We start from the raw sequence: 123482 nt of genomic DNA, 5'->3' as shown, positions 1-123482 counted from the left end.
CTGGAGCCTGCTGACCAGTTTGTTTTGTAAAGAAATATTTGTTCAAATCTGTTTATAATAATTTGTCAAATTATGGGCAGATTCAGCCGAAGCACTTGCCTTCCACTGACACCAGAGGCAGCAGTTCTGGAGCTGATCAGGGCACCAAGTGGCACCCATGAGGGAAGACCCAGGCAAAATTTGGCTTTCACTTGCATCTGTGTAAATCTGGAATAATTCTACAAAAATCAGTGGAAATATTTTCTATTTACAAGTGTGCCTAAAAGCAAAATTTGGCACCATCTTCAACTGAGCATTTATAAGCTGTTTCTGGCAACAAATAAGGATGGGGGAGGGGAAGATTATTCATTGCAGATGCTTTGTAAGATTACCAGAGGCTTTCTGGTGACAGTAAAGTCTACTAACATAGTCACTTTTGGAAAATGCTTTTGAAAATGTGATTTGAGGCAGTTTCCTGTTATCCTTTAATTCTTACATCATTTCATGGTGGTAAAAAATACTAACCAAGACCTCAAGTGAAATTATTTAAATTGTTCTCCTTACCGTGGTGAGGCAGATGAGTCCCAGCCTGCAATACCAAGTGGACTAAAGCAATTCATGGCAAGCTAAGATTTCTAAGAAACCATCATAAGGTGCAGTTTAATTGTTGTTAAACAGCCACACATTGACAAGGGAGCTGAAGACAAAATAATCACAACTAAAATAAATGGAAAGATTCATGAATTTATTTTTAAGTTACAATGCAGATTATTCTAAAGTACTAACGTATACCAACCAGCGTTTGCAATATAGCTCATTCATCTGATCTCGTTGCTCTCAGGAATGATTTAATTTTTTGTAATGTTTTTGCAATGTTTTAACTTAAGAATATAAATAAAGTGACCTCCTGCCCTGCTAGGGTGAACACAGTTATACTAGGCTAACAGTGCTTTTAGCACTACAGCTTATACCCATATAACTAGCTCTTTCTGAACTGATCTACAGGTAAATAAATCCCAGAACCAGCATGTAGGTGAACCCTTAAACAATAGCAGACAACTCATAAAAGAGTGGAAAATATGCAGTTCAGAAATTATTATGCATAAATGCAGTTCTTGCCCCAGCTATGGAGAGCCCTAAGTAGCCCTTCATCCCTGCACTGGCCCTCTCCAGCCCTCCCTGCTGTGTCTCCCTGGGAAAGGTCAGGTAGCCTATTCATCAGACCCTGGACTTTGATTTGAAGTATGTATATGTCTACCATTTCCTGGATCCTTTTGAAGCAAGGAAGAAGCAGAAAATTTCCAGGGAAAGTTTGCTTATTTTGGGATTCTTTTTTTAATAGCTTACATGCAACCACCTTAAAACCAAAAGAAGGCTTTTCAGCTAGGGCAGGTGATGGCATTGTGACATTGAATTTAAATCCATCTTCCTGTAGTGAATATGAAACTTTATGTATAAAGTGCTGCCTGGTTTATTCTGTGTGTTGCTGCAATGCATTGTTCACTAATTTTCTTACTCAGCTTTTCAGCTATGCATGGAAATTCATGGCATGTTTTTTCCCAGTAATTTCAAATGTCTATGCTGTTCTACACTGAAAAAGACAACTGCAAGGTCATTATCATCTTTTCTAGTGAGAACATAGAATAGAAAAATAAATGAAATAATGTAACCAGCAGCTGCATTGATTGACTGAATTTCTATGTCTGTGTACACAGAGGCATGTGTTATATGTATAAATGAATTATTCTACTTTTAATAAATGCATGCACTCAATTGTTTTTACTATTTAATATATTGCACAAAATATAACTGCTTAGACAGTATACCTAAAATCAATACCTCAAAATCAATTCACACTAAGAATAATTTAAAAGGATAAGAAAACTTTGATTATTTTTCTGCTTAGGTTTCAGAGCTTTACAGGAAGGAAAAAAAAAAGATTAAAAGATCTCTTTCAAACCTGGTGTGTGCTGTAAAAATGATGTTCCAGCTAATTTTGACATGGACAGAGGTTACAACTGAAGTCAGGAATAGAGAGAAGATTAAATTCTAAACCATGACCCTTTTTTCATAGCAACGTATTAAGGAAACAAAATAGAATGACATACCTAAACCAAAGCATTTCCAAGTAAGGCATCTGTCAGATTTTTCCATAAGGTATAGGCAGTTTATGATGTACTGTGATGGTCAGATTTCTGCATTTTAGTATTGCTCAGCTTTCATGGTAAGAGTGTTTCAAAGCCTGAAGATGAATTTCTGAGATAAACTGAACTGAGACAGGAAAAAGGTTAATATCACAGTAGTAACAGGTTTATATGTGTCAGCTAATTTGAGAAAAGACTAGAAGAGGTGATCATTAAATAAAGTGAAGCTTGAATGTATTAATTAATTTGAGTTTGGTGTTAAACTACATAGAGGGTCAGGTACTACACCTGACCTACTACACCTATTACATACTACTGGAGTTGGTGCTTAGTGCAGAACTTCAGGCTGTAAGCACAAGTTCTCATGGGGAATATCTGTGGCATGCACTGTATCCCTGTTTTGTCCTGATCAGGGACCAAGACAATCCTGTCACTAGGCAGAACTGAAGTCTGCTGAGAGATCTCTAAAAGCCACCTCTTGGGGTCCTGCAGGAGCCACTGCTAATCTCTTGAGGCTTTGTTCACTTGCTGTTACCCAGATGCTGAAGAGAAGTGACTCAAGCACCAGCTGAACCCCCTAGCCAGGAAGGACTTGGGTAAAAACTGACAAAAGTACCAGATTTCCTTTCCAAGTGCTCTAGCCTGATCTGAGAAGAAATATTAATCATATCTTTACTGTCCAAAATAGACAAATAGAGTTCAGCTAGTCTGAGGTATGTATGTAAAGTTCTGGAGGCCTCACAATGGGTTTTTTTGGGACTGTTTTTTCATTGGTTTGTTTGGTTTAGTTGATTTTTTTTTTTTTTTTTTTTTACTACACACGTAATTAACTGGTTTACCAGTTAGAAATAAATCTTTGCAAGCAAGAGACATCCACCTCTTTAAAGTCATCATGTTCCCTTAGGTATTATGAAGAGTCGAACAAACAGGGCTGGAAGGGATCTCTGAAGGTCATCTATTCAAACACAGGTTGAAATAGCAAAGATCAAATTGCTGGAATATTTTCACTCATATTATCTGTTTCTAGTGTGCATCCTGAATCTGACTCTACTAAAAGGTTTTACAGGAAGAATTACTGTGGGACTTAAGAGTTGCTTGGGAAGAAATGCAAACAGAAGTGGAAGTAATAGAATGACTTCTAAGATGCTGTTGCTCAGCTTGACCTCCAATTGAATATCAGTTTAGGAGAACTTTTAATTAAAAAAATTTAATTTGTCTGGTTAGTCCTGAAATTTAAGGAGCTAGTGTCAAGGCCCATAGACCCTGGGACCAAGTACAGTCTAATTACCAGGCTGGAATTTTAAAATTACTACAGATAAAAGTATTGGGGGGAAACTGTCATGATTCAGAATTCAGAAACCACATCCTCCCTATTTTCTGGCCATCCCACTCAGCCTCTCAGAGGGAGTATTCAGAGTGGAATAAGTGAAGGCAGATAACCACATTCTCAATCTGCTGTCATCCTCAGACAGCAGAATTTATGATGATGTGCCTTCTGCTTACCAAAGACAAGTGATGAAATCAAAGAGGATTTAAGTAACCTCACTTGTCAACAGGTGCCTTCACTCTAATTACTCGTAGTTGGCCTTTTGCCAACAGGCAAAATTTCAATTAGCTTTTTAGCAAATTTCTGCCATATCTCCACTTAGAAAACTCAAGATGAATCAGCTAAAAAGTGTACAATTTAAGACATCTTAAACTCTACACAGATCCTCTCATTCAAGAGCAAAAGGTCTGCAAAACTCCAACATATCTTCCCTTCTTGAGGTATCATAGTCACAAAATATTAATCTCTTTTGCCAGGTAGCAGAGCAGGATTTGAGCATTTATGAGGGATATTGTCATTTACGGCTTGGTGTTTTTGTACAAGCCCACCATTATTATTGGCTTAAGACAAAACCCTGGGCTGTGAACAGGAAGGGATGAGGTGTGTTGCCCACCTTGCTCCACTCTGCAGGGAAGAGTAGCAAGCTGCTTATACTAATGCACTGAACTGCTTGGCTGGATTTGGCAGAGGTGCCTATCCAAGTTTTTGGTTCATTATGAGCAGATCCTACTAAGTAGCATCCAACTAAAGCCGCTTGATTTGTACTGGAAACCTCCGTCTTGGGACTGAATGCATTTTAAAGGCCCTGACAGATGGGCTCTGCTGAACTGAACAGCAGCGATCTGTGACGCTTTACCTCCCCCATGCCTGCTGTGCCCTGTCCCAGCGCCGTCTGTCCCAGCAGCAGGGGAAATGAGCAGATGCTGAGAAGGGCAATTTCTCCGCGGGGTCTGGCCGATGGCCTGCGCAGGGTAAGGCAGCAAGCCCCTGCTTTGGCCACTTCTAGGGCAAGGACTCCGGCAGTGAGGTGGGGGAGATGGGAGGCAGACAATGTGTAACCATCACTGCTAAACCTGACAAGGTTCCACCAGGATGTCTCACACTTAGCTGATTTGCCAAAACCTGCTGCAGCTGCCTTGTGTGGCACCTTCTTCACACGCATAATAATTTGACCACAGTCAAAGTTTTTGCTTAAAGCAAAGAATAAGAGAGTGCTGGTGCAGTGCAGGAGGAGAGCAGAATGTGTTTTAAAGCCTTTTCACAGCTTTGATCTGAAATCTTTTGGGTTCCAGTTAAACCCATTTTGCTCTGCCAGCAGCAATCCTCACAGGAACACAAACAAGGGCCCTGTCTCCTCCCTCTTGCACCACTCACACCCTCTGCGTCTGGGCTTACCTGCCAAATTTCGTGCATCTCTGTGTCTGGCACCTATGCAAATTAAGCAATCTGTATCTAATGTATACATTGTCATAAATATGGCTTCTGAAAAAAACACTGGTAGGGGTGGTTAAAAGTATTGGGCTGAGCCTTGGCTTTGCAGGGAGAGCTCCTTCACAGACCAGGGTCTGAGTGCAGTGGAGATGGGAAAGAGCTGTCTTGACAGCCAGGCTGGAAAGCTTTTCTCTGGAAAACACAGGTAACAGGTGCACTCAATAGTTCCAGCTCAGGATCTTCTCTGGCCAGAACTTTATAGAGGGCTGTTCCCCATAGAAGGAGGAGTGTTGACTGCTATCCCATGCTACACAATCATTAGGTGCTGCCAGTCCTCTGCTGGTTTCTTGTTCTTTCTTCCCCCTAATCCACCTCTTCTTCTTGACTGGATGCCCAGTGCCCTAAAACTGTCCTGGGAACAGGGAGCACACAGAGGAGAAACGGATGGCTGTCCATCAGCTGTGCATCACCCCAGCTCCCAGGGGCAGATACAGAGACTCCTTGCCTGGAGCAATCTTCCCCTAATTCTTTCAGAACAAGCCCTCCTGCTCTTAATTTCTCCTACTTTTACTTCTTGCCTTGCCCCTTCCGCACCTCACAGGAAAACTGGTTGGGAACCAATATCCAGGTGAACCAGTTTGGGCAGAAACAGATCCCAGTCTATTGACCTCTGTACTCCAACTTCCCTCACCAAGGGGTGAGGTAATTGGAAAGCTCATATACATTTCTGAAAATATTGTAGAAAGAGTAAAGGAAACATGACTGGGAGAGGTGGGATGGTTCTGCAAGGCAGGGGAGAAAAAACAGTCTAGGTCATGTCAGAAGCAAAGTGGGAATTTATGGGGAGAAGTCCTCACTGACTTAGCAAACTCAATGGCTGCAAGAACAGACAGATGGCTGCTCAGGGCTGGGAGTGATGGAAAGGGCTCAGCTGTGGTGCAGTGCTAAACAGGGCTTAGCACTAGGCTCAGGTCATTGCTGGGTCTGGAGGCTTTACCTCCTCTCTGGGGCACCAAGCAGTGCATGACTGCTTTTCCCACCAGCCAGCCACCAGGCTGCTCTGGTGATGCTGAGAAGTTTGCACCTTGTTTCTCATGTGCTGTGATCACAGCATTCCCATGCACTGGAAATACTTGTTTTGGAGCCTAGATATCTCTGACAGTTAATTTAGGCTGTAAGCAGGGACGTCATCCACATATAGAGGATGTTTATCTGCTCTCCTCTCTGCCAAGGTCCTTCATTACTATTAAGGCCTACATGGGGAGGGGACAGAATTAAGTTTCTGACCAGCTCTGTCTTCTCCACTCCCTCCATGCCCTTTGCAGCCACTTGCAGGAAGGATGAAAGAACAATCCCAAGTCTGGATACCATATCACTGTAGCTACAAGACAGTAAAATAAAATAAATCCTTATTACTGAAAGGCCATTAGCTCTGGGTTGAATGGTCTGCTTCAAAGTTTCATTAGAATACCTCCTTCTAGCTACTCAATACTCATCCATATTATCTGTGAGAGCTAAACCATATGCACAGTTATGATTAAATGTGGGTGCTGCAACTAACTTCTGTTAGTTCAGAGCACGACTATCAACTCAAAGCAGTAAGTGGTAAGAACATCCTTCTGTTACGAGAGTTTCAGGATGGCATCAACTGTTTTGCATACAAAGTTTGGGTGAAACAATTGACCAGGAAAGAAAACCCCACTGAACAAAACCAAACACAAAAACAAGAAACAAACCAGGAAGAGAAAATTAATGCAGTGTTGGATGTTATATCATACATGTACTGTAAAAGGATCAGTTTGAAAGGGATTTTGAAATTTCACAAAAACCATTTTGTTATCTACGTAAGTAAAACCAGACCTAATTATCAGGCTGTGCTCAGTCATGCTGTTCCTGTTAGCACAACCTTCTCAGAAAGTGAACAAAAATCAAGTAATTTTAGGGTTCCTCTTACCTGCAGAAAAATCTGAGGATGCAAAGGAAGAAAATAGTAGCCTTAGGAGGTACTTTTGGCCTTCTAAACATTAGCTGGTAGTAGAGACCCCTGGACTGCTAACCAGCTCACGTTTGGCTATTCTGCAAGTTAACGTATTATTTAACCAGAGCAAGCAAAGTAATACAAATAATGCAGAAATTCAAAGACACCTTAAATCCATTTTTGTACTTTCTCTCTCAGCCCATATCTTTTGCTGTAGCTCAGGGTCTGAGCATCTGTGAATAAATTAGTTTAAAGATCCGTCTTCAGAAATCTCAGTGCTCAGAGTTGAAAGTGGAGAGCCAATACTCAGATGATGAGAACTGGAGGAAATTCAGTGAAGTCTCACACACACAGAGTTACACCAGCAGGCAGCCAAACCAGCCTCACCCCTCTTTAATTTTATGTAATTCCCATGGACCATCTAATGGGTCATGGTGGCTCTTAAACTGTATAAGCTTTTTACTGCAGAGATACTTCAATTCACTCTGTTGCCTGATGGGAAGGGATGAGAGCCTTGCAGCAACCCCATTTGCTGGTGCCAGCCTCCTGGCACCTAAGCTAGCAGGTCTCCCATTTCCATGCATGCCCGAGGCACTGGTTCCAGGGCAGCAGTGCAGCAAACCTCACTGCAAAACACACCAGCATCTGACTCAAGACATGGACCAGAATACAGGCTGAAAACCTCTGGGCATGAGCTGAGGCTCCTCTCCAAAGCTGTCACTCCTCAGAAAGCATTAAGCAAGAGCCAGGGGAGTCAAGGGTTAGAAAACAACCCTCTAAAAGAAGCAGAACATAGCAAAGCTGGCAGCAACCACAGACAGGCCAAGAGGCTGGATCACACCAGTTGCATAGGAAAAGCTGAAAAGGGAAGAGCTGGGACCATGCAGCAGCAGCATGAAGTGGCCCAAAAGCTGGATCTGGAAGAAGATGCTGTATTCAGAGTCTGCATGAAAAAAAAAAAAACAACCTATAGCTGAAAGGTAAATTCCCAGCTTCATTCCCCAGCTGAGCGTGTGCAAGTAAAATGGCAGAGGTAGCACTAGAAGCTGGTATTAACACCATCACAGCTAAATGTCAGAAGTAGCCTGGAGAGGGAACTTCAGTCTGCAAAATGCATAGCTGTGAAATCCATCGATAAAACTCATGTCTGCTCCTATTAGTACCACAACAGCAGTTTGACCTAAATAGTAATTTCTGTTTGGCACTGAAAGACAAACAGGAATAAGGTCCAAAATATGAGTAATTAAAAATAAAAAAAGGCCAACATGTACTGTATTCCACAATCAGCCCCTTCCCAAAAGGGGGCCAAAAGCTGTACATATTTTGGATTCTTCCATAGCAAATCTTACTGCTACCTCAGAATTTCTGGCTGACACCTTGATGACACTGACGTAGAGAGTCAGTGTATGACATGGAGATTTTAAATAGACAGTGGTGGTCCTTACTAATTTCAGTAAGTGCATTGAGAAACACAGACTCACAGTATTGCAACACCACATGTTGTGCCCACATATGCAGCAGTTTTGACTATAAAATCCTTGAATGCTTGGCAACTCCCTCATTGCCTGGCTCTGATTTGGATTTTTTTTTTTGCTGATGACCTTTTGGGTTATTGCCCTGGCAAGAATGGAGAGCTGACAATGACCTACCAGTCACTGGCTCAGTCTTTCTAACATACACAAGTGGGAAAGAATCAGTAGAAATGCTGAGCTGCTCCTGTCTAGACTTCTGAGAGTGACACCCCTAGTACATATATGTAGCATAGTAGTTACAGATTACTTGAGCTTACTAGCTCAAAATTAAATTACTTGAGCTTACTAGCTCCTAACTGAAATGTACTTACTATTCAAAACGCTTTCAAAATGACAAAGCTGATATACTTGTTTACTTACATCCTCACATGTACACCTTACACAGGACTGAAAGAAAACATGTAGGCATCTGTGATCTCTAGTAGGGAATACTGCTCCTCAGCATCCAACCCTAGTTAGTCAGCAACTGCTTCCACAACATCATGCTTAATCTCATTTTAAGATGCTACGCCTAATGTTTTGTTAACTTTCTGTTTAGCTTACTATTAAAATTAGTATTTTTTTCTTTGTTCAAGCAGTTGGAAGCAGGCAACTCCACCCAAATTCTTCATTATACCACTGCCCTTAAAATGTTTATCTGTATGTCAGCTTGGTGCTTGTGTCTCAAATTGTTTTGCCAGGAAGCCATCAGTGATGTTCTGTTCCCCTCCCTTACCCCCACCCCCCCACCAGTAAATGGTGTACTACTTATCTTCTTAATGTCATTTTAAAATAGATATTATTCATTTTAACAGCTATGTATTTTCATGCTCCCAGTTTTACGTCCTTAAAAATACTGACCACAAAGAGTGCACTCAGCAATCCTACAGCAGACCATGTGTGTGCAATTACATCATTTACACAATCACAATAACCACACAAAATTCAATGCCCCATGTGGAAAATAGGAAATATTATTTCCTTTCTTCTACCTTTGTCTGTGTACATAGCTGACTCTCAAGGATAAGTAGAGTCTCATTATGTTGGTGGATATATATACACATACACAATACATATGCTCACACAATACTGCAGATAATTGGGGCCTGATTTCTGTTGGGGCTGCTAGCAACTCTGGTAAATTAGTGTCCTCCAAATTTTGGCATGAAATCTCCTGCCAACTTTGCCCATCCTTGCTATTTCCAGCTCAGGCTGACAGTTTTGGCCGGCTGCCTTCCCTGCTTGGGTAAACCTTGGGAAGCACAGCTGAGCAAAGACACAGAACCTCTCCTCTCCCCCACCTGCCAAAGGTGTTTGGTGGGGCTTGAGCCAGGTGATGGAAAGTAAGTAAGCAATCATGGCCATTTTCACAGAGAGAGAGAGAGGCAGATCAGGAGAACCTGGACCTCTGATGCACCCTGTGATGAAGAATGAAAACTATTTTCTTCTCCTGTCCCACCAAGTGGAAGGAGAGGAGTCTCTAGAGAAGCATGAATGCAAAAATCCCCAAGACAGTGTCTCCAGGTAAAGTAGTATCACAACTGTGGGAAGAGCTGGGACATTACACAGGTCATGCAGCAAAAAAAAAAAAAAAAAGAGGGGAAGCAAATGCTTAGTACAAAAGAGTTACACCTAATAGTGAACTTCTGGGTTTGGGGTTTTTATATAGCTTTGCTGAATGGGGAATGACTCCAGCATGTGTTCACATAGAGAACTCCTACATTACAAGCTACAAGGGACACTGGAGGTGATCAGTTCTAAGCCTTCCAGCATACTGCTATCTTGTTCCTGTTGGAAAAGACTCACCCCTAGGGTGACACAAACATGTCAATTTTTAAAGAGATACAAGCTGCACAAATTCCTTTCTGCAAAGGAATTTAAAAAAACACGTACACTTAAGCATGATGTTCCATCTCCTCCTTCCCCAAAACACTGTGCCACATTAATCTGCTCTCACATAATGAATGAGTGGAAGTATAGACATTTCCAGGAGCATTTAACATGCATTTGTTGGAAAAGCAGCACTGCCGTCTTCTCCCACTTATTTCTACAAATACAATTTCCTCTACTGCAGACGGCTCGTGACAGCCCAAGGCCATTTGTTAAAATGCTGGCAAAGAGTACTGGCATTGTGCATGTCAACTCCTGCTTTACCAAGGGTGGGCAGGGGGCAGCCAGAGCCTGAGTCTGTTGTGAGGCCTCAGAGATGAGATGGAGCAGGGTCTGCTCTTTTCACTGGAGTCCCCACCAGGAATTCCTGGAGAGCACAAAGCAACCCCTTAAAAATATTTCTGTCATTATTCCAGCCTGCAGCAAACCCTAGAAGTTGCTCAGCTGAAGTTTCAGGTCACATTTTCTATTATTGTCTTCCAGTAACAGAGAAGATGTGTAGGCTGCAGCCACACTCAGGCACAGCTCCTGCTGCACCACAGGCTGATCCTGGCACTAGCAGCAGGGAGAGAAGACAGCTGAGAAGAGACAAGAGACAGGAGACACCTAGGAAAGAGAGAAGGATACAGATGGTGAGGAATGAAGGAGCTGGATTTGGGTTTTTTTAAGCCTACTCCATTGTCAAGTTTTCCTAAGCATGGGCCATTAGCCCCTTCCAGTGTTGCTTTCTGTGAAAACAGGCACAAGGAATATGACACACCTTTGAGAGCCAGGCTGTTCTCACTAGGCATTTGGTGATTTTTTGAAAACAGTCTCAAGATATTTGCAATGTTTCCTGTCTGCAAAGTTTATCTCTCATTCTTATAGCTTTTTTTTGTGCTACTACAGTGGATCCAGAGTCTTTTTTTTTCCTTCTTCTTCTTTTACTACTACAGAGTACTTCTTTTACTACTACTACTAGTTCTTGATGGGTTCAAATTTCAGATGGCTCTTTCTGCAGAAACCAGGGTAATGCACGGGAAGTTATACTACTGGGGAATAGCAGAGCTGCTTTCCATGTGTGACAGGAACTCCTGGCCATTATAAGCACTGCAGATACGTATCTCCCTCATTAATTTTTTTCTAATTCAGGCCTGCAGAAGTGAAATTTTGTGATTTCCGAGGCGTTCGTGACCACAGTGTACTGCTGCTGTAGCTGGGGTTGGGGCCTCTGTCAGGCCATAGAGAGCTGTGTTTCACAGGCAGTGGCAGCACACACCAGCTGTGCAGCCCCAGAGCTGTGCAGGGCAGCGAGCAGCTCAGGCTGGCAGCTTGTGGCAGCCACCGTGACATCTCCAGCAGCTGTCACAGGGCTGCCCTGCACGCAGGCCCAAAAATCTGGGTGCCAGATACTCCCCTCTCCCTTCCTCCCAACACCAGGGGCCAGCTAACAGCAAGGGCAGTGTAAAAACTGAGAGCACTAGGAAACAATTATTTATGCATTTTCAACACTGTACTGTGGTTAATCTGTGCTTCCTTTTCAATGCTGTCAGGTGAAGGAAAGAGCCAGAGAGAGGTACTGGTATTATCTTTGCCTTTCAGGTCTTTTAAATTAGGTCACTTTACAAAGAAGAGCTCCACTGTTTTAACATTTTTTAATATGACAATCTCAAAGCAATTGATATTCAATGAATTCACAACCTTGCTCTGATTTTGGCTTTGTTGTTCTCATTTTCACTGTAGACACCAAGGAAGAGAAAAGTTCAATCACTGGCCAAATACCATGCAATTCAGCAGTAGCAGAACTAAGAACGAGGACTCAACATGCTGAATATACTCCGGCAGCTTCCTTAAGCTGAACAAGCAAAACCTTAGTTGAAGCAATACACACACTCTTGGGAGGATTTCAGCTGACATCTGAGGTCTTCTGAGCCTGCACAGGGAGGACTGATTTGCCCCCTTTCACATGAGGTTTTGCAAACTACATCACAATTTACCTCTGCTACCCTTGTGCGTGGGAATGTGTAACAGGACTGAAAAGGGCCAGCTGGAAAAGAGACAATTACTACCTTCTTGATACATGAGTTGTTTCTAGCTCTTCAGCAGGTGATTTAGGCAGCTCATAACATGCTAAAGAATGGCCCTGTGATGTCTGGCCCTATGAAGACAAGTTAGGAAGAGGCTTCTAAAAGAACAGAGGAGATATATCTCTTAATATGAGTTTGATAAAACCAAACAATTACCACCACCTCTTCTCAGTGAACCTGTCAATGTAAAGGTTTTAACCAAGGACCCATCAAGGGCAGGAAAGGAAAACACACATTTCAGCAGCTTGAGCTCACCTTGAGTTTCTCCTGATGTCTAAAAAAGACCGGGAGCTTCCCTTTTGCACCCTCTGCTTCATATGAGCTCCAGATGCGCACATGCTATTTTCAGTCAGAGGATACAGATGTCATTAAATATGCTGGTGATCTGCTCCAGTCTATTGAAATTTTTTTAATCTGAGATCAACACCCAAAAAAAGTATTTGAAGACTCAGCATGAAGAGGGGAAACAACTGCAATGAAAGTTGTAGTTCCCGTATTACCAAAACAAGGTGCAGGGCACAGATCATACCCAATACCACGAGCCCCAAGTCCTGACAATTGATTTGGGAGATCTTTCAGGACTCTGGAAAAAGTAAAAAAGCATTCCAACATGGTGTTTTCTTCTCACATGGTAGTAGGGTTATGAAGCAGCTTTTTATGACCCATTCAGTTTTTGTTTTATAGCAGCCTATTTATATACTCCAGTCGCAGCTTCCACTGTACTGATTACTACAGTGCTCATTTCCTCATTCTGAACTGCGCATGCATTTCTTTTCTTCATTTTTATTCTCTCCTTATTAGATCTGTTAGCCTTGCATTACCCCTCCACCCTGTTGTTTAGCCTCTCCTAGGCTTCTTTTCTAAGGGCACTTGTCTCACTGACAACTAAGTAACCAAAAAAACAAATGTTTTAAGAAAAGCTTTCCATCTTTTTACATTTTTAAATGCATGAAGAATAGATTCAACACAGTATTTGAGCAGTGGTTCAGTATCACTCAAGGTAAGACATCCTCTTCCACTCTGAACAGGACATGAAAGTAAGACTTCTTAAAACTCACTATTCTTTCTACAGTCCCATTTATTTACGGAGTTGGCGAGTGCCTAAAGGCCACTGATTCTTTTTGCTTACAGCATGTATTATCGAAATCACTGACCTGTACATCATTTGAAGACTGAAATCCAATTTAATGTTTTCCCATTTACACTAGACATAACTTGTGCAGCAAACTTTTTAACAATGCTTCAAAATTCACAACACCCTTAGTCCAAAACTCCTGAAGTTAGTATTTTTGCACTTGGGATTGTTAATGTTTGCTAAAACCCAAAACATTCTTCAGCTAACTAAAAGCTTTACATCCTTAGAACGTAAAAGCTAAATATAAATGTGGTGGGCGTATGTGGATCTTTTCTCTCTGAGGAGGCTCTGTTACAAATTTTCACTGTTTTACGCCACCACCAAGCCTCTGCTAAGCCATGACACCTGTTCAGAATTTTCAGCTTCTTAACCCCTTATTACGCTTCCTACCATCCAGAGAAGAAGTGCAGGAAAAGAGTTCCATCATCCTGGATTTGCTGTATTAATTCTCCATGGCTCCTCGGTGTCCTTCAGTATTTTATATTAATACCCACCTTAAGGACAACTAACTAAATGGATGAATGTGCCTCCTTCATAACATATGCCAGTAGATAATATGGTTATCAAGCAGGCTCTGGAAAGAAAACCTAAAAATTCCATAGGAGGAACACTAAAGATAATACTGTTAATAAATATTATTACTGATAAGAATAAATGGTTTATACCAAAATGAAACAGCACTACAGCTTTTATGTAACATTACGCTAAATGCAGTCTTATAATTCACATCAACAAGGATTCACTATTCTTAGGTTTGATATATTTAGCAAACATTGGCAGTGCACAATGCTACTGACCAAATGTTCTTTTAGCATTACTATGTAGATGCTCTTTTTAACATTTCTACAAAAAATAAACCATGAGGATATCTCCTAGTAAAAAGTCAAAATATCCTGTTGAGACAAAATGCCTCAGTAAGAAAATCTGTTTCAAAATACTCTTTTTCATTAAAAACCACATATATGACTCAAATTAACCACAATATGAATTTTGACCTGATTTATTCACACAAATCAATCCAAGTTCATTTTAGGCCCAAAATATAAATCATAAGGATACTAGTAAAATTTTCTGGGTACTAGAGAATCTTGTATAAATGTATCTGTTCAAGCGCTTCTCTGTCAATATCCTTCTCCATATACACATCATAGTTCAGCTGCACCTCTTCAACCCATTGACTGAGCTGTACATCTGCCTGAAACAATGAAAGCAGATCCTTAAGTCAACACCATGTTACAAAACAGCAGGAGTTTCAAGGTTAAGGAGTTTCAACATTAAGAAGGCAAGACATAATATGAGAGATTACTCATTCCAAATTATATGGCAATGATAAATTAATTTCTGGAAAAGCCATTTTAACTCAAATAGGAGATAATAAAGATAACTTTAAAAATTATCTCAGTCAATAGTCTAGATATTTTGTTAGCATATTACAACCACCTTTCTTTATGCATTTGTGTAAACCTCAAGCATCCTAATTCAAAGGGTGACATTCTGACAGATGTGCTGAGGGAGCAGCTAACAGTATCATGGAAGAATCCCAGGTATTTTCTTGTTTTACACCCAGGGAGTATTGTATTAAGGCTACAAAGAGCTTCTCAGTTGCTCTGTGACTACAGCCTGCTCCAAGAAAAGTTCAAATGACACCACTGCTGGTCTTGGGGCTGAGGATCTACTTCACCCATCAGCATACAGGCAACAAGTGATTCAATTTCTCTAAAACTAACTACTGCTGTGAGGAAGTCACTTTATACATAACCTTGTCATGTCTGATCAGTGATTTGTTTCTTAATTAAAGCTAGGCCACAAAATTTGACCAGGTATCACACACATGATCTGCTGATGACTGATGGCAGAACGGACAGAGAGTGGAGCGTGGCCCATCAGGAGCAGCACAGACATTCAACATCTTTGAAAGATGCACTGTCTTCATAGAGACATGAAAGATGTTTGCTTCCAACTGCAATTTAAAGCCATGTAACTGATTCAGGATGCCTGATGGTAGTCCCTTGGCTAGCTGGGAGACCACATCTCTCACTAATCTGTACTTCCAAAAGCTCATACTGCCATATTAATACACGTTAATACAATGATTCATGCAGCCTACTGATACAGGCTGGGATTTTCCTTTTCACACGAGGACAATCCAAGTACAGGAAGATGTGCTGGTGGTCAACCTCAAAACAGAAACCTGAGTCTTCCACCTTTTAATCTCTGCACAAAATTATATATCCTTCCTTACAGCAATACTGGCAAGCAGCTAACTTCAACTACAGAAATGCCACTTTGACAGAATATAACCAGGAGTGCCAGCTAAAACAGGCTGAAGGAACTTACCTGGAGCTTTGAAAGTGATTCCTCAAGACTTGGAACTGTCACTAATAAGGACCCACTTTTCCTTACATTACAAGCAATAAATTCCCAAGCTCTGAAACATATTTAAAGATAGGTGACCAGTTTTTTTTGAGAAAAAACACACATATTTGATATACAATGAATCTAACACTTGCACTTTATTGGCCAGAGGTAGACTAAGCTTAAAGACTTGCAATACATGCTTATCAGTCAATATCTAAGCAAATGTATTTGCAGGAATAAAACCAAGCTTTGTATTAAAAACACAGGGAATACGTGGTCTTACAATGTTAGATTTTGTAACTTTGTAATTCTCATACATACATGTGTATCATTTGGTATTGTCAAGACTTTCACTTCGAACAAGGATTAAACATTGACATTTGGCCTCTTCGGTTTGAAGAAAATCCAGTCCTGAAGTGCAGTCCTTTATTAAGCTTCACAACAAGCTGCTCTTTACATACTTCGTGTACAGTCGTGACAAAGTACTTCTCTTAAGACATTAGTAATCAGAGTATTTAAATATGGCCCCCAGCATTCCTTTTTTTTTTTTTTTTTATTTTGCAAGTAAGGTCATTTCTCACAGCATTCAGACTAAAAAGACTTTAATTTCCAGCGTTCTTCAAATGTCATTTGTCTTCATGCTACTAATACAACATTAAACCACTATTCTCAAGTTATGTCACAATCAAATGAATTCTCAGTCCTGTGCCTGGAAATATATTTCCTGGCATTTTGAAACATCCACTATCATTCTGTGCCTGTCTGGTTGGTATTATCACCTGGTATCCAGGGCAGCAGGGCAAGCCTTAGCTGAAACTGGTACAGAATTACATACTTGCCTGGGACCAAGTGGAGACACAGATACTCCTTTTTTCTGACTGCCCATTCTAAACTTAGGATGATCAAGTTATTTACACTTTAAATGGATACTGCTGGATTAGCAAAAGCTCATCTGTGAGAGCCTTGTACCTGAAAGAGAACCTTAGCCACATGTTTGTTTGCTACCACATCCTTACGAATATCCATTAGAAATATCATTCACAACTATGCTTTGTAGGCTGTATATATTAAACCTCTGACATCAATGAGTCAGTGACTCTTACTTCTGAAGATTAAACTCTATGCTGATACAGTAATTTCAGATTCTTTAGCAGCAAGATACTGCTTTAACATATCAGTGCAAGGATTCAAGCCAAGGTTTGGGTAAACAAAGCAACAGTGCTTGGTGGGTTTAACAATAAACAACTTCCAGAACACCTTAGCAGTTAAGTATAACAATTAGAAGTCAGCAGTATGAAACAATTTCCTTATATAAATTATGTATGTGCCTTCAAAAAGCACAACCTTAAGGTTTTCCATTATTCACAAGGTTACACACATATTGCCAAAGAAATAGGTAACTTGTTTGGACACAGAGCTTACCTGGCCTGTTCCTGTCTGTCAAGAAAATATTCAAAGACATTATTCATTACAACAACATCAGCCTGATGCAGAAGTGAGGGCTGAGTACAGATGTCTGCATGAACCACCTGAAGGAGAAAAATTTCCCAAGGCATAAATTAAGAGACAAATACAGCCTTTGAGAAGTCATGAAGCCTGTCAGCCTAATACAGCAGCTGCTACCACCCTTTTGAACCAGTCACAAAAACAGGCATTCCACTGGCTTCACAGTAGATAAAACTGACATTCACAACCATAATAACCTTTCAAAAATTAAAAAAAAAAATCAGATTTAACTCGTCTAATTAAAATACTCAATCCATTATGCTCAGTAAAATAAAGTACTTCTGAATTTTGATTTAGAACTGTGTGCCATAAAAGAGGAGATGATGTATGTGATGGCTGTTGCATTTCACTTCCCTGTATTTTATCACAAATGTCCAGTGATTTCAGGAAAGCAGTTAAGCTAGTTGAAGCTATTTTGAGGATAATAAAAGGCATCTCACAGGGTCAGTGGGTTACTGAAGGATTATAGCTAGAAAAGACACTGCAAACCCAGATTTGACAGCTGAATTCTCACAATGCATATTGGGACTGGGAATATTGTTGTAAAGGCAGGATGCTCGGTAGCACTGGAGGATCCTACTAAACAAGTCAGCACAAGAGGAGCTGTTTTGATTTCATCTACCTTCACCTATAAAAAGGATATTAGCACTTCATGTCATTTTTCAAAACAAGTGAGACAGGAGAATATGGATGCTCATTAACACTCTGATGTGTTTGATTTCCTCTTAAAGACAAAGAAATCTTATCAATCTGACTCAATGATCCATGTGGGTCCTTTTCAACTCAGGATATTCTATTATTATGCATCCTAAATCTGATGAGAAATGTAAATTGGAGTATCTTTTGAAGGAATTAGTAGTAGTCAGTATGGATTCACTGAAGTTAAGTCACATTTGACCAACCTGATTGAGTTCTGTGGTGAACCAACTACCTGGATGGATGAGGGGAGATCAGTGGATTTTGTCTATTTTGACTTCAGCAAGGCTCTCAACTCTGTTTCTCACAACATCCTCACAGGCAAACTCAGGGGGTGAGGGCTGGATGAGTGAGGACTGAGGACTAAGAACTGACTGAATGGCAGATCCCAGAGGGTCATAAACAGTGGCACAGGGTCTAGTTGGAGGCCTGTCACTACTGGTGTTGCCAAGGCCATAATGTTGTCCAGTATTGTTTGACCTATCCATGAATGACTTGGATGAAGGGGTGATGCCTCTTCAGCAAGTTCACTGATGACAGGAAGCTGGAAGGAGTGGCTGATACTATGGAGGGATGGGCAGAGAGGAACCTTCTAAAATTCAGCAAAGGCAAATGCAGGGTCCTACAGCTGGGAAAGAATAATCCCATGCATAGGATAGAATACTAATGGCAGTCCTAATAATTTAAACTACAATTCAGAAAGATGCTTAAACTACTGGAAGCTTTGAACATAAGTTGATGCTTTCTTGACTTGAATGATACTTAAGACTTGACCTAAAATTACTCTGCATTTACAGAGTAGGTGACCATACTGACCAAAGTGACCTAAGCTCCTCATTCTCCTCAAACATATCCTCATTCCTCTTGGGGAATCTGGGACCACATAAGCATGTCTGGCTGCACAATGAGCCAGACCCAGATACTGCTCTAGTCAAAATCCCAATTGCTGGGTTTGGATTCAGCTGAAATAGCTCTATGATCTGCTTGGCTGTGTGCCAGCACACTAGAGGAGGCAGCAACTGATTTTAAAACTGCCCTGTCATCCAGTGATGCCTTTCATGCATCACACACCAAGCCTTTCATGACTACAGACAATTTCTGAATTGAGGTCTCAAGTTTCCTAAGATTTGTTGAACTGTTTACTTTCCTCCCAGTAGCTAAATGTTTCCTCAAATGGCAAAGGATGCTGATCAACCTTCTCTGTACTTTAACAAACCAAGTGTTGACCAAAGAAACACAAGGTTCACTCAGAGATTTAGCCACTAAAGATACCATTTCACTTTGCTATCGTTTAGGAATATATTCTAATAAAAATTCAGAGTATCTTGAAAAAAACAATCTCTCTTTAAGAAGAGTCTCTAAAACATTTTTCAAACTTGTGTCATGAATTATGACCAGCATCTGGAGTCTCATAATTTTTCAACCTCATATGTACCTCTAGAGAGAATTCATTTGGGGGTGAAATAAAAATATAAGATTGAAATGTTCAAAGCAGTGAGATAACAGGAGTCACATGACTAAATTAGCATTTAATGAGACTCAAATAGCTAAGTCCTCCGGCACTGCTTTGAAAACCTATTATCTTATCTTTATGCTCCAAAATGAATACTTCAGCAGAATTACAAGGTGTGAAGAAAATACATAAAAGCTTATAATAAAAAATATACAGTGCTGAAAAGCATACTTATTGATCTCCAGCTCCACTGAATTAACTTGAGAGAGCTACTAACTGTACTTTCATCACAGTAAAGTGTTATAAACACAAAACATACGCAAAACCCAAAGATTATGGATTTGTGACTGAATTGAGCAACCCAGTGATACTGCTTACCCTGTGTTAAATATGTTTATTATTTCTTTCTAGGTTAAAATTGGGTTACCTTAATACCCAAGTAATTACCATACATAGTGTGACTCTATTCAAGAGCACATGCATACAACACAGGGTTAAAGCCAGTATTCTACTCAGTATATTCTACATACCAACTTTTGCTGGCAACAAAATAATGGCTCTGGTCCAGAAAGGAATTTTTTTTCCTCTTTAAAATATCAGTAGCTATTCCCATAATGAAACTAGAGAAATTATTCCCATACTGATAGCACTTTTGTTTGAAATCCATTTTGTTTGTGGAAGGTACACATACACTGATATTCTGTGAAAGGAAATACGGATAATTCTGTCTTTTAGGTATCCTTAGATGCAAATTTGCAAATCCTACAAACATTTTTCTGCTAACAAAAGTGAATCACTGACATTTACTTTTGTGTTTGTGACAGAAAATCTTTATACACTGAGTTTCATAGGAGTGGCAATGATGTCATTGATTTCACTGGGTGAACCCGCTAAGATTTATCTGTTTTGTGTGAGCCAGTGGGTAAGTCTAGTCAGGAAAAGGCTAAGTGATTAATATTTTGATAATTTCCCTCTTTCTCTGTGCTATAAGGTCTTTTTTTCCTAATGCAAAGTCTTTGTTTAGGATCAAAACAAGCAAAGGCAGAAACTTCTCAGAATGCTGATTTACCAGCCACTCACTTAAACCTGATACCTTGTACACAGTGCTTAAAAATACATAAACTAAAAGATGTATTTAGTTACCTTTATTCTGTCAATGAACTCATACTTTGTAATCATCATTTCTTGCAACTGGCAAAAGTCTGCATTCATTTCTACTCCATACAGCTGGGAAGCTGAGCTATAAAGATAACCCTACATTAGGAAAAGGAAATTTAGTAACTGTGATGCTTTTAAAACAAGTCCAAAATTTTCATTTAAAAAGAATAAAACACGAGTTAAGATTAAAGAAACATTTTAAAAGAGTGAGTTGAGAAATGTCTTTCAGTGGATGTGAACTTTTTTCAGAGCTAAGCTCCTGATTTGACAATTCCCTCTTAAGCCTCAAAAATTCTATTAAGAGATCCAAAATGACACATCAAAATAACAAGAAAAGGAAAGCTCCAAGTTCACTTCAACTGCAAAACAGATGGCAAATAGTCTAAGAAAGAAAAAAGGTGTACAAAACAAGTTATGAAAATAGTGTGAAGGAAAAAGACTCTACATGTCATTTTTGTTTCTTGGGAGAATTGAAGAAGAAAATATCAAGAGAAAAGAACAAAAACATGAGACATAACAGAGTCAAAATGAGTGAAAATGGAGGACAATATACCAATAATATAGTGGAATATTTTGATATCAAGTCTTTGTCAGCTCCTCTAAGTTACTGTATTACTGACATTTTCAGGTGCTTCATACAGGTACATGTGCAAAAAAAAGCTAAATTATGACTTAATATTAAGCCAAAAAATAGTTCCGTTTTGGACTAAGATTTTGGGAAGCTGTTGGAAATGTTAGAGGAAAAAAAAGTACAAATACTTGAGTGTACAGTGCCCTAATAAAGATACTGCTTTAAGTGCCACTATCTCCATTGAGCACAATAATTACACTTTGCCAACAATGTCAGAGACAAACAATGCTGAAGATACAGAATATCTGAGATCCACATGTATTACAACTTCATTATTAAGGTTTTCTGAAACCATTCAACTCAGAGAGTTGAAACCATTCAACCAGAGAGTAGAAAAGCAACCTGTGAAGTCACCCCTCCTCCAAGGCAAGACCATGTTACAAAGCAGAACTCTTTTTTGAAAGAGTGCTTTGAGAGTATCTTCTACTATAATAATACAAGCATTTAAATACTTCAAAACAAATTCAGCCTAGCCAAAATGTTACCATTTAAGGACCCGATGCTGCAAATATTTACAAATGGGAGTAACTCTTCTCATTTGAGTGATCCCAAAATTAGACTATTCAAATGAGTAAAATCACATGCTCAAGTGTTTGCAAGATTGAGCCCTAAACACACACTGACTTTTTTAAGAAAGTAGTAGTGTGTGTTTTGCATTGCTGTTGGCCATATGTTGTACCAGCCATGCCAAAAGCAATCAAAATTGCACTCAAGTTTCTCGATGAAGTATTTTATGTGCATTTTAAAATGCAGAGCAGGACAATATGTTTTTGGAGACAAATTCATATCAAAGTCTTCCTTTGTATATTTTAACATTTTATCAGCTTCATAAAGGAATTTAACATAACTAATCTATATATAGGCATGGTCAAGACATAAGAGGACAAACTTACTATGAAAGAGACATCAGGAACAAGCCAAAGAGCAGCATGTGTGACAGCAATATGCTATTCTTTTGGACAACAGACTTTTCCTCTCCATAAGCAAGATCATTTGTATTTTCTCTTGTGAGGAACAGAGGAAGAACTGAAATTGCTAGTAAACAGCACCTTACACTATTCAGAGAGTCAGATCAGAGGTGCCTCTCAGAATGACCCATCCAATATTGAGTAATAAGAGTAGGCAGTCAGAAAAGAGGGAAAATGTTTGTCACAGTAATAAAATATGAATTCCTGTGCTGGAAGTTACCGCAAATAGCACTGCACCAAGCCTGGAGCCAACGTCAACCACTACCTTTCCTGTCAGGTCAGGCAGTACATGTTGATAAAGAAACTTCAGTTCCATGAGGGAAAAGGAATGCGAAATAAACTCTGGGAAATAAGAACAGAACAAATGTGTTGGGTGGGCAGTACTAACTACTGTGTAATTAACCACTGAAATAATAACTTGAAGAATTATCTTCACTGAAAACTTTTGTGGTTTCTTGCCTGTACTAGTGCACTAGGGCAGGGTTCTCAGATCAGAGGTAATCAGCCAAGCAGCCTGTCCCAAGTCTGAGGATTCCTTGCCTTACATGGAGAATTTTGAAATCCTTCATGAAACTGAATTACCTTTTTCTGCACAGTAACATATGTTAAAGAATGCAAAACAAAGCAACTTGGAACTCTTTAACTGAAAAAGGAAACGTAGTAAAAACAATTTGTGCAAAACTTTTTATGGGCAGACATATTAATAGCTTTAATTTCAACTCCAAAGTTTCCATGAATGGAACATTCTCCATATAAACCATTCCTTCAATGGCTGTGCTCTACTGGCAACAGCACTGATCTGTACCACACCACACAGAAGCTTTAAGACAGATGGTGCTTTCTATTGCTTTTCAGCATGTGAGAGGAGACCCAGGCTACTGCATGGACTCTACAGTATTGTCTTCCTCTTGCATCTTCCTCTCCAGTGATACATGGCCTGCCTCTTACCGGCCCAGTTTTTGTGGGCAACAACTGTCACTCATACACTGCAAATTAATTCAACTTCCACGTGTAGGAGGCTCCTTCCATTGGTTTTATGGGAAATAATTCTGGCCTGTATATTGCAGCAGTCTGGACAAACTCCCCCATCAGCTGGATGTTGTCATGTCCAGCTGAGTCACTGCACAAACCAGTTTAGTTAAACTCAATTTTTTCTCTTGTTCCCGAAAGAACACTTACCTAAAGATGCAGTTTTGTATGAGCCACACTCTGTGCAGTAGCTCCTACTCATTTTCCCCTCCTCACATAATGAATCAACAACATCATCATCATAAAGGAATGCATCAACATGAATCATGGGCAGTGGATGCTGGTGTATCTGAGAAGACGAACAAAACCTTAGAAAGGCATAACCAAGTCTCTTAACTTCACTTACACTGTCACACATTAACTGTTCCACCATCCTACCTTTCCCAAAATCCCTGAGATCCATGTTTTTCCCTATGCAACAATTACCAAAAAAAAAAAAAAAAAAAAATTTAAACAACAGAAATCCTGCATGTAAATTGGGTCATCAAATTCCATTGAGAGAATCACCAGTAAGTGCTAGTCAAGAAAAAAGAGCAAGCTGGTTTTGATACCTGAGTAGGGAGCCCTATGTGAATTTTGTCTCTTTAGCGTTTGCTTGGCTATAGAGAACACACAGGGTAAAGAAAGCTTTTTCTCTTCTTTTAATGAGCAGAATGTAACTTAAATTTAGCAGAAAGGTCAATTCTGCTTCTCAGCCTCAAATGACTATTTTCAGCATTGTGCCTTATGCCTCTATCTAGAAGCACCCCTGATTAACATGGGTGTCACTTTCAATCAAAAGTATACCAGTTGGGATGCTTGCCTTCTCATCATTTCAAGGGGCATAATCTTCATCCTCCTACTCATCTTTCCTCCATTTTCCAGGCTTGCTGCATGTGGCCAATCTACTTTTCCCACTGAAGAGCCACACACCACTTTTCTGGGAAATGCATTAACTTTCCTTGTATACTGGCAGGTCAAGTAGGAAAGGTACACTCTTCTCCCACAGGAGGAGGACTCACAGCCCACCTTTTTCTGAGCCATGAGAATCTGAAAAGAGCTGGATATCATCTCTGGGCTGCCCACATTATGGCAACAGCAAAACACTGGCCCTGTGTTCCTGCTGTCTTTAAGGGGGCTGTTAGAATCTATTATGGAGCTAGCATTGAAGAATCACTGTGACAGGTGCCATACCACACATAATGAAAGCTATCCCAAATAACATACGATCAAAGTATTTAAAACTATGAAGCAACTTTCTTGGAGTCATGAAAAAATAGAGCAACAGACCTGAGAACCGAACTGAGATTTCCTGTACTTCAATCCATGTTCATTCTCTATTATGAACTACTGCTAAAAATACTACCAGAATAAATGATGTGGTTCAGCAAAAGCAGACCATAACAATTAGCTTACTTTCTGAACAGCTTGATGTTCCGAAGTAAACATTGCCTCGATGGGTAAACGATTCCGCAAATCTTCAGCAATATTTCTGAGCACAACATCATTGTTACTCACCACAAGCTCATCAAAGTCATCTATAAATCAAGAAAAACAAAAACCCAAGAACAGTCATATGCAGATCATGTGGACTAACTGATGACCAATACAATACAGTTGCAAAACATAAACAACACCAGATGGATAAGGCTTTTTATTCGTATGCATTTTTCAGCCTTTGTTAGCTTTTCCAGCCAATGACAGACTTGGATTGTAATAACTTTGCCACATAAAATAAATGCACTGCTTTTCTGAAATCTCAAATTATTTTCATATTTATAAATTTATAACTCACATATGATGGTCTGGGCTGCCACCAAAGTGATATTGTTTCAGTTTAAGATATAAAAAACATCAAAGATGTTTTTGAACTATTGGAGAAATTACAAAACTCAATAGTTGCCTGAATGCAGGCTTTTTTTTTTTTAATACAAGTTTCTTTTTATACGTATGATCTTTCTAATAAACTTACAAAAAAATTGGGGATAATGCACAGTTCAACAGTTCAACTCACAATACATTTTATATTACCTAAACTATCAAAATATTTCAAATGAGAAGGAAAATAGGAACGGATGTAAACTAATACATTTTTGCAAAGCCACAGTGTAAATCTTTGCTATTTTTCCAGGATATTCCTGCATTACTTTAGCATATTTTTTTAGAAGACATCTAGAAAAAAGATTCAGAAGGAAACTATGTGAAGACACTAATCCTTTCTTCTTCCAAGGTTCAATCAACAGTAAGTGTCATCACTTCTTCAAACTGCTCTTGTAAAAATGACTATTCATGCTCAGGACTCTACAACCACCCTTAGCCATCTATTCCAGTGCTTGACTACCCTTAATTTTAGAAAGGAAAACCCTTCTTAATTACTGATTTAGATGTCCTCTGCCACTACTTAGTATTTTCTGCCCCACTCACAAAGGAAAGAGAAAACTTTGTTCCTTTCCAGTATATAGTAACTATTTACTTCCCTGAAGACTTATCACATCTCCTTTCCAAAAAAAGACCAATATTTGCCTATCCAGACCTTCCCCTTTTTTTTTTTTTTTTCCTAGTGTGTGAGGGTTCTCAACACTTCCCTTTGGATCTCCTGGACTCTCTCATCCTTTCTGACCTGCAGTATTGAGAACCAGACACTCCAGCTAAAGGTTTACTTGCTCTTACCAGAGTTTTCACATCTTGCAGCCAACATCCTCCTTATATCCCCCAATTTCATGTTAAGAGTATGATGTTCCTAACTGGCATTCAGCACAAGATCTCTGTATACCTGTACTCTGTTTTTTTCTTGTTATGTTTTTCTCAAAAGAAGGACTAGATGAAATTCCTTTTTGTCTGGATATCTCACTGCTTTGAGGATGCTGAACTGGTTCTAAACAAAGGCACGTGTCAGGTCAAAGCTACAAACCTGTAAAAGACAACCACCACCACCAAAAAGCAACCACTAATCTAATTCTGATTAATCTAATCCTGAAAAAAAATATACCAAACCCATCTATTACGTCTCATCTAAAACCAGACATGTATGTCCCCTCTTCTCCACCCCTTCTGGTTTGCTCCTTTTTTATTTAGACTGCCAACATGTTGGGCAGTGACTGTGCTTTTTACATGTACATGCATCACTCACAAAAAGAAAATCTGACCGCTTTTACAGGTGTTTTAAAAAAGGCAATGTTTGTTAGCATTGCTGTTCCAGGTGGGAACATTAGTACAGAAAAGCTTGATGGCAAACAGGTTCAAAATAAATCTACAGAACATACTACAAGTTTCTCTATGCTAATATATTTAATCTTTCCTGTGGGTCACGGGAAATGCTAGAAAGAGTGAGAAATTTTAAGGCTAGTATAGGAATCAGAAACCTGCAAAACTTTAAACTATGAAATGCTTCTGAAATGGTTTTTACTTAAGCAGTGTAGTGAGAACAATATGATTAAAGAAACCATCATTCATTGGTGCAAAAGGCTCTCTTCTTTAGACTGCAAATATAAATGGTTCTTTCAACACATCTGAAAATGGACCCAAACAGATAATCCTGAATCCCCTGTAGTAAGCAGCAGAAACTTTAAATTATCTGTAGTCCCCTAAGATATGTTTGGTTTATCATTTATTAAATGTACAGTAGTAATGCTCCAAGGCCCTGTTGGGCCATTACCGTTGGTGGTTGTTATACTTCAGGAAGGCAATTCACTGCTCCAAAGTGCTTACAGTTAGGTTCTCCAGGACTTTAGCTCCTAAAGAGATGCACACTTTGCAGCGAGGAACACAGCAGAGGCAGCAGCTGCAACAGCATAAACACCAACACAACAGGTGCAATGCAGCAGCTCTAGTTTGTCAGCATGTTAATTTGAAACCTCTAATGAGCACCCATCCTGTTAAACTCACAGCCCATCTAACAATTTGCAGATTTGTTATGAACATCCCAGAAGCACAGTGATTTTTCCAACCAGCTCAGGAAGGATTTCTATGGATGTGACACAGCACAGAAGTAAACCCAGATATCATGGGAAGGGAAGGTGGGCAAATCTAACTGTGGCTTAACTGAGACCATCAGCACCACAACATGCCCTCAAGAGTGCCAAGGCACCAGTTTGCTGAAGCAGATAACATCTGAGGGAGCAAGGGGAAAAACCGTGCTACAGACAGAACAAGAGAGTAGAAAGCTGATATTAGCAGCTGAACAGATCTGTGCCTGTGGGCAATAAGCCTCTACATCTGGCACTCGCTTTAAAACAATACTATTACTATGCAAGAGAGCTCATCCAGCTGTTATAGTGCCTGTTAAGCGTATCAAATTCATATATAGCATTTAATGAAATGCAGGAAGTGTTCCTAGACCACCAGGCCAGCCACATCACACCGCAAATACAGAACTTCAGCTCTCTTCCTCCCAGATCTAGTGCGTCAACAGGATCTGCTCCCTCATGGCCTGGGTGACCTTTCCTGGCCAACATTAGTGACGGATAGCTCTTCAGACTATTCAGTGTTCCAGCTCCACAGAAGAGAAACACACACCTTCAGTGGGACACAGGCAGCACATCCATCTTCCTCTAACCCAGAATATCCCTGCCCTGAGTTCAGTCTGTGCAGTACCTTTCACAACACTGACCACCTTGCATAGGGCCCTCTGATCTCTCCTTGCGAAACAAAGTATGACACACACAAGTTCTTGTATGCTCTGTACGAAACAAGTCCTAAGGACAACACATATGCAGCTCAAAGAAAAAACTGTTGAAACACTGACCCTGAAAAATAAATGACAAATGGAAATGCTCCTTTCTAACTATCAGTTAATACTCTAAAGCACAATACGCAGGAACAAAAAAGGAGAAGGAGGTCTGAACAGACTTCATCCGACATGACAAAATGGCAGCTGGAGCAGAAGCTGTGTGTGCAGCACTCCACACCTGTGTGTATAGTCTGTGACTGAACTCTGACACGGAGAGTCGACTCCTTCCTGTCAAAGCAAGAAACGGCAACAGCTACCACAGTAACTCATTTACTTTTGCAGTATGTAAATATTTGTAGATTGCCATCAAGTAGGAAACACCAGTGCCAAATATGAAAATAAGCATCTCTGCTGGTACAGTTTTATCAACTCCACTCTCATGTTTAACAAATTGTTCGCTCTTGAGAATCTCAGCATCGCATTAAAAGGAATCTTCAAAAAAGAAACAAAAATAGAAAACTATTTTATATATCATTTTAGTTCCTGTTACATACATGAAATGTATACAACATGAAATGGAGAATGTGCAAGCCAACCTGTGTTCATTGAACAGAAAACTAACCAGGAAAGAAACATACAGTTCATGAAACACTGCAAGATGAATCACAATCATTTGTTTATGGAGGAAGTCTGAGTGCGTAGTGTTTGTATTTTACTTCAAAAACCGGTTCCACTGGATTTACTCAACACGCATTTATAAAATTTAATTAACACGTTGCAAAAAGCCTCATTATCACCCTGGTGCTAGTCAGCCTTTCTACAGAAGCTAAGAAAACATCACAAAGCCTCATATCAGATAGAGAGCACCGCTACACCAACATCTGAACACCCTGGCACTGCAAAATACAGGACTGAAGACAAAGCAATGTGCGATTTCCATGTGACAACAGAAGATTACATGTCACTGAAGGAGAGGAAAGAAGAGGCTTTGGCAAAAGCAACTATAGCAGCAAGCACCTTATGGTCTTCTAGATATATACTCTGACTCACTAAAGACAAAAGCAAATATTAACAGCCGTGTTACTTAATATGAGGTTAATTTGGTAATTCAGCATGTTTTAATAATACTGGACAACCAAGTCAAGGAAGAATCACTATAACCCTAAAACTTTAGTATTGTCCTTTTTGGCTAAACAATTGGAGAAGCAATATGTGACATCAGTATACCAAGTACGTCAAGAACTCTAACTAATATTTCTGTCCCAAAGCATACATAGTTATTGGTAGAAAGTGGCTTTTTCCAACAGAAATATAACTAGAGTTTATTTTATTAGTTTAAGTATTTTACATTGGTTAATTGAAAGAAGCTTTGAAGTTAAATTTTAAACAAGGTAAGTCTCATACCTGTTTTACAATCGCTAGTTTTCCCCACCATTATTACGTTTCAATGACTAACAACTTAGAAGTATCCTTGGTATCCTTGAGACCTCTCTCACACCAGTATCACTTGTCACAATAAAAGAAATTAATGCCAATTCACTAAGTTGATGATTCATCCAATTATAGGTAACATCCCATTTTAGTTTATCAAACAGAATAGTGGAAAAGATTTTTGGTATGGTATCATTTTAACAAATAAATGTTAATGTGAAAATGCAATGCTATTTTTATCTCTTCTGAAAGGATATTTTACTTGGATAAATCACTTCTACGAATTTGGATATGAAGCCTTGTACTAAATTACTTTTTCATATACACACAAACACAAAAACACATACTATACTTGTCCCATTGCAGAAACACATTTTCATCCTCTTTAAAGATATTCATTCCACTTTACTTCCATCTGTAGACTGAAAGGAAATATTTAAAGAATCGGGTTTTTTCTTACTCTGTTTCCTCTTCTTGTCTTGTGAAAATTATCATCTGATAACTTTACCTATTGGAAAACATGCTAATTCCTTGATAATAAAGTACATGATAGAAAATGCTGGACACACTTGGTCTGCTCCTAAGAGTATGATGAGAAATTTCTTCTCTGTATTCAGAACACTGTACTAAAGCAGCACATCCTCCATAATCAGGTTAATTTTTCAGATACTCTTCCCTCACTGCCTGTTAAAAGCCTGAATTTACAGCACTGACTGCCCTCAACTTTCAAGTCACAAGACTAAATTGAACACCAACCTCTTAAAAAGCTGGTTTGCTCCCGGTACAAGTGAATCCACAAAAAAATTAATTTGTACTTCATTATATGTTGTTTATCCTTAAATTAGAAAATTTGCAATGATTATTATTCAATTTCTATTTTGAGTGATACTCTTGATATTGAATAATTTGAGTACTGTAGGAACAATCAGCAATTCAGACCAGTATATCACTTTGAAATCTCAGCTTCATATTTAAGTTTCTCAGGAAATGCATAGATTGGAAAAAGTTTGTAGGAGGGTTTTATTACACTGTTACATGAACTGAAAAAAAAAACTTAGAAGTCAGTATCACAACAGTAGGTTTTAGCCCTGATGGAAAAATATTTCAATCTTAGACCTAATGATAGAACACAAGAAGCATAAAGGGTCTTATCTGTGCTTCACTGACATTGACTGAGAGACAGGCTGTGTAATCTGCATTTAAACGCTAAGTACAGCAAAAGCATTCAGTAGTTGCCAGTAGGTAGAGTGGTTTGGTGACTTCAATCTCAAACTCAAGATTCAGATTCCTGTATTTACTTCCCCTGATTCCTGTGTTGCTGCTCATGTAAACAGATAGCTCGGTCAATTCACTGGTTATCTCCTCCAGCATTCATTCTTACCAAATGCAACCTTTTCTGCTACTGAAAATTTTAGAAATCTGGGCAGTGGAGGTTCACGTGGGAATATGCCCCAGCTATACATCAAATGCTGGGACCCAGCTGAGGGGGATCGTCGGGGAGGGTTTCCCCAAGTGGTTTGAATTAGCTCTTGGGCTTCACCCAGGTTTTCTTAGCCGGAACTTCTGGAACATGGTTATTGCAAAAGGATATTAAAGCATTAATCATCCTATTATAAAAAAGTTAAGACACCAAATGTTCCTGTTCTTTTTCCCAACTCTTACTATTTAATTTTCTTTAAGATCTAAGACAAACTCAAAAGAAAAGCTGGAATGCAAGTCACCGTGAAATGACGTACATTTCACTGCAGTGTGTGGGAAGGGCTGGCTGATTGTGAAACAGCCAAGCAGTGTTGCTAAGCAGCTGCTTTAAAACAGTAACATCTTCTTCCATCACACATAAAGATGCAGAATTTCTAAAATTCTCAGAACAAAAAAACCCACATTCATAAGAAAAAAAAAAATAGAAAAAACGAATAGAAACTTTCATTCACTTACTTCCTGTAATTGCTAAGGAAGATTAGTCAAAAATCATTGGAGTGAGAACATGTTCAATGTTCTTTCAGTTCAAAATATGTAAGGCTTTAGTTTAGGTAAGATAACTCGCTTTACTATAAATCAATTTGTATCTTCCATGGAAGTTTGTCAGTAACATTTCATACCTTCAGTGTGTGAGTCAGAAAACACCAACTAAGTTACAGTAATAAATAATCTTTGCAACAACACTAACCCTAAAGGTCAACCACCTTATGCAGGACTTTACTCTAAGGATGCATGTATACACTTTAATTCAGAGAGAGCTGAGAAGAAGGAAAAAGCCTGACTCCAGCTAACGCTGGAATCATGCCCAGTTCTCCTCAGCTGGAGGTAAAAGTATAAGCTCAATATCTTGACAGAAATAGGAATGGCATACAGGAGGAGAAGGCAGGGAACTGACATCCCACAGAAAAACAGTTTGTCTGTGGGGATACCATTTTTGTTTCCATTTATCCTATCCTAGTTTTCATTCAGAATATCATCTCCCCATCCCTAACACTTTTTTTTCCTTTTGTTCATCAGAGCTTTGTTTCTTTCCTACATTTGTATCACCAAAGACTAGGCTTTTATTTCTGTGTGGCACAGAGATTTGGTAACTTTTTACATCTCCCATAAAACAATCCTCTTTATGCATAGAGAGAACACCACATTCCCTAGCTGTATTCAGGGTACAGCAGCAGAAACATCTACCAGCTCCTCCCTATCCTCTGTCCAAGCACTATTAACTATCACAGGGCTATCTAGGTATTAAAATGGGCAGTATAATTGTTCAAATGCAACAATTCTGAGGGGGAAAAGAAAAAAGCCACATTAAAAGTTACTGCCAGTATGCAGCCACAGAAGCAGCTCAGAGAAACAATACTAAGAGAAGCATCATCAAGAGTGCTATGCTGAGGACATCACACAAAATATTTGCATCTCTGAGGAAAATGCAAAAAAGCTAAAGGAATGTGACCTGCAGGACAAATGCTTCTGCTCACTTACTGTCCAATGCTGCAAGAGAATAAAACCAGTAAGGTACAGATACTGATCTTGTACTCTAGTCCTGTACTCATCAGGGTGAAAGCTAGAAATAAAGCAGGACATAGCCATTCAGACAAAGGAGATTAGAAAAACAGAAACAGATTAATGACCCAAAGAGGTAGTGAAACATATCTTGATTGTTTAACAATTAGAAGTTTTTACACATAGGCATAAATCTTTCTAATTTCCACTCTTTTACCACATATCTACTTGTAAACATATGTTTGTTAGAGTGGGAGACTGCAGCACCTCGAGAGAGCGCAAGAACTGGGTAAACATTGATATTTTTCCACTGGCAACTTCTACAAGCATTAGCATGAGGCCAAATTCTACAGGCTCTAAATGTCCCCACAAATGTGGCAATCAGGGAAATAAGATTAGCCTAAGTCACACATTCTAAATGACACACCTTGGAACCAATATGTTTGCCTATAGTTCTATACTGCATCAGCACTTCACAAAATACAATCACAAAATCTAAGCAAATGCCAAGGATGCAGATGACTAAAGTACAACTTGATTTCTCAGAATATTAATTAATAGCATCCAGTCAGGATATTAACAATGAGCATTTTTTGGAAAGAGAAAATTAGCATAAAATATTGTCAGAGCACAAGCCTGTAATCCTAAATCAATAAAGATTCCGAAGATGGCCTGACAAAGAGACTACAGAGATGAAATTATATTCATTACTTCAGCTGCTTGATCCTGATTGCCCTGTCCACTCTATTCTCTGATCTGCAGCATATGAACTGAAAAGCCATTGAACGGCAACTGTAAAGCTAATTATGTTTAAAGATGATGCACATAGTGAAGCAGCAGCAATCATTATTGATGCAAACAGTAAAAAAATAGAAGGACACAGATTGCTCAGATGTACCACACACAAAGTAGTTCAAAATTTGGAACCTAATCTACTCTTTAGGTTGTATCTTAATTATGAAGAGCAAATATAAGGCAAGAACGTATGTATCCTTTCATTCAAAGACCTAGGCAAAAAGCTAGATCATTAAAATTCAGAAAAAATATTTGAGAGATCATAATCTAATAAAGGCTAGTAACCACAGCATATTATCTTTCACAGAAACCATCCATGGTAAGTTTTGGAAGCTGTAACATAAAAAAAAAAAATTAAAATATATTCACTGACAAAGGATTTTGGAGTCTACATAAACTATGCTAAAACACTGGGTGAAAATTCCTATGGCAGAAGTAAAACATGATCATAGAATTGAAAGAGAGAAAATAGTAAGTATTAGTTTCCTAACTGAAAAAGTTCAGCATTTTCAAGTTTCACTAGTAAGCTCCCATGTGCTTTACTATATTTGTAAAGGGGTCAGGAAGCTGAGAAAGCCATATATGCACACCACATGAACTAATACAGTGCATGGGAGCTGTGGTGATTTATGTTAAGTGAATAATCAATATGAATGACTGCATGTGAAATTCAATGAGATTTTCTATATTAGAGCATATGCAATAGAAGAAAACCATTTCTAACAAGATTTTTTACAGTAACTCAAGCATTGTTTAGGAAGTGTCCAGACAAGACCTCAAAAATGGAAGGATGCAGTATTGCTTACAGCAGATTGCTCTAGCATTATGTCTATACACATATGCAGACATATGCATGTGTAGATATATACATGCACATATGTACATGTACATACACACACAGAAAAAACAATGTTTAATTGCGATTAACACTAACTACTTCCATCAAAATTGAACCTTCGAGTTCTAGGGAGGCCCGTTCTCTGCTCTAGTCATGAAGGCTGGCTCCCAGATGCTCTGCAACATTTGGAAATGTCTCTCCTAAGAAAGAACCCGTTTGGGTGGGAGGGCTGCATGCCTGTCATGGACAGTAAAGGCTGTTCCCAGCTGGTTCTCTTCCCATAAATCCAGCAGAGGGCCTGCTCCACCTCAGAAGGATCTGTCCTGTCTCTCCATCTGAGTGACTGTGGGAGCCACAAACCACAGGGCAACAGCGAGTGAGTTTGCAGCTCCAAGTACCGAGACAGCTGGACAACTTCTTGGTGTCAGAGCTGGCCTTTGTGCCACAGTCCCTGTGAGTTGGCTTAGGAAGTTGTTTTCAGCCTAAAGTGGACATGCTGGAGCAAAGATCCAAACAAGATGTATAACCCAAGCACAGCAGGGCATGACTTGGGGAAGTACTGCATGGTATGATGAATTTCTCCTAACACATGATCATCAGGGTAGGTTTATCATCCCAGGAGACACTCATTAATAAACAGGACACACATACTGGATGCTTGAGACTGGGTCACAAGATTGGAGGAGTCTTTCAGAATCCTAACTGCAATGGAAAAATGCACATGAGACTAAGCAGCGTTTAGACTTTATTCAGCGTGGCACTATGCGACTACAGCTTTAATGCACTGCCTATGTTGAGGTTTTCCGTGTCATCCTTTGGGTTCAGCTGCAAATTTACAGCTTCTGCACTGACCCATATTTCTTTTCTTCATCTGCCACAAAATGCTTGACTCCAGCACGCTGATGAAATTACATCCAAGCATAAACAAGGGAGTAAACAGAAAGCTATATTAACTTAAGGTGACATCAAGTACGGAAAGCAGCGTTTGTAAATTAGCTCAAATCGCTATTTCCGAGCTTCTGAAAGGCTGCTGTGAACACGTGCGAAGCCTAACAAAACAAGCCTAACACCCAAAGCCGTCTCGGCGCGGCAGGAGCAGGCCGGCTCCGCTCGACCTGTGCCGCCGCGGGGTTTCAGGGTCACCCCGCAGCCCGTCCTGCTCCGCTGCCGGGCGCGCCCGCGCCGCGACACCGCCGGCCCCTGGCACGGCACCCGTGTCACGGCGCGCCAGCCCCTGACGGGCGAACGCGGACCGGCCCCGGCGCGGCCGCCCCGGATCGGAGCCGGGCAGGGCGGGCGGCACCGGCAGCGCTCTACTCCAGCCTCGCCGAGCGCCGCAGCCCGGCTGAGCCGCCGGGCCCGTACCCGCCGGTACCCTGAGAGCCGCGTGCCCCCGGAAGGGGGCGGCGACCCGGCCCGGGCACGCTGCCCCTCGCCCGGGGTCCGCTCCCCCCTCCCCCGGCCCTGGCTCCCGCACGGCGCCCTGGGCCCGATCCGCCGGCGGGGCCGAGGGGGTGCGGGCCGAGCCGGGGACGCGGCGCGGTGCGGGCGCGGCCCCGCGCGGCGCTTACGGGAGTTGCGCATCCAGTGCAGCAGGCGCGGCAGGTCGGCGGCGCGCGTGCCCCGCACGGCCGCCAGCACCGCGCGCCGCGCCGCCTCCAGCTCCATCGCGCCGCCGCCGCGGGGGGGGCGCCACGCGCGCCGCCTCACGCACGTGCGCGCCGCGGGAGAAGCGCCGCCCTCCCACCCGCTGCCGCACGTGCGCATGCGGGAGGGCGGCACCGGCCGGAAGGGGCCCTTTACGCACGCTCGGCCCCGCCCTTCGGCGCCCTCTCCCGGCGCGTGCTCGCGCCGCCGCTTGGCGCCGCGCCCGGCCCCTCCCGCCGCGGACGGCGCGGCCGCGGGGGAGGAGCTCCGCTCTCCCTGCCCCGCCTTAAGGTGGCGCGGAGCAATTCCCGCCTGTGCCGCGCCGGGTGCGGACGGGACGTATACACGCTGCCTCCTTAACGACGCAGCGGGCTCGCGCACGTCCCGGAAACGGAAGCCAACGGGGGCCTGTGGGGCGACGGCCAGTGCTGACGTTTCCCTGGTCGGCGGCGGCCGCGCTCCTCGCGCCTCCAGCGGAGTCTCGCTGGGCGGCCTCGCCCCGGCGGGCTGGGCTGGGCACGGCTCCGCCGCGGGCTCCGCGCCGCGCTCCCGGTGAGTGTTCGCGCTGCCGCCGTCGCTGCTCCGTAAGCGGGACCGCGACCCTTGGCCGCTTTTAGTGACGTGGAGGGGTCCCGGCCCAGTCCCGGCGGGGAAGGAGGAGGTACCGGTGCTTGCCGACCCCGGCGATAGGCGGCGGTCTGTCCTCCGGCAGCCGGGGCCGGGCAGGGCCCTCGGTTCGCGGGAGCAGTTCTGGGCCTCCCGGACCCAGCCGCTGCCGTCCGCAGCACCGGGACGGGACTCGCCCAGCCGCTGTCCCCCCGCTGTCCTGGGCAAAGGTAGCGGCCGGGAACACATCCTGGGCTCTGCCCTCATCATTTTTCACGTGAAAACGAGCGCATTGGGCCATAAGCGAGACAGCCGTTCCCTGCTGCTGCCTTGGGGGCGCCTTCCCGACGCCAGCCGGGTAATTTTAGAAGGTGGAAACTCATAAGCTGAGGTTGAGCGTAGCTGCAGTAGCTCAAGGCATTCCCAGCTATGAAACAGCCACTTCTCTGTTCCAGTGTTAGACTTGCAGTTGGTCTTAATCCATGTATGTGTACATGTAGTACAAGCTTATTTTACATTTTTTAAATATTTGTTTTGCTTGTTATCTTTTATAATAGTGGCTGTCTTTTAAAGCAGCTATTTCAACTGCTGTTACCTGTTAAGCCTATATTTTTTTCAAAACCCTGTACGTTAGAGTATTGCTAGTTCAGCTAGACGGATTTGGTTGGAGATTTATGCTGGGGGGTGAGCAGTCTGTCTCAGAGCTGCTGGTTTGCTATGGCATAGTAAGACATCCGCTATTTCTGCCGGCCCTTTGTCCCTGGAATGCCCGTTTATGGCTGGAGCACAGAGCTCTTGGGACTGCAGCAGCACGATGACCTGGGAGCTCAGTGTGGAGGTGCCCAGGCTGCTGCTGTGCAGGGGACCCAGACGGCGCAGAGCTCGTGGCCGTGCTCAGCCCGAGCCCTGCTCCAGGCAGCCCGGAGGTGTCCTGGGGCCCTGCCGGGTTTAGCCCTGCTCAGTGTGTTTGTGGCTGCTGCGTTCAGGGGAAACTCTCCAGAACTACGGCTGCTCAGCACACCCGCGTTCTGCAGTGCAGTTACAGCTAATGCCCTTCTGGCTATCTGCCAACCCAAGCTGGCTACCTGCTAAAACACCTTGTGTGTCTCTCAACTTGGATGGACTGTGTCACACGTTCTGTTAATTTCTGTACTTGACAGCCCTTAGAAAGTCTGATGACTTACGATTTCTTAATGTGCTAGTAAGAGCAGTTTATATGAAAATGCTTAAACTCCTCTCCTTAGCAAAGGATTTGAATTATTCCTGTTGTGAGGCTGTCAGAAGAAGCTTTTGGAATTCTGCAGAGGAAACATTCATTTATTAGGATGTAATTAACCTTCTGTATTTGGAGATCTGCAGAACTCTGGAAACTAATTTTAAATGAGTATTCACGTGACTTCTCTATGTTGGTCATCCTATCAAATTTCTTAGCTGATATATCTAAGTGTTATAGTTAAGTTTTGTCATTGGTTGCTGTCTTAGCAGCTCAAAGTTCACTGAGGTGCAGCTCTATTTTTAAAGGTTTGGGGCTTTGTTTTTTCTTACACATTGTGATTATCACAGAAAATGAGCTGGAAAATGTTTTGAACACCAGTTTTGCTGAGACTGTTTGGTAGAGCCTATTAATGATAATGCTTTTTTAGAATTATTCTGCAGTAATATGACTTGTATGCCTTCTAAGGAAACCTTGGAGTTTTACCACTTCAGATAACATGTAGAAGTACCCTTACAGCAATGTAAGAAAATGGACATAAATTTCTATTAGTGTACTAGTTTGCAAATACTCTTCTGGCAGAGTTCCTTAGGAAACAGACTAATTTTTAAATTTAATATTGAGATGGCATTGTAATGGATATCATTGCTTGTACATTTAATATACCTTAAATCTGAAATGTGTAAATATGTTTGTATTATTTGCCATACCCAGCTCCTGTACTTTCACAGGATTTATTTAACCTACATCTTCTGAAGCTTCTGAAGACTTTGTTTTGCATTGTGACCTTAGTATCAGGGGAGGGTGGGTTAGATTGGCAGTTGTTTTTGGGGCTTTGTTGCTGGTTTAAACTACCAGGTTGGTAACAATAATAAGTCTCAATTAGACAAAGCAATCCGGAGGTTGACTTACACGGGTGCCTTGTTTTAGCTCTTTTGGAATATATATTTTATTATTTATAAATAAAAAACAAAACATTTTAACGTTTTAAAACATTTTAAACTGTGCTTTTAAAACAGTTTAAACTGTGTGTATACAGTGAGCTGCTTTGTTAGGCACATTGATGCCCTCTTAAATCAGAATGTAGCTAGTGGTGCATTCTTCATTTCAATAAATGGGCTGGCCTTTCTTCTTTTTCTTCTCATTTGAGGCAGGGGGACGTTCCAAAAATATTTGAAACTCTCATCTGTTTTGATTACAGAGACTCCCACTATTGAGAATTTAGCTTTCAGTTCTGAAAGGAGGAGCTCAAATGTGATATTCCAATTTGGGCTGTCAGCAAGGAAGCAGTTTCAGCTGAGTACAGGAAAGCAACACTGAAAGTGGAAGATAAACAAGAAGCATTTGAAGTGCTCCATTTCAGCCATAGCTGTGGTGTTGCAAATGTTTGTTCTTCAGACAGGTTTTGGTTTGCCCTTAATCAGAATTTTAGGTTTCTGATTCTACATGTGTTCTGAATATCTTGCCACCTAATATAGGGGGTGGAGTGGTTTAGCATGTCGACTAGAATGTGAACCCTTCAGAAATTAAGTTTTTATGGTTTCCCAAGTGTAAGTTATGGTATACTTTAGGCTTATATGTGAGGTTTGTGTTTCTAGTGAGCAAAAATGGTCTGTTTTTCCAGTACAGCCATTGAAAACTACAATATGAATTTCCCTTATTAAAATGCAAGTATGTTTGTAGGGTTACTGAAATGGGAAATTCAGTTTGATTAATGAAAGCTGGATAAAATGCAACTGATAAATAACGTTGAATTTTGCTAGCAAAATATTTTGCTTCTGGTCGTACAGAGTTTGCAGAGTTTCTAGGCTGTTCTGCCTGATTTTGTTCTGTCATGTAGCATATTGCTGATAAGAGGATAAAAAGCATTGGCATTCTTTCTGGAAGTCTATCTGGACTGTTTTGTTTGGTTTTTTTCATGGTGAATTCAATGCACATTTATTCTACATAGTGAAATCCTTCCTAATTGAAGTGTGGTATCTCTTTTTAAGTAGGCCATTGGGATTGCCTAAAAATAACTTCAGGCCAATATTTCCTAAAATAACTTTAAAAAGTAAAACTTGTGCACTTTCTGGAATGCAAAGCAGGTTTTTTACCTAAAGGTTACTTGAATAATTAATTTGTGAATGCATAGCTTCAACTAGTTTAAAATTTTATTTAATCTTTTTCCAGATCCTTCTGAGTCATACTTGAAGCCGCCAAAATGGTTCTGGCAGATCTTGGAAGAAAAATAACTTCAGCCTTGCGCTCACTGAGCAATGCCACAATTATCAATGAAGAGGTATGTAGTGTACAAATGTGATGGCACTAGCTCTGGAAAAGTTCTGAGAAAAAGTTCTCAAAGGCTGATGAGAAGCTTGAAGTGGGCTACCTAGACTTTTTTTTCCTTCAAGTAAAATTTCTACTAAAGGTTTTAAGCCCCTAACAGTATTGCCAGAACTTAAAACTAGATTTATTCATGGGTCATCACCTCAGACATAGTGGGTCCTGTAGTCAAAGGGTCCTTGAGCCTGGTGGCTGTACTTAGGGAGATTAGTGTTCTGTGGAGGCAGTGTGTGCCTAAGTTTGGATGGAAGGATAGGTGCCTGCTCTGATTTATGTGTGTGTGCACAGGCAGACTATGCAGATGTGTACTAGGCTGCTAGAAGCTGAAATGTAGAAGAACAAATGTAAGCTTTGCTGTCTGAAATGTGAGGAATGTGTTGCATTTGCTGCCTTTATATTCAAACTAGAGTGTGGAATTTTGTTTGGGTTAACATGGCCTGTATTTTCTCTAAGTAAGAGTTTGAAATTAGAACTCGGTGTGTTCTGTCATAGTTTTTCACCTTGCATTGAACTCCTAACTAATGTGATGGTTTCAAAGTGTCTCTGAGTACATAGATTGCTAGAAATTCTTTGCAGGTGGAAGGATGGGTGGTTTAAAGTAACTAAAAATAGGCTCATTGAGAGCTCTAGGGTTAGAACTTATGCATAGAGAAAATGTTTTAATGTATCTTTTGCCAGGAGACAAATCCTTAATTGAATCAGATACAGCCCAATTAAATTTTTACAGCAATGGAAACTTCTATCCTGCTCAAGATGTGAAAATCAGACCATTTATGCAGGTGTTACTTTCAGAAAAATCTTTCTGTTCAAGACTTTGAAAACTCAGAATAAACAGGATTTCTAGCTGAGGCACCTGTTTGCCTAAAAGGCATACAATCAGAGCAGCAGTCCAGTTTCTGAAAATGCAGCTAGCAGGATGTCCATCTTTAGCTAAGGAATACTGTTACAGAAATGGTGTTGTGATCTGCAATTTTTTTGGCGTATTCTCTAAGGAGTACTCAGAGGGGGGTTCAGGAAGTCTTGCTGCCATACGAGCTGTTGGTCATAATGCAGTAGGAAGTGTTTTGTGTTAGTGTTCTATAGTGTGTAGTTGTTACAATTGAGAGCCCTTCCCTTTCAGATTTAAATTGCTTTTACATAGGAAGAAATGCACAGACTTTTTTTGTGACAGTCAATTTAATGATAGGACTACATTCATTTAATTTGTGAAAGCCATGGTTATATCATAAATAGACTTTCACATTCTTATTTTGTTAATCTCTGTGTATTGTAAAACATTTTTTCTGATTTTTCTTTTATACTCCAAAGGTTTTGAATGCTATGTTAAAAGAAGTATGTACAGCATTACTGGAAGCTGATGTTAATATCAAACTTGTGAAGCAACTTAGAGAAAATGTCAAGTAAGTGAAATAATCAAAATGCATTTAACTTTTGATATTTGTAAAAGTTATAATTTGGGTTTACAAAAGAACAACTAATTTATAACTTCATTTGTTGGGTTTTTTTTTAGAAACACCCAGTTTACATTTAACAGGAAAACAGCTGTTCAAACTAAATGTTTAGCCAGTTCCATCAAAAGAGTCTTTGGTCAAATTTAGCCATTTATTGCTGTTACAGGCTTGTTTCAAAAATCTGTTGCCGTCATCAGTTGAGTTGTCTGATAAACAAGTTCTTCATTATTTCCTAGACACATCATCTTCACATCTTCTGTGCTGGCTATAAATAAACCTGTGTATGTAATTAGCACTGTTACTTTGCCTATTTTCAGATTAAGTAAATGCAATTCTGAAAGATGCATTTTAGAAACCTTTGTCCTCTGCATAAGAATGTCTCCAGTGCATGTCACTTCTTAAGTACATCTTATCTGAAAACTCAGAACAAATCAGGGTGCTGTTGCAGTTGCAAAAACTTTATTACTAGGTTCAAGTGATGGCTTTAACTTATGCTAGTGTTTCATGCTTTTCTCTAACTCAGGTCTGCAATTGATCTTGAAGAAATGGCATCTGGCCTTAACAAAAGAAAAATGATCCAGCATGCAGTCTTTAAAGAGCTTGTTAAGGTAGGACTTCAAAATTCTGCATTGCATCACTTTCCTTGTACGGTCTGGGCTTGGAAGTAGTGCAGTAGCAAGCCAAAATTCTAGGTGGTTATGTGGTACCTGCAGTTGTGCTTTCTGATGTGAAAGCATAACTGCAATACTGCAAACAGCAGTATTTTCATTGAAACTACATCCTGGGTGTTTCTCAAACTAACTTCAGTTTAAGCTTTAAGTTCAATTGTTCTTATTCTTCAGTTAAAATGTAAAGACAAGAGTAAAGTACTACTAGCTTCTAGACTGCCTCTGCTTGTCCCAGAACACAGCTTTGCTACCCTAATGTTCAGACAATTTATACAATCCAGCAGCTCAATGCAACATTTCTCATAAATCTGCCTGCTTGGTCAAATCAGGACTTGAGTATCTGTATTCTGCCCTCTTTCCAGTTAACAGTGTAGTCTTTTGTTCTTCTATAGTCTATGCCCAGAGGTATGGTGGCTCTCAGGAATGTGTGTCTACCTTCTACTCATTTCACAAGTGAGACAGCAACTTTAAAAAAATCTTCTGTGCTGTAGGATTCTCACTGGAAGAAGCCCATCCTGAGCAGTGACAAGTGGGGTGGAGGTCACCTTTCTGTGTTGGTAGTTATCCCTGTGCCATATATAGAGGCCATCCTGACTGTGCTTGGTATTAGAAAGAGACTAACACTGTTGTTGTTGCAGAATTATTATGCAGAACATTATATACTATAGATGCCTTGTAAGGGCTGTTGTTTTGTTCACTGTAAATTAGCAAAAATCTAAGCTAAATTGAGACTCTGCAAAAACTGTTTTTCTCCTTTGAATATGAAACCAGGCACCTGGCATGACTGTGACACCACCTTTTCCATGCTTTTGAAATTTAGTTCTGTTATCTGTGTTACTTTGTTCTTTAGCTTGTAGATCCTGGAGTCAAGGCATGGACACCTACCAAAGGAAAACAGAATATTATAATGTTTGTTGGTTTGCAAGGAAGTGGTAAAACAACAACTTGTTCAAAGGTAAGTGCAGTGGCTCTCTTTGAATGTTTGTGGGTTTTTTTTTTGTTTTGTGTTTTTTTTTGTTTGTGTTTTTTTGTTTGTTTGGTTTTGGTTTTGTGGTTTTTTTTTTTTTTTTTTACTTTGGGAAGCTGGTGGTCATTGGGCTCCTTAGGTAGGATTGGCTTGTGATCTGTGCTGGTTTTGTTCATAGGAATGTTCTAACTCACTACCGTGTAGAGATATGTTTGCCGAGAGGTTTCTGAGATGAAATGAATGTTGAAAGTAATATTTATATTCTTTTGGGGCAATTTATGGCTTGTAGGACTTCCTTCAAAAGTGTTTAAACTGAACTCTTGATGGAACAATACCCTATAAGCGAGTCTTTATTTGTCCTTGTACTTAGTAAAATCACAACACTGTAGTTCACTTTCTAGGTTTAAGACTAAATACTAAGAATGGGTGTTCATTCCATTACTTATTTAGAAAAACAGTGGAATTTGACCTTTGTATTAGATACAAAGTATCAGTTAAGTGTAAGTTGGTGATGTTCAGCCTCCTCCAACCCCAGATTCATTGAGGAAATTTGTGTTTGTATTTTTTTAAGGCTAAAAAAAAATGCTCTGAATCGACATATGTTCACATCTGCAACAAGGCCTTCCCTGTTTGTTAGTGTACGGTCAAACAGAACACCATTCCTTGTGGGATTGTCCACTACCTGTGACAGGAAGTTGTAATATCTGCTTTCCATTTTCCAGGAACCTCCTGAACTGTTTGTGCTTCACTGTGTTGCTTCTCCAGCAGATGTCAGGGTAGTTAAGGTCCTCCACAAGAACCAGGGTCTATGACTTTGAGGGTGCTTCAAGATGCCTGTAGAAAGCCTCATCCACTTGCTCCTTCTGATCAGGTGGCCCGTACCAAGCACCCACAACAGCATCCCCCTCACTAATCTGCCCTTTTATCTCAAACCATAAGCTCTTGACTCGCTCATCATTCACCCCAGGACAGAGCTTGATACATTCCAAGTTGTGAGGAGAAATTATCCTGTGGAAAAAAGACACATCTTTGTTGTTTTTTGTCATCTCCTTTTGAGATTCACACATACTGAAATATTCAGTATAGTCTGCTCTGATTTCAGAAGACTTTCTTAGTGCTTATGTAGGTGGACTTTATTTTGAACATTTGTATTTGGTCAGTGTTTTGTGAATATACGTAGCACCTGTAAAGCTGAGTGTTGTAGGAAGGTTAAGGATTCTGTCCACTGCTTTAAAACATGTCCTTTCAATGGAAATAGGTTTGTTCCTCTGAAAGTACAAAAACTCAGAGCTGTACAAGTTGTAGCCATTATGGTACTTGATACTGAAGTATTGGTTTGGGTAGTTTCTACCTGCTAGTCCAGTCTGCAGTACTAACACTAAGGAGAATTCAGGAGTTAGTAAAATGGGAACTTAAGTTACTTGTAGTCATTCCTAGAGATTGCCATTTCAAGAAATTGAAATCAGAAGCAGAATCAAGCAGGTGTTTTCATCTTGCCATTAATAAATATATATAACATGCTTTTCTAAATAATGGCCATGCTAACCGTGAACAGTCTTACTCTGTGGCCTCAGTTATAGAAGGGCTAGCTTGAGTTTGTGTCCTCTGTGTGTGACTTCAGGCTGTTAGAAGTGTCATGACAATGGGACTTCAGTGTAACTGCTTGTTTTGGGTTTCATTTCAGTTAGCCTACTTCTATCAGAGGAAAGGCTGGAAGACTTGTCTAATATGTGCAGACACATACAGAGCAGGTAACACAGACTTTAATGATGTAGTTCTCTAGCTATAATATTTGAAGATTTCCTTAAGTAGTCCCTTGACCATACCTGTCTTGCAGGTGCTTTTGACCAGTTAAAGCAGAATGCCACAAAAGCAAGAATTCCCTTTTATGGGAGGTAAGCATCTTTCAGAAACACTTTGGAGAACAATTCAATTCCAATTATATATTGTTCTGTTCTGAACATTTTGCACTAAACCCCATCTAGCATGGCCTAATTGCTTTCATTTTAGTAATATATTCTGAGTAATACTTGCTCTGTTGAGATGAAAATTCTGTCCACTTCAGTATATTGCCAGGAGTAGCAGGTAGGATAGTGTACAAAGAGATCAGGTGTCCAGGAGTACTTCCCTGTAGTGCTTACTCAGTGTATGGGAGTTCACAGACTTTTACCAGTCATGGCCAGATTTTTGGGAAGTACCTCACAGATCAAAGGATATAATTTTTGGATGCTTAATTTTTATTATCAAATAGAGACAGAGGGGGACCTGAAATGTCTTTCCTAAAACAGTAAATAACTTTCCCCTAAGATTCACTGGAGGTGAACTGTCTAGATGCTCAGCTAAATCTTATTTGAGAGAGGGTCTTGTAGAACTTACTGCAGCTTCCAGCAGGTGAGACAGACTTCAGGCTTTGTGCTTCAGTTCACTGAGCAGTAAGGGCAAATGGCTTAGGAAGACAGATTTTTAATCAATTTTTGCTTTACAGAAGAGGAAATTTCCCTCTTGAAATACAGACAGATTTATAGTTAACAAGTTTATAGTCAAATGACGAAATTCTGAATCTCTATTTCTCTTTTTGATCAGTTATACAGAAATGGATCCTGTAATAATTGCCTCAGAAGGTGTTGAGAAATTTAAGAATGAAAACTTTGAAATAATCATTGTTGATACAAGTGGACGTCACAAACAAGAAGACTCTTTGTTTGAAGAAATGTTACAAGTTGCTAATGCCATAGTGAGTAGTTTTGAGAAATACAGTAACTTGGCATTTGATGACAGTTGATTCATCTTTATCCTAATGTTCTGTGTGCATTTTGCTTTACCTCCTAGATTATATTAGAAATTACAAACAGGTATGAATAAGCAAAGGCTGAATGACCAGTGCTTGTTAGTTTTGTGACAGTTTTAATTCTTCTATTCTTCTGTTCAAGGATGCTTGCATATAACCAGACTGCCATTCCTGCTTTAACTTTTCCTTTTCAGGATCTTTGCATTGAAAAGCTAGATTAAAGAACCAGTCTGGTCTGGTTTCCTTTAACTATGAATACTAAACTTTCTGTGATTGTCGCAAATAATTGCACTGAAACAGAGAAGATGATTGGATAACTTTCAACAGTTTTGATATGTAAATGAAGCTGTTGTTTCTATGGGTTTAAAAAGTCTGGCTATTTGTTTGATTCTGTGGTCTTGCATGACAATATGACACTTCCCACACAATTCCTGCAAATGGCTAACTTATTTTTAAAGGAATGGATGTCTTAAATATCTGAATGTAAAACCAAATGGAAGATGTTTTCTATTAATTGCTTGTAGATTCTAATTATCTTATTGGCTCAAGATACTAGCTAAAATCACTTGAATCATAACTAATGAGCACAAACCTATTAAACTGTAATGTTTTGTGTTGTAGATAAATCATATAATCATACAGCATCCGATTTGTAAAATTATAATACTTAGATATTAAAACAGTAGATAATAGATAATACTATTCGTAAAACAGTGTTTCTGTTTTAAAACTCTAGCATACAGCTCTTATATACTGTTATTGCAGTAAGTTCTGCTACTGAACCTATATAATAATAATAATGCATGAACAATATTTAGGAAAGCAGGAAATTAATACTTCGTGTTTCTCATTTCTCCTAGCAACCAGATAACATTGTTTATGTGATGGATGCTTCCATTGGCCAAGCTTGTGAAGCTCAAGCTAAAGCTTTCAAAGACAAAGTAGATGTAGCTTCTGTTATTGTTACTAAGCTGGATGGACATGCCAAAGGAGGTGGAGCTCTTAGTGCGTGAGTACTGTGCTATAATAGTGTCCAGCATCTGGCCGTGCACAGCCAGCCGCGCAATGCGTTAGTGTCTCGCAGAAACCTGTCCTGTGGAACTGTCACTGTCACACTGCACAGAATATAAGTCAGTCACAGTCACACTTAGGTTCTTATCCTTCTTCTGGTGGGTAGGATCACCTGTTGATGATACTTAACATCAGCATTCAGTGATAGGATGTATTTTCAGTACAGTAGTTTATATTGTCACAGGTCAACTTCTGTCTTCTGAAATCAGCATCAAGCAATATTCATTCTGTATTGCGTATTAGGCATTTTCCTGTTGTCACATTTTTCCAGAAAGATAAATTTGGGCTCAACAGACACGACTTAAATGAAGAGTTTTGCATCTCAAGAGTTTTTTTCCAAAAGGGGGGAAACTGTACCTCATCATATCTAGTGACCTTAAAACTATAATGCAAATCAAACTTCTGGATTGGCAGTGTCCAGAAACTTGATGAAAAGTTGTCTGTGGTCATGCCCAAATTCCATTCCTGTTGAACTTCCCATGTGCTCTGTCCTGACAGAGTTTTGACCAGAAAATTCTATATTTTATCTTCAGCCTTATATGATTGTTTCAACTCCTTTCAATGATACAGCTTGTCTGGAGCTGAGATTTTTTGTCAAAACAGTCAAAATAATTGACCGTCGTGACTTGCTAAATCCATTCCTGTCTTGGACCTGAAGTGTTAGCGTTTCTAAACTGCCATACGTATTTTGCTTTATTTATAGAATAATGTTGGAAGACTAAAGCTTTTCGTATTTTCATTTTGCTCTTGTTCGAGTTTTCATGTGCTTTAAGTGTGCTGTGTTTGCTCTGTACTGTCTGTGGACTGGAAACTAAGTTTTATCTAAAAGATAGTGCCAGTGTGGTGCAAAGGTTCTGAGTTTTCTTAGTCTGAGCTTTTTCCTGTGTTGAAAATGAGATTGTCTTTTGTATGAGGTACCTTGATGAAATTGTAATCAATGCCTGTCATCTGACAGTATTATCATTAGTATCAGCGTATGTATCAGTAATATCCCAATATTAGAATAAAGTGGAGATTATTTCTTTTTCTTTCTCTCAAGTTTCTTAAACTCAGCAATGAAAATTAGCAACCTCTATTTCTGATTTTTTCCAAACAGAGTTTGGAAGTACTAATTAGAGAAAAATCTTAACTACTCTGAGCTAAACATCCAAGTGCTGGTTGTTTTTTCATTAATAGTTTGAGGAGTAAGGCAGATACTTCAGACAGAATGCATAGTGTTGATGATGCCTAGCTGATTATAGTATAAAGGATGGATGGTGTTTGAGAGACCATTTCATAAAATATATTTTATTGCAGGGTTGCTGCCACAAAGAGTCCTATTATTTTTATTGGAACTGGCGAGCACATAGATGACTTTGAACCCTTTAAAACACAGCCTTTCATCAGCAAGCTGCTTGGTATGTCCAATGTACAACTGTACTTAAAAGACACTTAGAATTGGATAATGGAAAGTCAAAGTGTATTTTTTAATGGTAATTTCAGATCTGTTTTCTTTGTCCAGGTATGGGTGATATTGAAGGATTGATAGATAAAGTAAATGAGTTAAAGTTGGATGATAATGAAGCACTCATAGAAAAGCTAAAACATGGTAAGTTATTCCCAAGGCCTGACTAGCAGATGCATTACAGTGACCTGACTGTGGCAGGTTCTCAGTGACAGAGACCACTGAATTAAATTTGTGCTGTGTGTGGACACAAACAACTTGTTCATGTGCACAGTGAAGAATAGTTATTCTTTCTCCAGTAAATGTCACAGCCAAGTAAATTGAGTTTTTCAAACGATAAGTCTGTCAGACTACAACTGCAGAATAACTAGCTTAATGGTTCAGCATGTGCCATCTGAAACTGTTTAGTGAAGAGGTTTATTTAGCTACTTATCTATGTAGTATAGTATTTACCTTACGAATACAAAGACTAATTAAAAAAGGAGAGTAAGAGCAAAATGCTAGTGTGACTTGTGCTAACTTTTCTTTTGTTGTTGTGCTTCAGGTCAATTTACATTAAGAGATATGTATGAACAATTCCAAAACATCATGAAAATGGGACCATTCAGTCAGATCTTGGTTAGTTATCCCCAAAATAATTTTATTTTAAAACTCTTAATTTAAATTTGTTGTAATCTGTGTTCTGTTTTTAAAAAGGTGAAATTATTTGCATACTGCAGTATGCAGCTACTGAACTAACAGTTGCTGTGTATATTTCTTCCTGCTTAATTAAAATCAGCTTTGCCTATTCTGACACAGCTTTTGTTTTTCATTTTTGAAACAAGGGCATGATCCCTGGTTTTGGAACTGACTTCATGAGTAAAGGCAATGAACAGGAATCAATGGCAAGGCTAAAGAAACTCATGACTATAATGGACAGTATGAATGATCAAGGTAATACAAATTTCACCCACTATTTTTTTTCTTGATTGTTGAACAAGCTTTTTTAGAGAGATCTTTCTGGAAACAAAAATTCATATTGCAGTATGTATAATGATAGAAAATGACAAGAAATAATTAACATTCTTGGGAATAGCAAGGACTACATGTGTCTCCAAATTTCTTAATAAATCTCAATATCTAGAGATACTTTGCCTGTTACTGCTCTGTCTTGTGTAGAGTAGATGGGATTTCAAATAATTTCCATTCTATTGGAAATCAATGTACTTTTATTCATTGTATTGTAACTGTTCATAAATTATTAATGCTATACTTATGAATTAATAAGGTATGTTAATCTTTATTCTGACATTGCTGTCTTTTTCCTACCCACCCTCAAATTTACCTAGTGACATAGCCTGGTCTGTGGAATTCGAAGTGTTATTTCTAGTCCACCTATAATTCCTTTAGTAGTATGCTCTTACCCTTGTGCTAAACCCATTAATATGGCTTAAGAGCATAATTTATTCACACAGCTTTTTTCTATCATGGTGATTAACATATGAAGATAAGAGCTTTTTAGTATTACTTCCTAGAATATTATGTCTCAATGATTTATGTAAAATTTTGCATTGTCACTTTTTAAACTAAGTTTTTATTCTCTGGCTCAAAATTAAATTCTCAACAATGAAAACAGGTTTGCTGTTTGTTACCAGTTGTAACAGTTTTTAATGTCAGTGACTTTTTCTTTTCCACACTGTAATTGCAGAACTTGACAGTACAGATGGTGCCAAAGTTTTCAGTAAGCAGCCAGGAAGAATCCAAAGAGTAGCAAGAGGCTCTGGTGTTTCTACCAGAGATGTTCAGGAGCTTTTGACCCAATACACTAAATTTGCACAGATGGTGAAAAAGATGGGAGGCATCAAAGGGCTTTTCAAAGGTAAAAAAAAAAACAAAAAAACAAAACAACCAATACCTAAAATTTATTACCCCAATACCGCACCCTAAAATTTATTAACTAAGAGGGGGGAGGTCACTTGATGTGTGTACACAGAGGAAATGAGAAAATACTGATTAGGGAGAGGAGAAAATTAGTTGCAGCTCGCTCATTTTCATGTTTGAAAGTTTTTATTTCACTGGTAAGAGCTGCACTGTTCTTCATGACACCAGTGTATAACTTAGCAAGGAAAGCTACTGTATTTCTACAATGCAGACTTGATTACTACTACAGTACTAACACTTCAGTCTGTTACTTGGAGTGCAGGGACTGTTGATCCTAAATGGACTTCTAGTGGCTGATGTAGTAACTTCTAATAATGAGCTCATGGATTTGAATCTAGAATTAGGAGGTAACATTTGGATTTATTTTATTTCTAGCAGCATTTGTTAATCCACTTTCTTATGATTGCTCTTTTCTTTTTGTTTAGGCGGTGATATGTCCAAGAACGTAAACCCATCTCAGCTGGCCAAACTGAATCAGCAGATGGCAAAGATGATGGATCCAAGAGTTCTTCATCATATGGGTATGTGCTGACTTTTTATAGCTTCAAGAGAGGATTGTCAGTTATAGTGGAGCATTTGAGATACAGAAGTGAGGAAGAGGATGGGAGATCATCTGCATTATATATCAGTATTAAGTACTTCTAGGGTTTTCTAACAAGAATCAGAAAGTTTAGTCCAAATACTTTGCACTTAGCAGTACTTAATCTAGTCTTCCATTTGGCTTCAGCTCTCAAAATGAGCATTTGGAATGTTGAAGGATGTCTGTGGTAAAACGAATCTTCTTAGACTTCCCTTCTCTTCTAAGATTTGCTCAAATCATTAAATTTGACAAGAGCAACTTTAAATAAGGACTTCCATAACTGAACCTTACTGATTGATAATAGTCATTCCAGCAGGTTTTTTTCTTCTGTCTAGTTCTCAATGCACGAGTCATCTTAAAACCTACTTAAAGCCTGGTGTTTTGCAGACCTTTCTGTAATTACTCACTCAGTTCTTTATTTTCAATAGCTATTTAAAACTGGTTTGACAGTCTTTGGCTTCTGCCTTTGGCTATTACTGGACTAGTGTGTGTACAGTAATGATGCCTCAAGCAAGAGAGGTGTGCTTCAGAGTTCATTAACACATTCATGTTCTCACTTATTTTCTGCAGGTGGCATGGCTGGTTTGCAGTCAATGATGAGACAATTTCAACAAGGTGCTGCTGGGAATATGAAAGGCATGATGGGATTCAATAATATGTAAAGAAGCCTTAATACAAATGGACTTGGTTGACTCTTCATTGCAACTTCAGTGAATGAATTTGCTTTCTTCCTTTTTACAGTGATGAGAGAGTGGTCTTTTGAAATCTTATCCAGGCTTCTCAGTTTCTACATCTAATTTCTGAAAACTATTTTTGCTTAAATTAGTTCTTCTCCACTAATAACTGATGGCACAAAGAGCAATTCAATTTAATAAAACAAAATCATGATGTAAAATTTTAATATTTAGAGACACTTTTTAATCGTTTACATCAAATGGCAGCCATTATATTTGTAAACAACCCTGATCTTTGGTTATAGTAACATAAAATGTCACAAATATACTGTAAAATAAAATTTAAGTGGTTATAAACAAGGGAATAGCCCGTGTCTTCAGTTCCTTTTAACTGTCCTTTCAGTATGTAAGGAGATTGTTTTCTTAGTTTTTTTTTTTTTTTTCTAAAGACTGTTGTAACTCATGTTTGGCATAGATACTATAAGATTAGTTCAGTACCTGAAAATGTGCTGTTGGTGCTCTTCTGTGGAGCATTTTTAGAATGTGGATGTGCTGTGCTCAGGTTTGCACAAGACCTTGCTGTATAGAATTTCATCATTCTTCCCCTGTACACAAAGACTCAAGGGACTGAAACAATACAGGTGTGGAGATACCAAACTGTCTCATATGCTGAAGATAATCTTCATAGCAGGCTGCCAGATAAGCAGTTCTTTTGCTCTGGAGGTAATTTCTAAAGCGTATTAGGTGGAATTCTGTGCTGGTACTGAACTTTAAAACAGAGTTAGCTGTATTTAACAGAGCGTACTGCCCCAACACAGCTACATGCTGATTTTAATTTCCTATAGCAGTTTAGTATTTCATTTTACTGTGTTGGTTTCAAAAGGGTAGAATCCACAGGCACACTTCAGAAACTAGGTAGACCAAGATGAACCTTGAAATCCAGCATAGATCTTGGCAAATACGGTAAGATCCTTTACTCTTAGGGTAAGAGGGTGTATTATAAATTTTAATATACTGCAGTGTTTAGTGTGTAAATGGACACCTGTTGCTGCTGCCTAGATAAATGCAGTAGTTAAAATAAGTGGGTCCCTCTGTCAGCCAGTTCTCTGAGATGGCAGCTAATGGGGAATATCTAATATACAAAATTAGACTCTTGCACTAATAAAACATAAGCTATGCTGTAATGTAGCTTATAATGTGAAACTATCTTCTGCTTGATTAATGGTATTTTCAGTATATGGAGAATGCTGAAAAATATTCAAGTATACCATCTACCTAAATGCACTGCGTAGCATTAATCTGCAAAAGGGTCAGTTAATTTGAATCTTTGTATTTTAAATATAACAAAATAGTCTTTGCATATCACCAGCTTGTTGGGGAGCTGTCCTCAGCTTCTGAAGTGGTGTGCTTACTAAAATCTGATTTTTCTTTTCTATAGTATTTTCAGTTCTTGAGCCGTATAAACCAGTGCAATATGCAAATCCATGCAGGAAAGAGTATGAAATCTTGGTTTGAAATGCAATCCCTAGGGGAGAGTGGATGGTTAATGCTTTTGATGGAAATCAAACATGAATAGGGATATTGAGGATGAACAGTGAAGCACTGTGCTCCAGGACAGGCTCAGTCAGACTGTCAAGTTACCAGCAATTTAACTCTATTTTCAGCTTGTGCCCTACATTTAGTTTTAACTTTTAGTTCACCATTTCCAAAGCACTAAAACTGCAACCAGATACAAAGAGAGCTGTCACTAACTGCGTGTTGGCAGAGACAAGGGCAAGTTGAGAATTTCCTTTAAAGAATGCATTTCCTTTAAAGTATAAGATGTGCTATTTCTAAGATATATGCTGGAATGAGCAAAGTGAATATTGCTGTTACCTCAGCAAGCCAGGTAGAAAGTACTTTGGAGCCTGCTTAGAAAAATTGCCTGAGGAGCTCAAGTCTGGAAAAAAAAATACATCCATGATGGAGGCACTAAGAACAAGAGTTCACCTGTATAGCAACATGTCTAAATGGATTGGTGACTTACATGGCCTTTGCCTTTCATAGCTTGATGCAAATAAAACTCTCCTGGCAACTGTGTAACAACACTCCCAGCACCACTTTCTTGCATCAGAGTTTTTGTCCTCATCCTCTATGGTATCTCAGAAAAGTCTGCAGAAAAGTTTTGTCTAGCATACAAGAACTGAAGAGCTAGAGTCAAGCAAAATTCACTGGAAATGCTTAGAAGACTGAGATCTGTCTGCCTGTGCATATCTTGCTGAAAGCTGTTGCTGCTGTCAGACAAGCTTTTGTCTGAGCTGTTTGAGCTCAGGCTGCTGCTGAGCAGCCTGCTAAGAGGAAATGGTTATGATGGTCAATAGATAGCTCTGTGATAGAAACTGGACAATTAACTATTAGCACACACAAACAGCTATGGCTTTATTTGTTAACTCTTTACCTTTCCGTAGGACTTTGAACATTAATGTGCTAAATTTATTAAACTTGTCCAGGTTGCAAATGTCAATTGTTCTGGGAGGTGAAAGATTAAGTTCAATATGCCTGTACAGCTGCTATAACCACAGCAGAGGTGAAGGAAAGTGGGTTGCTTGGTTGATGATTTAATGCTGCTCTTGAGGAGCTGTTACTTTCTTCCAACCAGTCATTCATTAAACAGAATGTGTATTCTGTTAAGGGTAAGAAATATTTATGTATCCTAATATCAATTTGTTTCTTTGCAACTTTAAGTGATGTATGTTTGTTGTAATCCCTTAAGCAAATATTCAGCCCCGTACTGTCTAAAATAATACTCTAACCTTTCATTCTGTAAGCTTTCTGTTTCTGTAATCATATGTTGTATGTCAGCCTTTTTCACAAGGGAACATTTTCTCCCTTATGCTAGCATAATCTAAGTCTGGGCTTTTGGCATGGGGTCTGGATTATGCTCTGATAATATGACTAAGAAAGTGTCTAAGAGCCCATATTGTGCTATAGAGTGTAATTTTTTGGAAACTATTCTTAATGATGAAGGATTGAAAGACAGCTCTTGCTATCATGTAAGTGCATGTTACAGTCATTGGTTCTACCTCCACCCCCACCAAAAAAAAAAAAAAAAAAAAAATTAAAACTACTCCCATCTCAATCCCACAAAAAGGATGTTTCAGATGCTTCCACCTCCAGCTGTTTTCACTGGTAGTTGACATTTACTAATGTACAGTTTGCCGGGATCAGCATACACCGGAGGCAGAAGGGCTCTCACCTCTCTCCACGAGCAGCTGAGCAAACCTCCTACCTAGCAAACACTTCTCCCACCCTCCTGGGCATGCATGTTGTTTTCTCACCCAGCCTCAGCCCAGGGACCAGGGCACTCTTGGTCTGCGTTTCTTTCTCGTTCAAGAGTTCGTTCTTTAAAAAGGGCTGAGTTGCCTGAACCAACACTCAATCCTGCAAGGCTGAGCAAGGGTGGTCCTGGGCTAGCAAGCCCCCTAACTACTGTCAAGGAACTCCATCTGCTTCTTAAAATATTATTCTATTGTTTTGCAGGGCTTCACGCTATTTTGGAAGATGATTGTGCTGCCCCAGAACGTGTGCTTTCCCCTCGGTGCAGGGGGGTAATGTTTCCGCCTCTGTGGCGGTACGGCTGTCCCTGGCAGCCCGGCCGCCTCTGGCCTCTCCCCAGCCTCCCTCCCGGCTCCGGTTAATGCCGGGCTGCGGGGAGAAGCGAGATGACCGAAGCCCGTGTCAGCGGTGCCCCAGCCTCTGCCGGGTGGCTGCCGGCTCCTGTGCGCGGCCAGCCTCGGGGGCCGCAAGCACCGCCCCGGCGGGCGGTGTGACGGGCGGTGCCGCCCGGCCGCTCTCGCCTCTCCGGGCCGCGGCGGGCCCGCTGCCGCCCTCCCCCGGCGCCGCGGCGGGCGGGAGGATGGAACAGGGGCTGTCCGCCATCACCCTCTACTGCACGCCCGCCGCCGGCGCCATGGAGCCCGAGCAGGTGAGCGGGGCCGGGCGGCTCTCCGGTCGCTCCGGGCGGGCGGCGGGGCCCGGGCGCAGCCGCTTCCGGAGCGGGGCGAGGCCGCGGCGGGTCCGGCCGGGGCGTGGGTGGTGGCCGCGGCCTGACGTGCCGGGGGTGTGCGGGGTGGGGAGGCCCCGGTTCCTCGCTGTGGCGGCGGGGTGCAGTGGCCCGGCCGCGGGAGAGGAGGTCTGTCTGTCAGCCAGTCCGTCCTTCCGTCCAGCGCGCTGTAATTACAGACAGCGCGGCGGGCACGCGTGGCTCCGGTGTCTCCTGCTCGTCGGCGGACAATGCCTCTGACAGACGAGCCTGATGAATATTAGAGTGAGACAGGTTTCCACTTCCCTCCGTGCTGTCAGGTTGGCGAAGGCGTGGGAGGTGATCAGGGCCAGCAGCTCTTAATTACAGCGCAGCCCGGCGAGCTCGCCTGTCCCTGCCTCGGCCGCTCCTCGCACCGGCCTCGCCTTCGCCCTGGGTGCTGTGGGCGCTGCCGCTGCCCCTTCCCCGGTTATGGTGCCTTTCCAAGGCTTGTTGGGAGGCTGTCTTTTCTAATAGTCGTTTTCCGGCTCTGTCTTTTGTTTCTGAAAGACTCTGTTTAATTTCAGTTGAAAGATAAGGGTGGAAAGTAAAACAAGCAATATAAAAAAACCCCAAACCACTCAAGCCTAAACAGTCCCTCTCCTCCGAACCCTAACCAAGAAAATTATAAAAAAAAAATCATAAGACAGCCAAGATAACATGGTAGAAATATTTTTCATTAGCTATTACCAGCCTTCTAGTGACTAGCAGTGTCTGGTCAGTAGATCTCTGCAAATTGAATTACTCATCTTTCTCACAGAAAGTGGACATCACACATTTTGGCGCTTTGGGTCATAAGCTCTTACAAGGATTCCTGTATTTGACAGGTTAAAAGATGCCAAAGTCAGTAGCCTGGCCTCCCTATTTCATTTTACTTTTCTTCTTCTTCTCCTTCATGAAACTTTATGTTATTGCATCACTTAATACTACTTGTGTCAGCTCTCCCAGCTTGCCTGCAGGTGTCCAGGCACGCCTTATCCTTAATTGTAGTTTATTTATTTTGGCATTTGATATGTGGACTAAAATTCTATTGTGCTGGGTATTGTATCAGCACTGTCAAAAGATTCCCTGCTCTCTGTTTCTGGACAAAGGGTGAGGTAGAGTGGGTGTAAAGAGGGTAAACAAGGAACTTAAGTTTCAAATCCTTGACTGCCTGACGGGCAAGGTTTGTATGTGTGCCATAAAGCCAAGAAAAATTCCAAGAGGACATTTAAAAGAAAGGGGAAGTCGCCTTAGAGTGTTTACAGAGTACCTTAAGACTGTTAGCTAGTGTGGCAGAAGCACAAGAGTGACCAGCCTTGGTGTCTAACAGTTTCCAGAATAGAAGCCAAAGTAAATACTTCTGTGACGTGGCCACAAATGCCGAGTCTTTCAAGACCATATAATATGTTAGAGAAGGAAGAGCCTGTGGAAGAAAAATGAGGTCAGAAACCTGACTAAAGCCATGCACTAGAAGAAAGATCTTTATAAAAACTTCCTAAATTGGAAAAGAAGATCACATTTGTAAAGGAAGACCAAAAGTGTAAATTCTCAAACAAGAAATACTGTAGCCTTTGAGCTATAAAGTGAATCTAGCTGATAACGCTAGAATAGGTCTGCATTACCAGAGTTTTGGAAAGATAAAATTTATTGGTGCTGAACTTTCTGCTTGCACCTGGGAGAGTTGCCTTTTATTGCTGTGCAGGTGAAACTTAAAAGGCCAGTGATGACTAAAACCCACACTCAGGTTTGTTGACTAGGTAATAACCAAAACAACAGATGACATGCCTTATTTTATTTAACGATGTAGGACTTTGAGCCAGATTACGAAGGGAGCCAGATTCACTGTTCCTTGGTGAATCCTTACTGTCTTGAGCTGCTGCATTTGTCTGAAATGTTGTACCAGTACCAGCTATGTGGAGCTGCTTACTGTAGGTAGTGTGAGTGTGGGATGGGTGTTCAGGGAACTAAAGCTTGCTTTTAAAACTTGAAATATTAAACAACATTTTTTAAAAGTTAAAATAGTTGAAGCATTTGCACTAAATGAGCCAAAATCAGATGAAGAGATGTGCTTTTAGAGGAACTCTAAGGAGGGGCTCACATTGCTTGCTGTTATCACAGTGATATTTATGATGTGTTTGCAAGAAACAGTGCTCTTCAGTACTGTGCCTAAATATAAAAGCAGTGCCATTGTATGATGCCAATAAAGGAGTGTGGAATGTTCATGAAAAGCTGATTCTGTGGTGCTTTTTGCACAAAAAGATACAGAACCAAGTCACGGGAAGTGGCACTTTTATAATGGCAGCAAGCAACTCTCCCTGGGCTCAGGTTGCTTCACTGCTTTCAGCATTTGTGTTTTTGTAGCTTTGCTCTGTTCCCAAGACTGATAGCAGAGAGATTGCATTGGGCTCCAGATAGTCAGTTTTGTCCTTCTACATGAAAATGTGATTCTGCCTGAAAATGCAATCCTGCTTCGTCTGAATTACCCCATTGAAAACTTGCTGCTGGATTCTGCTCTGCTCATCCAGGGAAAAGCCTGAAACCTGCCAGCATGGCTGAAGAAGTGCTGGGGGGGCTGAGATGACTTGCAGTTTTGAGAAGCACTGGTACAGGCTCAGAGAGATGATGAATGGGTGCACTCCCTCTCCACACTGTAGAGCTCAGCACGTGATCTCTGCCTGCCCTCCCTCTTCTCTATGGGCATGAGAAGAATCCGTGGCTGGAATGAAGGAAGCAGTTCTGCTCCCCAGGACCCCTTGCTGCCTCTCTCTCCCATGCCCACTGTCTTTCCTGGCTAGCCAAGCCTGCTTGCCTTGCAAAGCTGTGTTGTGTCATCTAGCGTGAGAGATGAGGATGGTGATGCTGCCATTGCAGTGATTAAGGGATGTCTTACAGCTGTGTGATAAAGCATGTATTTTTATTTAGAATGTTGAATTGTGCTCTGTGGAGATCATTAGGCTTGCACAGGGAAGAAGTTGGAATGCATTTTATGTAACCTGGATGCTGCACACACTGCACCTGTCATTCCTTATGATACAGTTTCAAATTACATGAACTCATGCATTTTTAAAAACCCTCATGGTACATTAAAAACATGTGGTTGGCATTTCCTAACCTCTGTGGCCTTCTCTACATGACAGAAGTGTTTTCAGCACAGTTTTGTGCATTTGATGCAGTAGCATCTAAAAGCTCTACCAAGATGAAGGCTCTGTTTTGATAGCTGCAATACAAAACCTTACTAAAATTCTCTGCCTGCAGGAGTGACTAGCCTAAAGATTTATTGACTGGCCTTTGAACTAGAAGTACATATTCCTAATGCTTGTGGCCCAAAGACTGCATTGTAGCATTCAGCAGTTGGAGAATACAGCCAGACATTGTACTTCTCACTTTGTATGTTCCTAGCCACAAAACTAAGTGTTGTCTGTTTGTACTAATCATGGTTGCTGATGAAAGCCCACAGGGGCAGATTCCTTCCTGCATCTTTTTAAAGCTTGAGGCCTTCTGCTTGGTTGTTCAGTTCTCTTTTGTGTTAGAGGTGTCTGAACTTGCAAAGGGGTGGCTACAGCCTATGAACTACTTGATTAATTTCATTAGATAGTAATTCCAAACCCAACAATAAATATTAAATATTTATTTAATAAATATTGACATTTCTGTGCTTATCAAATTGTTTATTGAAACATGCTCCCCCCAAGAAACCTTTTTGTTACTTTTAGAGAAGGGATCAGTTTTTACATATCTGCAAACAAGAATGTTTCAGTCTTTTACCTACAGGCAAGCTCTTATAAATGTTCATGTAAATGCTAATCAATCTAAAATATTTTAAATATCTCATGAAGTTTGTTAAAGGGGAATTTTCTAGTTCCAGAAGCATGTACTTGAGATAATTATTTTTTTTTTCCTTTATAGCAACTTTCAAAGGGAGAAAGTGGCTTTGAAAATGTGGAGCTGGGTGTCATAGGAAAGAAAAAGAAAATTCCAAGGAGGGTTATTCATTTTGCAAGTGGAGAAACAATGGAAGAATATAGCACAGATGAAGAGGAAGATGAACAAGAGAAAAAAGACCTGTTGCCACCTGTAGATCCTGTAGGTATTTTAGTTGATAAATTGCTACTTCTGGTTTACTGGGCAGCTGTAAACATTTTGTTCTTAATTTTTTGTGTCACAAATCTGATACAGTCTTTAGTATTATAAATTCTAATAATTTGATTGGCTTAAAGGACTCAGAAATCTGTGGAAAGTGTTACTGGGAAGTTTTGTCCTGGAGTTCTCCTCCACTAAAGTAGCCTTATTAATTAGAAATGAGTTTAATTTTTTCACAGTTCTAGTTTGTCCTCTCCAGCATTTCCCTTTCTACTAATATTTGCCTTGTATCTCCTTGATTTATACTGTTGTTTAAAATAAAATTGCAAGGGGGACATTTTTTTCCCTTATGTTTGTTGACACTGAACATTTAAATCTGTAATTTAGGGTCACCATAACAACAATTTGATATAATTAAAAGAGTATAGGAGGGAAAGAAACAGATGACTTGCAGAAATAAAGGAAGACTAGTGTAATTCATGGTCCATTACCAGATTTTAAAGGACCTGCCCAGTCCACGTAAGCAATGTTCATCTGTATTGTAAGCTGTTGAGATGTTGCTCAGCCTGTGACTGGAGTTTCCTTTTATTCGTCCAGATTCAAGTGAAGTCTCAACAATTAAAGCCAGTAGTGTGCATTGTAGCTTATGCATTTTCCTTTTTGTCAATGATTCTGGATCTATACTTAGAGGTAAAATGAAATACATAATCTGTTTTATTCTGTTGACCTGTCTGATAAATTATTTTGTAGCGGTAGTGTGACTGCAAAGCTTACGGCCACACGTGCCAACACTTGCGGCAGCAGCTCCTCCCCTCTGGAGAGGAGTCCCAGGGAAGTCCCAGAGAAGATCCAGATCCTGCTCTTTGTCTCTCCACATGCCCAGTCTCATGTTTCTTTTATGACAACCCCAGAAACTTGTGTCCCAACGTTGTGTCTCTACCCTTCTACAGCAATCCTTGCCTCCGTAAATTGAGTCTGCGGTCCTATTCCCTGCCTGCTGGCAGATTCTCTTCTTGGCCCTCTCTGCACTGAGGTGCCTGTACTGAGGTGGAGGCTCCCAAACTGGCTGGGTCCTCCTGATGCGCTGCTGTGTGGCCAGACAGCCAGGAGTCGTGGCTTTGTGCAGCAGCTCATCCTGCCTGGCTGCACACTGGAGGCAGACACTGGTGTGGAGCTGCTTGTTCCCACACTTCAGAGAAGAGGCCTTGCATGCACAGAAAACAGTGCCCTGCTTTCTACTTGATATTGCTGTTGAAATTACTCCTGCACCATTGTTTGGGAATCCATAATTAAGAAATGTTGTGGTTGAAGCTTTCTATTTACTCTACAGTAGTAGACCCTGTATTATTAAGATGTGTATCCATCCTGGGAGAGCTTGGCTTTCTTGAAGGGACTGAAGATTTTGACTTTCTGCTTATGTTCTTCTGAAGAAGTGGTGGACCATAAGAGGTTTGCTTTGACTGTCGAGCAGTACCTCTCCTCCCCTCTGTAAAATTAATTTATCTTGAAGAAGAAAAAAGGTGGGTTGAGGACTAAGCTCCAGTGAGATTGTGGGAATTCAATTGGGATTGGGGGTGCCACAAGTGAAACTGTTGCAATGCATTTTGTATGGATTGATGGCATTGCCCTCTTTCTTGGTAGGCAGTTATTGTATACAGCAAAAAATAACTTTAGCCTGATAGCAGGTAGGATATTATCAGTATTAAGTACACACAAAGTATATAGTTGGAGAAGAACTGTATTGTAATCACAAACAATGAGTAAGATGTTAAGCTGCTGGGTACTAGGGTGTTTTTTCTTCCTTAAGGATCTTCTCAAATAAAAGCAGGAACTGCGAAACTTACTGACTATTACGGGAATGTTCAGGTATCTTCAGAGTGAGGTCTGTTCCCCACTAGGCAGTCATATCAGATATCCATGGATGTCTGAGAGATTTTTGTTCCCAATTATAATGATCAGGGAACAAGATGTGTGTAATTTTTTGTGCCATTTCCCAACAGTAGAAGACTTCCATGGTGATGCAGTGATGGAAGGCTCAGAAGCCTTGATGTAGGTGTTGTGAGAGCAGAGACATGCAGGCTGCTGTGCAAATGGACACTTAACTAAAGAGCCCTCAAGTGTGCACAACAGCCAGGAATGCTGCATGATCGTTCCCCTCCTTTCCTAATACAGATTTCTTTTCTGAATACCAAAAAGAATATTGTATGGTGGAGTTAAGATTGCATTATTCTTCTTTTATAGTTTATTAAATCCTTAATTTTGAATACATTTTTTAATAAAAGGACCCCCCCAAACCAGAGTAGTTTATTGTGGAGCACACTATGCCTTATTATGTATTGCTTTTACCTTGGACAGAATGAACTTGATTAGAGCAGGGGTTGCTATTAAGTGAGGCTTACTTTATCTCCTGCATGCTTTGTGTATCCCAGCTGAGCCAGACAATTGAAGAAATGTTAGTCCAAGCTGAGCTTTGGTGTTTTAGCCAACAGCTGCTTTTAAAATGTTTTTTTTTTGGTAGGATTTCTATAAAAGCAATTAAATAGTCAGTTTGCTGAGACCAGCATGTCTAAAACTTGTTATCTCAGTTGGGAGACAAAAAAGTATGTTGCAAGTAATAGCTGTTTCTGGACCAGTTTATTTTTAGAAAAAGCACATTTAATATTTTGAATAGAAACTTTCCATGATGAAATTTCAAAGCTCTGCTGGTATTAGCATCCTGGCAGGTTTTGAATGAGTTTAAGGGAAACGAATGTTTTGCTGTGTTGTAAAGAAATGTCTTCAGTACGTACCTTGGTTTAATTGTGTTTTAGAACTAAGCAGGCAATGCCAATGTGTTTCTTACTAAGCAAAGTAGTATGTATATATCCTGGTAATACCATAACCAGAGCATTTGGTGTGGTGGATTCCTGTTACTCATAACAAAACAATTCTCAAAAAGAACTCAGTTTTAAATTTTCTTTGAAACAACTTCTGGTGTTCTATAGGTCAGCACTCAGTTCATTAACATTGTTGGATGTGGTGTCCATTCTGTAGTGTTTTGTGGTTTTTAATCCAGAACACAGGATATTATTTTTTAGCTAATAGCATTCAGTATTATCTGAATGTTCTCACACTGAAATTCAAATGCCTGAATAGCATAAAGGTATTTTTGATTCTTTTCTCCTAAATGTAAATATTTGCAGTCCATATGTATATTTTCTTTTGTTTTTGTCCACCAAAACTTTATTTTGTATTAATTAAGAAGATAATCCTTCTATTTATCCCTGAAGGGACACTTGGTGTAAACTCTGCTGCATTCACCTGTTAGATGAGTAGGCAGAAGGTGGAGTGTAAGTCTTCACAGAGCGGCTGTGAGCAACATGACTGTTGGTGTGATAACTTTGGAATCCATCCCAAGAAGACATCTACAACAAAGCTCCAGGAGGAATTTGATTTTATTAACCTTCAATACTCAGAAAGATTGAAACACATCCTTGCAGGAAGGTTATCTTGATATCCTGTAGTTAAAAGGGCTTTAACTTCAAATAGCAAAAATTCCTCTCTTGAGGACCATTGAACTGTGGCTTTCTTTTAAGAATTTGAGGATGAAGGAGAAAAATAGTCACTGACCAAGTAATAACTACTCATAATATGGTAGAAGCTCTTGATGGAGGATGGTGTGTTCCTGATCTTGTTTTCACTGGCTTATCTTAGATGCCACAGTTTTACATGGTCTTACACAAAAGAACCTACTATAGCATTGAACAGTCATTGATTAAACTAATTTATAAATTAATTTTATCTTGGCACAGTAAACAATGAAAAAGTACCTATCTGGCGGTGTATATTAAATATTAAATACAGGATGTTGTTTTTCCTAAATCAAGAAATTATTATTTTTCTAATTTTGCCATTTTCTCTGACAAAAACCCTACATACCTTTGAAAGTTTAAGTGTTATTAGGGCTGAAATCTGCCAAAAAGAAATACATATGTGGATTGTTTAGGAACATGGTGCACTCAGAAATTCAAGAGAACATGTATGCTCCCTTCAGCAGCCCCACACTAGGAAACAAAATCATGTTCTGTTATTGAACCAGAGGCCGCTTGGTTTTATCAATGATTAAATTCATTATGTGCATTCCTATTTAAATCAAAATTATACATTAAGATTTTTTGTCATTTAAAACTCAGTTGTCAAAACCATTATGTTTTCCATTTTAACAAAATAAAGTCAGGATAGCTGAGTAATATAATTAAACATTGTAGAAACATCTACTAAAGACACTGATTGCAGGAGAAATACTATAAACAGTGTATGTGTTTCATACTGTCCCTTGTTTCCTGTCAAGAAATACAATACTGCTGCATCCTTGAGTTGATTAAAGACTGAAGATTAAGGCTTCTCTGGCTGGCCAAAAGAAGCTGACATACAGTGTCTGGGTATGTGGTTCTGCAGGTCTGTAGGACCTGACTTGGGTATGGTTTTCCAGTTTCCAGCTCAGTGTATTAAAGCTACTTCACTGACAAGGGTTAATTTGGTTAATTTGTACTGAGCCATTGCTTAAGAGCCCTGTTCATGTCACTTGAACGGTTCCAGTCTCCCCAGTACCAGTTCTTGCCTCACATCAGCTGTTTCTGCTTCCCTCTCCAAGGTGCTCTAGGAAGGCACCCAAATTTACCCTGAGGAGGTAAGGGGGAATGTGTGGAAAAAGGTGATCCCCTGGATGCATTCCTTTGTTCCTGGTTGTTCCTGGTGGTTTACTCTCCAAACCATCTTCTTTCTCCTCTTGATTTCCTGTGAAGTGGCCTCTCATGATTTTATATTGCCTTTTGAGACACTGGAAAGAAAGTTACTTTTTTAACTGAGGAGTCTGGCAAAGCCTTGTTTATCAGGGATGAGGAAATGTCTGGTTGGGCTTTGTCAGAAAGCAGAGATTCCCAGGAAGCTGAACTTAGAAGTGCTTTCAGAGTACCAAACTGATTTTTAGCTGTGATGGAGGAAGAGTAGAAATAGAACCTCTGTGTCTGCCGAGCCTCAGCTGTTACCCACATTTGTGTTACCACAAACTTGTTAGAATGTTCTGGGTTTGACTTACTGCTGTCACGTTGAAACTCAGCTTGTCTTTTCACTCTGAAATATTATGGGGCTCTTGTAACTTCTTTCTTACAGCACACAGCAGGTCCTTGTTTGTCCTGTGCCCTGCATGAGTGCTTTTTAACCCTGTCACCTCATCATGAAGGATTGTGCAGAGCCCTGTCAGTGCCATTATTTGCACCTGTGGCAACAAGCTTTTCCAGCACTTTTTTTGACTTCTTCAACTGAACAAACTCCTCGTTAGCCTTTCTGCCAACTGAGCACATAATCAATGAGCTGGAGGTGCTTTTGTGTAAGCAGGATAGCAGCTGGTTTTGCTTACACTTTTACCTTGGCAGGACATTTTCCATATCCACTGCCAAAAATATATAGCATCTGGCTTTTTGTCAGCCTGCCCAACTTGAGTTTGTGGCTTGACAGACAATTTCTTGCTGCACTGATTTGTAGAGACTATGCTTGGAAAGCACCAAAGTCTAGTAGCTTGTGTACATATATACTGAGGCTATACCAGATAGTTTCTGTAGCTGTATTATTTACAATAATATTGGTTGTTCCTGTACGCATAGCTGTTAAATAAGATCATAGAAAAAGATTACTACCAAACAGTTCTTAGCAGCAAGGTATAAATACTTACGTAGCTGAGTAGAGCTAATGTGTTTTACTTCATAAAAGCTGACACTTTAAATTGCTACTTTACAGAAGAAAGGTACTTCTACAGAGATCTTTTCTGGGGGGAAATATGTATCAAAGAGCTCGCCTGAATACAACAGCCTGTTAAGGATAAACATATTTTAGTTCACTGTGAAAGTTGAATTTGCCTTTTCACAAACAAGAAAGCCTACAATTTTTTCTCTATTAGCTTGGAATCTGCTTTTCCCCTTTTCCTTTTTACTACACGGATTTGTTTGGTTTTCTTAAAACAGATACAGTCTCTTCCCTTGATGAAAAGCGTAGCCTGTGCACACCCATTATTTTATAATTTATTTAATTAGAAAGCTTTAATTTACGATGTATGTATCTATATATCAGATTGTGTGGAATACAATCTGATATATAGATATCAGGGTTTTTGCTGTAGCTGTGAATACCCCCCCAGTCATGCAAAGAGCAATTCCTTTTGTCTTCCTGGCCAGCCATTCCTAGATGGTCTGTATCCCTCCACAGCAGCACTCAGTCCATTCACTGCATCCCTGGGATCCTGATGAGATCCTGCCCCCGCAGCTGCACACAGATCTCCAGCTCCTCATGTTTATGTCCCATGTTGTGTGCCCTGGTGTGCAGGCTTTCCAGAGAAACTTCCTCACTCACTTGCAAATGCTTGAGGTGACCCCAGCTGAGCCCTGTTTATTCACATTATGGTAACTCCCCCCTTCCCTCAGGGCTCCTGGTTTTATTTTCCAGGTGTAATTTCAAGGGATAATTCCTATTTGGTTGTAAATGTTTTAAAGCAGCCTCTTCCTCAGAGGTTTGAAATTTTGGTTTGATTTTAAAGTCTTTTGCAGTTCACTCATTATTGTAATGAGGGACTACTTTGTTACCTCACTCTTCCTCTTGGCCTGATGGAATTCAGAACGTTGTGGAAAGCATTTTCTAGTCAGGGATTGAGTTGGCTGCTTGTCATTTCCCAACTCTGGAAGTGGGAAACAAAAAGCAGTGAAAGAAATTTTCCCAAAGGTAAATCAGAGTTATATCTTATGGTGATACTTTGCTTCACTTGTCTGGTCTATACTTATTTTAAAGCAAAACAGTGATAGTAGCTGGAAAACAGAAAACATTGCAGGTCTTTCTTCTCAAGCCATTTGCGGTTTTGCATGTGTTATTTTGTGCCATGGCCATACAGCTGTACATATTCATACTACTCTTGTTCCTGCAGACAACACTCACGTGGGGACCCTACTTGTGGTTTCACATGCTGCGAGTTGCCACATCAACCTTATCAGGTATTGCTTTATTTAATTCTTGGGTAAACTAGAATGGGAATCTTGAAAGTCACAAAGTCATGTTGACAGACTGTAAATCATCTTTGAGTTCTACTTGTTTTTTTCAGAAGTATGAATTGAACTGTATTTAATCTGTGGAGATGTACTCTCCTGCCTTAGGCACTTTTAAATTTTTTTTTTTTTTTACTTTCAATAAACAATTCTTGCATGGAAGAATGAATAGACAATAGACAGTACTCTGTTGATGAACACTTTTCCCCCTTTTTCTTCATATGGAAATAGATTGATGTTGGCAAGGGCATATATTGGTTTTCTAATAGATTTTGTATGGAACCATTTTGTGTGATGTTACCTGAAAAGAATGTTGGCTGGTGTAATTAAACTGACAGTTTTTCTGAAGACAACTAGAAAGTTTCCCAAGAACACATCTAGTTGTGTGCTGTACTATGAACTTCTGAGGTTACAAAATAAACAGGACTGTTGTCAAGGGTCTTAAACTCACTGCACAGACATTTATTTGACTTGGGGACCTCTTAAAATTTTGCCAAGTTTTAAAAATGCTTGTCATAGTTTGTGTTCTTTCCAAGGTAAAGTATCTTTATTGGGTTTTTTCCCACAAATATTATGGAGTTTCTGTCATTGTATACATAATTTTGAATATTTTTATATTTTTTGGCAGTCTGTTGTATTAGTTAACCTATTTATAAACACTTTTTCTCTAATGTACAGGGTAATTATATCCTCGATGCCTCTGTTCTTCATATGCATCTATATCATATATCATATATATATCTAAGGGTAGATATTGCTTTTCCTTTTTTTAGAAGTCCTTTATGAATTTGAAGATCAGTCCTTTCTTCTTCAGTTTTGGCTCTTACCTCTGTAATTTGAATTGGTCTTTTGCATAGCACCTGGGATGCCAGGATATCTATAGAATGTGAATATTCATTAAAGCAGTCAATGACTGACTTCTAACTTTTTTTCCCTAAAGATGACTAACTCATTTGCATCCTTGGGGCAGATTTACAATTTGAAGTGCAGAATACTTGATTTCTTGCTTGCCTTTACTCAACCAGTGTTATCTTTAGCCAGCACCATGGTAAAGAAACTGACTGACAGAAGCTTACCTCTGTTCCATACTTTTGACTGTGCCCTACCTGTTTTAGCAAAGTAGCACTGAATGTAGCCTACAGCTTGAAAATTGAGACAGCTGAAACATAAATATTTTATTAATCCATTAGTATGCAACACAGAACATTGTTAAAACTGACTTGAAGTATGCTTATGTCAATAAATACTGTCTAGTTTGCTAGTACCACTAGATTGAACTGCCAGTACAGTTGGTACCCATGTACTTTTGTCTAACCTTAATTTTCAGTTAAAGTTCAGCTCAAGGCTTACCCTTCAAGTAATTCCTAGCAAAACAAACTTAGATTCAAAGCTGAAACTAGCAGAATTCAAACACTATCACCATACATATTTTAATTGAATTTCATATTCTCTCCTTTTATTAATTCTTTATCCTAAAGAACAATTATTAGTATATTCAGCTAATAATTGCCTATAAGGAGATCAACCTCACAGATTTTTGTTGTATTTTGTGAGTTAAGTAGGACTACAGAAAACCATTCAGGAAAGATGGTGATAATTTTTATAATGAAACTGCATATAAGAATTTTCTTCTAGATACTATTCCTATTTAAACCTCTCTTTATTTTTTAGTGTGTGATTTCCTGGGGGAAAAGATTGCATCTGTTCTGGGAATAAGCACACCAAAATACCAGTATGCCATTGATGAGTATTACAGAATGAAGAGAGAGGTATGTGTGTGAGCTAGGGTTCTTGCATTCCTCCCAACTTGTCTTCCCTGGTATTCTAAAATATAAAATTTGTATTCTAGCATTAAAATGAAGCTTTAGACCCTCAATTTCAGCTTGCCTCCAGTTTTCATTTGATGCATGATTGATGCTTTCTTATCCATCAGCCTTTTCTCTCCAGCTCATGAGTCTTAGAAACGGGTGGGTCCTGATCTCTGCTCTGTTTCTCTTGTACAATACATTCTTAAGTCAACACTGTGAGAAAGTTGGATGGACAGTTGCTGAACACTGTAAAAGGGGGCTGCTAGCAACACACTTTCCAACTCTAAAACCCGTTCAACACAGTCTCATGGGTAAATTGAACACGAGGTTACAATTTGTTGTAAAGCATAATGGAACAATACTGATAGGTAGCCAGTGCTGTAGGCAAAAAACCTAACCCTTAATAATCTTCAATTAGAAGAGATGGATAACATAGTTAAAGCTTTATTACTTTTTTTTAAATTGAGAGCTGAAAAAGCTTCAGAGGAGGTAGACCTATCACTATTGCTGTTAACTAAAAGTGCTTATCAAGATCTGTGTCTTTTTTCTGTTTGTTGAATGTGGTTTAAGCCTTCACTTTTGGGGATTTTTTTCCCCATAATGGGAGTGGAGTTCTGGAATGTGCCTCATCTTATGATCAACTAGTAACTAGTGTTTTGTAGTGGAACAAATATCCTTACCTTGTAATAGTAACTGGTATGCTCTTATGGAAAGACTTAATCTAAGTAAGTGGTAAATAGTAGCATATGAATCTGGTTATCTCCTTCTAGGAGGAAGAGGAGGAACAGGAAAACAAGATGTCAGAAGAAGCAGAAAGACAGCATCAGGAACGGCAGAACAAGCAACAAGCTGAAGCTCCTGTCCAGACAGACCAGCCTGGAGCAACAGCATGCTCTTCATTTGTGAATGTAAACTTTGAAAATGAGGGAGATTGCCCGCCCACTGCAGAAAATAAACAAGATGTAGTTCCTGTCCCTCCTTAAGTGTAAAGCTCTGTATAATGTAGGAAATAAGAACTGTCAGGTGTCACAATCTGCCTATAAACAGGAAAAAATAGGATATGCTTGTTCAGTGAAATACAACTCCTACTATTCTTATTGATCAGGAGAGAGCTAGGCGATGTCTGTTCAGTCTGTCTGCCTAATAAAGGCTGAGGCATTCTGCCAAATTGGCACTTCAGTTAAAATGAAAATTGCACTACAGACATTTGGTCTAAAATGGAATGTGTGAGCTAATTTCTGTGTGAAGTAGAAATGTCTTTTCTTTGAATTGCTGTGTCTCTAACACCTGTGGATTGCAGAGGCAGTGCTGTTTCCTACTTCTAAAAACCTGATTTGCACATTGTTTGCAGCTCAGCTCTCTATGAATAGATTAATAGGAATTAATATCCTGTAACTCAAAAGTAATTATAATAGAGTCTTACTCCCCCTGTTTATTGTCACTGTTGTATGCATGTTTTTTTCTCTGTTGTTAACACAAGAGAAAAATATTAGATTTAATGTTAATTAAAGGGTCCACTGACTTTTTGTTTTTTAAGTTAAAAAATCCCAACTTTCCAGGAGGCTATAAGCACCCTTAAGAACTTACTAACAATTACCAGCACTCTTGGAGGCTAATAGTACTCAGCTGCTCCCTCCAGTGCTGTAGCAAAGTTCAGAATTAAGAGCAGTGTAGAATGTTCTCACTACAAGCCCAAGAATTAAGAGACCCCTGTGCTTGAATTCATGCTCTCAGTGGTCTGGAAAAGAAACTAAAGTCTTGCTGAATGATATTAAGTGCATTGGATACTCTGTGTAGTACCAGTCTAGAACTATGAACTTTTGTGGACATCGATTACACACATCTGTGTACTTGAGTAACCTAAACAAACTACATGTTCAATGTTAAATTGCTAGTAAGGGATGTGCCACTGCAGATGGTTTTCATCCTGTTAGCACAGAATACATACTTAACTAGAAACAACAAAACCACACATACGACTCTCCTTCTCTTAAATAAATATAATGTGTGTGATACTGCACTTGCAACAACAGAAAATTTTATTTTTTTCTAAATGAACTACAGGTAGCTCCACATCTAATACCAATTAAGGCTATTTTACTGCAGTGACTGTTGTACCTGTAGCTCGTAGAAGGTGAATAGTTTACTTTGGAACAATCAGATGTCATTGCCCCAGTCATTTTCTGTGGACAACTGTTGTAGGTAATGGAGCAGAGAACCTGCACTAGTTACCATGTAGAATACTACTTCTATCCTTGAGATTTATAAAAAAAGTTTAAAATACTCCTCAGTGAAATTGGGTTGTTTGGTATCATGATGTGTCCCTGGCCTTGCTCCTGCTGCCAACTAAGGAACCTGATGTAACACCACAGGCCAGGTAACTTGGCTCTTAGTTTCTGGAATTAATTACATATTTCAGATGACCTTCTGCCTGAACTATTGTCCTGTACAGCACAAATTCTTCCTCTCATCTGTCTGTAGCTCTCCAGTACTACAGAAAATCTGAGGAGGAGAATTCAATCGTCAGCTCTAGTCCATCTGTTTTGATACTCCATTCTTTGTATTTTCTGAATTGTAAGACAGAGGGTGCTGACCACAGTGTAATATCACTCCTTTGCCCTGAATGTCTGCAAGGGAGAGTTTGATTCAACACATGGGGAATACATGGAAAACCAGCTTGTTAGGAGTTCTTATAGCATCAAAGAAAGAAAACGTCTGATAACTTGAGTAATACCTTGACAGCTGAGGGATACTTTGCTTTTCTTCCAATAAATTCATGTCAGTTGGTTTTTTTTTACCTCCTTTCCCTACTGTTTGTTGCATAACAAATGCTCTCACTGCCTTCTTTGTATAAAATACTGTATTACTCACTGTGCCTTAACTTAATCTTTCCTTTTTTTGCAAACTGTATGAAAGTAGTTACTTTCATATTGGTTTAATTTTTCTGTAAATGCATTAATTGGTTATTTTATATTTAATATAATTTTTGAACTGGAAGTTGGCTATGGATTTTCCTTTAAAACTGTGTGGTCTTTGAAACTTTTATGCCTGTATGCAGGTGCATGTGCCTGTTTACTGTTTTCATCTTTACTAAGTCACACATGCTGGTTGAATATTCAGGCACCACAATTCAAAATACCATTTTACCCCCACCCCTTCCTTAAGACTCTCATGTGTTCAGCACTACCTCGAACTAATAAATAATGCAGGATTACAAACACTTCTGGCCTGGAGCTATTGTAATTCTGTCTGAAAGCTGAAACACTTCTCTGGCTTTCTTAAGGATTAAGAGAGTTTCACAGCTTTAACTGCTATTGCTGTAGCTCAGTTGTACAATTAAGATAGATTATATAAAATTCTTGCACAGGGTTAACTAGGTGAAAGCCTCCATACAGGTGTTTGGATTAGTTTTAACTAGATCTAAAGCTAGTGCAGTTTTATTTCTGTTAATAAACCTCTTAAAATTAGGTAACTATCCAGTTCAATAATTTACTTATCCTTCCTGTTACACACTTAAAGCTGGTCATGCATGCAAGAAAAAGGCCTAAATTCTTTACTTCTTACTGAAAACTTTTGCCTTCACAACAGAATGCTCAATAGTGCTGTCATTAGAGGAAGCCATGCAGAATGGAGAAGGAGGTTTGGGATGGCTGAATGGATTACTGGCCAGTACTGAAGATAGCAAGAACCACATTCTTACTTTCAGGTTAAATTCACACTTAGAATAAGGTATTTAAATAAGAATAAGGCTTGGTACACATGAAAAAAGTCAAAAAATATTTATTTAAAAAAAAGGTTATTTTTGCCTCTTAAACAGTACTTTTTTGGTTTCAGAATTTAGTTCTGTGATTCGTGTACCACATTTTATATCATGTGTGGGGGCAAAGGAGGAAGGGAGAGAAGCAAAATGGAAGAGGAATTAATTCAGATAATGAACGTTTCCAGCTTCCAGCAGTTGGCCCATCAGATTGAGATCTCTATGGATACAGTGTGCTCCCATTCGACATCACGTATCATCAACATCAGCAGTGCTGTCGTTATCGCTTGCCACAAGGACCTCTCTGTTCTCGTAGGTCCAGAACCCATTCAGATCAATGAGAATGCTGGTAACAGTGTCTCCTTGACCGCTATTGATCAAGTCTTGAAGGGAGATTTTGTAAGGGTCCTTAGGCTTCACCATATCAAAGATTTCATCCTATGAAAGACAAGTCAAAATTGAGAGAAAAGCCCCACACATTAATGAGCAGAATAATGGCTGTTTCATACCATATACAGAATGATCTTTGGGTAACTAGTGCCACCCACACCAATTTACAAAAAGCAGCTGTTAAGCCCCAAAGCATTTAAGATACAAAGCACACTGACTGATTTGCTACAGTTCAGAGCAGTGTCCTCAGCTCCCACATCTCAAGTAAGAATTTGCTTTTCTGGGGAGGCCTCAGCCTCAAAGTGGCAAAATTAATCTCAGTTCACTTGTATGAGCTAAAGTTTTGTAGAAGCTCTTGTACCTTTTCTTTAAGTACTGAAACTAAATATACAGTAGGCAGTAATCAAATTTATAGGCTGTTTGTTTCAGTCACCAGTCTGCCCCCTGTCCCCCAAGGAATGATCCCCAGCCAGAACTGTAAAATGGATTTAGGAAGTACCTTCAAGTGTAAGAAACAGCAACATGTATTTGACAGGTAATTTCTCTATTATTAAGGAAACTACTAGAACACATCAGTTATTTTACAGAGCAACTGCTGACTAGAAAGGCATTTTCAAACCTATGAGTAGGGCAAGTCAGCTCATTTCTAGTACTCTCCAAGGAAATATACAGCAACATAGAAATTATGATGTAATGTAATTAAATTATTAAATGCTTATTCAAAGATTTTACGCAGTACTCCATTTGGTAAAGCTAACCTTGACATCCTGAAAAGAAACTGGTTCTTGTCCATGAATTTTCATTTGTTCCTGAATAGCCTAGAAAAAAGAGAAGTTAGGAATGGCTAGTGCAGTATTATACTGACACTGTATGAAAGTTATTAAATGCTTCTGCATTTTAAGCTGTATTGCCCTCTAACAAAGCATTCATGGTACAGCTTGCAATCACTTTTCTTCCATACATGAGGCAGGGGTGAGTTAAGGCATTATCAATGATATACATCTCTAAGTTCACAGTTCTTAATGAGTATGATACAAATCTCACTTTCATCATGACCAGTGTTAGAGCAATTTTCATATTATCCCTCAACACTCGAAACTTAAGATACTAATGCACTCAAACCATAAGGTTACATTTCTGACACAGTATGAAATACAGGCTAAGGAAAGAGAGAAGGAACATGAGCAATCAGCAGAAAGACAAATCAATTATTTTAATGTGGTACTATTTAAACATCTGCATCATCAAACCTACATCTGCAAGAAACAGCTATGAACAAAACTGTTTCACTAGCACAAGCTGCACAGCCTTGTCAGCACAGCCTCTGTAGGAGCAGAGCTACTCACACTTAATGCTAGCAGAAAAGCAATCATTCACAGAGTCAAGAGGAACTGTTCTGATTTCAAGGAAAACTCTGAACGTTCCACGTCCAAAAGGAGACGTGTTACAATACAGAAACAAGGTGGATATAAGATCCTGCCTTGAGCAGGCCTGAATGCTTTACTGACTGAATGAAGTACATACCTTGTTATTCATCCTTTAAGTATAAAGCTAAGCACCATGACATTATTTTCACAGTTATAATACAAAGATCCATATAACAAAATTTGGAGTGTTTGTCCTGTGTCTGAATAGATACTACTGAGGGAATCCTGCACATGAATAAAGCATCAAGCTCATAACTCAGCTGAAACCATGCACAGCAAAAAGATTATTTTACTGCATAGCACTTCCCTTCCCAAGATATCTCAGGTATCGATGAGAAAAACAAGACAAAACAACAAAACACTTGCCCCCTTTCCAAACCAAAATCACCACTAGTCAGAAGAAAAAAAAAAAAAACAAACGCAAAACAACAAAAACCCATCACACAAAAACCAAGTTTGGAGGAAGATTTTACAATCTTAAGTTAATCTTAACAGCAACTAAAAAAATAAGCTTAGTTTAAATCTATTTTGGAAGCAATGTGTACAAATGCAGACTATGAAAAATGCAATAGCTTTTTTGCAAGCAAATCACTGCATGAAAAATCCCACAGCTGTATAGGCCTATCAATAAATTTCATTATCTTAATTTCTTTTAGTAAATTTTAGGATTACAGTTTGAAATTAAAACCATGGGCAATAATCAATTAGAACCATCATAAAAGATTTTAACAGGTAATCATCACACAATCTTAGGACAATTTTCAATTAAAAAAAACCCAAATCAATAGAAAATATTTTTCCTACTCAAAATCAAACCAGTTAATTTCAACTGCAGATAAAATACTGAAAATACCTTTTGAAATCTTTCCAATTTTAGTCTTTAAAAGAAAATTAAATCTTCTTAGAAGTCGTTACTAGCCTACCTGTGGCTATTGGTAATTTAAAGTGATTTCCTGCAGATCTGCATGCAGAAGCACATAGGCTGTAACACTATAAACACAGCAAATGGCCTACTTGTATAAAGAGACTTACCCTAAAGAAATAATTAAGGGAAAAGACATTCAGGTGTCCTTTGTTCTCTATATCAAGCAGTTTGAAAATATATTGCAGAGCTGCAGGCTCCTTTCTGTTTTCTAATGCAAGCACAAAGTCCAGGTAGGTTTTATAGTCCTAGAAGTAGACACAATCATGTTTATTATAGTCTTCTTTCTAAATTGATTTTGCAAGCAGGAACTCTGTAATTGGCAGCTATTTCATTCTAGGGGATCAGTTTATTTTCTGAAAAAGACAACATGAAATAAAAAATGGCTGCTACCACTAATGTGCACAGAAAAACCACTAATGTGCACAGAAAAGTTACTTTTTATTGTCTGCTGATAATGGGAAGTCCTGCAATTTTAGAGGCAAAATAGCATTTCAAGCATAAATCCAAATGAAACATGCCATATATATGCTTTTAAACAATGTTTAATATATCTTTAAACTGCTGAACATACCCAGCTAGTGAAGAAAAAACATATAAAATGTTTTCATTACCATAAATTAAATGTCTAGTGGCAGTAAGCCTACTGGTACCAAATAGTGAACTATATGGACAATTAAGTACATAATCCTTAAACCAGAGTCAGCGGTTTGGCAAATTAAGTGCCAGAAACATTAGTTAATGTTCCAAATAAGTATCACTCTTTTCTTTTTCATTCAAGAAGTATCACACTTTTCTTTTTCATTAGTATGGATTCTTGGTTTCCCAGTCAAGATACAGTTGTGACAAGGACAGAAATCCTGCAGCCCTGTGTGTATAATGACCCTGTTTACCTGTAACACCAGGGAGTTGTGCTGTCATTCAGAGGGAGCCTGACAGCCTGGAAAAATGGGCTAACAGGAGCCTCATCAAGTTCAACAGAGGGAAGGCAAAATCCAGCATCTGGGGAGGAATAACCCCATGTACCTGTAGAGTTGGGGGCTGACTATCAGAAAGAAGCTTTGCAACAGGCCCTTGCAAAGGCCGCTGACAGCACCCTCAGCTGCATTAAGAAACGCTTTGGTGGCAAGCTGAGGAAGGTGATCCTTCTCTACCCAGCACTGCTTACATGACATCCAGGCACTGGGTCCCACTCTGGTCTCCCCCATGCAAGAGAGATGAACCTACTGCTTCAAGTCCAGAACAGGACAACTAAGAGGATCCCTCATGTCCTCAATGATTATGTGACTCTAACAAAAAAACTCCTCAGATGGCAAAAGGGCTGTATAGTGACCTTATCACTTCACTCTCCAGTCTTCTGAATGCAGACAAGAATTGTGGTTGAACATTAAGTAAAGCTTCAAAAAATATAGATATGAAGTGTTACTTTAAATTAGTTAGACTTCTCATTTTTCACAGCTATGGAAAGCTTACAATGAAAACCACCGTTGTCTTCATGAAGAAGCTGACAGCTTAGCTAACTTGCACTAATCTCACATGTGCCACCTTGTCTTTGGTTCTCTTTAAAACATGACACTTAACTAAAAAGTATTGCTGCATTTTTCAACATGCACTTTGTAATTGAATCTACAAGTGGCTTTCTTGTAGGCTGTCTGGATTTTCTATCACCTCTGCTTTTTCAAATAAGCAATTTATTTTTAGGCCACACTACAATCAACTTCCTCTTAAGAAAATTAACTTTCTAATGTGTTGCATGGTCATTTGTGTGCACAATGATAAACAGAAGTTACTTTACCTCAAGCTACCCTTTAAAGATACTGACTATTAGACATTTCTCAACTCAATAAGCCAAAGATGTTATGCTGTGGACAAAGGGAAAACATGTAATTACCATTTCACCATCATAAGTTAAACATTCCTGAAAGACACGATCCAAGAATATGTTGGTCAGAGTCCCTGTTCCATAGCGGGACAGCTCTTCTTTGCTGAGCATGCCATTGTGATCTTTATCAAGGTTTAAGTACTGACCTAGGAAGGAGATAAAAAAAAGCAAACCATAATATCAGAACCTCTATCAGAAAAGAATTCTCTCAACTGAGAAAAATAAGCATTGAAATGCTAAATTTTCTAATTTCCATAATAAAAGTAATGCAGTTAAGTGAGAATTTACTAGACCCACAATAATATTCACAAAGCATCAGAAATAAGCACAGAACATGGAGGGAGAGAAGTGGGATTCCCACAATGAGGTGTTAGCTGTTCTACTGTAAGTTAATAGCTGTGCATACTGAGAGAGGAGCAGGAGGCTAAGAGCATATTACTTTAGACAAATATGCTGTAAGCATTCATAAAGAGCTAAAGATGATGCAACGGCATGAACAGAGCCAGAAGAGAAGGTTACAGGAGGAATCTTGTGCAACAAAGTGACAGATTTTAAAACCACAATAAAGAGCAACAGTGGAGAACCAAAATTATAAATAAAGTCAGGAAGATAAACTGAAAGGGTGAATACAGGATTTGAAAAGACAAGTTAGCAGCAGGATTTAACATGACAAAAGCAGGGGAAAAATAGCAGTAATAATGTGACTAAGTCATGCAAGAAAGAGGAGAAGAAAAGTGTTGGCATATAAAGGAACCTACCATAAACTCTTAATGCAGAAGGAGCAGAAAACCAGTTTGTTTCCTGACTTTCTTTAGAAAGTTCTTCATCCCTTAACTAAGTGAAACATAAAGTTAGAATTCAGAAGGGGTCAATTAAAATATAACAGTATATGTTAGAGACCTTTACCTCCAGTAAATCATCCAGGAAGCTGCAAGCTAAAATATCCTGTATCTTTATCTTCCCTGCAGCAAGAAGAAGAAAGTACATTTTAACAGTTGCTCAGCCAACATATCCATTTGACTAGTATAATTTAGGTGGTTCTACTTAAGAAAGAAGTATTTGGAGCAGAAAACGATGCCTTTTTAAGAAACAAAAGCTAAACAAAACCCATGTCTAACATCAAGGATAAGGCTCTAATTTCAGAGATAAAATAAAATACCTTTTAAAATGTTTGGACAAAGCTAGCCTGATATTGGCAGGAGCTATTCTGAAGCCTTAAATACCAGAAAACTAGATTAAAATAAATGTGAACGTTCAACATCAACTACTCAAAATGTAAAATAAAAATGCAAAGAAAGCATGCTTAAAACATCTGATGAATAACAATAGTCTCCTAAGCGACATGATATTCTTACGTCTTCAAAACTACAGCTGTGACACAAAGCTAAGGTAGCAGAATGCACTTCTGCTGGTGCAGCTCTGACTGGTGCACAGACACTGTGCTAACAGCTGTGCAAAATAATGGCACTTTAACTTCCCACCCACCCTCTCCAAACGCTTGTAATTACCTCTGTCAGAGGCTGCTGCCCACACAATTCTGACCTTTATAAGGGGCACAGCTGGACCTTGAAAACACGTGCAGTTTGTGACTTAAATCGAGGGCATAGGAGGGAGCTACACTTGTAACTAGCATTATCAGACCTAACTGCAGACCTTTTCTACTGGGTCTACATGGTGCACACAGATTTAGTCACAGGAAAAGCACATCACTCTAACCATTCCTGAGCATTTCCACAGCTCTGTGGATGTTCTGACAAGCAGTTGTGTTGTTGGTTGCTGTGTTTTCTATCCACCCTAAACACGTACAAAATTAGCTACTGCTAACGGCTCCTTATGAGGAAACAGTACCTTATTTGTCAGTTTCTATGAGAAAACTCTAGAGTACCTCAACAGATCCGTATCTCACAGAAATTCATTAGTTGTAAAAGTAGATTATTAGACCACAGTAAAGAGTCATGGTCTTCAGGGGAGAATAATCTTCAATGCTGAACAAAAGCCTACAGGACAACTATACATTGCTTTGAAAACACAAGTAGCTTCAGTGGAAGCATTTTAAGAGACCTACCTGTTCTGAGAGGATCCAGAAAGAAGAAGAACTTTCTAACTGCTGTGCAGACGTAAAAGGAGTAAAAAGATTTTTCTAAGCCATCCAGTTGTGGCAAAGTAGGGATGAGTTCCAAAATATAGTTTTCTAAATCCTGCAGAATTAAGAAAAGGAAACAAGAGTTAAATCCTTTTTTCAGAAAATTACCTATAAGTTTAAAAGGCTAGCACCACTCTCACCACATCTCTTGAATACATGAATTGCAGTTTATCCAAACAAATGTGCCCACCCCAAAACTATGTTATGATATAAGCTTTTACAAGACAAAAATTTCTTTTACAAGAAAAAAAAATGGGATCTTTCTGATGCTCTGTCATTTGATTTAAAGAGAGACATTAAGTTAATCAAGAATTGACTTACTGATTCTCTGAGGTAGCCTTGTCCTGCCACATCATATAAACTGAGACCTATTCTTGTCTGGTGAAGCCATACTGTGAAACAGAAAACACAATTACAATGCAAGAAACCTATGGGGCTTTTGAGTTCATGCCAAAATTTGATGTTATTCTAGAGGCTGCAAGGCACAGTTGGATTTTAAGTGTCTCTTCCCATTTTTCAGAGCTTTAAGCAAAGCCATGTCATGTACTGCTTAGAAACACTGTTTCAGTCTCTAAATTTTTAAAGAGTCACTATATATTCATAAATATATACTATTTATAATATAAATATACACCATTGTCATGACTGCCTTATAATAAGTAGATGTGAAATATGGCTGAGCAGACACCACATTTTATTTGGTGCATGACAGAATGGCTAGGATTAGAAGCAACTGTAAATCAGCTATTTCTAACGTCCTCCTGCCACAGGCAGGGATGCCACCCACTAGATCAGATTGCTCAAAGCCCCATCCAACCTGGCCTTCAACACTTCCAGGGACGGTGCATCCACAACTTCTCTGGACAATCTGTTCTAGAGCCTCACCACCTTCTGAGTAAAGTATTTCTTCCTAGCATCTAGTCTAAATGTCTCCTCTTTTAATATAAAACTGTTTCCCCTTGTCCTATCACTATCTGCCTGGATAAGAAGTCATTTTCTCTCCATTTTATATGCTCCCTTTAAGTAGTGAAAGTCCACAATGAAGGCTCCCCCAGAGCCTTCTCTTCTCCAGGCTGGACAACCCCAACTCTCTCTAAGCCTGTGGTCATAGGAGAGGCTCACATCTTTCCTGTGCTGACTCCAGATGGGGTCTCAAGAGTCTCAGAGCAGAGGGGGAGAATCATCTCCCTTGACTTGCTGGCCGTGCTTCTTTTGGTGCAGCCTGGGCTTTCCAGGCTGCAAGCACACACAGTTGCTTATATGGAGTCATATGGATTTGTTCTCTCTCACTGACTTAGAAACATGTAGCAGTGCATTTTCACTGCATTGAACAGCTGCACAATGTCATATACAAATAGATTGCTACAACCCCTCGTATAGCACCAGAACTGCAGCTACAGCCAAAGGTCAGGCCCTCACTTCTGAGTTACAACACGAGAATTAGAATCACACATCTCCTTCTCTTTGTAAGGAGAAGGCACATTAATTTGAAAATCTACAGGACAACGTGCTTGAAGCCATTGTTAAAGCGCTGTAACAGTGATGGAGTACAGATTAGATTAATAAAAACTATTATTCACATACTCAACATTAAATTTAATCCCATTTTCTGAAGAAACAATTCAAAAGTTCCTCTTATGCAATATGAGCTGTCCTTCATAACATTCACTCTTCAAGGTAAGTGTTTCTCGTGGTGTGCTAAGAGTTAGATGGCAGACATTATACAGTGAGGCTTAAGTTTAAAGGTAAATGCATCACACATGTAGTGATTTGGTGGTGATGGCTGGTTTTTTTTATTTTGTTTACTTAGAAGAAAGGCATCATCCTAAATACATAAGACTCAAAACTTCTGGTTGAAACAAGCTCTGAAAAACCTCTGTCCATCTGGATGGGCCTTTTTGAAATGCATACAATTCTAACAGATTTTGCTGTAAGTCTCCTATCCTGCAGCTTTTGGGTTTGTTGTTGGAAATGGAAATATTACTCATTTCTTGCATGTTGTGCACACCTGTGTATCATGCTTTCTGCTCAACACATTTCTCATCCCCCGCAGCACAAGATTTTAAGTTAAGCAAGCTGAGCTGCTCAGAGAAAGGTGCTGTTCTCCTCTCCTGAAGGCTTTAGCAGATCTAAGAACACAGTAGCCAGGGCAAAAGATAATGAGACAATCTTCCTTTCTGCTAGCCAGCCTAGTGCTTTTAAACAACATCTAATACATATTTTTTTTAAAAAAAGGCATTTTTCAGCTCAATTGGCTAGCTATAATAAATAGCTGAAAATGTGGTAAGTGACAAGCATAGAAACACACGGACATATTTGACAAACAGTTAGAAAACATCGACAGCATCACTCTGTAGAAGGACAAACAGCAAACAGCTATCTGCCCAACCACAGTGGTTAAGATCAAACCTGCCATGGAACTGTATTGCTTTGCACTTCACAGTATTGCCTAAATAAAGGAAATCAGAATGACAATATATATAACAAACAGGTCATGCATATCTGTGTCCAGGGAGAGGTGGATTTCAGAGGTATGATGGACCACCTTCTAGGAACAAGAAAAAAATCCCAAGCCTCAAGAAAAACAGCATCTGCAGTTAAGGGCAGATCTCACTGCTGTTGAAGGGATCATCAAGTAACTAATAAAGCTGAAAATAGCTTTAAAATGAAACAACTTCTACCACAGAAGAAGCATCCACTAACCTTTTCGCATGACATAATTGAAAAACTGCATGATAGATATTCTCCCGTAAGGATCATTATGGAGTAACTTAGCGAAGATCTTCGCTGTAAAGAATTGCCTGTAAAATAAACACAAAGCTACTTCTATGCATCTGATTACACTGCACTGACACATCCAGTTACAGTATTTGACATTTACAGATCCTGTAATGTTTTAACTCAGAATGTGTTAATATGCTACATTACACTCATTAGGTGGAATCCTACCAAGTAACAACAGCAAACTCAATAAAAAGATACGTTTCTGCTCATGAGACTCTTCAGTGATGTAGAACTTTTGAGAGCTTTTACTCTCTTTATTACAATGTGTTTGTAAATTTCTCTTTATTACAATGTGTTTGATAGCTTCCAATCTTCTACAACAATATGCACATAAAAGAAACTGCCAGTACTGACAAATAATTGGCTTCTGCCCGAAGCTCAATCACAAAGCTATATGCACAACAGCCATCTCCAAAAGGAGTATAAAGAACTACTATTCACTGTGCACATCTGGAAGGAAATTCTGCATCAGAAGATATTAGGGAAGGTTGGGCAATATCACTGGAGACGTGATTTCCAGTTAATTTACATAATGTGCTGTTTGCTGACCACTAACACCGAAAAATGTTCATGCTGATAAAAATTTTTCTTCAAAGGGATTCACTACCATTCTTTTAGGCACCTCTATTACAAGTCACCTCAGAGAGGCAGAGTACACCTTTACAAGGATGTAAAGTAACCAGTTCATCAGTAACTACATGGATATAATTTTTTTCTCACCATTAAACTGTTCCCATCTATTTTAGCAAGTGAATGTTACAGTAGCACTTAGGTTTAGGCAAAATGAGCGCATACAAGAGAAGAAAGCCTTACTTGCATTTTGGTCCAGCTTTTTCACCAACTTTCAAGAAGTTTTCATAATTAATCATTGCTTCTTCCCCAGTCATTGGTGATGTCTGATGTTTGTCCAGCAGAAACCAAAGATTCTTAAAAGGTATTTATATTTGGTTAAGAAGATATCTCTTTAGAGACAGCAACGTGCTTAAGATTTAGCATTTAAGAAACTCAGCAAAAATGTGGGCCTGATACAAGGTTTTCTCAGTTAATCAGGACACATGGACAGTTTAGCCAGAAAAGTGAGTGTGTGCTACTTCCATTCCCTTAAATGCTGCTAAACACATGCACACTCTCCCTCCACCACTAGCTTTTCTAGGGTCACACTCCTTTTGTCTTTGCAGTGTAATAAAATCAACCATCTTAGGAGATCTTAGGAGTCTCTCTCAGCGATACATAAACAGAACTTATTTTATCGTCTGGGCCCACCAGGGAAATCATTGCAATGTGCTGGAAAACTGGAAGCCATCCATTTAGTCCTCCCATATAACATAACATAACGAGGGAGCTTCACACTGGCATTACCAGTCCAATACTAGGCAGCACTTCAGCCTTACCAAGTACTGTGTGCCCAAATACAAAGCACCTGACCACTACATTCTATGGGCAGACAGGAAATCATCAAACTCTGACAGGAGATAATCTAAATCCATTCAGAAGCCACTACAAGACATACAGAAATTATTTTCCTACCTGCAGTTCTTCATTATCCAACAGCTCTCTACTTTTCCTTTGCAGAAAGACAGCTCTAGATTCTTCTCTTAATTTCTGAAGCAAGACTTCATCTTCAGCTGGCAGCTGGAAACATCGTGGCATTTTAATTTTCAGCACAGGATCATTCAAAAACTACACACTCAGCAAGTATTCTTAGGTAGTCTTGATCACAGGCTCTGATTGAAGTTGTTCACGTGACAGAAAATAGCCAGTCTACCAAACTAGCTTCTGCTACAAGGGATATCACTTGCACACTGTCTCAAACCATTTCAATAATGAAGCACTTACTTAAAGCAGGACATCTTTAACAGGAGAGGCAGAGAAGTACCTCATACCTGATAACCCATTGAATAAGCACTTTCTCATGGTTGCTAGGTATGAGGGCTCACATATGAAAGACATTTACTGTTGTGTTTTACTCAGGAGAAACAGAACATTCTGTTTTGTGGTAGGCCTGACTCTCCAAAGTGTGAAAGTCTATCAGACTTGTTTGGCCAACAAATAAGATAAAAGAACACCTAGTGTGAAATTTCTGCCAATATTTACGTGCCAAACTGTACAGCACCACTGGAACTTGGAGAGTTGCATGTGTATGCATCAACTGAAACATTAGCTACTTGAAAACTGTATTGGCAGAAACGTGAGACCCTAAGGAATACGTGACCATGAGAGGTTTGACAGAGAGGTTAGCAGCTGAGTGGTCAAGTTGCTGAGTGCCAGCAATATCAAGATGTCAACATGTGCTCCCATCCCAATCTGATTTAGCCTCACAACTAGGTTGCTGGACCAAGCATTTCTGACGGATGATGCAAACAACAGATCCATCTCTAGTCTGCAAGACCAATGACCCACCATTTTCATGAGGGAGCATCCCATTGTGTCTAAGCAGGAAACAGAAGATACATATGTGTAACACCAGTACGTCAAAATTTAGTTAGAACATTAAGTGCCTCTGAAAGACAACTTCCTATCTTTACCAAGCACACTGATTAGCAAAACATTTCACTGACTCTGGTAAGATTCTTAGTACTTATTTAAAACTGCTGAAATTCACAATTGTACAAAACAAAAAAATAGACTAAGCAATTCACATTGCTCAGATTTCAATCTACTTTAGCTTCTGAAGCTGCAGGGTCCCTGTGAGTGAGCATAACATTTTTTATAACATAGAATAACCTCTTGTTAGAAGTTTACCTGGATACTTCACTTACCCTGTAGTAAAATCGTGGTATGTTTGCATATGACATGTTGTCACTTTTTTTCCCTCCTTTCCATTCCATGTAATATTTTGTGAACAATTCCATTTCTTCATCCTTTAGCTCTTGTTCACTCTTTTTGGCTAATTGACACAGAAAAGAATGTTAACCCTGTACTCCAAACAGAGTTCTAACGTAACGAGGGGCTTGAAAAATAGAGCTAATACTGAGGCTTATCTGGTTGTGCTGTTTAGTAACACAAATATGAGGTGGAAATTAGTGGAGAACAGACCAATTACATAAGAGTATGTCCCGTGAGTATGTACACAGCACCTCTTCCAATGACTGCACACACCCGATTCACTGCAAGGTATGGAGCAGCTCATGTAGCAGCTCCATGAGGATGCCTGGCAGAGCAGCAGGGCTCCCGCTTCAGCAGCAGCACTGTTTGGGACGCTGCGAGCCGCCCCTCAAATCGCCTTTCCGCGCCGGCCCGGGGCTGTGGCTGCGCACCTGCGGCAGCGCTGGGTGCGCTCACCCGCGAGCGAACCGCTCCCAGCCACGGCTGCGGCGGGGCGTGTGCCGGGCAGCGCAGCCCTCACCGCTCCCTGACCCGCGGGAGTTCGGTTCTTCGCAGGGCGACTCCGGGACCCGCCCGGCCCCTGCGGCAGCCCGGACCCGGCGAAGTCCGGCAGCAGCGGAGAGGCCGGCGCTCGCCCCGCCGGCCGTGCCCCGCCCCGCCCCGCCGGTGACTGCGGGCACCCGGGCCGCCGGGCCCGCCCGCTCCCGATCCCGGGGCACTCACGCGCGCGGCGCGCGGCCAGCCGGGCCCGCAGCCTCCGCTCCCAGTCCATCGGCGCGCGCCCGCCGCCGCCTCCCCGCGCATGCGCGCTGCCCCGCGCGACGCGCCCCTGCCCTTTGAAGCTCCCTGCCCGCACCCGACATGGCGGAGCAGCCCCGCCCGTCCTGCCGGGGCGCGCGGATCGCGTGTCGCCCCGCCCGCTGAGGCGCGGTTGGCTGCACGCGCGGGCCCGGGCCCGCCGCGCGCTTCCGGGCCAATGGGAAGCCGGCCCGCCCTGCCCCGGTGCACGCGCCTGCCGCGCATGGCCGCCGCGCGCAGCGTCAGGTGGGGCCCTCGCGGGGGGATGAGGGAGAGAGGGGCGAGCGGGAAAGACTTCCCCAAAAGCCGGGGGTTCTGCGGTACCGGGCCGGGTCCGCGGGGCACCGAGTGAGGGACGTGGGACCCTGCGGAGTCTCCCCGTAAGGCGGACCAGCCTGCGGACCTCCCGCTAGTCACCTTTATAATCTAACGTGTACCTGGGATTTCAGTGTAATTACCGCCCGCGGTGTTGCTCTGCCTCTTTGGCAGCGGCGTTACCAAGGATTTGGGATTGGGAAAACAAGTTAAATGGAAGTTTGTCACCAGGTGAAAAATGTGCGGGGAGCAATGTAGGAACCCTGGGACTGCCTGAAGGATCAGGATTGGGATTTCTCACCTGAAATCGTCGAGCTACCTTGAGTTTCGTGTTTGCTAGCATGCAAATGTAAATATCACAGGAAACCACGGAGCAGGTCATGATGTCGTGGTGTTATTTTTATTTTTAGGAAATCTCCTGACTTAAATTGGACAAAGGCAGGAAGAAAAACCCCGTGCTTTTTGTGTAGCTGCGTCAGCGTTGCCTTTCTGCGTACAACACTGACTGTACGCATCACTGCTGTAACCAACGAGCAGGAATATGTGAAACATCTTCTCTAGAAAGAAAGATACCCTCATTTTGGATGATTGTCCTCACAGTCTAAGAGATCGATTTTTGTGATAAAAGATTTTACCATTGTTTGTGTCCGTAAGAGACAAAAAGGACTCACAGAACAAGCATTTGGAAAAAGAAGCTTACACAGCTTGACAGCTCTTCAGCTTCTATTAATAAACATCTCCATACAAACGGTATTTTTCATTTTATAACTTCATCAGATGCAGTGAGCTAATCGTGAGACAGTTTGGTCTTATGATGGCACTCTTTTCTCAAACTAGTCAGCAGGGTTTTCAGGCTTTGCTGTGGAAATGTCACATGTTCTGGCCTGTTTCAAGATGCCGACAACTGTTTGCTGCCTCTTTGAGCATCCCTAATAGGGAAAAAATTAACTGTTTCAGTTTTATGACATCTTCCAGCACTGCTTTACCAGTGGACCCCAAAGAAACTGATGTCTTACCTACCAAGAAAAAGTCTGAAATTGATTGCAAAGAAGGAAAAGGATGGGATGAGGAGACTAAAGAAATACCTGAAGAGAAATTCCACTTTTCTTCCTCTGTTGGAGCTGCAAAGAAATGGTCAATGAGTCATGTTCTGTCAAGGCATAAGTTTAGCAATGTACAACCTCCAGAAAAACCTTTGCAGGCTGAGGAATGGAACAAACTAAGGGAAAATTTCCAGTCACCTGAAATATTTGAAGAGGTGATGCTGAACAGTATGATCAGGTGCAACAGCCCCATTGATGTGGCCAAGTCCTTGCTGACCCACCTGGCAAAGCGTAATGGTGACATTGCATACAATGTGCTGGTCAAATACCTGACCCTGTGTGTCCAGCAGGGACAGGTTTCAGAAATCCGTGATGTGTATGACATCATGAAAGTCAGGTTTAAGATTTTAGAAAGTGGGGCTTACAACCTTCTAATCAGGGGGTTGAGCAATTCAAATCAATGGAGAATGGCCTTGGCTGTTTTGGAAGAAGTAAAAAAGATTATGATTCCCTCACGGGTGTGCTATGAATCTTGTATCAAAGCAGCCAGCCGTCACCAAGAAATGAAACTCGCCTTTGAACTGTACAATGAAATGTTGGCTAAAGATGTGGTCCCAACCTTGGATGTCCTGCAGTCGTTTTTTGACTTCAACAGGGGTATGAAAGGTGCTGAGTTACAAAAAGAGCTCTTTGGTATCCTCTTATATTTGAGAGAGAACCAAATATACCCTCACAAAACATTTATGTGGAGTATAAAGCTATGGTTTGAAAGGTAAATAAAGTTTAAATAGCAAGATGCAGTTCATGAGAGGAGGAGGGATTCAGATTATCCCACAGATCAACTCTGAGACCCCTCAACATCTCATTTTGATTTTTGCTTCTCCACAAAGAGACATGCTGTCATGAAAAGATGCGTTTTATTTACTGTGAAAGTTTAAAATTTTTACTGATTTCACCTTTTCTTTTACCTGTTAAATATTATTCCTTCATACAAAAATTAGGAAATCGTGTTGGGTCATGGCAATTCAAAATAGCTGACTTCATCTCTTTCTGGGGTGCTAGATAAGGAAAATTGACAGGTGTATGAGGGCTTTTCCTGTAATTTATTGGAGTGTAGAAGTAGTAAGCTAGTTGAAAGTTAGCTCTATGTTTTAGCACAATATTTAGCAGGTTACACTGTTTGTTATCATGAGTAGTGATTGTCAGACTCTGCAGATTACAACTGTGCATATGCACAATGGAGTTCACCTGAACCCATTCCATATTTGTCATGAGCCCATCTGTGATTTTTTAGCTGTTGGCTTTGATTTATGTGAACTACAGAGCCATTTTACAAGTTAGTCTTCCTGGATGGAAAATGTGGCAGTGGGAATGCACTACCATTATTGGAATGGCTTATGAATGTGTAGGGCAGTAACTTAAAAGTTGTCAGTGCACGCTGATTGTTTGTGTGGTTCTTAAAATTTGGGACAACATAAACTGTTGATGTTGATGGTGTTAGTTTTTTGTGTGTTGTTAAATGCTGGTTCTTTATATAATATTTCCAGGTGTTACTAAATTAATATGGATTTTTATATAATTCCTTTGTAAGGTAGATGATTGTTCGTTTTTTTTTTTTATTTCTAAATGTTGACCAAAATATAATTATTCTGACTTGTAATTCAGATATTGTTAAATAAGAGCCTACCTAATGTTTTTATTTATCTTTCCATCTGTACCTATTAGTTTACCAGGAGGGAACTGGAGAGGACACCTGACCAACATTAAAGACAGGTAAATGCAAAATTCTGTTTATAAGTGAGGGGTTGTCTTGATTCGTCTATATTGAACCCTTCCTTCAAAAATATAAAAAAAATGCATTCCTTATATACAAAAGTATTTCAGTCCTTGAGAATATGAACCTTTGTTGTGACATAATTTGGCAAGCTCCAGTTTTCAACTCATACATTAAACAAGACCCAGCATGCACATTTGGAAAAGAGTTATGCTTAGCAGAGCCAAGGCAGAAAAACACACTGAAAAATAAGAGGTGCCATTTTACTGTGTGGTTTATTTGTCTCTTGTTTAGGATTTAAAGACTTTCTTTTTGGTTGGCTTTATAATACTGTTGTTTAACACGATCTACAGCAGAGCAGCTTTGGTGTGTAAAGTGTTCTCTTTTTGAAAACTGATACTGTTTGCACACTGCAGTTAATTTGTACAGTTGAAAGATTTCTCCCTGTCTCATTTTCAGTGAAGACAAAATGGTTCTTAGGTTTTCACAGGTATATTTGGATGTGTTTCTATTACAGTGCAGTTTTCTTAATGTCTGTAAACTGCTATTTTAAATGTTATTCTATTTGAAACATTGTTTTATGCTTTTGTAGCAATTTGGCAATTATAAATGTATTAATTATGAGAATGTCTTCAATGGATTATGGGGATTTTAGGTGGTCTCTAAAAATACTCTATATTGCATACTGTGAAGTAAAAGCACAATGTAGAGCCCACAGTTTTTGAAGTCCTTGAAAGAACAGTGATAGCTCACTCTTTTAAGAGTTGTTTGCTATAAAATAGATTATTATTCTGTAAGGATGTGTGTGGTACTGTACTCTGTTATAATAATTCATCATATTTTAGACAGCCTTTTCCAGCCTTTAAGAGTCTTAAAGACTCTTAGACTGAGAGCTAAGTCTGTTTTCTGTCTTACTTTCTGTAAACAGTTAAAGACGTTGAGAGCTAAACTAACTTAGATCACCTCACATTTTATCATGGGTTAAGAATCTGTGAACAAAATGGTGACAAGTGGTTCCATAGTGGTTATTTTGTTAGAACTGTAAGAAGACTTTATTTTGAACTAAACAAGTTTAAGGTAGACTACTTGGATAAGTTTTTGAATAAAATTTAAATGGTTTCAAGAAAAATAAAAAGAATATAAGAGCGAGTGGCTTTAGTAGGTTTTGGTTGCACCGCAGAAAGAGTACAACTGATTTTCTGATTATTGTACTGTGTTGGGGTTCTTTTAAAGAATTGTTCTTATATACAGACTATTGATGAGTTAGTAATATTTAAGGAATTTCTTATTTAAAAGCCTTTTTCCTTTTATTTTCTTGTTTCACTATTGCAGTGGACAATGCCCAGTTTGCAAGCATCAGCTGGAGGACAGTAACCTCACCGAAGAGGAATACAGTAATCTCAGTGAGAGAATAATAAGGGACGTGATACATGGAACTGACACTTTTAGAAAGACAAGTCCAAAGGTAGGTCTTTTACACTGTCAGGTTCATTGGCTAGAAGTAATGTTCAGTATATATACAAGTAATATATATACAGGTAATGTTCAGGCACTTTGAGAACACCAGAAATTTTTTCTTTGCTTTAAGCATTGGTAGGTCATTAGATAGGCCATAAAGTATCCTGTGTGTATCCAGTTGTATTTATAATTTGCATCTAAATCTCAACATCTTTCATATTTTATTTGCTCTTACATTTTCAGCCAGCTGTTAATGAATGCTGAAATAATTAAAATGTTGGGGGGTCTTACATTAAAAAATTAAAATCTTTTGATCTTCCGAAAGCTAAATTTTAAATATGGAATAAAACCTAGTGAATGGAACAAAATAATACATCTTGAGCTTGCAAAAAAGTAAAATAATTGGTTATAGTTTTGTTCTGTCACCTTTTACAACCCACCAACCTATCAACTGCTCCTCAATTTTAAAGATACACTTTCATACTTATAATTACAGTATACAGTATTAAGCTTTTCAAAGGTCATGGTAAACATATGAGAGGGCGCAATTTCAGACACTACAGTATATTGCAGTTCTGTGACTTCACTAAAGCTTTTGACACTGCCTCCCAAAGCATTTTCCTGGGGAAGCCCATGGCTTGGACAGGTATGCTCTCCCCTGGATGAAAAACTGTGTGGATGGTCAGGCCCAGAGAGTGGCTGTGAAAGGAGCTACACCCAGTTGGCAGGAGGTCACCAGTGGGGTTCCCCAGGGCTCAGTGTTGGGACCAGTCCTGTTTAACACCTTTGATGATGATCTGGACAAGGGGATCAAATGCATCCTCAGCAAGTTCACAGACAACACCAAGTTGTGTGGGAGTGTTCATGAGATGGAAGGCAGAAAGGTTCTGCTGATGGATCTGGATAGGCTGGATCAATGGGTCAAGGCCAACTCTATGAGGTTCAACAAGGCAAAGTGTCAGGTCCTGGACTTCTGTCACAATAACCCCAGGCAGTGCTACAGGCTGGGGACAAAGTAGCTGGAAAACTGCCCAGCAGAAAAGGACCTGGGGGTGCTGCTTGACAGCAGCTGGACATGATCCAGTGTGTGTGCCCAGGTGGCCAAGAATGCCAATGGCATCCTGGCCTGTATCAGAAATGGTGTGGCCAGCAGGACCAGAGCAGTGATTGTCCCCCTGTACTCAGCACTGCTGGGGCCACATCTCTAATCCTGCATCCAGTTCTGGGTCCCTCACCATGAGAAGGACATTGAGGTGCTGGGCATGTCCAGAGAAGGACAGTGGAGCTGGTCAAGGTTCTGGAGAGTAAGTGATAGGAGGAGCAACTGAGGGAGCTGGGGTTGTTCAGCCTGGAGAAGATGAGACTCAGGGGAGACCTTACTGGTCTCTACCAGTACCTGAGAGGAGGCTGCAGCCAGGTGGGGGTTGTTTTGCCAGGCAACTGGCAACAGGGCAAGAGGACATAACATCAAGCTGTGCCAGTGGAGGTTGAAGTTGGACATGAGGAAGAATGGAAGAATTTTTTTGACTGAAAGGGTGATAAGACATGTAGTGGGTTGCCCAAGGAGGTGGTAGAGTCACCATCCCTGGAAGTGTTCAAGAAACGACTGGATGGGACACTGAGTGCTGTGGCTTAGTTGACAAGGTGGTGATTGGTCACAGATTGGACTTGATGATTTTGGAGGTTTTTTCCAACCTTAATGATTTTATGATTCTATTTCTGACACATTTTGTGTGGAGATAACACATTTGGTGGTAGCAATAGGGAACATAGCTGAGCCCCACTAGATGGAGCCCACACCACATCTCGGGGTAGGTTTGCTTTATCTTTGAGTATTGATTGGGCATTTGCTGCAGCTGGCACCTCAGTTCTTCACCAGCTTTGAAAATATGGAAGAGGACACCAGGTTTATTTTTCAGTCTTTCTGTGGGCACAGACATTAAACATGTTTATCAGTTACTGAAACTTGAAACAATCTTGGGGTATTTTTAATACATGCAGCCTATTGTGCAGTCATCTCATTTCCACACAGATCTAATTATCAGTTCAGGACTTTTGATCTGATCTACCTGTGAATTGTACAGGAGAATAAAATTCTCCTTAAAAATGTAGCATTCATTTTAAGTATTTAATAGGTACTGGTGTTCTATAATATCATAAACAAAAGTCTGTGTTCTATTGAATGCTGTATGGCTTGAAAATTTCAAATGGATCAAGTAGACAGGGCTAGGTTGGCAGTAGCAGTTGAAGGTGGAGAGATTTAGGAAGGGAGTTCTGTGTAACAGGACCTTCACACACAATCTGAAGAGTAGTAGAAATTATGTTCCTCTGTGTGAGAGCCTGATTGATTAAATGCATACAATCTAATGAAACAAAGACTCAATACACTATATTAAATTTTGATGTCAGTAGATTCTGTTAGTCTGTGTGATAGCTGAAATTCCATCATTTATCACTACAGGGCCACCTACTTGTTAGTTTCAAGTTGATCTCATTCCAGTTCTGTATCAGCAGGTAGTCCCTGAATGGAGATGAACTTGGTGTGTTTACTGTTGCTTGTAAAGCTTAAAGTCTGCTTCCTCAGTGAATTTTGAACATGGATGTGGGGGTAGTGGCAAAACAGTGTCATAATGTATCAGATGTTTCCAGAAATAAATTTGGGACTTTTTATGCCTTTGTGCTATGAAAGCAGACATGTGGTGATGAAAATATGCTGCCCATTTTAGGTATGTCAGACTGTGTGACTTCTTCTGCAGCCAGGGGCTTCCAGAGGGGAACTAGGTGATGAGGCTGAAATAAGGATGTGAGCAAATACATCTGAGAAGGTGGGGGGGATTTCATTTTCCAGTCAGTCTTTTTTTTTTTTAGTGGCTGTACTTCAAATAGGAAACTTTAGCTTTGTATTCCTTCTTTTCTCCTAACTAGTTTTCTTTAGTGGATCTATATTTCTTGCAATGAAATTATTAATCAGGGAAACAGTTTGAGTTGCTTTGAGCTCTAAATATTTTTTCCAACAATGTTTCAAATTGAATATATAAATGCATTTGGAATCTTGGTTTTTTTTCTTCACTGAGTAATAGTCTTTTGTCTTACTTTTGCAACGGCATCATTGCATTATTTTATTTCCATCACTTAAGAATAAAAGTGTTCAGAGTAGAAAATGAGGAGCAAAGACTTGGTTTGTTGAGGATCCCCCAAAAGTAGTTTGTTGTGCAGCGATTAATGAAGAATAAGTCTTTTTTGTAATTAGTTTTGGGAAACAAAATCGAACAACATAGGTTTGTACATCAGAATGGTAGTGAACACTATTTACAAATATGTTGAAAAGATGGCTTGCATGAACTATAAAACTGATTATCTGTGATAAATGTTACACATTAAAAATAAGCATCAATTCAGATCCTTATGCATAGCTTCTGGAAGGTCTATTAGGATGTCATATGATGATCTAATACAGCCTTGCAGGGCTGCCATAGAAAGGAAACAGTTATAGTAAGACTGTCACCTTTTGTACCAAATTTCTACGTGATATTTTCTGTCAGATGCTTGTTTACCCTGGCTGCATTTAATTGGGAGCTATGCTATTGAGCCTGAGAGGATATAATTGGTATGCTAAGAGGCAGAATCAACTTTTGCTGTGATGACTTTCATGTTGCAGCTGCTCCTGGGTGTTTACGCAAATGCTGTAATTTCATTCCCTTTGTGGCTCCTACATACCTCTGATAAGCCTGAAAGGGCTGTTGTGCAGTGGGAAGGAAGCTTATGGGAGACATGTATGTGCTGTCAAGAAGGCAGGAAGAGATGGGGTTGTGCTCATGTGAATTCCCACACCAGATCTGAGCTAAGCAGGGATTTTACATATTCTTCTAGAACATAAGGAGACGACAAAGAGGAAGTAGCCCATTCATCTCAGTGTTCTTTTGCAACTGAATGAGGTGGTGCTATTTCCAAGGAACCTTGAACATAAAGTTCTAACTCTTACCTTTTAGACTGATACTTTTTTTTCTGTAAAGCTTTGGTTCTCCTTCCAATTCCATGATTTGCCCCTAAGTGACCCAAAGGGGGCTTAGGGTATATGTCAGTTCTGTTCTGAATGTGGCACAGTATAGCCTGGGATAAGTGTGCCATTTACCTCCTCTACCTCTAATCCCATGGATGTTAGCTGAGTCCTGCGCCGACAGTGCCCGCTGTGGGCAGAGGCTGTGAACGGGCAGCGCATGCACATCGCAGCCAGTGCCTGCAAGCACCTTCCTGCTCCTGACAGTGCCTCCCAAGCTACAGCCACCGGAGCTCCTGACTCAGGGGTTATTTGTAAACTCAGAGGCGCGCGTAACAGAGGCCAAACATATTGTGTGCAATCCAGAGTACATAGAGATACCATATACAATACTGAGAAAAGCCATCCTGTTTAGAAGGGTTTGAAGGGGATTTCCAGGCTTTGAAACTGTAGGGGAAATAGTCAACCTGTTGGGCATAGCAGCAAATAGATTTAAGAATGCTTCACCAAGGCGCCTTAAAAAAAAGAACTGGCTGGATTTCAGTTGGACAGCTAAATTTTATTTCTCACACATAATGTTCATTCTTGTGTTTTTCTTCTGATACCAAGAAACATTGCTGAAAACAAAGCAACCCCCATGACATTGTATTTTATGAAACTGTTAAAAATGGAATGTTTTCACTTCTCTAAAATACCCCCTGTTTGATAATAGGGGTAGTTACATTAGTGCAGTATAATATTCTGTTTATCAGAATTTGCTGTTTCCTTGCACTTGAGGATGTTGTCATTAAAAAAGAGGGGAAGCACTGCTTTTTGTGCTGTACAAAGCTTAAAGTATTGGAACTTCTTCTGGAAAAAATATATGTTGAATATTGTAGTTTTACATTTTTAAATTTAACTAGTGTCTCTCCACCATTCCTGATGTGCACAAAAACTTTATTGTTCAGAGGAAGTGACAAACAGCCTTTTCTGCAGTGATTTGAATACGTTTTACTGGAATTCTTTAATTCTTATTTTTGAACTCTGTACATTGGCAGGAACATAATAGCCTTTCTTGTATTTGTAAGTCCTCTGTGAATTCACTCATGTATCTCCTTTGTATGTTAGATTACTTTGGGTTTTTGCATTTAGATAGTAGACCTTTTGGATGGTTTGAGAATTTGACTAATGCCATGATTTTTATTTCTAGTTGCAAACATATTTCTTATTTAGACTTGAGAAGAAAAATGTTCAAGAGGTTAATTTTTTTCTGTGATTTTAAACTTATCATACACTTACAACTGTTATAGACATTAAAATTATTTCAAAATACTCATGTGGATTACTCTCATTGCTCTTTCTGCTTGTTTAACTATATTTTCTTTGTTTTGAAATGTTTATTTCTGTTATCATGTTTAACATAGTATCTGTAAATACTAATAATGAATTCTTTCCCTCATTTTTGTTGTGGTCTTGAAGCTTGTAATCTGTATGTACACTGGTATGCGAAGAAAAACATATATTTCTGTTCTATAAATCTATAAATGTATTTACAAAAGCTGAAATAGTATTGTCTTACCAAAAAGTACTATTTTCATATTTATTACTGCTGCTTTTTCAAATATTTCTCACTGTGTAAACCAGACTTTTGAAGTCTGAAGGTACACTTAAAAAAAAAAACAAACCAAAACTTTAAATGAATTAATTAAGGCAGCAAAACTAGTAATTTTTCTTTTTCTTGCTTGCTTTTTCAAACAATAATTCCTACAGTTCTGCTTTTTTACAACCAACCTCTCTTGCTTTGCTGTAATATTCCAGGCTGAGAGTTACATTTCATAAAATGTCATTTCATAATTTAGCCAGTTAGCATAGTCAGGGCTATGTGTGGGAAAAGGTGATCCCAGTAGTCTCACCTGCTACCAGTCTCATTCCATTTCCTGGCTGCATTTTCATGCCAGGACAGTCCTCTGTGTTGTAACCTCAGCAGAGAGACTGGTGGAGACTAAAAACTGTTGTATGGGCTGAGTTCATCCACTCGAGTCTTTCTCCATGTGCTAAGATGTGTGCACAGGGAGTTGAGGGAACAAAGCCAGGAATGAATGGCTGAGGAAAGGGAGAAGGTGGAAACACCCCTTTCTGGGGCACCACCGATACATACCAGTATAAGATGGTGGTGAAATAGTGCATGAGCTGGTGTGGAATACAAAAAAAATGCAACTCTTTGTGCTTTTGCCAAGATATGAATGGACTTGAGCCACCCACACCCTAGTGATTAAACAATAAATTATTTAAAAACTCTTAAATTCTTTACAGCAATATAAATTCCATCATGGATTTGGTTATAGCTGGCTTTTTCTTTTAGTTGTTTTAGTCAGTGTGCATCCATTTGTGAAGAAAAGATTTTTTAATTGAAGGTGCAGTGAATAATTTTTAAGGGTTGCACAGTTGGCATTCCCCTGTTTTCCCAGTAAGGCAATGAACAGAATCAGGTGGGTTTTTAAAAATTCCCTTTTCTTTTGTTCATGGTGTGAAACAGGATATCACTGGAGCCACTGTGAGTGCTGTGCTGTGTGTGTGGGGGGAAGTCCTGCAGTGAGGTAACAGCCCTGCTGTATTGCAGTTCTTCTCTGCAGAACCTGAGCCTTATGGAGGGTCACGTCAATAAGCAATACAAAATGTGGTTTTAGTTTAGTTCCTTCAGTTTGAGTCATGTTTTCGAGTCCATAAGGAAAATGGACTTCCCCTTTAAAACTTTGTGAGATTAATCCAGTCAGAACAAGTTAGAAATCACTGTAAGGTTTGCTGTGTTTGTTTGGGTGCTCTTACCTGGAGGGGGGTGGGAGGCAGGGAGAGATGTGTTTTGTTACTTGTTGGCTTATTGAAGGAAGTTCCCCTTGTCCTGTTGAGCAGGATGTTTCCAAGTAAATGCTCCTGTGGCTTACACCACATGTGGAGGATGTGTAGAATAGGGTATGTGTTGCAGTTTCCATTTGGAAGGGTAAGCCTTTGTGAATAGCTTGCTTTTTTTTTTTGCCTAAACCAACCTGACTCTTAGGGGTGGTCCTGTGCAGGGATAAGAGTTGGAGTCAATGATCCCTGTGGGTCCCTTCCAACTCAGCATATTCTAGGATTCTGTAACCTTCATGTCATCCTTGTACTGCATTGATGGCCATCGTGTCTGGGTTCTCTTGATTAGTTGTACTCTAACTGCAGCTGTGCTCTGCTTCATTTACTGCTTAGAAAGAAAGCCTTTAATTTCTTCCAACAGTTAGTTAATGGGGAGATATCTTTAGGGAGCTCTGCATGAATCATCTGTTTACTACTGTGGCTAAAGTAAGAGCTACATAAAATCCAGACAAATCCCAATCTTTAAAAGATTGGCATTCTTTGAATTGTCTACTTTCTCTCTTTGTGGCCAAGTGGCTTGGTCTTGGTTGGACACCAGGTGCCCACCAAGCTGCTCTATCACTCCTCTCAACGGGACAAGGTGTAGGGGTATAATGAGATGGAAAAGCACTTGTGAATCAGGATAGAGGCAGTTTATTAAAGCAAGAGCAAAGGCTGCATGCAGAAGTGAAGAAAAATAAAGTATTTATTCTCTACTTGCCATTGACAGGTGATGTCCAGCCACTCCCTGGGCAGTAGAGCATCAGTATGCATAGCAGTTGCTCCAGAAAACAAAGGTCATAATAACAAACACCCTCCCCTTGCCCCCTTCTTTCTCTTGGATATTGTTCTGAGGAGGTGTCTTTTGGATGGGATATCCCTTTGGTCAGGTTGAGTCACCTGTCTTGGGGATGTCCCCTCCCAAGATTTTGCCCACCACCTGCCTACTGATGAGGGGAAATGTTGGAGACGCAGCCTTAATGCTGTGGGGAACATTAACTCCAGCTCAGCCAGACCCAGTACACTCCTACTGTGTAAGTCTTTGGGCGTTTGTATCATGTCTGGATGAGGTAGCCTGCTCCTTATTTCCAGGCTTTGCCCTTTTCCTTCCCGTGTCCAGAGAGGATGAGAAATATGGCAGCTCAAAAACTGGGGACGTCTCTCAGGGGACGAGACCTTCTCTGTCATTCTTAATGTATTTTTTTTTTCTGGAAAAGGAAAGAACACACTCTCATGTGTTGCTGGGGAAATATGGGTGGTGAGGAAAAAAATGAACTGACCCTTGGGATTTTTAGTCTGTCTGAGGCTTTTTGTTGGAGTCTTCTGTAGTTGATGACATGAATTAAAGTTGGCCATTTGTCTTCTGCACTTTGCTATTAACTCCTCATTTCCCTGCCTGAATAAGTCTTCTTGCCACCAGCAAACCATCCCTCCCTGTTTTGCAGAGTGTACACACAGAGAACAATTGAGCTGATCTGGGAGGCTGGCAGGGCAGGCTGTCTGGCAGGCATCTGTTGAGAGTGTTAGGAGACACGGACAGGAGGAGATGGTGCGGAAACCTGCAGTGGCCAAAGGAATGACACTGAAAAAGCTGCAGCATCTCCCCAGAGAGCCAGGAGATGACTTTCTGAGGAGTGCTGAGCCTATCCTGGTGTCTCTCAGCAGGACTCTTCTGGCAGCCCTGCACCATCTGCTCTTCTGGGAGATGAGAGGGATCCAAGCCAAGAGTGGGCAGAGGAGAGTGCAGACCTGCTGAACCCCTCTGCTGCTTCCCCAACTCATGCTGTAGTATTCCCTGAACAAAGCAGTCTACTCTGCCCATCAGGGGAAAACACCTTTTCAGGAACTGCTCTATAACCATTGTCATTTGAAGTAAAATACCACTTGAAAAATGCTCTGCAAAGTGCTTGTTTTGTGTTGAACTGAGTCCATAAAGACAAGATTACTTGTACAGTTTGCTTCTTAAAAATGTCTTGACTGTAACTGTGTTGCTTCAAATAATATTGCCCTTTGTTAGCATTGAGGAAATAACACTGTGTTGGAATGTTTGCCATGTTTCACCTGCTTCCACTTTTTGTCTTTCCTGTTTTCACTCATCTTTGTCTCAGAGCTTTTCTATCTTAATTTCATTTGGACTGCATGTGTTTTGCTTCTTTTCATCTCTCCCATATTTCAGACAGCCATCCAGTATTGCAGTGATGACTCTCCAGATTTTGAACCATAGGGAAGTCCATGGGTGGTGTTAGCTCAGGAGTCAGGAATCCATATTGTTTAGTTTTGCACTTGTTTCTGCCTGCTATCCCTGCCACTGCCTTTCCTAGTGACTTCCTTCTGTGTCTTGGTTTTCTTGTCAGATGGTAATGAGAATTTTTATTCATCTATGGAAAATACATTGAGATTAGGGCAGGGGGCTGGGGAAAATACTTCACAAGTGCCAACAATTTATTTTTGTTTTAGATGATAATTTCCTTGTCCAGTGTTCTATACTTTCTCAATAGTAACATTTATTTAAGCCATGGAGAAATGAAAGATCACATAACAGGTGATTGATTCCTAGGGTGCTAGACTGAGCCTTGTGTTGTCTGTCTTCTTATCACTGTGCTTTTGACTGGTACACCTCTGTTCAACTGGAAATTATTCCTGAAATTTTAACTGCTGAGTTATCTTTCTTGGTTTGTACTCTTAGTACAAGTAGCCCTTTTCCTAGTATAATTTGTCATAAGCATTCCAACTAAATTTGAAGTGATCATTTGTTACTGCCTGACAGCATTGTATTTTCTGGAAAAATGAATTCTTTCTTTCATTTCTTTCTCCAAGCAAGAATTGTATATGCTCTGTATGTTTTTGGGTGCTGAGGCAGTGTTTTTTATTTAGATGTATGTTGCCAAATTGCTACGTGGAAGAAGGCAAGATGAGAAGAGTACTTCTTGAATCCTTTGCAGAAGGCATGAAATATTAATTGTTTTGAGTTCCTGTGAAAGTTAATTTATAGTCTGGACTGTGAAAGCTCTGTCAGTGATAAATAAATCTTACTTGTTACTAGAAAGGTAATTTATGCAGCTAGGTCACTGCCCATCAGGATAATGCAGAGTTCTTGGTCTTATTAAAAACAATCAGAGGCAAAAAGTGCAAATCTTATGCAAGTGTCTGGAAAAAAAAGACTAAATCTTTCCCCAAAAATCAAGGGAGAAATTCCTGAAGATTTTATTATAGATTTGTAGTCTGTTCTTCTCTTATGGACTCTCAGACCTAAAGCAGTTGCGGTTTCCTTATGAGGGAAAAACTGGATGTTTTGCTCAATCAGTGCATTACATTTCTGACCTAGTCAGAAAGTTCATGGTTTTAGCCTTAAAGCCACGTGTTTCTTGCAGATGGAGTACTATCTTTCTAAATGGATGTTTATTTAAATATTGACTGGCATTCAGAGATTTCATCATTCTTTCAGAGAACCTAAGTATGATCATTATTTTTCATTTGGATATGTTAAGAGCTAGTAGTGGTGAAACTGTCTACTGGACTGTAAAGTTGCTTTGTTCAGCAGCTTCTGTGTGACAATGACTGTAGCAGGTATTTTTATAGAAATGTACAGTTCAGATTGTAATTTTGAAAATTTGGATAACTGTAAAGTTTTGGGCTTCAGTTGTAATGTAATTTTTGGTTGTAATGGTTTTATTGGAAGTATCCAGTGTAAGACATACGGCTTAAAAGATGGGGTGGGTTTTTTTGGTGTGATTGTTTTAGGAAATAATCAAGTAGTGATGTGAAGTGCAGGCGACAAAGGAAAAGTGAGACATTTGGGCTTTGTTTCCTTTTTAAATAAAAATGGAATCGAATTTCTTTCTATTAAACTCAACATATTATTCACCTGTGTTTATTTATTTATTTATTTCAGGAATTGGAGGCCTTTCAAACATTTGTGGAAAATCGACTTCCGTTTGATATTGTTATTGATGGACTCAATGTTGCCCACATAAAATCCAGAAGGATGCAGTGTGAAAATGTAAGTGCTGGTTAAATATTCATTAAGTGTTTTGTGTATACTGATTGTAAAACAGTGAGTGCCTCATTATTACTTATCCTCTAGAGAAAATGAGCAAATACTTTGTTGCACATTCACAATGAAGTTCAAAGAGTTATCTAAGTTTCACAAATTAAAAATTATTAGTGGGAAGATGGCTCTTATATATTTGCCTGTATTAGCTGTAAAATGTCATACATTTCCTCATTTATTCAATGTTTTTAGTTACAGCTAAGGTATCAATAATAACATTATTGCACAAACACTGTGATTGCGTAAATTTTCATAGAAATAGGGATTTGGGGGAACTGGATAAATCTGCTGGGTAGAAAATTTAGTGTAATATGGTTATGCTTGTAAAAGTTGTCATTAAAATAACCCCTTGCTTAGTTCAAACCGCATCCTGTACACATTTAAACATTATTTCACTTCCTATTGCTTTGAGACTTGAGTCCTGTTTGACAAGGGTAGCTCAAACTGGCTTCAGTTCTTTCCACTTGATTTGTAGAAGAAAAATCCTGCTCCTTTGTCAATACCTATGTTTGAGAATTCTTGATATTCCCTTGTAGCATTTCGCTAAGAATTGGCTTAAGGTTATTTGGGATTTTTTTGTCAATCGAATTTACTTTAAATTAGGAGTAGCAAACTGGCTGCTCACACTTATTCCAAAGCCAGAATTTAAATTTTCACACTCTCAAAATTAAAATTAGTTTATAAATTAGCTGGATAATAAAAGAAGAAATTCACTTTTACTAATTACAACAAATACATTTTTGTTCTAAGAATTACTTTAAAGCTATTGTTAGGAAATAATGTATACTCATATACGTAGATAAAAGTGAGCTAGGGAGGTTAGATAAACTTGCTGGAAGATGTTTCAGAGTGGCAGTGTAGTTTCGTGAGATACTGTCTCACAAAGAGAGTACTTTACTTACCACAAAAGTAGCAAAAAAAGTTCACAAGTTTTTTGGGTGGGGTCAGGGAGGAAGTTTTGATTATCTGAGAAGAATTCCAGGCAGAACATAGTGGCACAATGTTTTAACATCTAGAAAGACAGGTCTATGCTGCTGAAGATAAGGAGGGGAAAAGAATAGCCTTCCTCAGTGAATGCCTTTCCCACTGTGGGGGCTCTAAACAGGATTCTGAATGGTTTGTAGAAACTGGAGGCAATTGAGCAAAGAACCAACCTGGTTTTGGCAGATAATTACTCCTAATTTCTGATCAGAAATCTTACTAGGAGATATTAGCATGCTGAACAGCATAAATTGCCTTTGAGTTTCTCCTTAGCTTGGGCTGTAATGGAAGCACTTTGGGATCCATGATGCCAAAGAGCTCCAGGAGGACTCTGTGGAGGCATCAACTTTCATATAGGTTGTTCCATATAGGTACAGGTCAAATTTCTCTTGAATCCCAGCTGTTTATTGATTAGGAAGATTTTGGGAAGACCTGCCTTTCCTTCCTACATAACAGAACAGTAACTTGGACTCACGCCAGCTTATCTAGAAGAAGGTTCTTTTAGCTAAAATTTACTTGTCCTATGAGTTAGGTTGCTGTGATTGATTATTACATTTTGTCACGCACAAAAATGCTAATCATTGGGGTTTCTGCCAGTCTTTTGCTGCTCCTGTTTTGTGGATCCTGTTTTTGGGAGTATGGAGAGATGAGAGATTGGAGAAGCCCATTATTTCTGCCATAGACCTGTAGATACTCACTGGCTGAATAGTATCTGTTTTGGCATGGGAAGTGTATATTTGCACTCTAAACAACAAAATAGCTCCTTCACTTCCCAAAATAAATAATATTCTAGGCACATGGACTACTAAAGACTTTTCCCTGCATTGATCTTCTCAATTAACTGAGATACTTCTATTTTTTTTAATGCTAGATGTCATTATACACAATTACAGTATTAACTATTGAGTTTCTAGTTTTTTCCAAGTGGAAACATAGTTTAAATGTGAGATCATGCTGGATGTTAGCAGATCCTTTTATTTCTTCATGACTCTGAACTTCTGTGTTGTAACATGTCAGAAAAGGACTATGTTTTTGTTCTTATTTTGGACACTTCTGACAAGAAGCATGCATTCTTGTTTTCTGACTTTTTTTTTCCAAGACTGCTAAAAACAGAAAGAAACCCGCAAAGCAGAGCAATCCTTTCTTTTGTCTCCAAACTCTTTTCAGATGAGGGAAGGGAAGGCCACAGTAATATGTTCATGTGTTGCTTTTCTCGTTATGGTGTTGCTGCCAAGTTGTCTCCCATCTGTGAATGCTGACCTCCCTGAATGCTGTAGTCTGTCCTTTGAGGGCTGGCTCTGCCACAAAGCATCCTCTTCTGGAGGCTCCAATCCTCACACCCGTGACAGCTGAATGGAAAATGTGGAGTGGCACGTATGGGGCATTTACAGCCTGCCTTATGAAGTTCTTCAGTCTACACAGGGAAACACAGTGCTGAACTGAGAAGATGGAGAGGAGAAATAATGTGAGAGAAGTGGGAGGCAGAGCACAAAATATGGAAAAAGCCAAGAGTGAAGGCTACTGAGGTCAAGCTGGCGGGCTAGGGTAGCATGACAGTCCCATTTTGAAGAAGAGAGGTATGCTGTGACTTTTGCTTGACAAGAGAGGTAGTAAATGAACAGTGTTTCTGAGGACCTTTGTTAAAGCTGTCCAGCCTGTCAAAAGCTAAATAATTTAACTTGTCAAAAAGCTAAGTTAATTTTAGTCTCCAGGTATGGGTCAGTCTGTGTCTTTTCAGGGGTTGATTACTGCATCTGTTAGACGCAGTCAGAATATTGTTTTATAAACTTCTCTGTTAGAGTATGTAGTTAGTATGCAGCGTGATTGAAAGAGAAAATGAGATTGTTGCTGTATTTCTAACACACTCTTAAGTGTTACTATTTGCAAATTATTAGTTTCTTTGGAACCTGTCCCTTATGTGATTTAGAGAGAATGGCAAAATTTTATTTTGTTAAACACAAGAGAAGGCCTAAGATTTATGTGACAAAAACATGGTAATTTAAATGCATTCTGGTCTTAATTTAAATTTAACAAAAAGTACTGTTTAACTTCATGACTTAGACTTAACTTCCAGAACTGCAGCTGTTCTGCTGAAAACCAAGACTCTAGCTAACTCTTAGTCATATGGTTAGAATAAGAAAACATGGATGAAATTTTTCTCTCTGTTTCAAACAGCCTAACATTTGTAATTCCATTTAGCATGCCTTAGGCATCTTGGGGAGTGGCTGGGTTGTGTGGCAAGGCACAGGTACCTTGAAGGAGAAGAGGAGACAGAAAACAAGCAAAAGTTGAAGGTCAAATTTTTACTCATTTAATTCCCAAAATATTCTGACACTCTAGAAAGCTAGATATGTGACTTCCCAGGCAATTTCAGTCCTCATAGCCAGCTCTTAGCATATCATCATGAATATTATTGACTTGACAGATGTACTGGAACATCCCATGGCAGTTTCTCTAGTTTATGACACTCTTGGTTTGTAAATATAATCCCCAATTGCCCTTTTGTCCAAGTGGGTTTTATTCTTAGTCTGTTTCCTGGTAGAAATTATGATGTGGCTGCATCAATTACTCAGTTCCTGAAAAAAAAAACCAAAAACAAGGAGGCGGCATGAAGATGGGAACAAAGATTATTTGAGGGCTAGGGAATGGTGAGCCCATTTAATTTGAAGGCACTGCACACACAGTGACTGTAAAACCACAACGGTGGACACCACCTCCTTTCAACCCTTTGCTTCCTTACTGTAGCATTTTAAATTAGACATAAAAGTTGATTCCTTATTAAAAGATATTATAGAATGGAAATTATTTTTGCTATATAATCAATAGAAAAAAATTCCAAACCTCCCTAAAGTCTAAAATCGTTCAGCCTTGTCATCTGCTGCTGTAAGACTGTACCTGATGGGTTTTGCCTGAGTCAGTCACTGTACTGCAAACGAATGAGGCTTGTAAACAGAGCTATCCTTGCAGTTTAACTAAGCAAAGTTGATTCAGGCTGTATCATGAGGTGTATGTATCTCCAGATGTATCTAATTACATAAATCCTTACCCAGCACAATCACATTTTGTACTCTCTGTAGTGCTCTCACCTTTCACCTTGTAAAGGTCAAAAGAGGGAATTTCCACTCACTAGTTGTCCATTTCTCCTACTAAACGAACTGTTACATAGTTTTTAAATGGATGTTTTCCTGTTTATGACAATTTTTTTCAGAAGTATCCTTTTGAAATGAGAGGGAATCTCAGTGCAGGTATAGCTAGGCTCTAGAGACTGCTCTTGGGTTGCAGAAGAGGAGTGAAGGCACTTTAGGCACTTTGCTCTGCTTCAGCTACCCCTGAACTGTGGAGGACCAGGGTGGGAGGTGACAGAGGGGTGAGAGAGCATGATCTGCAAGAACAGTCTGAAGAATATTTTGCTATTCTTAATTTACAATGAGTTTGGTACATTGTAAATTAAGTATGCAGCCAGGTCCTTTTTTTTAGCTGTACCCATCTGGTGTTAGAAGTAACCGAATATATATTTCAAATGTATGTCGGATCAAAGCTAACTCACTATTCCCTTCTTCAAACAGTTTGGCAGTTGGGGTCAGCTCTGCCCTAACTTTACCCTCTCTAATCTCTATACTAAACTCAGACATCTAAACAATTGGTAAAACAGTTCCAGATTGAGTTACTCAAAGCTGACAATGCACAAGGGAATAGTTTTTGCTCTTGGCAGATAATTCAAAGTAGTTCCTCCTAAACTTAATCAGCGCTTCTATAAATAGACTACATGAGTTTGTGTAATTCCCATATAAATTGCAGTAGGCCTGTAGAATAGCTGAGGAAGCCAGATCCTTGCTGTTCCTTCCCATCCCAATCTGCTGGCAGCAACCAGCATACATCTCTGGCCTGAAGCAGCAGTCAACTCCTGCCAGGAAAGCCACCGGACCTGCCCCCGTGCACCTCTCACAGGCTGTCACAAAAAGCCAGGCTGTGACTGCTGTAAGTGGGAGTGCTCTGTGGCAGCTGCAGGGGACACCTCATGTTTTGCATCTGTTTCTTGTCTCTTCCAGGGGAAGAGCAGCAGGCTTGTTGAGTGGAGATTGCCCTCTGAATTGGGGAAGGGACTAAGAGAATTTTGTAATAATACTTGTGTGTAAACATATTGTTGCATTTTCTTTTTCTGTATGTTAAAGATCTAAAATTATATTTAACAGGAGGATTCAAGGTTTAAAACTAACATTATTGTTTTCGTTATTCTAGTGGTTCTGTAGTAGTTATTCCTGGACTCCTGGCTACATTAGCAGTAGAGAAAAGAGGGGGCAGAGAGAAGTTGCAGTCTTGGAAGAAAAGCTGATAGTGAAAAAAAAAAGGTTCATCAAGATAAGGGAGAAAAATAGAACACAGGATAGTAGTCTACAGGAAAATGGTGAATGGTCCTGTTAAATGTTTGAAAAAAAACAGCTTTGGCCACAGAATTAAAGAACCTTGATGAATTACACTTTGTGAATTCAGCTCAGAACCATTGCTTTGGTATGTACTGTATTCAATTTGCAAGGCTTATTTTCCAAATATAAAGACAATTATCAAAACAAAAAACCCCAACTCTTTGAATAAAGGCACAATTTTTAAAAAGAAGAAAAAAAAAAAAAAGAAAACCAGGCTATCTATGACCCATGATTCTCCTGGCTTAATAACCCAAATCAATTTTGAAACATAATTTTGCTTCTTTGAAATCTCCCCTTAATGCCTATAAATCCTTTATGATGAAACAAGGAGAGCAAAAAACATACTGAAGCTTGTAGTGTTTGAGAAAAATAGTGAATACAACTTTCTCTCCCAAGTTCCAGTTACTAAACTGTTTTTGAGGCCATGAGACACACAAAAAAATCAGCTCCTATGCATACAAGTATAGTTGACAAATACACACACTAGTGTGCTCAGGTTTTCATGTGGTAATCTTTACAAGTCTTCAAGTAAGTCTTAACCATGCAACATGCATAAAAGATCATCTGTACAGTTATTGAGACAGTGATACTTTGTACAAAACATTAGCTCCACTCTATGAGCTGTCCTACAAAACAAGCAGTTATTGATAAATTTGACCCCAAAAACTCATCCATGGGAAAGAATTTTTTTTTCTCTGACTCCTTTGGCAGCATCTGTGATTTGTTCAAGTACTTTACTGTCTGTAAATGAAGCAAGAATGAAGTAGATCCATGAGTCATTCTCTGTTTGGAATCAATACATCCAACAGAGGTCTTATTTGTCATACTGTGACAGTTCATCAATTCTGCCTCCGACCACCTCTTGTCTTACCACTCAACAAAGCAGTCAGATGTGTTTGTTCATTTGCTCTCAGCCTTTTCCATCTCTTCTTCTTTTTTCTTGTCTTCTAATGGTGGTTCAAGTTTGCATTTCCATGATAACAAAACATTTGGCCTGTTGCTCAAGATGGGAGAGATTTTTATCTTTGCAACATGGGTTTCATTCTTTAGACCTGTACTTTCATTTCCTATAAGTATTGCACAAACCATAAAGATGAAGACTTTTGGTGTTTTCATTGAAAATCACCTTCACCAGCTGTGTAACATGATCTTAGAAGAGAAAGAAGGTCAAGCAGTAAAGGGTACTCTTGAAACTTCACCTGCTTTTAGTGTTAGAGATTCATGAGTGAAATATTCAGCATTGCATCTATATCTCATCAGTTAATTTCTGGGGGTTCCTTAGATATCCCAGCAGAAGAACTCAGTTCTTCTCTGAAGACACATCTCAGAGATCAATACCAATCTGCAGAAATCTTTTCCCTCTCCTTCTATGCTGGGGCCATCCTAAAATACCATAGCCCAAGCTCAAGAATTTTGGTCACCAGATGCAGAAGAACAAGGCTGTTAAACTTCCCAAGTGAGCTGAAGGAGATAGACTCAGTTGCCAATGAAACTTGGAGGGAAGGCCTGTATAACCTGCAATGAAGTTTAAAACTGAAGTTAAAGTAATTTTATTTTTTTAAATCTAGACTTACAGAAAATCAAGTACAATTGTAAACAGCTTTTAATCTAAATCTCTTCATAAACTGATTGTTTTGTGTTGTCTGGAACATGGAAATAGGAGCTCCTATTTGAATCTAGGAGACCGACTTCACCAGAATTAAAATTCTATTCTGGGGATGACAATTGTGCTGGCAGTGTTCTTGCTTAAGACCAATTCACAAGAATTCCTGTTTCAAACTGAACTTCTGAAAAATGGTAAGAACTCTTCTTAACCAAAATACTGTTGCCCATTAGAGGTGACATTCTGTATCAAACACATCTTAATGCAAACCTGACCTTTTGCCAGTATTGATTTTGTACATCAGATACAGACATAAAAGGGAAGAGGCTATCCCTATTCTACTTTTTACTTTTCTTGTTTAAGGGTACATTTGTGCAGTTATTCCAAGTAAGGGAGGGAAAATGAGGGGAAATAAAATAGTCCCCATGCTAATTCAGATTTATGCCTTTATCTGTGGTGTTAATCTAAATTAGGTCAAATTAGATTAAACTAATATGTTTACTTGTGTTAATATAAAGAGGAGATCTTATTCATATCTCAGATCTCATATCTGTCACTTCTCAGAGGACTGCTACCAGAACTGTGCCATTAAGCTGGTATTGTACATGCTGAGACTTGTAAACCATTTTGTTGTTTGGTATCATGTGAGGAACAGGAGTGATATAGTAAGAACACCAGTACCAAGAACATAATAAAATAACTATGGCTACCTTTGCTGCTGCTGTTCTTCAAGTTTTCAGGAAAGTAACTGTTATACAATAGAAATCTTCACTCCCATCCTTCAAGAAAAATGCCTAAATCAAGATCTTAAAAATTAGTACTTGCAAATTAGTACTAAAAATTAGTACTTCACCATTAGGTGAAGAAACAACCTTATAAAGCATCATTTGTGTTGGTGTTCTCATTTTTCTGTACATCTCCATAAACATTCAAATCTTCTATTCTGTAATTTTTATTTCCTAAATATGATCCCCCCAAAATTAGACAATTTAAAAATCACTTTGAATGGTTTATCTCTGGCATTGTAATTATTTGCCCTGTATCATTATTAGGAAACCTTTTTCTTAATGGGAAATTCTCTATTTCAAGTATTTTACATAGTTACTATTAATCTTTACATGCATCTACTGATTTTTCCTTTTCCCCAGAGATACTAGCTTGTGATGCTGTTTCTTTGTGATTCATTATTCACTGGTCAGTTCTTTAATGATCTGAATAGTTCTTTTCACAGTTCTTGCTGGAAATATGCATTGAAATATAGTGAGTCAAAAGCTAAAGAGGTTGTCAAAATTATGTAAACATAATTCTATTTTTCAACTAGTTTAATGAAGTATTAATTCCTTCTTCTACTTTTTCTGAATAGTTTCTACCATTTCCAGCTGCTATATTGTCCTATCCTTGCACAATGCTTCCTGTAGTGACTGTTAAAACTGAACCTGTACTTCTGTCATATGGTTGATACCAACTTACCTCTTAGATAAATCAGGAAGTATTAGTGATGCTTATGCCTGTCCTTATTGTCCAGCATTTATCCATTTATCTGCTCGCTTCTATGCTCGACAAAAAGGAAGCAGTGAGTTTGCAGTAATATTTCTTATGCCTCTGATATTTTGAATTTTTGACTCTTGAGCTTTTAAGGAATCAAGTTGACATGGCTGAGTAAGCTGTGTACAGTGTGTGCCATAAGCTCTCTAACAGCAGCTAAAAGCCTGTTCAGTTCCACAGGTTCTGAAGTAGTTGTTATTCAGAAGTTGCTCCTGACTTACGTCGTATACCGGTGTAGGAAGATCAACCTTGCTGATGCCTTCTCTCCTTGTTTATTTCCTAATTGTGTGATACTTTGGTAAACTAGGTAGTGCTTACACTATATAGACTGGAAAAAAAAATGTAGAAGTATGATGCAAGTGTTTTATTAGAGCTGTGGTTCTCCAGAGTTTGAGCTTTTACATTTAGTGCAAGCTAAAGAAAAGGGTACTGTAATACCTACCTCTTGAATACTGCCTATACTACTACTTGATTGACTGACTGATTGATTGATTGATAGGAGTTTTCTTCCACCACAGCCCTAAGCTGCCACACATTTGAATAAATAAAATGAAGTAGTAGTAAGAGGGTTGCAAGTAATCATAGAGCAGAACCACACAGTCTCAATGATGTTGATTTGATGGTGATTTACTGTGCTCCTTGTAAGGAGTAGTTACCCTGGGCTCATCTATCATTAATGTCACTATGCTGCTATCATCATCAGAAGTCATGTACATGATGTCCCTGTAAAACATTGCACTGTGCTGTTTGAATCTGTTTATGTGGAATGGCCATACATTTCAATAGTGAGAGGAAGTGTCTTAAAGAACTGGAGGGTTTTGACATTTTCACTTCTAGTTTATATGTATGTATCTGCATATCATGCCTTAAAGAGTGAAATCTCTTACCTTTCCATTTAATGGGCATTCCCAAATGGGCTTTCAGAAATTTGAATGCTATAGGTTAGGGATTTCTTTTTGTCATCCCACCCACTCTCATTCCACAAGCCTATTTAGTCCACCAGCCTAGGTAACATAACCAGTAATAAAACACAATTTTAACCATATGCTATCTGATAAATTTGGTAAACAAAACACTTCTGAAATTATAGTTCTGTTTTGAACTTGAGCACTGATGTTCAGTCCTGGATGCTCTTGTTAGCTGGGTATCTGCATCTTTTACATGGAAATGGATAAAAGAGGGCAAGATGCAACATAATTCCTCAAAAGTGCTAACTGATATAGTCGTACAGATACCTGGAAACTGTAATTCTGAGTCCCCAAGCTAAAAGTTGCTTTAAAAAATAGATCCTTTTATGAAATAGGGCTGGGGCTTGGGCGTGGTTCTTACTTGGCTTCTGTTGCCCAAGCCTTTCTGGTGGTCATATTTTCATATTCTCAAGCTTGTTTCTCTTGACAAGGGGAAAAAAATGGCTAAGTATACAAAGTTTTTCATATAACTGGTTGTTCCCAGGAGGCCAAGCCTTTAGACAAATGCCAAATATCATCTATAATTCATTTGTGGGAGCTGACAATATCATCTGCTTGTCAAATTGCTGTATCTTTTGAGTTAAAGAAAAATACTTTGGATAAAACAGTGGCCTGCCCAGTGTGCAGCTATTGAGTATTGCAGACTCCTACCAATATACTTACATGAAAAGCATCAAAGTACAAAAATTAGATTTTGTGGACTTTAGCTGTCATGGTGGACTTTCAGACTTTCACTGCCTTGGATCTCCAGGCATGGACACTGCTAGCAGTGTTACTAGTAGTAAAATGGCACGAGTCTGCAATGATCAAAACTAATGGCTGTGTAAGTTAAATAATGCTGACCCATAATTTACATCAGCTGCATTACACTGCATCAGATTTTTGTTGGTTTTGTAGGAACAGTGAGTTTCTTTCCAGGGTGAGCCTTGATCCATCTGAGACAGTTGAACTTTGCCTCATGGTACTGGCAGTGCAAGGTGTGCTGATGGATATGAAAGCCCCCTGAGGTTTTTCCAATCTGGTAAATGCCAGTTATGCTTTTAGCAATATTAAACAGATTCCCTCTTAGGTTTCTCCTTGCTGAAAGCTTTGGTTTCATGATTGGCCGAGGACAGATAGGTCTGACTCTGACCATGCAGCTGCTCCTCCATCTCAAACCTTTGTGCTTTAGTTTGCTTCTGCTGATTTTTGTACTGTTCAAGAAGAACATTTTGTATGTTCTCTTTCATATTAAACAAAATTTTCCTCTTTCTGACCTTCTCAGAGAAATTACCACTCATTTCAGTAGTTTGTTAATGTATTTGTATGTTAAGAGCTGCAAAAGTTCTTACTGAAACAATTGTTCTTGAAGATGTATAAAAGTTTTGAAGATAACCTCTGTATAATGATCTGTAGCAGGCAACTGGAAAATAATATTACTGGGAAACAGCAGAAAGACAGTGTGAAAATTGTGTTAGAAATATTTGCTGCATGCTGTACTCTGATGCTTTTTTTCAACTGCAAGTTGTCAGTTTACTGATGTTTCCGTGGTTATCATGTCATTCTACCTGGATGTCCATTGTCCTGCGAGCTTAGAAATGGTCCTTATGTTAAAGTGTTTCTGGAGCTGTCAAGTTTATTAAAATGTGGGGCGTCTCTGCAGAAGCATAGGTTTAATATACCATAACAGCATCATGCCTGTGCCTGCTGAAAAAGTGATGCCCCCAGGACATCCTCAAAGGACAGAAGTACTGTCTGGGACTTTAGGACACAGGGAAAACACTTAATATCAGACAAGGTCAGTCACACTGTACAGACATCTGCAGAGGACAGTGGTGATAGCTGAAGTGTTAGTACCTTTTAAACTGTCAGTTTCAGTCTGACAAAGCCCATTTCAGTCCTGCACCGAGTTATTTCCTATCTGTGGAAAGGATCAGTCAAGCTTGTGCTTTCATTTTCATAACATCCCATTACCACTGCCACCACTACCACCCGGAGATCCTGCTCACATTTTGGATTTTCAGTTCTTAAATATAGCTTCTGACCCACGCTGAAATCTTAAGACTGGCACAGCTCCATTGGGCTCACCAATGTGCCTTTTAAATAGCTACATTGTTTTTAGTTGATTTCCAATGGCTAAATTTTTACATTTTACATTGTTTCTAAAATGAAACATGGTAAGAGAAACTCCCTTATTTCCTTAAGTCTTTGTATACAGTGTTCTGATAATAGTAGAAAAGCAACAGTATCAATGTAATTGCAAAGACTGGATTTCCAGTGAAAGAAGGCTGACCTCTGAAGCTGTGCCTTCAGTTGGGAAAATATTCCATTTACAGTCAGTGGCTCTGACAGGTAAAATTTCACATCTGAACCTTATGCAAGAATAAGTAAAACCTCATACCTTTTCATTTTTATTTAACTTTCTTTCTCAAGAATATAAAGATGATGTATGTGTCATATTGGTGCAATGAAGCAATGTGTAGTGATCAGTAAGAAAAGACTGTTAAAGAAACAGCAGTGCAAGCAGAAAGAATTCAAGGATGGGAACAAAGGATAGTGTTGATATGTGGAAATGCAAAGGGAACACTTTCAGGTTTTACATGTTTCTTTTCCTACTTTTGTATAATCACGGATAGACAGTATCACCTAACTCCTCTCCTTGGTATGGAGATTTGAGACTTTTTAATGTTTTGTAAATCTCCAGGTTTTGGTACAAAATAGTAGTTTCTCAGGAGATGTCTGGATAAAATCAAATCCACATAAGCTGCACCTTATGCATTGTCAAGGTCTTGGTATTTATTCTTTGTTACAAGAAAGAAGATGGGGAAGAGGAGAGGTAAAAGTATACAATAGTATCAGCTATGGAGAAAAAATATCTCAGAGAAGATCAGAAAAGGACAAATACCTTTGTCCTTTTACATGACTCTAGAAAGGAAGACATTCAGAAAAATTCAAATTCATGAACAAAAATGCTTTACTGCCAGTCCACAACTGCAATAGAAAACATTAAGTTTTAATTAAAATAGAAAAAGTTAGTTGTTAGCACTGGGCTATAATTAATGGTGAATTGGACATTTCCCACTTGCTACCCCAGAAGAATGCTGGTTTGGATTTCAGATTCACTCCTTCTCTTCCATCATTATTCCTACTTCATAACTGCTGACACAACAAAGGGTCTGCTTGTACATTTAAATCAACATTACATTTTTTAGTAAGTGATTAGGAAAGAAAAGGGTACTGTAGTTGCTTAACAAAACTTTTGGATTTAGAAACTTGACTGGCATTGAAGTAACTTACAGTGTTCAACTTCCAAAAATGCAGCTAGACAACTGAAGAATATTTGTCTGTGTATTTCTTGAATTGTAAGAGTCAGAAAATTTTGCCTGTTCTTCTCTTTTGCAACTTGTACTATAAAATTCAGCAATTCTTAAAATGTCCATATCTTCTTTAGTCATCATTTCTAGAGCTCTTTGCGTTGTTCATTTAATAGCATGCGAACTATTGTCACTACCCATTTTTCTTTTTTTTTTATTTGTGGATGAACGCCATTCATCTATGGATCATGATAAAAATATTACCATTCAAAAGCAGAGACATTCGAAAAGTGTGAGCTAGAATGTTCACACTAAAAGATTTCTCAGGTGTAAGGTCTGACAAAGTGACTGAGATCTTTTAAAGATGACAGTCCATTCTAAAAAGCCAGATTCCAAAATGCTAATGGCTCTTCCACCTGATGATCCCTCACCTACCTCCCCATCCATCATGTCATACTTTAATTCCATGTTTAAATTGTGTATATATATTGTTACTGTCTGCATGCATCCCACTGTGATTCTGTTAATTCTTGTAGGAAATACTTCTTCACTGTCCATCAGATTACTTCTTGTGCTTTTTGGGAATAAGACAGAGCAGGATATGACTGTAATTAGATAGAAAATACCTATTTCAAAGCTTTTTTTTTTTTCTTATATGGCTCTCTGCTGGGAAGGATAGGCACCTATCCTTCCCTATCTGCACAGGAGAAATTCATAATAGTCTTACCAAATCTGAGGTTGATTTACACAGTTTTGGTTTATATTGTGTTGTTCTCTGAGCTCATCAGTAGAAAAAAAGACAGGGGTGGCTCTTCAAGATTGTTTGAAATTGGAAACTTTACCTACAGTTTATAATATAGCAGAATGCAGTGTCAAAGACTATTTACAAACATATTACTTCTACATTCAGAATTGTTTTAGGGATTGTCTTGAGCACATTGCATCTTCCGTTGAAATCAAATGTTGATTTGTAATTAAATGTTGAGTTGTAATTAAAGATATCCCCATTACTGGCATAACAGCCAGGATATCATGAATACAGAAAAAAATACAAATTTTGCTATTGCTTCTGTACTTGACCTGAATATATTTACAGTTACTCTGCTTCATTCTCCCCACTACTCAGGATTCAAGATGCTTCATTAGCTTGGTCACAGTCCATGGAGTATTGCTGTAGTCAGTTTTGACCTGAAAGTAATGTGTTTGCATTCACCCAGTGTTACAACTGAGCCAAGTCCTCCAGGCAGTGGGAACACTGGATTGTGCAGGAGCACCAGGTGTCTTGGTACACACTTGGTACCAGTCAGTTTGGACCCGGCTGCAAAAGCATCTTCACTTTGAATACAGACTAACTCTGCAAGTAGCACAGCTGTAGGTATCGCCTCATCTATGCAAACTGAGGCTACTGTACCATCCTCAATCTATATTAAATCAGCTTGGGAATCTGCTTCTGTGGTAGTTTTCCTGCTCAATCAATAATCTGCCTTTGATTAATAGTGTTGACTGTTAAGAGTAAAAGCTAACATCTAAAAGTGAACTGCAAATTTTAATGAATTGTGATAGGGAGTTAAGACATATCTCTAGTGAATGTGTCAAGAGAGGATAAGTCAATTCCAGGCACAGAGTCAATGCAGACAGGTTAAAACATGTTAAACATTGTGTGATTGCTATCACTGATGTGTGAAGGGCTGTCACTGGTAGAGTTTTGCATGATGATGTGTTACATCAATCTAAATAGTCTTACTGTAACACAGGATACAAATATTCCCAACAATATTGTTTCTGCAGTGTTGCAGAGATCCTTGGTGTTGTAAGGGGTAATTCCCAAGAGTTACCTGCTGACTGTCTAAAGAGCAGAAAGTAAACCAGGCTGATTAATCTTAGTGACTGTTACTTATTCATCCATCACTGCTTTCCCTTTGAAGTAGCTATGCCCATGCTAGTCAGGGACAGATAAACTCCAGAGAAATCAAGAAACATCTATACTGCCCCTGTATTTGAGTTAAGAGGACTGAGACTAATTTACACTGTGTCATCAATAATAATGTAGAGAATATAAGAAGCATTTCTATTTGGTGCTGTGGTAATGATCTTGAATGTGGCTCGGTGAAATTACCAGGCTCAGTGAGAAAGTCCAGCTTTTCTTGCAAGCAGCACACATGCCTTCCTTGAGTAACTGGCTGTGGCAAAAATCTCTGGCTTCTCATTGTGTCTCTCTCCTGTGTGGGGGACTGAAGTAAATAGGTTTTTCTTGAGTTTATTTTCTTGATCTACAGTATGGAAAAAGGTAACCAAAAATGGTGAAACTCTTAAGTCAAATAAATGTAGTCATGATAGGAATTCATTTATAGAATCATAGAATGTCCTGAGTTGGAAGGGACCTACAAGGATCATTGAAGTCCCAACTCCAGGCCCTGTGCAGGACACCCCAAGAATTGCACCGTGTCCCTGACAGTGTTGCCCAAATGCTTGTTGAACTCTGTCAGGCTTGGTGCTATGACCACCTCCCTGGGGAGCCTGTTCCAGTGCTCAGCCATCCTCTGGGTGAAGAAGCTTTTCCCAATGTCCAATCTAAACCTCCCCTTATCAGGGGATTCCTGGTCCTGGCCATTCCCCTGGTCCTGTCACTGGTCATCATAGAAATCAGTGCCTGCCCCTCCACTTCCTGCCCCCCCTCTCCCCCCAAAGAAGTTGTAACTGCAATGAGGTCTCCCCTCAGTCTCCTCCAGGCTGAACAGACCAAGTGACCTCTGTGCTCCTCATATGGCTTTACCTCCAGCCCCTACATCATCCTCATTGCTCTCCTTTGAATGCTCTCTAACAGTTTAATGTCTTTTTTGTATTGTGGCACCCAAAACTGTACCCAGGACTCAAGGTGAGACCACACCAGTGAAGAGTGAAGTGGGACAATCACTTCTTTTGACTGGCTCCAATTGCTGGCTAAACTCTGGGGACAATGATCATGCTCAGCCCTGCCTGACAGTACAGTAATGACAGCTCTGGACCTGTGGTCTGTGTTGGGGTTTCTTCTGCAGTTTCACAGCTTTGGCTGGGTGGGAGGCAGCACAAACAATAGGTGAAAAGAGCAGTAATAGAGCAGTTTGGTACTCTTACTAGCAGATAACCTGTAGGTGAGTTTTGCTTTTAAATGGCAGGCAGTGAACCCAAATGTTTAAGCAATGTCAAACATGATTTATTAATAAAAAATGTGATTTAAATATTTTTGGTGGTTACTTCTTCATGCTCTGTGTGTATACGGGTGAGTCACCTTTTGCTGAATCATTGAGTGGTGTGCCTCCCAGCAGCAGTGTGTAGGGATTTCCCATTTCACAAGTGGGAATCTACCAGTAGTACCTAATGAGAAAGCTGCCTCAAGCTAACCTTTGAAGCTGGGGACACATGGCACAGCGTGATCTAGTGATCAGAAAGGGATTGGCAGTGAAGTCTTAGGAAATCTGTATCCTGCTCTGCTCATAGTTCCTTGTATGAGTTAGAATAATTAGTCTGTCTTCCTTATGCTCCATTATACACTCATGCAACTTCTGGAAATACTAGATTAATAAAATGCCATTGACTTTTTAAATGAGAGATCACTACTGCTGTGTTTGTATTAACACCATTATGTTCAGTTACTTTCCTCTGTGACTGAAACAAGTATTAGTGTGTCTCACATCTTCCTTTCTTGAGAAGCAGCCAGGCGTGGGAGTAGGCACACTTAGGAAACCCCCCATGTAAATTCTGTGACTCCTTGTAGACCACCCCCATTAAGTGCCCAAGCCTAAAGTGAGAGAATAGGCATTTTAGTGAAATTGTGTCAGATAAGGGGGTGTGCAAAACAAAATTATCTTTTATGAAAACAAAAATAATTTCTATCTTCTGTATTTTAGTTGTGTAAGTAAGGTTAATCTCTGTGTTAAGTAGAGGAAGGACAGTGGGTTGTTATTTAAGCAGGAGTTTCAAAATTTTAAAATGCTGACTCCCTTTAATTTCAGTACATTTTAAGCCTGGTTTGAGTTTTTCCATTTTTAGCTAATTTATACCAACCTCTCAATTTTCTCTCAGAAGCACTTCACACTAGAAAACCTCATATGCTAATAATATGTAGGAGAAGAAAGTCTACATGACTAACAGGTGCAAAGTGCCACTAGTTACAACCTCCAGAAAGAAAGACCTACAGGACCTGAATCCAAGAATACTTCGGAATAGCTACTATTGACCAATCTGTATCTGGAGCTGCTGTTTTCTTCTTTTTTTCACCTGATTTTTTGCTAACCTTCCTGTAATGTAGCAAAATGTTAGGCAAAAAGAAAAAATATTTTCATTTGGAATTTGTAAGGGTTTGTTGCTCGTTGTTATTATTTCTTCACTGTTGACTTCTGTGCATGGAAATGTCTGTGGATGCAGTAGCTACATTCCTAACTTTTATTATCTTTAATGAACTCAGATTAACCAACTTAATTCTCCTTTGGTATTTGAATACAGCTATTTGCAGGACTGGTTCAGTGCATGAGAAGTTATTGCCTTTGGCCTTTTCCTGCTCACATTATGTTTTGTTTGTTTTAACCAGGGAAAAGTAGATTGTACAATGTGTAGCCAATATCCAGTGTGATCTCCTGAAAGCAGGAAGTCAGTTCCAATAGGTACTGTTAGGCATTTGTGCTTTTCATTAGCACCAAGGTCCTGTATCTGTGTGAAAACAGAGCCTTTAGTCCCTCAGAATCAATACTGGCAACAGCAACTTACAGTTCAACAGTTAAAATTAATGTAGAAAAACTTCTGACTTCCTCTCCCAGACCTCAGATCCAGGTTCATGGCATATGTAGTTTGAGCCATCTGCAGGTCCTTTCCTGCACAGTCCCACATTTTCTGTCCTCACCACCTCCAGAGATGTGTTCCCATTAGTCATTGAACCTTTGACTCAAGTCTATCTGTTGGGTTGCTGCAGGCTCAAGCCTACAAAAAAGTCTTTTGTTGGATCAGTGAGTTCGTGTGTAGTTGTCATACAGATCTGACACAAAAGAAGTAGTGCGATTGTGCAGCTTGAGAGAAGACTGAATGGGGCCACCCCTTTCTCCTGGTACTTGCAGGTAGATGAAACTAAATATATTGTAAAATGGCACACAAGAGTTACATGAACAATTCTTTCTAGCCCCTGAATCAAAAGCAAATTATACCAAAAAATGAGATGGATCACAAATAGGAGGAAAGGAGGGTAAAGAGCAAGAGAAGGAGGAGGGCAATTGAAGGCATTAAAGGGAGGAAAAGTAACAAGGAAGAGGGAAGTAGCTAGAAAAGCAGGAAGGATTAAAGAATAATTAGGAGATTGTATGCTGGCAAATAGTGGTAGCAAATGCAGGTAAAAATTAGGAAATACCTTTCCCTAGTGGTTGAGCATACTGTCCTTGTCTTTCAAATATGATAGATGCATGAATCTCAAGAAACAATTCTTCTGTCTTTCTGGGTCGAACTGAAATGCCATTGTTTTGTGAGCAGTCCACAGTAATAACCTGAAAGCCAGAACCTTTGCCCTCCCTGAGCTCAGTCTGGGTGAAGCACGGAGGGAAAGTCCCAGGCACAAGTGCCTGTCCTGAGAAGCACTTGTTGCAGAACAGACACAGGCCTAAGAGACTGCTGAAAAGTCCCTCTGAAGTGAATTTACCACCGCTATGTTGGTTCGCAAGTGGGCGGCTAATCTGGATGTGGTTTTCATAGAGCCTTAGTCCCGAGGTCGCGGATTTCCACGTCCTGCCGCTCGCCGCCTCCCGCGGGGCAGCCCGGGCCGTGTCGGTCTCCAGCTCCAGCAGGTGGGGCCGGAGAGGCGATGTGCTCAGGGCTCCCGCTGCTCCGTGATCACAGCGGTTATCACTTAAATCCAGCGTGATTCATTCCCTCGGCTGACTTGGAACTTCTGACATCTCCATACAACTCTGCCTGAGGACGTTCATGTCATTTGAAAAAGCACTGTATTTTCTGTGTGGTTGAGAGTAGCTTCCTTCAATGAATTGGCTTGTTGTTTCTTTCCTTCTTTGTGATCAGGGAATTAAATTAGTTATCTGCTTAATTTGCATTGCAGTTAAGAACTGTGTGAAATGGGAGTAGTCTAGAAGTCCCTTTAGGTGTGACACACATGAAAGTATTCCATGTCACTCTGTTTTTACAGCTAAGAAAATCTTTGGGTTTGCTTTGTTTTCTGCAGCTGTTTGATGCTGTCAACTGCCTGGCAAAAGAGAATGCCAGGTTGCTTGTGCTGGGCCGCAAACATATGCTGATGAACTCTTCAAATTGGAAAAGAGAAATTATGGAGGAGATGCAGAATAAGGCAGACTTCTTCTTTGCTGAAAATATGTAAGTTGAAGAAAACAGTTCAATATAATAGAGACCAACAGCTGATTTATGTGCATTTTGCTCTAGCTTTTAGTACCATTACTAGTATCTCTATCTGTGTCTGTGAAAGAAACATATCCCTTGCTATACTTGCTTCAAAAGTACACAAAGTTGTGTTATGAAGACTTTCATCACTTAGAATCATATTGACAGCTGTATGGTTTATTAGGATTTATGACTGATAAAACAACTGCCAAGAGGACAGTGCCCTGAACTACAGGATTTCTGGTAGCATCAGTGTGCAGTTGTGGTCTGCTGCTGTGTGGGGGTACACTGTTGAGTTTTAGCAGTTTTGTTCTACATAGCTCAGTATTGTTAAATTTCATGGCAGGAGATTATATTGATCTATTATCAGATTGTGAGAAAAGGAAAAAAGTGCTCTAAGTAGCATGCAATTAATTTTTATTGCACTCTAGCTTTTGGTGCCCTGTGGTAAGAAATTTTTTATTTTACTGGGAACTAGAGTAGTGGTGGGAATTTTCAGTGTTGCTGATGAATAAATCCTGATCATCATTTGAATCACTTCCTGCAGCCACTTACTGCCTTGTGAATGACGTCTGTATTTTCCATTTGTTTTGTGAAGCTCTGAAGATGATGCCTTCTTGTTATATGCCACTCTGCGATCAGGCAAGCATTGCAAGTTTGTTACGAGAGACTTCCTCCGGGATCACAAGGCTTGTCTCTCCGACAGTCTGACACGTCACCTGTTCCGCAAGTGGCAGCGTGGGCACCAGATAGTGTTCTTCCCTTCTGCAGAAGGAAGGAGTATAAAATTTTTGGTAAGTATTCCCACTGCAGTCAGAAAACACACTGAGCATACTCATTGAAGATACATTATTTCAAACCCTGAAAGCCAAAGTATCTTGTTGAAGTCTAAGAAATGGATTTGTACCAGTGCGTTCAAAACTCCTGTGCTAACTGCAAATTCATTGGATTCACAAAGTGTGCCACAAACAAGAAAACTGTAAGAGAGCCAAGAAATGCTACCTAAATGTTTAAAATGTATATAAAAGTTTATGTATACAAATATTTCCAGTGATGGAAACTGTAACCATTGCTGGCCTCAGTAAAACCTGAGTGCCAATGTTTTAATTTATTTTAAACTTTGAAAACCCTTATTCTCCTCTGCAGTACTATTATAAAATATCATACTTCTAATTTTACAACAGAGTTTCTTTCATCTTTATTTTAAAGAAGCGGAAAAATACAGGTATTTCAGTATTCACTGTAATAGTAACCTAACAGGTGTAAAGTTTCATGAGGGAAAGCCCATAACACTCAGGTTTATAGTTAGTATTCAGCTACAGAAATTGCAATAATGTCATGTTATGGCAGAATGCTACTATTATTGTCTAGGAGTTCTGTATCCTTGTGAACAGTACATTAACAGGAATGCAGCTGTTTTAAGATTTTTCTAGGGAAAAATCTGTCATATGACATTCTATATGCAGTTCTTTTGTTATCTGGTCTGTCTGTATTGTTACTGCCTACTTAAAGGAATACTGCACCTATGCAGATTAATTTTCTTCCTTTGCTGGTTAAAACTGTAAAATAACATTCATGATAACAAACATGTAATATGTTGCCATATATACATTTCTTCTTATGGAGCAAAATAATGAATGGTGGGTCACCTGAGTAACACAGCTTTAGCTACACCTTGTTTCTTTCTCTTGTACAAAGGGACTACTCATTTTCACATCTTAATTCCCATACAAGTGATTTGGGTGATTGATATTCCCAGTCATAGCTGTCTTCTAGGTTATTCTGGAAGGTACCACAGGAAAGCAGACTTCCAAGACTATACATATAGAGTGATAGTATGTCCTGGGAACCATAATATCAGTATTGTTTCTTTTGTATTTGTCTTATATATGTTGAATTAGTATACCTGGAACATAATAGACCTGAAAGATTGTTTATTCAGTTTGTTCAGCCAGATGCTTGTGGAAGTGTTAGTGATAAACCTTTTTCTTCCATCTCCTTTTCTTTCTTCTCCTTGGGACAGAACAAGTCAGCTCTGTAAAGAGAGACACTGGGAGAACAAATACAAGATGTCATTAATGTCATTAAATCCTACATTCAAGCCTATAAATTCCACATCCTGAGTAATTCCCATATGATTTCATTTAACTGAACAGAACAACAATCATTTTGTCATTTCTAGTAATTGAGTGCATTATGCTGAAATCATTATTATCTAGTGCTGATTGAAGACAGAACTTATAATGACTCCTAGACCACAAAATACTAGAAGGTAGTTTCGTTTTTCCTCCAGTACTAAAATCTAGGATTTGTTTTGTATAAGAAAATAAAATGAGAGTTGTTAAGAGATAAAACTATGGAGACTTCTAAGGTAAGCATTGGCAGTCGTAACTAACTACCTGTAATTGACATTTTAGTAATACTTTGTACAAAGTCCAAAAAAAATGTTTTCCCTATTTTTTTTCCCAACAGCCTGCTCTCCGTTATGACTGTGTGGTACAGACTACAGGTGATACATGGCATATTCCCTATAAAAATGTTTTTGAGGAAAAATATTCATATCAAGTACCAAGAAAATGGCTCTGCATTCAACAGAAATGATGAAAAATGTAATTGGACAAACTGAAGCTGCCTTTTTTTTTTTTTTTTTTTTGTAATCTCTGTTGCTGGCTAGGAGAATTCAGCAGGACAATTATGGGATTAAATGTGTGAGGTGTGTAACTAAAGAAAACTGAATGACTGCTTTTGACAAAATCATTCTTGCATACATCTCTTAACATCAGTGGTGGTCCAGTGGGGGTGAATTATGTCCCATTTCCATTTTTACAGGCAATTTTTGTGATTTGAATTAAAACTTGATTTTTCCTGTTGGAATTACAGTTTGGGCATTTTTATCTTTTATTTTTTCTCAAGCTTTTCATCTACACTGAAATAAACTGTGTACATTGAACAAATTAAGCAAGACTTGCAAAGTACCTTCAGAGTTTGTGGTGCTGAATTTGCAAGAGTGTTGCACAATGTCTACCTCTACTAAATGGAGCTAAGAGGGACAAACAGTGCATTTACCATTCACCAGACACACAGAGACTAAGACTTCCTCACTTTAGAATCTGTTTGATCACATAGAAGGCAAGAGATTGCTTAGAGGAACATATAGCAGTCATTTGTTTGGAAGAATAAGGAAACAACCAGTGGAATGTGGGGGTTTTTTTGTGGCTCTTCCACACTCCTAAATTTGCCATTTCCGACAGGATTTGGCATTACTGCAATAGTTTCCTGATGGAAATGCATGGATTTTAAAAATAAAAATGGATAGCTAGAAATTCTTAAAGACAATAATAGGACAAAATTGATTCTTGTACATTCCTATAAAATCTATCCCAAGTTATAAAGGAAAAAAATAGTATAAATTACAGGAAAAGTGTTCTATGTTATTTGTAAGTGTGTGTGCGGTAAATGTGTTTGTTTATTGAACTTGTGACTTTAAAGCAAACCTTTCTGCCCCCAAAATGTAGAAATGCCACATAAATCTCAGATGAAATATCCTGGGCTTGTCACATTTTTC

At 39.6% G+C, this 123482-nt stretch overlaps 5 protein-coding genes and 1 long non-coding RNA gene across 11 annotated transcripts; 4 read left to right on the top strand and 2 right to left on the bottom strand.

The window, feature by feature from the left end:
* Window positions 1–14445: 14445 nt before the first annotated feature.
* LOC128808986 (uncharacterized) lies at window positions 14446–36453 on the bottom strand. Its single transcript, XM_053980679.1, has 8 exons — window positions 35523–36453; window positions 24656–24777; window positions 23411–23549; window positions 22452–22573; window positions 20618–20728; window positions 17242–17348; window positions 15799–15889; window positions 14446–14656 (listed from the first exon to the last, which is right to left on the bottom strand). The coding sequence occupies exons 1-8, from the start codon at window positions 36451–36453 to the stop codon at window positions 14540–14542; spliced, it is 1740 nt and encodes a 579-aa protein (XP_053836654.1). The 3' UTR covers window positions 14446–14539.
* SRP54 (signal recognition particle 54) lies at window positions 36023–51665 on the top strand. 4 transcript variants are annotated; one of them, XM_053981649.1, is made up of 16 exons: window positions 36025–36150; window positions 39590–39698; window positions 41051–41142; window positions 41717–41801; window positions 42712–42816; window positions 44513–44579; window positions 44666–44723; window positions 45412–45562; window positions 46477–46625; window positions 47984–48084; window positions 48189–48275; window positions 48676–48749; window positions 48956–49064; window positions 49819–49989; window positions 50477–50572; window positions 51202–51665. In XM_053981649.1, exons 2-16 carry the CDS (start codon window positions 39621–39623, stop codon window positions 51291–51293), a joined length of 1515 nt encoding a protein of 504 aa, XP_053837624.1. In that variant the 5' UTR covers window positions 36025–36150; window positions 39590–39620; the 3' UTR covers window positions 51294–51665. The 4 variants fall into 4 exon arrangements, with proteins under 4 accessions (XP_053837627.1, XP_053837624.1, XP_053837625.1 ...); XM_053981650.1 differs by lacking the exon at window positions 36025–36150 and adding an exon at window positions 36183–36434; XM_053981651.1 differs by lacking the exon at window positions 36025–36150 and adding an exon at window positions 36443–36562.
* Window positions 51666–54836: 3171 nt separating this feature from the next.
* FAM177A1 (family with sequence similarity 177 member A1) lies at window positions 54837–71299 on the top strand. 2 transcript variants are annotated; one of them, XM_053981655.1, is made up of 5 exons: window positions 54837–55269; window positions 59254–59430; window positions 66377–66443; window positions 68166–68263; window positions 69073–71299. In XM_053981655.1, the coding sequence occupies exons 1-5, from the start codon at window positions 54982–54984 to the stop codon at window positions 69283–69285; spliced, it is 843 nt and encodes a 280-aa protein (XP_053837630.1). In that variant the 5' UTR covers window positions 54837–54981; the 3' UTR covers window positions 69286–71299. The 2 variants fall into 2 exon arrangements, with proteins under 2 accessions (XP_053837630.1, XP_053837631.1); XM_053981656.1 differs by lacking the exon at window positions 54837–55269 and adding an exon at window positions 55508–55611.
* A 767-nt stretch (window positions 71300–72066) lies between these two features.
* On the bottom strand, window positions 72067–85230 carry PPP2R3C (protein phosphatase 2 regulatory subunit B''gamma). 2 transcript variants are annotated; one of them, XM_053981653.1, is made up of 13 exons: window positions 85157–85230; window positions 84367–84494; window positions 83135–83239; window positions 82421–82533; window positions 81527–81624; window positions 79145–79215; window positions 78746–78878; window positions 77587–77642; window positions 77439–77514; window positions 76690–76826; window positions 74909–75046; window positions 73208–73267; window positions 72067–72497 (listed from the first exon to the last, which is right to left on the bottom strand). In XM_053981653.1, exons 1-13 carry the CDS (start codon window positions 85203–85205, stop codon window positions 72309–72311), a joined length of 1353 nt encoding a protein of 450 aa, XP_053837628.1. In that variant the 5' UTR covers window positions 85206–85230; the 3' UTR covers window positions 72067–72308. The 2 variants fall into 2 exon arrangements, with proteins under 2 accessions (XP_053837628.1, XP_053837629.1); XM_053981654.1 differs by lacking the exon at window positions 85157–85230 and adding an exon at window positions 84707–84810.
* A 280-nt stretch (window positions 85231–85510) lies between these two features.
* Window positions 85511–86299, top strand: LOC128809272 (uncharacterized). The gene is made up of 2 exons (XR_008437671.1): window positions 85511–85777; window positions 85957–86299. It is a non-coding gene; the product is annotated as an uncharacterized LOC128809272 (long non-coding RNA).
* Window positions 86300–86345: 46 nt separating this feature from the next.
* PRORP (protein only RNase P catalytic subunit) lies at window positions 86346–122791 on the top strand. The gene is made up of 7 exons (XM_053981125.1): window positions 86346–87361; window positions 88315–88362; window positions 89696–89828; window positions 100576–100683; window positions 119745–119893; window positions 120516–120711; window positions 122390–122791. Exons 1-7 carry the CDS (start codon window positions 86358–86360, stop codon window positions 122516–122518), a joined length of 1767 nt encoding a protein of 588 aa, XP_053837100.1. The 5' UTR covers window positions 86346–86357; the 3' UTR covers window positions 122519–122791.
* Window positions 122792–123482: the final 691 nt, after the last annotated feature.

The sequence above is a fragment of the Vidua macroura genome, chromosome 6 (genome assembly GCF_024509145.1).
Source record: "Vidua macroura isolate BioBank_ID:100142 chromosome 6, ASM2450914v1, whole genome shotgun sequence".
NCBI classification, from domain to species: domain Eukaryota; kingdom Metazoa; phylum Chordata; class Aves; order Passeriformes; family Viduidae; genus Vidua; species Vidua macroura.
Note: the sequence above shows the minus strand (reverse complement) of the source record. Positions and strands in the feature narration are given on the sequence as shown.

Coding starts and splice junctions, on each gene's coding strand:
- PRORP (XM_053981125.1), top strand. CDS start 86,358: ATGATGGCACTCTTTTCTCAAACTAGTCAGCAGGGTTTTCAGGCTTTG. Junction 88,363..89,695: donor CTGACCAACATTAAAGACAG/GTAAATGCAAAA, acceptor TCACTATTGCAG/TGGACAATGCCCAGTTTGCA. Junction 120,712..122,389: donor GAAGGAGTATAAAATTTTTG/GTAAGTATTCCC, acceptor TTTTCCCAACAG/CCTGCTCTCCGTTATGACTG.
- SRP54 (XM_053981649.1), top strand. CDS start 39,621: ATGGTTCTGGCAGATCTTGGAAGAAAAATAACTTCAGCCTTGCGCTCA. Junction 42,817..44,512: donor AAACAACAACTTGTTCAAAG/GTAAGTGCAGTG, acceptor GTTTCATTTCAG/TTAGCCTACTTCTATCAGAG. Junction 48,276..48,675: donor CATAGAAAAGCTAAAACATG/GTAAGTTATTCC, acceptor GTTGTGCTTCAG/GTCAATTTACATTAAGAGAT.
- PPP2R3C (XM_053981653.1), bottom strand. CDS start 85,205: ATGGACTGGGAGCGGAGGCTGCGGGCCCGGCTGGCCGCGCGCCGCGCG. Junction 79,216..81,526: donor CAATTATGTCATGCGAAAAG/GTTAGTGGATGC, acceptor TCTGTTTCACAG/TATGGCTTCACCAGACAAGA. Junction 72,498..73,207: donor TTTCTTTTCAGGATGTCAAG/GTTAGCTTTACC, acceptor TGTCTTTCATAG/GATGAAATCTTTGATATGGT.
- FAM177A1 (XM_053981655.1), top strand. CDS start 54,982: ATGCCGGGCTGCGGGGAGAAGCGAGATGACCGAAGCCCGTGTCAGCGG. Junction 59,431..66,376: donor TGTTGCCACCTGTAGATCCT/GTAGGTATTTTA, acceptor TTGTTCCTGCAG/ACAACACTCACGTGGGGACC. Junction 68,264..69,072: donor ATTACAGAATGAAGAGAGAG/GTATGTGTGTGA, acceptor ATCTCCTTCTAG/GAGGAAGAGGAGGAACAGGA.
- LOC128808986 (XM_053980679.1), bottom strand. CDS start 36,453: ATGTGTTCCCGGCCGCTACCTTTGCCCAGGACAGCGGGGGGACAGCGG. Junction 15,890..17,241: donor GACAGACAGGAACAGGCCAG/GTAAGCTCTGTG, acceptor AATATGTTTCAG/AGCTTGGGAATTTATTGCTT. Junction 14,657..15,798: donor AATCACTTTCAAAGCTCCAG/GTAAGTTCCTTC, acceptor TCATTGTTTCAG/GCAGATGTACAGCTCAGTCA.